The sequence below is a fragment of the Nicotiana tomentosiformis genome, chromosome 4, assembly GCF_000390325.3.
Source record: "Nicotiana tomentosiformis chromosome 4, ASM39032v3, whole genome shotgun sequence".
In the NCBI taxonomy this organism is placed as follows: domain Eukaryota; kingdom Viridiplantae; phylum Streptophyta; class Magnoliopsida; order Solanales; family Solanaceae; genus Nicotiana; species Nicotiana tomentosiformis.
The window spans coordinates 160,174-304,352 of NC_090815.1; the positions used below are offsets into that span (position 1 = coordinate 160,174).

General features: G+C 39.4%; 3 protein-coding genes and 1 long non-coding RNA gene across 12 annotated transcripts; 1 reads left to right on the forward strand and 3 right to left on the reverse strand.

Annotated features, from left to right (window-relative positions):
• Positions 1–21,911: 21,911 nt before the first annotated feature.
• LOC104103628 (probable splicing factor 3A subunit 1) lies at positions 21,912–27,617 on the reverse strand. Of its 6 annotated transcripts, none has more exons than XR_011415237.1 (6): positions 27,069–27,616; positions 23,382–25,546; positions 22,946–23,245; positions 22,419–22,490; positions 22,233–22,304; positions 21,912–22,139 (listed from the first exon to the last, which is right to left on the reverse strand). XR_011415237.1 is itself a non-coding variant. In XM_070199453.1 (4 exons), exons 3-4 carry the CDS (start codon positions 25,536–25,538, stop codon positions 22,976–22,978), a joined length of 2,427 nt encoding a protein of 808 aa, XP_070055554.1. In that variant the 5' UTR covers positions 25,539–25,546; positions 26,892–26,964; positions 27,069–27,617; the 3' UTR covers positions 22,516–22,975. The 6 variants fall into 6 exon arrangements, 4 of the variants coding, with proteins under 4 accessions (XP_070055554.1, XP_070055552.1, XP_070055555.1 ...); XR_011415236.1 differs by having other exon boundaries at positions 22,419–22,774; XM_070199453.1 differs by lacking the exons at positions 21,912–22,139; positions 22,233–22,304; positions 22,419–22,490 and adding an exon at positions 26,892–26,964 and having other exon boundaries at positions 22,516–23,245; positions 27,069–27,617.
• A 14,045-nt stretch (positions 27,618–41,662) lies between these two features.
• LOC104101510 (kinesin-like protein KIN-7O) lies at positions 41,663–86,682 on the reverse strand. Of its 4 annotated transcripts, none has more exons than XM_070199458.1 (32): positions 86,455–86,682; positions 86,276–86,365; positions 81,277–81,395; positions 80,188–80,301; positions 80,011–80,092; positions 73,819–73,886; positions 73,673–73,747; positions 73,430–73,575; positions 73,251–73,353; positions 72,278–72,358; positions 71,959–72,027; positions 71,814–71,873; positions 71,583–71,744; positions 69,229–69,285; positions 64,094–64,333; positions 63,945–64,010; positions 63,699–63,869; positions 63,483–63,587; positions 61,563–61,649; positions 61,277–61,435; positions 60,958–61,071; positions 60,762–60,809; positions 60,480–60,683; positions 60,208–60,396; positions 49,150–49,356; positions 48,891–48,980; positions 48,656–48,796; positions 47,968–48,065; positions 47,203–47,281; positions 43,041–43,184; positions 42,809–42,880; positions 41,663–42,174 (listed from the first exon to the last, which is right to left on the reverse strand). In XM_070199458.1, exons 1-32 carry the CDS (start codon positions 86,576–86,578, stop codon positions 41,947–41,949), a joined length of 3,792 nt encoding a protein of 1,263 aa, XP_070055559.1. In that variant the 5' UTR covers positions 86,579–86,682; the 3' UTR covers positions 41,663–41,946. The 4 variants fall into 4 exon arrangements, with proteins under 4 accessions (XP_070055559.1, XP_070055556.1, XP_070055560.1 ...); XM_070199455.1 differs by having other exon boundaries at positions 60,762–60,827; XM_070199459.1 differs by having other exon boundaries at positions 61,286–61,435; positions 86,455–86,681.
• Positions 86,683–127,281: 40,599 nt separating this feature from the next.
• On the reverse strand, positions 127,282–131,032 carry LOC104095456 (protein STRICTOSIDINE SYNTHASE-LIKE 2-like). Its single transcript, XM_009601604.4, has 3 exons — positions 130,625–131,032; positions 128,262–128,528; positions 127,282–128,111 (listed from the first exon to the last, which is right to left on the reverse strand). The coding sequence occupies exons 1-3, from the start codon at positions 130,936–130,938 to the stop codon at positions 127,532–127,534; spliced, it is 1,161 nt and encodes a 386-aa protein (XP_009599899.1). The 5' UTR covers positions 130,939–131,032; the 3' UTR covers positions 127,282–127,531.
• Positions 131,033–131,704: 672 nt separating this feature from the next.
• On the forward strand, positions 131,705–132,136 carry LOC104095455 (uncharacterized). The gene is made up of 2 exons (XR_686128.4): positions 131,705–131,840; positions 132,002–132,136. It is a non-coding gene; the product is annotated as an uncharacterized lncRNA (long non-coding RNA).
• Positions 132,137–144,179: the final 12,043 nt, after the last annotated feature.

A 144,179-nucleotide genomic window follows, 5' to 3' on the forward strand; every position in this document is an offset into this window, starting at 1 on the left:
TGCTACAGCCCACGCCTTCCGTCGTGGGCCTAGGCCCCTGGACCCGGATTGCCTAAAAATTTTCTGGGACATCAAATACGACCTAAAGAACCACAGTCACCGCCTCACCATGATTGTTCCTCATTGTTTGCATTTTATGATAATAAAATTAGAATTTCGCCTGATTCCTAGATTTCCGTGTTCTATATCACACACCTTCCGCCGTGGGCCCGGACCCCCATACCCGGGTCACCAAAAAATTTTCTCGGAACATCCAATAATACCTAAGGAATCACAGTCACTTCCCCACTAGAACCGTTACTCGTTATTTGGCATTTTACGGCCATAAAACTAGAATACTGCCTGATTCCCGTGTGCTACAACCCACGCCATCCGTCGTGGGCTTAGGCCCTTGAACCCACATCGCCTACACATTTTTCGGAACATCAAACAAGACCTACAGAACAACAGTCACCTCCTCTCCATGATTGTTCCTCATGTTTTTTTCTTTTTACTCCCATAAAATTGGAATTCCGCCCGAATCCTAAATATTCGTGTGATATAGCCCACGCCTTTCGCCTTGGGCCTGGTCCCTTGGACCCGGATCTCCTAAACATTTTCCGGGACATCCAATACGACCTAAGGAACCACATTAACCGCCCCTTCAAGACCGTTCCTCGATTTTTGGTGTTTCACGGCCATAAAACTTAAATTCCGACTGATCCTCAGATTTTAGTGTGCTATAGCCCACGCCTTCCGCCATAGGCCCATGCCCCCAAACTGCCTAAAAAATTTTAGGGGCATCCAATATGACCTAATGAAGCACAGTCACCGCCCCTCCAAGACCATTCCTCATTTTTTGGATTTTTAGGGCCATAAAACCAGAATTGTGCCTCATTCCCATATTGTTGTGTGTTATAGCCCACGCCTTCATCCTTGGCCCCCATACCCGGATCGCCTAAAAAATTTTCGGGACATCAAATATGACCTAGGGAACCTCAGTCATCACTCTTCCATGGACTTTCCTTAATTTTGGCATTTTACGACCATAAAACAGTAATTACACCCGATTCCCAGATATTTGTGTGCTACAACCCACGCCTTTCGCCGTGGGCACGAGCCCCAAGACCCGAATCGCCTAAAAGTTTTCCGGGACAACCAATACAACCTAAGGAACCAAAGTCACTATCCCTACGACCAAAGGAACCACATTCACCATCCCTCCATGATCATTCTTCGTTATTTCGCATTTTTCGTCCATAAAACTGGAATTCCGCCTCATTCCCGTGTGCTACAGCCCACGCCTTCCGCTGTGGGCTCAGGCCCCTGGACCCAGATCGCCTAAAATTTTTACGGAACATCCAATACGACCTACGAAACCACATTCACCTCCTGTCCATGATCGTTTCTCATTTGTTTGGATTTTTACGGCCATAAAATTGGAATTCCACCCGATTCCCAGATTTACGTGTGTTATAGCCCACGCCTTCCGCCGTTGGCCTGGGCCCCTGGACCCGGATCGCCTAAAATTTTATGGGAAATTCAATACGACTTAAAGAATGACATTCACCACCCCTCCATGACCGTTGCTCGTTCTTTTGGCATTTTACGGCCATAAAACTTGAATTCCGCTTGATTCCTAGGTTTTAATGTGCTATATCACACACCTTCCGCCGTGGGCCAGAACCCCCATACCCGGGTCACCTCAAAAAATTTCCGGGACATCCCGTACGGCCTAAGGAACCACAGTCACCATCCTGCAAAGATCGTTCCTCGTGTTTGGGCATTTTACGGCCATAAAACTTGAATTCCGCCCGATTCCTAGATTTCCGTGTGTTATAGCCCACGCCTTCTGCCGTGGGCCTAGGCCCCTAGACTCGGATCGCCTAAAAAATTTTCAGGACATCAAATACGGCCTAAGGAACCACAGTCACTGCCTCGCCATGACCGTTAAACATTTATTTCATTTTACGGCCATAAAACTAGAATTTCGCCCAATTCTCAGATTTTCGTGTGCTATAACCCACGCCTTCCGCCGTGGGCCCAGGCTCCTGCACCCGGATCACCTAAAAAATATTTTGGACATCCAATATGACCTAAGGAACCACTGTCACTACCTCACCATTATTGTTCCTCTTGTTTTGGCGTTTTACGGCCAGAAAACTAGAATTTCGCCCGATTTCCAGATTTTTGTGTGCTACAGCACACACCTTCCGTCGTGGCCCCGGACCTTCATACCCAGGTCACCTAAAAGATTTTCTGCTACATCCAATACGACCTAAGGAACCACAGTCACTGCCCCTTCAGGACCGTTACTCGTTATTTGGCATTTTACGGCCATAAAACTGGAATTTCGCCCGATTTCCTCTCCATGACCATTCCTCATTGTTTTACTTTTTATGGCCATAAAATTGAAATTCTGCCCGATTCCAAGATATTCGTGTGCTATAACCCACGCCTTCCACCGTGAGCCTGGGCCCCTAGACCTGGATCACCTAAAATATTTACGGAACATCAAATATGACCTAAGGAACCACATTCACCACCCCTCCATGACCGTTCCTCGTTTGTTAGTGTTTTACGGCCATAGAACTTGAATTCCAACCGATTTCCAAATTTGCGTGTGCTATAGCCCACGTCTTCTGCTGTAGGCCTAGGCCCCTGGACCCGGATCATCTAAAAATTTTCAAGATCATAAAATACGGCCTAAGGAACAACATTCACCGCCCCTCCATGACTGTTCCTCGTTATTTGTCATTTTACGGTCATAAAACTAGAATTCCGCCTGATTCCCATGTGCTACAGCCCACGCCTTCCACCATGGGCTCAGACCCCTGAACCCAGATCGCCTAAAATATTTTCGGAACATCCAGTACAACCTACGGAACCACAATCACCTCCTTTCCATGACCGTTCCTCTTTCTTTGGCTTTTTACGGCCATAAAACTTGAATTCCGCCTGATTCCCAGATTTTCGTGTGTTATAGCCCACGACTTCCGCCGTGGGCCTAGACCTCTAGACCCGGATCGCCTAAAATTTTTTTGGGACATCAAATGATGCCTAAAGAACCACATTCACTGCCCCTCCATAACAATTCCTCATGTTTTGCATTTTACAGCCATAAAATTGGAATTCAGCCCGATACCCAGATTTTCGTGTGTTATAGCCCACGGCTTCCGCCATGGGCTCAAGCACCTGGACCGAGATTGCCTAAAAATTTTCCGGAATATCCAATACAAACTAAGGAACCACAGTCACCTTCTCTCCATGACAGTTCCTCATGTTTTGGCTTTTTACGGCCATAAAACTTGAATTCCGTCCAATTCCTAGATTTTCGTCTGTTATAGCCCAAGGCTTCCGCCGTGGGCCTAGACAGGGGACCCAGATCGCCTACAAATTTTACAAAACATCAAATGAGGCCTAAAGAACAATAGTTACCGCCTCTCCATGACCGTTCCTCATGTTTTGCATTTTACAGCCATAAAATTGGAATTTCGCCTGATTCCCATATTTTCGTGTGTTATAGCACACGGCTTCCGCCATGGGCTCAGGCCCCTGTACCCAGATCACCTAACATTTTTCCGGAATATCCAATACGACCTACGGAACTACAATCACCTCCTCTCCATGACCGTTTCTCAATTTTTGGCTTTTTACGATCATAAAACTTGAATTATGCCATATTCCTAGATTTGCGTGCGCTATATCCCACAACTTCTGCCGTGGGCCTAGACCCTTGGACCCGGATAGCCAAAAAGAATTTCGGGACATCAAATAAGGCCTAAATAACCACAGTCGCCACCTTTCCATAACCGTTCCTCATGCTTTGCATTTGACAGCCATAATACTGGAATTCCGCCCGATTTCTATATTTTCATGTGCTATAGTCCACGCCTTCCGCCGTGGGACCAGGCCCTCAGACCCGAATTGTCTAAACATTTTCTACGACATCCAATACGACTTAAGAACCACAGTCACCACCCCACCAGGACCGTTACTCATTATTTGGCATTTTACGGCCATAAAACTGGAATTTCGCCTGATTCCCGTGTGCTATTGCCCACGCCTTCCGCCGTGAGCTCAGGCCCTTGGACCCAGATCGCCTAAATATTTTCCGGAACATCCAATATGACCTTTAACCTCCTCTCCATTACTGTTCCTCATGTTTTGGATTTTTACGGCCATAAAACTTGAATTCCACCTGATTCCCAAATCTTCGTGTGCTATAGCCCACGCCTACCGCCGTGGGCCTAGGCCCCTACACACGGATTGCCTAAATATTTTCCGGGATATCAAATAAGGCCTAAGGAACCACATACACTGCCTTGTCAATACTGTTCCTCTTTCTTTGGCATTTTACAGCCATAAAACTAGAATTTCGCCTAATTCCCAGATTTTCGTGTGCTATATCACACACCTTCCGATGTGGGCCAGGACCCCCATACCCGGGTCACCTAAATATTTTTCCGGGACATCCCGTATGACCTAAGGAACAACATTCACCACCTCTCAAAGACCGTTTCTCATTTTTGGGCATTTTACGGCCATAAAACTTGAATTCCGCCCAATTCCCAGATTTTCGTGCGTTATAGCCCACGCCTTTCACCGTGGGCCTAGGTCCCTGGACCCGGATCACCTAAAAAAAATTTGGGACATAAAATACGGCCTAAGCAACCACAGTCACCGCCTCTCCATGACCGTTAAATAATGTTTTCATTTTACGGTCATACAATTAGAATTCCGCCTAATTTCCATATTTGCGTGTGCTATAACCCACGCCATCCGCCGTGGGCCAAGGCCCTTGGACCCAGATTGCCTAAATTTTTTCCGAAACATCCAATACGACCTACGGAATCACATTCACCTCCTCTCCATGACTGTTCCTCGTGTTTTGGATTTTTACGGCCTTTAAACTTGAATTCCGCCTGATTCCCAGATCTTCATGTGCTATAGCCCACGCCTACCGCCGTGGGCCTTGGCCCCTGGATACGGATCGCCTAAATATTTTCCAAGTTATTAAATAAGGCTTATGGAACCACATACACTGCCTCGCCAATATTGTTCCTCTTTCTTTGGTGTTTTACAACCATAAAACTAGAATTCCGCCCGATCCCTAGATTTTAGTGTGCTATTGCCCACGACTTTCGTCGTGGGCCTATGCTACCGGACCCAGACCGCCTAAAATTTTTCAGAGACATTCAATACGACTTAATGAAGTACATTTATAGCCCTGCCATGACCTTTACTCATTTTTTGGCATTTTACGGCCATAAAAATAGAATTCTACCTGATTTCCATATTTTTGTGTGCAATAGCCCACGCCTTCATCTGTGGCTCCCATACCCATATCGCCTAAAAAATTTCCGAAACATTAATTATGACCTGGGAACAACATTAACCATTCTTCCATGACATTTCCTCGTTTCTTGGTGTTTTACGATCATAAAACAGTAACTACGCTCGATTCCCAGATTTTTGCGTGTTACAGCCCACGCCTTCCGTCGTAGTCCCGGGACCCCATTCCTGGATCTCCTAAAAAATTTTCGGGACCTCCAATATGACCTAAGGAACCACATTCACTGCCCCTCCATGACCGTTCCCCGTGTTTTGGTGTTTTACGGCCATAAAACTTGAATTCCGCCCGATTCCTACCCACGCCTTTCGCCGTGGGACCATGCCCCCGGACCCGGACTGCCTAAAATTTTTCAGGGAAATCCAATGCGACCTAATGAAGCACAGTCACTACCCCTCCAGGACCACTCCTCGTTTTCTGGCGTTTTACGGCCATAAAACTAGAATTCTACTCGATTCTCATATTTTTGTTTGCTATAGCCCACACCTTCATCCTTGGCCACCATACTCGGATCGCCTAAAAAATTTTCGAGACATGAAATATGACCTAGGGAACAACAGTCACCACTCTTCCATGACCTTTCCTCCTTTTTTGGCATTTTACGACCATAAAACAGTAATTACGCCTGATTCCCAGATATTTATGTGCTACAGCCCACGCCTTCTGCCGTGGGCCCGGGCCCCCAGATCCGGATCGCCTCAAATTTTTTTGGGACATCCAATAAGACCTAAGGAACTACAGTCACTGCCCCGCCATTACTGTTCCTCGTTATTAGGCATTTTTCGGCTATAAAACTGGAATTCTGCCCGATTCCCGTGTGCTACAGCCCACGCCTTCCGCCGCAGGCTCAGGCCCCTAGACCCAAATCGCCAAAATCTTTTCTTGAATATCCAATACGACCTACGGAACCACATTCACCTCTTCTCCATGATTGTTCCTCATTGTTTGTCTTTTTACGGCCATAAAACTTGAATTCCGCCTCATTCTCAGATCTTCATGTGCTATAGCTCACGCCTACTGCCGTGGGCCTAGGCCCCTAGACACAGATAGCCTAAATATTTTCTGGGATATCAAATAAGGCCTAAATAACCACATTCACTGCCTCGCCAATATTGTTCCTCTTATTCTGGCCTTTTACAACCGTAAAACTAGAATTTCGCTTGATTCCCTAATTTTCGTGTGCTATAGCACACACCTTCCGCCGTGGGCCCGCACTCCCATACTCGGGTCACCTAAACAATATTCCGAGACATCCAATACAGCCTAAGGAAACACAGTCACCGCCCCGCCATGACCGTTCCTCTTTTTTGGTATTTTACGGCCATAAAACTTTAATTCCGCCCGATACCAAGATTTTCGTGTGCTATAGCCCACGCCTTCCGACGTAGGCCCATGCCCCCAGACCCGGACTGCCTAAAATTATTTAGGGACATCCAATACGATCTAATGAAATATATTCACCACCCTACTATGACCGTTCCTCGTTGTTTGGCGTTTTACGGCCATAAAACTAGAATTCTGCATGATTTTCATATTTTTGTGTGTTATAGCCCACGCCTACTTCCGTGGCCCCCATACCCAGATCGCCTAAAAAAAATTGGGACATCAAATATGACCTAGGGAACTACAATCACCATTATTCCATGACCGTTCCTCATTTTTTGGAATTTTACGACCATAAAATAATAATTACGCCTGATTTCCAAATGTTTGTGTGTTACAGCCCACGCCTTCTGCCGTGGGCCCGGGCCCCCTGGACCAGATCACCTAATATTTTTTCGGGATATCCAATACGACCTTAGGAATCACAGTCACCACTCAGCCATGACCGTTCCTCGATATTTGGTATTTTACGGACATAAAATTGGAATTCCGTCTGATTCCCATGTGCTACAGCCCACGCCTTCCGCCGTGGGCTCAGGCCCTTGGACCCAGATAGCCTAAAAGTTTTACAGCCCATCAATTAAGACCTACGAAACCCTAGGAATTCTGCTCGATTCCTAGATTTTCGTGTGTTATAGCTCACGCTTTCCGCTATGGGCCTGGGCCCCTGAACCCGGATTGCCTACAATCTTTCCGGTACATCCAGTATGACCTAAGGACACCGCCCTTCCATGAACATTCCTCGTTTTTTGGTGTTTTACGGCAATAAAACTTGAATTCCGCCCGATACCCAGATTTTAGTATGCTATAGCCCACGCCTTCCGCCGTGGGCCCATGCCCCCGGACCCGGACCGCTAAATACTTTTTAGGGACATCCAATACGACCTAATGAATGTCACGCCCCATCCTGGGGAGGTGTGGCTGGGACCCGGTTATTGTACTAGCCCGAGTGAACCACTCTGTAACTCATTTGTTTTTCTTCTGTAACTGTCATAGGCCAACATGGCCACAACTCATAATGTATAACTATAAGTGGGCAAACATTGTATCAATGAACCATCGTTCTTAAAACATGTATACATATAGGGCGTCAAGGTCTCTGACATACTATACAAAATGAACCTTTGTCTACAAAGCATCTAAGATTATTTGACATCAAATGGGACAGGGTACCGGCCTACCCATAAGTCTGTAGCAAAACTCTGACGCGATGACTCATAGACTCGGCTGCACTCCGAATGAGGTGGAGTCTTACCGATCCTTCGCTGAATGCTAACCTCGTCTACTATGAGGGCTCATCAAACTGATTATCTATACCTGCAGGCATGAATGCAGCGTCCCCAACAAAAAGACGTCAATACGAATAATGTACCGAGTATGTAAGGCGAAACTAAAACATAACAATAGGTCAACATTTATTAAAGACATAAAAGAATTAAGCTGAATTTCTAAAGTGCCACCATATATGCATACTTATTATACTTTATATATATATATATATATATATATATATATATATATATATATATATATATATATATATATATAATGATTCTCTTTGAGACTCTTATCCATATCGTATGATACATGACTGTCCAACTGATCAGTGGTAACTGCCCGACCGGTCGTAGCGCGGTGGTAAATACATGACTGCCCGACCGGTCGTAGTTTGGTGGTAAATATGTAACTGCCCGACCGACCGTAGCTTGGTGGTAAATGTATAACTGCCCGACCGGCCATAGCTCGGTGGTAAATGCATAAAGATGTATGTCTCACCATATTATAACATTAACATCTTTATCATATACCTCAATAGAGACTTAGGAACGTACTTAGACATACTTGAATATAACTTTACCGGAATGAATAACATAGACATCCTTAACTGCTAAGAGTAGAACCACTTATGGGATAACATTACGTTTATGTATCGTTACTTGGATCATGCCAAAAGAAAAGGAGGGATAGGCTTAACATACCTGAGCCGATTCTCTTGGCAATCCCTCTAACACACGTTAATTGCGACAAAACACGTAATGGAGGATGAAAGTAGGGGAAAAATCCGTATGATATTCTTGAGAAAGATTGCACCGTACTTCCTTAGAATCGCAAATCTCACATTGCTATAGTATTAAGTAGTCTCGTATGAATTTTGTTTCAAGAAAATCACGTTATTACCATATAAATTCTTGTATGAATTTGTTGAAGCCATCATTCATAATATTGTAGAGATATCAATATCTCCTTAAGTGATTTAGAGAGGTTTTTCAATCTTGGTGGGTGTGGGCCCCACTTAGGTGATGACCTAGCCACAAAACTCTCTTAAATGTGCCACCTTGCAACTTAATTTAAGAGTCACTAGTTGGGATAGTGTGCTGCCACGTTGGGAGGGGGGAGGGGATTAAGCTTATCCAAAATTTATAATTAATTAGCTAATCTCCCACCAAAAAATTAATAATTACCCAAATTTTCACATAATTAAGAATTATCTCAAATTACTTAAAATACTACTAACTTTTAACATACTTTATGTACCCTACTATCATGGCCATGTGGTACCTTGTATGACACTAGTCCATAAATACGGGTTATTATAGCTTGGACCGTATTTAATCTCAAAATGTCAAACTTGGCCGGAACTCATTTTCTTCGATTCGCTTACCCTCTCACCTTCACGAATTGACTTATCACCTATTATAAATAGCATAAATGCTTATAACCTCAAAAATAGTCTTATCCTTGAACCTATGTCAATTATCTTACGACAAATCCAACGTACAAAATTATGGGATGTAACAATGAAGCACAGTCACCACCCCGCCATGCCCGTTCCTCATAATTTGGCGTTTTACTTCCATAAAACTAGAATTCTGCCCGATTTTCATATTTTTGTGTGCTAGCCCACGCCTTCATCTGTGGGCCCATACTCGGATCGCCTAAAAATTTTCTACGACATCAAATATGACCTAGAGAACCACAGTCACTTCTATTCCATGACCGTTCCTCATTTCTTGGCGTTTTACGACAATAAAATAGTAATTACGCATGATTCCCAGATTTTTGTGTGCTACAGCCCACGCCTTCCGCCGTGGGCCCGGGCCCCCCAGACTCAGATCGCTTATAATTTTTCCAGGACATCCAATACGACCTAAGGAACCACAGTCACCGCCCCACCATGACCATTCCTCGTTATTTGGAATTTTACGGCCATAAAACTGGAATTTCGCCAAACTTCCCGTGTGCTACAGCCCACGCCTTCCACCGTGGGCTCAGGCCCTTAGACCCAAATCGCCTAAAAATTTTCAGAAACATCCAATAAGACCTACGAAACCACAATCAACTCCTCTCTATGAGCGTTCCTCATTTTTTGGCTTTTTACGGACATAAAACTTGAATTCCTCATGATTTCCAGATTTTCGTGTGCTATAGCCCACGCCTTCCACTGTGGGCCTAGGCTCCCAAACTCGGATAGCCTAAATTATTTCCGAGACATCCAATACGCGCTAAGGAACCACAGTCACTGCTCTGCCATTACAGTTCCTCTTTTTTTGACGTTTTACGGCCATAAAACTAGAATTTTGCCCGATTTCCAAATTTTCGTGTGTTATAGCATACACCTTCCGTCGTGGGCCCAGGCCCCCATACCCGGATCGCCTAAATATTTTATAGGGAAATCCAATATGACCTAAGGAACCACAGTCACAGCCCCTCTATGACCGTTCCATATTTGTTTGGTGTTTTACGGCCAGAAAACTGGAATTCCGACTGATTCCCAGATTTTCATGTGCTATAGCCCACGCCTTCTGTCGTGGGCCCAGACCCCAGACCCGGATTGCCTAAAATATTTGCAGGACATCCGATATGACCTAAGGAACCATGTTCACCGCAGGGCCATGACCGTTCCTCCTTTTTTGGCTTTTTACTGCCATAAAATTGGAATTCTGCCCGATGCCGAGAGTTTCATGTGCTATAGCCCATGCCTTCCGCCGTGGAAGTGTTACAGGACATCCAATACAACCTAAGGAACCACAGTCACCTCCCCTCCATGAACGTTCCATGTTATTTGGCATTTTACGGCCATAAAACTGGAATTTCGCTCGATTCCCATGTGCTACAGCCCACGCCTTCCTTCGTGGGCTCTGGCCCCTAGACCCAGATCGCCTAAATTTTTTCCGGAACATCTAATACTACCTATGGAAAATCACCTCCTCTCCATGACCGTTCCTCATTTTTTTGGCTTTTTACTTTCATAAAATTGGAATTCAGCCTGATTCCCAAGTATTCGTGTGCTATAGCCCACGCCTTCCGCCATGGGCCTGGGCCACTGGACCCGGATCGCCTAAAAGTTTTATTGGACATCCAATACGACCTAAGGAACCATATTCACCACCCTTCCATAACCGTTCATCATGTTTTGGTGTTCTACGGCCATAAAACTTGAATTCCGCCTGATTCTCAGATGTTAGTATGCTATAGCCTACGCCTTCCGTCGTGGGCCCATGCCCCCGGAACCGGACCTCCTAATATTTTTTCGGGACATCTAATACGACCTAAGGAACCACATTCACTGCCCCACTATGACCGTTCCTCATATTTTGTCTTTTTCCGGCCATAAAACTGGAATTTCGCCCGATTTCCATATTTTTATGTGCTATAGACCACGCCTTCCACCGTGGGCCAGGGCCCCATAACACGGATCGCCTAAAGTTTTTAAAGGACATCCAATACTACCTAAGGAACGAGATTCACCGCCTATCAATGATTGTTCCTCGTGTTTTTGCATTTTACAGCCATAAAACTGGAATTCCGCATGATTCTTAGATTTTCATATGCTATAGCCCACGCCTTCCGCCGTGGGCCTAGGCCCCCGGACCCGGATCGCCTAAAATTATTCCAGGACATCCAATATGGCTTAAATAACCACAGTCACTGCCTCTCTATGACCGTTCCTTATTCTTTGCATTTTGCGGCCATAAAACTGGAATTTTGCCCAATTCCCAGATTTTCGTGTGTTATAGCCCGCGCCTTCCGCCGTGGGCCCAGGACCCCAGACCCGAATCGCCTAAAAAGTTTTTGGGACATCCAATATGACCTAAGAAACCACAGTCACTGCCCCTCCATGACAGTTCCTCATTGTTTGGTATTTTACGGCCATAAAACTAGAATTTCACCTGATTCTCATATGTTTGTGTGTTATAGCCCACGCCTTCCGTCATGGGCCCAGGACCTCGGACCCGGATTACCTTAAATTTTTCCGGGACATCCAATACGGATTAAGGAACCACATTCACCTCCTCTCCATGATCGTTCCTCATGTTTTGCATTTTACGGCCATAAAACTGGAATTCCGCCCAATTCCTAGATTTTCGTGTACTATAGCCCACGCGTTTCGCCGTGGGACCAAACCCCCGAACCCGGATTGCCTAAAAATTTTCCGAGACATCCAATACGACCTAAGGAACCACAGTTACCGCCCTTCCATGACCATGATTCGTTTTTGGCATTTTACGGCGGTACAACTATAATTTCGCCCGATTCATAGATTTTTGTGTGCTACGGCCCACGCCTTCCGTTGTGGGCCTGGACCCCCATACTCGGATCACCTAAAAAAAATTTGGGACATCTAATATGACCTAAGGAACCACATGCACTGCCCTGCCATGACCGTTCCTCATTGTTTGGCGTTTTACGACCATAAAACTAGAATTCCGCCTCATTCCCATATTTTTTTGTGTTATGGCCCACACCTTCATCCGTGGCCCCCAGACCCGGATCGCCTAAAATTTTTCTAGGATATCAAATATAACCTAGGGAACCATAGTCACCACTCTTCCATGGACATTCCTCATTTTTTGGCGTTTTACGTCCATAAAACTGGAATTCCGCCTGATTCCCATATTTTTGTGTGCTATAGCCCATGCCTTCCGTCGTGGCCCCTATACGCGGATCGCCTAAAATTTATCCTGGACATTAAATACGACCTAGGGGACCACAAAAACAGCTCTTCCAAGATCGTTCCTCATATTTTGGTATTTTACGACCATAAAACAGAAATTGTGCCCGATTTTCAGAATTTCATGTGCTATATCCCACGCCTTCCACCGTGGGCTTGGGCACCCGACCTGGATCGCTTAAAAGTTTTACAGGACATCCAATACAACCTAAGGAACCACAGTTACCGCCCCGCCATGACCGTTCCACGTTATTTGGCATTTTACGGCCATAAAACTGAAATTTCGCTCGATTCCCGTGTGCTACAGCCCACGCCTTCCGTCGTAGCTAGGGCCCTTGAACCCCGATCGCCTATTTTTTTTTTTTCGGGAAATCCAATACGACTTAAGGAACCACAATCACCTCCCCTCCATGATTGTTACTTGTTATTTGGCATTTTACGGCCATAAAGCTGGAATTTCGCTCGTTTCTCGTGAGCTACAGCCCACGCCTTCCGCCGTGGGCTTAGGCCCCTGGACCCAGATCACCTAAAATCTTTTCAGAACATCCAATACGACCTACAGAACCACAATCACCTCCCCTCCACGACCTTTCCTCATTTTTTGGCTTTTTACGACCATAAAATTGGAATTCCTCTTGATTCCTACGAAACCACAATCGCCTTCCGTCATGGGTTTGAGCCCCTGGACCCGGATCGCCTAAAAAATTTTTGGGACATCCAATACGACCTAAGAAACCATAGTCACCGCCCCTCCATGACCGTTCCTTATGTATTTGCGTTTTACGGTCCTAAAACTAGAATTCTACCGGATTTCCATATTTTCGTGTGCTACAGCCCACGCCTTCCACCGTGAGCTTGGGCCCACGAACTCGGATCGCCTAAAAGTTTTTCGGGACATCTAATATGACCTAAGGAACCACATCCACCTCCCCTCCATGACCATTCCTCATATTTTGGCATTTTACGGCCATAAAACTGGAATTCTGCCTTATTCCCATATTTTCATGTGCTATAGACCACACCTTCAGCCGTGGGCCAGGGACCCGGAACCTGGATCGCCTAAATATTTTTCAGGACATCCAATACGACCTAAGGAACCAGAGTCACCGCATCGACATGATTGTTCCTCGTGTTTTTGTATTTTACGGCCATAAAACTGGAATTCCGCATGATTCTCAGATTTTCGTGTGGTATAGACCACGCCTTCTGTCGTGGGCCCAAGCCACAGTCACCACTCCGTCATGACCGTTCCTTATTTTTTGGTATTTTACGGACATAAAACTTGAATTCTGCCCAATTCTTAGATTTTTGTGTGCTATAGCCCACACCTTCCACCGTGGGACTAGGCCCCTGAACCTGGATCGCCTAAAATTTTTCTGGGACATCCAATATGGCTTAAGAAATCACATTCACTGCCTATCCATGACCGTTCCTAATTTTATACATTTTACGGCCATAAAACTGTAATTCCGTCTGATTCCAAGATTTTCGTGTGCTATATAGCCCACGCCTTCCGTCGTGGGCCCGGGATCCGGATTGCCTAAAAACTTTTCAGGACATCCAATACGACCTAAGGAACCACAGTCACCACCCCGCCATGACCTTTCCTCATTTTTTGCCGTTTTACGGCCATAAAACTAGACTTTCGCTCGATTCCCAGATTTTTGTGTGCTACAGCCCACGCCTTCCGTCGTGGGCCCGGACCCCCATACCCAGATCACCTAAAAAAAATTGGGGCATCTAATACGACCTAAGAAACCACAGTAACTACCCTTCCATGACCGTTCCTCTTTGTTTGGCGTTTTACGGCCATAAAATTAGAATTTTGCGTGATTCCCATATTTTTGTGTGTTATATCCATGCCTTCTGCCTTGGCCCCCATACCGGGATCGCCTAAAACTTTTCCGGGACATCAAATACAACCTAGGGAACCACAGTCACCGCTCTTCCATGACCGTTCTTCGTTTTTTGGCGTTTTATGGCCATAAAACTTGAATTTTGCTTGATTATTGTGTGCTACAACCCACGCCTTCTGCCGTGGGGTCAGGCCCCTGGACCCAGATCGCCTAAAACTTTTTCAGGACATCCAATACGACCTAAGGAACCACAGTCACCGCCCCTCCATGACTGTAACTCGTTATTTGGCATTTTACGGGCATAAAACTGAAATTTCGCTCGATTCCCGTGTACTACAACCCACGCTTTCCGCCGTGGGCTCAGGCCCCTCGAACCAGATCGCTTAAAATTTTCCCGGAACATCAAATATGACTTACGGAACCACAATCACCTCCCATCCATGACCGTTCCTCGCTTTTTGGCTTTTTACGACTAAAAAATTGGAATTTTGCCCGCGATTCTCAGATTTTCATGTGTTATAGCCCATGCCTTCCGTCGTGGGCCTGGGCCACTGGACCCGAATCGCCTAAAAAAAATTTGGGAGATCCAATACGACCTAAGGAACCACAGTCACCGCCCTGCCATGACCGTTTATTTTTATTTTTTTGTATTTTACTGCCATAAAACTAGAATTCTACCTGATTCCCATATTTTCGTATGCTACAGCCCACACCTTCCGCCGTGAGCTCGGGGCCTCCCGGGTCGCCTAAAATATTTTTGGGATATCTAATACGACCTAAGGAACCACAGTCACCGACCCACCATGACCGTTCCTCGTGTTTTGGCATTTTACGGCCATAAAACTAGAATTCCTTCAGATTCTCATATTTTTGTGTGTTATAGCCTACGCCTTCATCTGTGGCCCCCATACCCGAATCGCCTAAAAATTTCCCTGGACATCAAATACGACCTAGGGAACCACAGTCACCGCTCTTCCATGACCGTTCCTCGTTTTTTGGTGTTTTACGGCCATAAAACGGTAATTTCGCACGATTCCTAGATTTTCGTGTGCTACAGCCCACGCCTTCCGCCGTGCGCCCGGGCCCCCAAACCCGAATCGCTTAAAAATTTTCCGGGACATCCAATATGACCTAAAGAACTACAGTCACCTCCCCTCCATGATCGTTCCTCGTTTCTTGGCGTTTTACAGTCATAAAACTAGAATTACGCTTGATTCCTATATTTTCATGTGCTATAGCCCATTCCTTCCATCGTGGGCCTGGCCCCCGGGCCTAGATCGCCTAACAATTTTTCGGGACATCCAATACGAACTGAGGAACCACAGTTACCATCTCGTGATGATCGTTCCTCATTTTTTGGCGTTTTACAGTTCTAAAACTGGACTTCCGCCCGATTCCCAAATTTTTGTGTGGTATAACCCACGCCTTCCGCCGTGTCCCGAGCCCCCGGATCCGGATCGCCTAAAAAAATTTTGAGATATCAAATATGACCTAAGGAACTATAGTCACCGCCCCTCCATGATCGTTCCTCATTGTTTGGCGTTTTACGGCCATAAAATTAGAATTTCGCTCGATTCCTAAATTTTCGTGTGTTATAGCCCACGCCTTTCGCTGTGGGCCCGGACCCCCAATCCGGATCGCCTAAAAAAATTTTGGTAGATCAAATACGACCTAAGTAACCACAGTCACCGCCCCGCCATGATCGTTTCTCAGTTTTTGGCATTTTACGGCCATAAAACTGGAATTCCGTCGATTCCCAGATTTTTATATGCTATTGCCCACGCCTTCCGCCGGGGGCTGGGATCCCGGACTCGGATGGCCTAAAATTTGTCCGGAACATAAAATACGACCGAAAGAACCATAGTCACCACTCCTCCATGACCGTTCCTCGTTTTTTGGCGTTTTACGGCCATAAAACTGGAATTCCACCTGATTCCCTTATTTTCGTGTGCTAACCCACGCCTTTCGCCGGGCCCCGGACCCGAATAGCCTAAAATATTTTCGGGACATCAAATACGACCTAAGGAACCACAGTCAGCACCCTGCCATGACCGTTCCTAGTTCTTTGCTATTTTACGGCCATAAAACTGGAATTTCGCCTGATTCTTAGATTTTCGTATGCTATAGCCCACGCCTTCTGTCGTGGGATCGGGCCTATTTTAGAGCTTAACCGAGGAGCCAAATTACAACTTAGTATAATTTATGCACTTTTTAATATAGATATTAATCACGAATGAGATTTGCTTCAGTTTTTGAAATTGAAACTCATACATTGAAATTGATATACACATCCGCAATGTCGCAAATAATTCAACCTGGAACTCATTTTTTTCATCTAATGTTTCTATAAGAATGAACTAAAATATTGCACCTATTTTGGGGGAAATGCAAATTGAATGGGTAAAAGGCTGTTTTTCTCAAAATTGGCTCGGTCAAATCGCCTTGCGGCTGTTTGTCCGGCTAGATCTTTGTCCGGCTAGATCTCGAAAAAATAGCTGAAATAAAAAAAAATCGCGTCAATCCGACAATCAAACGCAAAGTTATGATCCTTTAAAGTTTTAACTATTCATAACTAGTTTTATGCCCTTGTGCTCTCTAGTTTAGTATAAAAACGCCTGCTACTTACCTGGCAACGCAATGTTATTATATCAATTTCCACCAACATCAATAATATAAAAAATATTATGATACTTCAACCTCATGTTAGACCTCTAATTGTGTATCATATTTTTGTATTGTTAGATAATTATATATGATTTACTGTACACATTGTCGGAAATGCAAAATCTATATAATCCTTGGTACTGATGACAGTGCACAAAGATCCCTTACAAAAACTTTCTAACACTACTCCAAATAATCAATCTGCCAACTTAGTCACGAAGCGTTATTAACCTTTTATATTAACCTGAATAGAAGAGAAAATGGCAAAAGAAAAACTCAAGAATTATCTTCTACGTTCTTAATAAGGTTTTGCTTATTAGCCTTGAAATCTTCTAACATATACTTATATGTTCTCATTAAGGTTTGGGTGAGCGGCCCCGAATTGCCTAAAATTTTGTGGGCCATCAGAAACGACTTAATAAATCATAATCATTGCTTCTCTATGACCGTTCTTTGTTTTTTGACGTTTTAGGGCTATAAAACAGGAATTCTTTATGATTTTTGATTTTTCGTGTTCTAATATCTACGCCATCTTTATGAATTCGGGCGATCAGCCCCAAGTCGCCTAAAATTTTGCGGGCCCATTAGAAACGACCTAATGAACGATAGACATTGCTTTTCCATGTTTGTTCCTCATTTTGTAGTGTTTTAGGGCCATCAAATAGGAATTCAGCACAATTTTTGATTTTTTGGGTGCTAATGTCCACATCATCTTCATGAATTCGAGCGACTGGCACCGGAAATCGCCTAAAAGTTTTTGAGCCCATCAGAAACGACCTTCGCCATAACTTTTGGGTTCATTTTATGGCGTTTTGAAGTCATGCAATACGAATTTGTGATTATATTCACTTTTACATGTGTATTAATACATGTTGGTTTTGTAGAATATTTTTGACGGATTCCGATTGGCCTGAATATTTGTAAGGCCATAGGAAACGACCTAGTAACCAATAATCATTGTTTCGACATGAATTTCGGGTTCATTTTATGGCGTTTCGCGCAGGGGCAAATATGATGGAGCACGAGAACAATAGAGGTATGTGTGTAGATTTAGCAAAAATAAGTCCCAATGTAAACTAATTGTTAGCATTTTATGATAATTCTTTCCAGGGATATAATATTCTCCGTGGATCTATGTTATCTCCCTCTTTGAGTACTCAAATTCTTTTTTACTGTTTCTTTAAGGAAAATTGGAGAGGGCTGCTGTTTTGAAAGCCATACGTATTACGTGCTTGATTTAAGGAAAACCTTTGATATGTTTAAGTGGAGGTTTGATACCGTCCCAATTCTTCATGACCTTGACCATAGATCCAAGGGCGGCCGAAGCCTAAAGCAGCTAAAGCAAGTGATTTTGGGGCCCCAAATTTTCATATCAATATAATATAAATTTTTATAAAAATTGTCATAATTTAAATTGGTATTATGCGACATAATTAATTTTTGTACAAAAGCTATATAAATTTTTGGAATAGTACAACATATATATTCACTATTTTTCTTCTTCTAATAAGCATTGAAATATTTTACTAGATAGCGTATCCAGCCTAACTCTTAAATCATCGTCTCAAACATGTCGGAAAGTCGTATCAAAAGTATTAAAGCATAAAATTTCAAACTCTACAAATATATAATATTTTATTGAAATTAGTAGAAGCTTGTTAAGATCAAAAAATTAAAAATGACGCTATTTGTTCAACATATGAGCTTGAAATTTTGAGTTTTTATTGGGCATGACTATTTGGTATAATATACTGATTGCGGTTAGTTCAGTTAGCAAAAGTTTACCATCAATATATATATATATATATATATATATATATATATATATATATATATATTGATGTTGTCAATAAACCGTTAAGAGGTCTGGTTTCTTTTTTCCCCTTAAAAATATAGAGAAAAATAATTTGCAACTTTGAATGGCCTCTTGTTATAGTTTGGTTTTAGGCCCCAATCTTTTTGAACTGCCCTGCATAAAACATATAGCGTAAAATAAGCTGAGTGTGCTAAATTGCTGCTTATTCTCAATGGACAATAGTTTTCACTTTGGAAACAGAGATTTACTGGATGTGAACATATATACCAGAATATAGCTGTTTAACTTCTTTTTAATCTCTGGTAAACTTTGCAAGACTAGTTAAATAGAAGCATATAGATGCCCATTTTCTGTTTCTGATAAACTAAAGTGGGTTTCTCCGAATTTAATGGTCAATTTTACAGGTTATGTTGCTCGGATCCTTCAAAATATATTATGCATTTTTGGAGAATCTGAGCAACAGGCTGACATGTCTGTTCTTGGTTTAGGAAGTTACCCTCATCTCATCAGAATATTGCTTATTGATATTTTCAGTCCAGAATTACGTCCCCACTTGAATACTTTTAAGAGCTCAATCTTTCTATTTGAGTTGTACTAGCAATCCTCTTGCTAGGAGTTACTAGTGGCATAGGAAAGTTTAGAAGATAATCGGCTTATTGAGTTGCTAGTCCCTTTTGAACATTAGACAACTTAATTTTTTTTCCCACCTAACTGGCTTGCTATTAACTGACAGCCGTTGGACTTGGAAGGTGTTCGGTTAACAATGGAAAATGCTGGTCAGAAACCAGAAATGGAGAAACATTCTCAGCATGTTCAGTTCAGTAAAATCACTACTTTCTTGGATCTGAATTTTGTGAAGTTTTAACTATTTCATGTGCTTAAAGTTGATTCAGTACTACAACAACAACAACAACAACAACAACAACAACAGTATTATCCCACACCGTGGGGTCTGGGAAGGGTAGTGTGTACGCAGACCTTACCCCTATCTAGTGAGGACAGAAAAATTATTTTCAATAGAACATCGGCTTAGGAAAGCATAAGCACCACATTAATGAAGTTGATTCAGTACTATTAGCAAATATTAATTGTTCAACTTTCAAGATAGCGGAACTCTGAATTGAAATGTATAATGTCCTACTTCCCTTAAAAATTCCATTTCTTGAAATTATGAAGCTTCATATCCATGATAATCTTTAATGCCATCATTAACTATTTGGTAGGAACAAGCTTGTTTCTTCCATATGTAATCTTGTCCATTATTTATTTACAGAGAAAAGGATGGACTTATGCTCTTTTACCTTGTTCCTAAATTGTACAAAAAGGCACTCATCAAAGGTTGGACGGGTCCTTATATTTTCTATATATCCTAGCCAACTGTTGAAAACGTATGATTTTCAGCTCCTCTTGGGACCCTTTTTGACATTATGGATCTTGAAGAAGCAGGAGCACAAAGAGTCACATTTAGTAGAAAACTACAATGAGATTCCTAATGCTCCTTTGCCAACTGTTGAGTCCATAAAATTGGTTTCCTTTTCTTTTTTGGGTAACGTGATTTCCTTTTGTTGTTGTGATGATTTCCCTTTATGTATATAGAGTTCTGCGATGTAAATGGAGGATTCATCTGTGCTAAAGGAACACATGATTGTTTACGTTGTCCAGTACTATTTATATCTTGTACGTAGTAATTGGTATACCATTTAATTCCCTTAAACTTGCCTGATTTTTCCATTTAGGCACTTAAACTAAGCTTTGTTTTTATTAAATCCTAAACTTGAGTCATACTATGCATATTAGACACATACTGCTGACATGACACAAAGAGTGTACCACATTTTTTCTAAGCGCGTGAGAGGCCATCTTTCTCTTTTAAAAAAAAACTCTCTTCTTTTTCGCTCTCTCCATGCCACCACCTCCTCCACTGTCCCCCATTGTCCATGCCAAAAACCTCACCAGCAATGGAAAACCACCCGTAACCACTCCATTGGAAAGCTCACCACTGCGGAAAAATCCACCAAATGATTGCCAATATAAGATAAGAAAATTTTGTTCCACAACACGGCACATTAATTTTTGGCTAATGGTCAAAAAACTGAAGCATTGAATAGGAACAAGGTTTAATCAAGGTGTCTAAATGAAAAAGTAATATCTTATTATTTTGCCCATATGGTGTCGCTAGAAGGAACAAACTCATCCAGCAGCTGCTGCATTCATCTTGTCTTGGTTGTAAATTAGAGATATAGTTTGCTCCGGGGTCACAAATTCAGCATTGTGCTCAATCATCCATATCACTATCTTCGACTTCTTTCTTCTTCAACCTTTTTCTTTTAAACTAGTACTAGTATCCGCATCGTGTCAATCAAATCTCATACAGGTGGAGAACGAACCCTTCTTTCTACCCCTCGTTGGTCATTCCCCTACTACATACTTTAACGCTGACCCCTCTAATCCCTTGTCACTCCATCATATAATCAAAAAGTTGTTAGCAGGAAGCACTCCATTACGAGAATAAGCAACATATACCCCTCCATAACGCATGAAGACTAGAATTTTCCAAGGATGGTGAAACCTACATAGGAAATTAACTAAGAAATGGCCATGTGGCGCACTCACTTAGTGATTTAGTCTTAAAACTGAAAATTAAACGAGTCAACAATGCACTCTGCCCTCTCGGCGATTATCTAATTCAGGTAAAATCCAAGCAAACTCCTTGAAACTTCATTGTCTCACCAAAAAAGCCACCTCATCTAGAAGTCGCATCCAATGGTTTCTGTTCATAACTTCTGCTTGCTAGGGAAAGCTGGGCAGTTAAAAGATAACACATGGATAGAGAGCATGATTTCATAGGATGCAGCTTCTTAAAATATGTCCGTCACATTCCCAGCTGCCAAATCTCACTAGTACTAATATCATCAATTGGAGTGAAATTATGATTAATAGACCCCACAAATGCGTGGCGCAAGCTACAAACTGCACAAAAGTACAGACATATAACCCGATCAACCAATTCCGTTAAAAATTATAGCTAATGAACCTAAGATGGCACATTATCCGCTAGAAAATAAGTAACTTCCAAAGATTACAAAAGCATGTATCAATCATCAATCTGCGACATCCTCTAAAAGCCAGGGCAAACTGCAAAAAGAAAAATGTTGAATCTTGATTTCTTCCAACAGGTTCTCACCAAACAATAAATGAACACACCAATGAAAAGGGCAATAAGTCTACCTGCTTTTGCTATCGAGCTCATAAAACAACCGACAAATACAGCATATATCACAGCCCTTAACAGGGTGAAAGCTGTGTTGATAAAATAAACGCATCAGAGAAACCATAGTCACTTTCTCCATACAGCAGACTCCATCAAAACAAACCAAATCAATGAAGGGGGCTCAAGTGCCCCAAAAAACGCACCACAAAAGAGGCAGCTGTGCTTGCGACAAGTATCTCCCACCACGACAAGCACATCTTCTACAGAAATAAGTCCTAAAGTCCAGATAAGAATCAGAGATATTAAATTGCTATGCGAAGCCTCTAAATTTATAAGGAATATCTGCCAAAAATACATTAGAAAATTCTAATCCAAAATGGCCTTGGACCTAGAAGATACAACAAAATAACAACTGAGCTCTAGTTAGGGTGAAGCAACTGCACACGTCAAGACAAACACAAATTAGTAACATAAACACAACGCACAGTCATTGCACTTATAAACATAGAACTAATAAACTCCCTGTTGTCCTCATGGATGATCGCCAACATGCCAAAATCTGTAGTAGATACCCACAACCATCAGCTTGAAGGATAAAGTTGATTAAATTGCAAAAAGAAAAACTATAAGTACAAGACCAATATAATCTCCAAAATAACATGAAAGAAGTATGGAGAAATCTTTAAATTCATAACAAGGATTAGATATGCCAAACAGTTCCAAAATAAACCTTTGAAGGCCATGCAAAATAACTCCCCATTCATCTCTTTCTGCCACCACGTTCTCTCAGAGAGAGACTGAGAATTTCTCCAGATGCAACATTATAGTATGCAAGAGACAAGTTGTCCTTGAGAAAACCAGCCTTTCCACTCAGCTTTTGTTTGTTTGCAGGAAGCTGAACCTCCCCGGAAATCTTCTCTTTTAGACTGGCAATGCTTTCAGACAGAGATTGCACTGTGATTTCCAGAACTTGTCCTTTGAGATTCCCTTCGTCAGTATTCGGCACGGATACATTGATCCTTGCAGGACCCTGCAATACAACCCAGCAGGAAACAAAATTTGCAAGGATGTAAGTAAACATGAGGCATTAAACAAAGTTCTAAAAGAGACCCAGACAATTATGTAAAAATATTGGAGGAAAAAGTAACAAAGAAAGCTATCCCTACCGAGTGCTGAGCCAAAAACTGCTCTTCAGGAATGAGAACAGACTCATCAAGCTTTTGCCTCTTCGGCTCTGGCTCTTCAGGTAGAGGAGGAGCTTCTTCCAGTGGAGGAGGAGGCGGCATTCCTTGGGGAATAGGAGGAGGCAGAACCATAGACATTCCGGGCTGGGACATCGGGAGGGCAACAAAGGGTCGAGGTGCTCCCAAAGGTGTAAACTGTGATCCAGGAGGTGGTGCAATAGGATGGCCATGCGAATTCATGGCCATTGATGGAGGCATTGGTGGACGATTTACCATGAGATTTTGCTGACCTAGCATCTGTGGGATGGGAGGAGGTGGGGGCCGAACCTGAGGAATCATGTTAACCATAGGAGGTCGAGGTGGAGGCGGAGCAGCAACCCCAGCACTGGCGGAGGTGGAATACTGGACTGTATTAGGAGGCCTAGGAATATTCAGCGCAAGCCCAGGAGGTGGAGGTAGTGGCCTAACAGATGGAAAACCAGGCCTCGGAGGTGGAGGAGCCTGCGGACCAGGAAGGTTTCTTTCATCATTTGCAGCATCATTCTGATCATCTGCATTAGTGTTCTGAGACATTGCCTGGCTTGCAGTGCGACCAATGCTACCTGTGTGACCATCCCATATGACCTGCTTCGGCTCTTCCTTTTTTTTCTCAATCTCAGCCTTGACCGCATTTGAAACTTCTTCTTCCGTAGTACCAAATATATCCGGACGGGTTCTTGCAAGCCCAACAATGTTCCTAGATATCTCATCATCCTGCGCAAGAGTTGTCTCCTTAATCTTTGCAAACATCCTGTCTTTCTGTTCCTTGTACTTCGGATCAATGAGAGAGATCCTCATATGTTCAGACATTTCATTAATAGGTATTAACTCACCAGTTATAGGAGAGACAACATACTTAGTTGGGTCCCTTTCTGCGGGGATCCTCTCTTCAGGCCTCTTCCAGTACTTCACAATCCGCATAGGTGGGTCCTGTTCCTCTGCAATTGCCATGGTTGCAGCACTCTTGACATCACCATTCTCTTGAAGAGTCGCAGCTCTCATACCTTCTTCGACTAGCTGCGCCTCTTCTTCATCCATCTCCATTTCCACCTCTTTTCCGGGCTCAACATACTCTTCTTCCTCCAACGTAGGCATCTTGCTCCTCCTTATAACCTCCTCAAGGGTCATAGGTGGAGGTAAATCCTGTTCCTCATCATCAGCAAAATCTATAGTCTCAACGACAACAAAATCATGCCAATCAATCATAGCCATCTGCAATCTCTCCTGTTCTATCTCATCTTCAGCTTTCTGCCTAGCCTGCTCCTGTGACTTTTCCCACTCCAATCGATGCAGACATCGCTCCAGGACTGTTGTCATGTCAGCAGCACTCTTCCGCAGCTTATCCGTCAAGCCTTTAGGAGGCATCAGAACTTTCGAATACGCATCCGCAAGTGAAGTGAAAAACATGAACATGCTGTGAGTAGGCTTTAGAAAATGAAACTGCGGATTATTAATCTCCCTGCTCGTCAACCCTGTTAAGAAAGACTTCCCATTTCTGGCCACAAATTGTGCTGTAAGCTTAATGATATCCAATTCTTCACCTGTGATCCCTTCAGGGAGTCTAACAGTATATTGCTCTGCCTCAGGTGGCTCAAGAACCCTTCTGACAGGTCTAAACTGAGCTGACGGATCAGGCCTAGCAGTTGCCTCAGCACCATCAGCGGTAGGAGGAGCAGGGGCTGCTTCTTGGTCTGCTGGTTGAGTAGGCTGCTCTCCAGAAGCCTGATTCTGTGCACGAGCTTCAGCCAAACGGTGCTGATAATAGGCATGGTAAGGATCAAAAGCATTCAGGAAGTTAAATTTTGCATTGCCGGCGTTATTTAGAACAATCCTCTTCTCAAATTCTGGACCATTCTTCGCCACAAACTGTGCAGTCTTGTCGACAATACTCCTAATATCTGGAGGAGGATAAATGATACCAATGGTTCTCGTATGTGTTGCAACAGACGTTGGAACATTATTGGCTTTATTGTTGTCCTCTTCATTTTCCTCCATGTTATCATCCTTTGGTTCCTCTACCACCTGCGCCGGAGGTGTTGGTCCCAGATTCCCATCCAACGGGGGCGCTGGAAGGGGTAATATTGGCGTGGTGCTCAACATTTCTATTCCTGCAAGTTGCAGCAAATTCTATTTTTTTTTAAAACGATCAAGCAGTTATGGCATAGCATAAGCACCAATAATAGTATAAAAAAACCCAAAAATATGCTTCTATCTTCATTTTGCTTTCCTCAGGCAAACCCCATGAACATGCTCATCACTTCAGTTGTCATTCAAGCAATCGAAACCTAGAATAAAACCTATACCTCAACTTATTCAAGAAAGAAACCCCAAGAATATGCTGATAGCTTCATTCATTCAAGCAACAACAACAAAAACCAAAAGTAAGCTCAATGACTCAAACTTCATTCAAGCAAGCAAAACCTAAATACAAACTTACACCTTAACTTTCATTTAAAAGAGAAAAAAAAAAAAAAATGTGCTCATAGTATCATTTCACCCAAGTAAGCAAAAGCAAATACATATTCTAGTATTCTACAACATCGGAAAGCCTTATTAGTGCATTTGCAGTTTCTAAAAGAATCTACAGAAGATTAATGCTGAATTGACTTAGTTGTAAAGTTTATAGGCAATTTTCTGAGAGTCATATGCAGAAAATAGCGTTGAGCAAACAGAACTACATACAAAACCAGCAAAAAATAGTAAACAATCTACAGAAACTAAAGTACCCAAATGCAGAAAAAGAGTAATGCAAACAGAGAAGAAAAAATATATGAAGCAAGACAAGGCAAACTAAGCAATCTACATTCCCATTGATTAAGCATCAGAAAATTATCCAAACCCAAAATTAATCAATCAAATTAAAAGTGGGCTCTCTAAACAACAAGCGCTAAAAACTCAAAATTAATCACGAGATGTCATGAACCTTCAAGCTCAATTGTGTAAATGAAAGAATTAGTTATACCGGAATTACAAATACCCAAATTAAGGGTCCAGATTAGAAGTAGTTTAATGAGCAGAAACGGCCCAGATCAGTTCAATTGAAGATATAAGCCAGCTAGGATAGAGAGAAAGGGCATAACAAAATTCGGGTAAATTTCTCCTTCTTCCTTCTCTATAACCTTGTGTTCCCTTCTCTTCTTCTTCTTCTTCTAAATTCTGATCTAACCCTCTCTTTTCTGCAGGTATCCAGTCCCAGGAGAGTTACTAGTTTCTATTTCCTTTATTAGTAGAATTAGTTTGTAATTCAGTTGTCAATTTTCCATTTATATAAACAGAAAATCATCCCAAAACAATTGTTTTTCATTTAGTTTATTAAAATTCTCAATTCGATAATCAGAACTTGACACGAGAACTTTTACAACTGGCTAAAACCAAAAAAAAAACACAAAAAATGTTGCAAAAGATTGTATCTTTTTCCTGAAATCTTAAAAACGTTTTGGGCAGTGGGCATACCTTGCTTATTCTCTTCTCTTTCTTATTAAGTAATAGTAGCTCTAGCAAGTTATTACCTTTCCATAATTAGATGCTGCGGAGGATTCAATAACACAGAGTATAGTAAAAATAATTTTCTGTTTGCCTTAGAAATGATGAAGATTGAAGAATGAAAAAGTTGAGCGTGAAGTGGCGAACCTGTTGAAGACTTGAAGAGGAGAGGAGTCGCTCGCCGATAGGGATGGCAAAACGGTGCGGTGCGGTGGCGGGGCAAACCTGTGAAGACTTAAACCCGCCCCGCCCCGCAAAGCTTATTTGCTGCTTTTAACCGCCCCGCGCAAACCCGCTCCATATAATTTTTTTAATTTGGGAAAATTATCAAAAGATTCCACATTCCAATGCATTATATTCTTCTTTAAAAATAGAAATTTTATGCAATATTTCCTGATTAAAATTGAAAAGCTTAACATTCAGAGCTTCTGTACAGATTTCCCCCTTTTCTTGCTGACAATGGAACTCATTAGCCCTTAAATCTAAACTTGCAATATTTTGGTCGAAAAGGAACTCTTGATAAGTCAAACGAAGACCTGCTTTGTTCCCTCGTTGTTGACAAAGTATACCTCTGCGTCTTGATACATTTAAAACAAGAAATTAAAACATGTGCACTAATTTTTGCCGACAAGTAATTCATGATTGAATTATTAGACCAGTTCTTAAAGCACCACCCCAACATTTTGTCTTCATACTGTAAAAAACATAGAATACTTGGAGGATGATGAAATCCAGTCTGTGTTGAAAAAGTTCGAGATATAAAAAAATAGAACAATCAAAAAAGAAAAATATGAAAGAACAAATCTAAGAGATGAAAATTGAAAAGACAGATATTTTTAGTAGGTGTTTGGTCATGAGTTTTGGAATTTTTTTTTTTAAAAAAATCAAATATGTGTTCGCTTATAGAATTAATCTAGTTTTTAGGAAATTTTGAAAATTAATTTTTCAAATCTCAAATATAGCTCAAGACCTATTTTTGGGCCAAATCATAATCATTTGAAACTTTTTAACATGTCAAAATTTGCCCCAAATGTCACATCTAAACACATTTTCAATTTCACATCAAACTTCACCTAAAACAACTTTTTCAAATTATATTTGGAAATTTATGTCCAAATGTTAAAACAAAAGGAGCATTTGTAAGGAGCATTTGTAAAGGTGAGGAGAATTGATGCCTAACAGCTTGTTTGGATGGTTGTTACATATTGTATTATATCGTATTGTTACTTTAAATTCGATGTTTGTTTTTGTTGTAACTTAAATTTTATTGTATCGTATCGTTAAATCTGTCGTTACGTAACGACGAAATGTGTCACTTTATGTAACGACCGATTTGGTATGGTTGCACCGTTATCTTGTCTTTTTCTCTTATCCACCCATCATTATTATTAAAAAAAATTATTTAATCATTTACCCTACTTTTTTATATAATAAATTTATCACGTATCATAATTTTTCTTTATAATATTGCAAGTTTATTTTTCATATTGTTGGTGTGTGATATCATGAAATAACAACAAAAGATACAATCTATCCAAATATTATATTCATCAATTTATACAGTACAATGTAATACATTATGAAACAATGTGTAACAACCATCCAAACAAGCCGTAAATGCCAAAAATATCTTGCAACTCTCTTTTTGGTATTATTTTCTCTTTGCCCTTTATTTTTTGGGGTTTTAGAAATCTGGACCTATTTTGTTTCTTAGCATCTTTTTCTTTTCTGGATACGAGCGTTGTACATATATCTTATTTTAATTAGTACAAATAGTGTATATCTCATGTTAATCAGTATAAATATTTTAAAATTATATATATATATATATATATATATATATATATATATTAAAAGCACAAAAACCCTTAGCGAAATGTCGTTTGCCTTTTTTACCCTCCGTGAATGCACTTTACAATGGATAAAATTGTAAACATAAACAAATGAAATTAAAAAAAGAAGGAAAAATTAAGAAGAAGAGAAGAAGTAAGAAAGTCAAACTTTTAGGTAAACGTTTAGTAGGTTAAAAAAAGGAAAAAGAATAAGACAATAAGTAGGAGGTCCATTATTTAATATGCTATTAAAGAGGTCAAATTTTCCGTAGTTAAAAAGGGGAAAAGAATATTTGAGGTAAAATTTCTAACATTTATTTTGTTCTCAGACTTTTGTGATAATAAACGTCTTTTAAGATTTTCTTAGTGCCAAAAGTTCTTGTGATTTTTACGTAGTGATCAAGCTACCAATTAAAATCTATAATTATATTGAATGATGTTCTTGTAGTTTTTATAAGTACTATATTTATATCATAAATGTATTTTATATATTACATGAGAAATATTTGTATTTAACATGTCTATTTTCTATAAACATGTAATTTGTTGTTTTGAGAAAAAATTCTAACGAAGAAAGAATTGCATAAAATTAGAAATATGAGACTTAAATATATACGACTAATCAAATTTCATATAAAAAGATATAACACATTACAGTTAATAGTGTGCATGGCTAAACTATCGAGACGATAAAACTGGCCTAATTCTCCGAGATGCTAGGAATAGGACGTCATTAAAAATTTATAATTTTAGAATATAAATTCGGTTAATTTACATTTTGCTTGTGATAAAACAGAAGTTCTATTATCAGTTAGATGATCCTGTGTGTATTTGTTTTTAAATGAATTTAAGAATCTATACTTCTCAAGAAGATTTCGGGGGAAAAAAATATAAATTTTCAAAAGTTTATGTGTTCTCGATGAAAGTAAAAAATAAGCATGGCAACTTCTGAAATATTAGCAATGAATAAATTTTAAGTTAAAAATATTGACCAAGATGATTGAGAACTATATTGTAATGACCCAAACGGTCATTTTAACTTTTAGAACCCCATTTTCTAAAATAAAACTTCTCGTATGTGCTTTTAATGATTATTGACTTGTGGGGATAGTTGGTTCGGAATTTGGAAGTGTTTGGATTGAAATCGGGACACTTGGTTCCTTAAGTTAGCCTTAAAAAGGCAAGTTTGACTTCGGTCAACATTTTGAGAAAACGACCCCGGAATCGGGATTTGACGGTCCCAATAGGTTCGTATGATTATTTTGGACTTGGGCGTATGTCCGAATCGAGTTTTGGATAACGCGGGAGCTTTTTTGACGCTTAATAGTAAAAATCAACCATTTTAAGGTTTAAAGTTTTTTAAATTTGGTTTGGAGTAGATTTTTGATAAATTGAAGTCCGTTTGGAATTTCGAGTTTGGGAATAGTTCCGTTTAGTGATTTAAGACTTGCACGCAAAATTTCGTGTCATTCCGAGTAGTTTAAGTATATTTCGGCGCATGTGAAAGTAATTTGAAGAACTTGAAATTTTTAAGTTTGAATCAATTTGGTTTAGGGTATGATTCTTAGATTTGATGTTGTTTTACGCGTCCGAGAATTCGAGCGAGTTCGTTTTATGATTTCAAACCTGTTGGTATGTTCGGGCGGGGACCCAGGGACCCCGAGTGTCAATCGGACGAGGCTTGGTCCAAGTTGGAAGTTGGGAGCCAAAACTGAAGCTCCCACCTACTGTCAGAATCGCACCTGCGCTTAGCCAGTCGCAGGTGCGACATTCGCAGATGCGACAGAAGCTCGCAGACGCGGCACTCGCATATGCGACATTTTGAGCGCAGAAGCGGAAAAAGGGAAGGGACAACCCACCGCAGATGCGGACGATTTGCGTACCTGCGAACGCGCAGGTGCGAGGATTTTTGCGCAGATGCGACCGTGGCCCAGGGGAGTGAAACTCGCACTTGCGAGGAATTTTCACAGGTGCGAAATCGGCAGGTGCGGTACCCCTTCCGCAGGTGCGAAACCACTGCTTGGGAGAATGGTTAAAAATCGGGGGTCAAACATTTTGAGTCCATCTTTTCTCCATTTTCGGGCGATTTCAGAACTTTTAAGAAGGGAGTTCAACTAACAACTTGAAGGTAAGTTAATTCTACACTCCTTAGTTAAATACATAGATTATAAGTAGATTATAACTAGTAAATCTTAGAAATCAAATATTTAGGTGAAAAACCTAGATTTTTATAAAAATGAGATTTTAACCACGAAAATAGTTATGGAATTGGGTAGAAATTTTATATTTGAGTTCTTGAGATTATGGGTAATGTTTTCATCCAAAAATTTTCAGAATTCAGGCACGTGGGCCCGGGGTGAATTTTAGAAATTTTACCATTTTGGATAGGGTAATTTATTTAATAGATGAATTTCGAAATATTGAACATACATTAATTATTTTATATAACTTTTGAATAGTTTCGGATTTTTCGGCATCGAATCGAGAATTTTACGCGACGCGATAATCAGAAAGTGGACTTTGAGACGAGGTAAGTCTCTTGTCTAATCTTGTGAGGGAAAAATTACCCCATAAGGATTAAATTAAATAATTATTGATAATTGCGGGGGCTACGTACGCACGAGGTGACGAGAGTCCGTACGTAACTACTATTAATGCTAAAGTCCGGATAGTTTAGGACTCAAAGCATGAATTACTTGTGTAAATTGTATTCCTTGCTTAATCAATATTATTTGACAAATATATATATATATATATATATTTGTGAATTGTTAGATCAAAATATTAAAGGATGAAAAAATTTATTTGTTTGATTATCTATTTAAATTAATTAATTATTAAAAGAAATTATTCTTCCTCCCGAGTTTATCTCATAATAAATATACTCTCCTTCCGGAGGTACATAAGAAAATATCCTCCTTTCTTGTGGAGCGGGCCGAACTCCTCGGTTGGATAGATGCATCTATGGATCGCGCTGCACGTCCCTCGGCAGTGTACACGGCACTCTGGATCGGGCCGTACGTCCTCGGCAGAAATCGTGCTTAATAATATTAATAATTACACGATGCTTTAATAATTTATTTCAGCTTGCGAATCTAATTGATAAATTAAAAATTCCTTGAAATTTAATGAATTATTATTCTTGCTTGTTAAAGAATTAATTGTTATTCCTGTAAATGATATTTAATTGATAAATTAGAAATTATTTGAATTGAAAGAATTTAATTAATATATTGAGAATTGTTGCATTTGGAGAAATTTCATTATTTCCGCTGATTAAATAAATTATTTTTAAAACTCTGTAAATTACACTGATTTAAATATCCTAGTTATATTTCAATTATTATTGTTGACCCATAGTGAGTGTTAAAGTCGGCCATCTCGTCTTTACCACTTCGAGATTAGGCTTGATACTTACTGGGTACACGTTGTTTACGTACTCATACTACACTTGCTGCACTTTTGTGTAGGGACTGAGGCAAGTACTAGTGGGGGACCTATCGTCTTTCACCCACGTTATTCAGGGGCATAGTGGTGAGCTGTTTCTCTGATCCGTTCTGCAGCTACTAGTGTCTCTCATTGTATTTTTTTTATTTTGTCTATTTTTATTTCAGACAATAATTGAGGTTTTGTATAATCTACTAGATGCCCATACACTTGTGACACTAGGTCTTGGCACACACATTGGTAGAGTTTGGATTTTATTATATTTTTCTGGTTTAAATTTTATCAATGTATGCTTAATTTATTAGTTGGCTTGCCTAATTGTAGTGTTGGGCGCCATCACGACTTATAGGTGAAACTGGGTCGTGACAATATGGAATTAGAGCACTAGGTTCACTTAGGTCTTACAAGTTATAAGTAGGCCTAATAGAGTCTTGCGGATCGGTACGGAGACATCTGTACTTATCTTCAAGAGGCTATAGGGTGCTAGGAAATTACCTTTCTTCATATTTCATCGTGCAATTAATGTAGTACTAAATATCCTTCTCTTATTCTATCACAGATGGTGAGAACGCGCTCGAATGAAGTTCCAGACCGGGGAAGATCTACTCCCCAGTTGCTAGAGGCCGAGGACGAGGGAGAGCTCCAGCCCGTGGTAGAGGGCGAGGACGTCCCAGGACTATTCCAGCTATGCCGCCAGTGGGTCCAGCAGAGAATCCTATTATTGAGGAGCAGGGTGAGGTGCCTGTGGCAGAGCCAGCTCCGGTGGATTTCACATCTGTACCGAGATTTCTGGATGTCATGGGTCACATGCTGCATTTCATGGACAATATGACTCTGGCTGGTTTATTTCCGGCAGACCCAGCCACATCTCAGGCGGGCGGGGGAGCACAAACCCCTACCGCGCAGGATCATGGACAAGCAACTGCTGTATTTCAGACCCAGGGTGCACTACCCATGGGTGGAGCCCAGCCAGTGGTAGCAGCTACACCTGAGCCCAGGCCAGCTCTAGCCGCCGATCCTCAGAAACTATTAGACAGATGGACTAGACTACATCCTCATGTCTTTGGGGGTGAGCGACATGAGGATCCATAAGACTTCATTAATCGTTGCAGGGATACACTATACAACATGAGGATATTGGAGTCTCATGGGGTAGACTTTGCTACTTTTCAGCTAGAGGGCAGAGCCCGTAGATGGTGGCAGTCTTATGCTCTTGGCAGACCAGCAAATTCTCCTCCCATGACTTGGGACAGGTTCACCCGTATCTTCCTGGACAAGTATATCCCACCCTCCCAGAGGGAAGAGTTGCGGTTTCAGTTTGAGCAGCTCCAGCAGGGTCAGATGTCAGTGACTGATTATGAGGTGAGGTTTTCTAAATTATCTCACCATGCACTTATGATACTCCCTACTGAGGCGAAGAGAGTGCGGAGGTTTGTAGCCGGTTTACATACTGGTATTCAGGCCACTATAGCTCGAGAGGTTGAGATGGGTACTTCTTATGAGCGAGTTATGGAGATAGCTCGGAGGATTGAGGGTGTGCGTCAGCGGAGCCGAAATCAGATTATGAGAGATAAGCGGTTCAGGTACTCTGGAGAGTTCAGAGGTGCTCCGTCTGGGGACAGAGGTCAGTTTGTGAGGGGGCAGTCCAGCAGACCCCCATATTCAGTACCACCACCTCCTCGAGGTGCTCTAGTGCGACCTTATCTCAGTGTTATACCAGAGAATTCTTACCGCCCACCAGTTATTCAGGGTCCTCCCAGTGGGTATTCAGTTCCCCAAGGCCAGACACTTAGTCAGTAGCCCATCGCACCGAAGAGTTGTTATGAGTGCGGGGATCCCAGTCACATACGGAGGTTTTGCCCCAGGCTTCGGGGAAGACCAGTACAGCAGAGTCAGCATCCTATGCTTACCGGACCAGTTGCTCAACCAGTAGTCCGACCACCAAGAGGTGGAGGACAAGTGGGTAGGGGCCGTCCTAGAGGTGGAGGTCAGCCAGGCGGAGGCCAGCCAGTTGGCGCTCCAGCTCGGTTCTATGCTTTTCCGGCTAGACTATATACAGAGGCCTCAGATGCTGTGATTACAAGTATTATTTCTGTTTGCGGCAAAGATGCCTCAGTATTATTTGATCCAGGATCCACGTATTCATATGTGTCATCTCTATTTGCTCCATTCCTGGGTATTTCTCGTGAGTTCTTGAGTACTCCTGTTTATGTGTCCACTCCTGTAGGCGATTCTGTTATTGTGAACCGGATCTACCGATCTTGTATTATTACATTCTGTGGTTATGAAACTAGAGCAGATCTCTTATCGCTCGAGATGATCGATTTTGAAATTATTCTGGATATGGACTGGTTATCTCCATATCATGTTATTCTAGATTGTCATGCCAAAACTGCTACCTTGGCTATTCCATCTTTGCCTAAGCTGGAGTGGAAGGGTTCGTCGGTTAGTTCATTTAATCAGGTTATTTCTTTTATAAAGGCTCAACACATGGTTGAGAAGGGTTGTTTGGCTTATCTAGCCTATGTTCGGGATACTACTGCAGGGACTCCGGCTATTGATTCAGTGCCAGTAGTTCGGGAGTTCTCCGATGTATTTCCTTCAGATCTTCCAGGTATGCCACCTGATCGTGATATTGATTTTTGTATTGACTTGGCTCCAGATACCCAGCCTATATCTATCCCACAGTATCGCATGGCTCCGAAAGAATTGAAAAAACAACTTGAAGAGTTACTAGCCAAAGGGTTCGTCAGACCGAGTGTATCGCCTTGGGGTGCACCAATATTATTTGTGAAAAAGAAGGATGGAACAATGCGGATATGTATTGATTATCGCCAATTGAACAAAGTCACTATTAAGAACAAGTACTCGTTGCCGCGTATTGATGACCTATTTGACCAGTTGCAGGGTGCTAGGGTGTTCTCTAAGATCAACTTGAGGTCGGGTATCATCAGTTGAAGATTCGAGATATGGATGTACCGAAAACTGCTTTCCGTACTAGATATGGTCATTATGAATTCCTGGTAATATCTTTCAGTTTAACTAATGCCCTGGCAGCGTTTATGGATCTGATGAACAGGGTATTCAGGCCATATATTGATTCGTTTGTCATTGTCTTCATTGATGACATTTTGATCTACTCGCTCAGCAAGGAGGAACATGAGCAGCATATGAGAGTAGTGCTTCAGACATTGTGGGAACAAAAGCTATATGCTAAGTTCTCTAAATGTGAGTTTTGGCTAGAGTTTGTAGCATTTTTAGGACATATTGTATCAGGCGAAGGTATTAAGGTTGATCCCAAAACGATTGAGGCAGTTCAGAATTGGCATCGTCCCACTTCGGCGACTGAGATCAGGAGTTTTCTGGGTTTAGCAGGTTATTATCGTCGGTTCGTGGAAGTTTTTTCATCTATTGCAGCACCTTTAACCAAATTAACCCATAAGGGTGTTCAGTTCTGATTGTCCGATGATTGTGAGTCAAGCTTTCAGAAGCTCAAGACAGCATTAACTACAGCACCAGTGTTAGTGTTACCTTCCGATTTGGGAATATATACAGTGTACTATGATGCTTCACACGTTGGTTTAGGTTGTGAATTGATGCAGGAAGGGCGAGTTATTGCATATGCTTCACGTCAATTGAAACCTCACGAGCAGAATTATCCGGTACATGATTTAGAGTTAGTTGCGATTGTTCACGCCCTTAAGATTTGGAGGCATTATTTTTATGGGTGTCTTGTGAAGTTTATACTGATCATCACAGTTTGCAGCATTTGTTCAAGCTGAGGGACCTAAATTTGAGGCAGTGCAGATGGCTGGAATTACTAAAAGATTATGATATTACTATCCTATATCATCCAGGTAAAGCAAATGTAGTTGCAGATGCCTTGAGTAGAAAGGCGGATAGTATGGGTAGTTTGGCTTTCATTTTAGCAGAAGAGAGGCCATTAGCTTTGGATATCCAGTCCTTGGCCAACAGACTTATGCGACTAGATATTTCAGAGCCCAACTGAGTTCTTGCATGTGTCGTAGCTCAGTCTTCACTATTTGAGCAGATCAAGGCTCGCCAGTATGATGATCCACACTTAGTGGTTCTTCGAGAAATGGTACTACGAGGTGGTGCCAAGGAAGTTACTATTGATGCGGATGGTGTTCTGCGACTCTAGGATCGTCTATGTGTTCCTAATATGGATGAACTGAGAAAAAAGATCCTGGAGGAGGCACATAGTTCTCGGTATTCTATTTATCCAGGTACTACGAAGATGTATCGTGACTTGAGGCAGCATTATTGGTGGCGACGAATGAAAAAGGACATAGTTGAGTATGTAGCTAGGTGTCTAAATTGCCAGCAAGTCAAATATGAGCACCAGAGGCCAGGTGGCCTACTTCAGCAGATGACTATACCAGAGTGGAAATGGGAACGAATTACTATGGACTTTGTAGTTGGGTTGCCACGGACCTTGAGGAAGTTTGATGCAGTTTGGGTGATTGTTGACAGGTTAACCAAGTCGGCAGATTTTATTCCTGTTGTGACTACGTATACTTCAGAGAGATTGGCCCAGATTTATATTCAGGAGATAGTTCGGTTGCACGGGGTGCAAATTTCCATCATATCAGATAGAGGCCCTCAGTTTACTTCACATTTCTGGAGAGCAGTACAGAGTGAATTAGGGACCCGTGTAGAGCTCAGCACAACCTTTCATCCGCAGACCGACGGGTAGTCAGAGCGGACAATTCAGATTTTGGAGGATATGCTCAGGGGATGTGTGATTGACTTTGGAGATCAGTGGGATTATTTCCTGCCTTTGGCCGAGTTTGCTTATAATAACAGTTACCAATCCAGCATTGAGATGGCTCCATTTGAGGCTTTATATGACTGTCGATGTCGTTCACCTATCGAATGGTTTGAGCCCAGTGAGGCTAAGTTATATGGTACTAATTTGGTAAAGGATGCCTTGGAAAAGGTTAAGTTGATTCAGGAGCGACTCCGTACAGCACCATCAAGACAGAAGAGTTACGCGGATCAGAAAGCACGTGATTTATCATTTATGGTAGGTGAAAAAATTCTCTCGAAGGTTTCGCCGATGAAGGGAATTATGAGATTCGGGAAGAAGGGAAAGTTGAGCCCAAGGTTTATAGGCCCATTTGAGGTATTGAGAAGAGTTGGGGAGGTTGCTTATGAGCTTGCATTGCCTTCCAATCTATCGGGAGTTCATCCAATTTTTCATGTAGCTATGTTCCGTAAGTATCATGCTGACCTATCACATGTGTTGGACTTCAGCACAGTTCAGCTAGATCAGAGTTTGGGTTATGAAGAAGAGCCATTTGCCATTATTGATAAACAAGTTCGCCACTTGAGGTCCAAGAGGATTTCTGCAGTAAAAGTCCAATGGAGGGGCCAACCAGTTGAGGAAGCGATTTTGGAGGCCGAGGAAGACATGTGGAGCAGATATCCACACTTATTCAGCACTCCGGGTACAACTCTAAATCCGTTCGAGGACGAACGTTTGTTTAAGAGGTAGAAAATGCAATGACCCAAACGGTCATTTTAACTTTTAGAACCCCATTCCCTAAAATAAAACTTTCCGTATGTACTTTTAATGATTATTGACTTGCGGGGATGGTTGGTCCGGGATTTGAAAGTGTTTGGGTTGAAATCGGGATACTTGGTTCCTTAAGTTAACCTTAAAGGGGCAAGTTTGACTTCGGTCAACATTTTAATACCCCGAAATCGGGATTTGACGGTCCCAATAGGTTCGTATGATAATTTTGGACTTGGGCATATGTCCGAATCTGGTTTTGGATAACCCAGGAGCATTTTGACGCTTAATAGTAAAAATCAACTATTTGAAGGTTTAAAGTTCTTTAAATTTGGTTTGGAGTAGGTTTTTGAGAAATTAAAGTCCGTTTGGAATTCCAAGTTTGGGAATGGCTCCGTATAGTGATTTAAGACTTGCACGCATAATTTCGTGTCATTCCGAGTAGTTTAAGTATATTTCGGCGCATTTGAAAGTAATTTGAAGAAATTGAAATTTTTAAGTTTGAATCAATTTAGTTTAGGGTATGATTCTTAGTTTTGATATTATTTTACGCGTCCCGAGAGTTCGAGCGAGTCCGTTTTATGATTTCAAACCTGTTGGTATGTTCGAGCGGGGTCCCGGGGACCCCAAGTGTCAATCGCACAAGGCTCGGACCAAGTTGGAAGTTGGGAGCCAAAACTGAAGCTCCTAGCTACGGTCAGAATCGCACCTGTGCTTAGCCAGTCGCAGGTGCGACATTCGCAGATGCGACAGAAGCTCGCAGGCGCGGCACTCGCATATGTGAGATTTTGAGCGCATAAGCGGAAAAAGAGAAGGGGCAATCCACCGTAGGTGCGGACAATTTGCACACCTACGAACGCGCAGGTGCGGGGATTTTTGCGCAGATGCGATCGTGGCCCAGGCGAGTGAAACTCGCACCAGCGAGGAATTTCCGCAGGTGCAAAATCCGCAGGTGCGGTACCCCTTCCGCAGGTGCGAAACCACTGCTTTGCTGAATGGTTAAAAATCGGGGCTCACACATTTTGAGCCCATCTTTTCTCTATTTTCGGGCGATTTCAAAGCTTTTGAGAAGGGAGTTCAACTAACAATTTGAAGGTAAGTTAATTCTATACTCCTTGAGTTAAATACATAGATTATAAGTAGATTATAACTAGTAAATCTTAGAAATCAAAAGTTTAGGTGAAAAACCTAGATTTTTATAAAAATGAGATTTTAACCACGAAAATAGTTATGAAATTAGGTAGAAATTATATATTTGAGTTCTTGAGATTATGTGTAACGTTTTCATCTGAAAATTTTCAGAACCCGGGCACGTGGGCCCGGGGTGAATTTTAGAAATTTTATCATTTTGGATGGGGTAATTTATTTAATATATGAATTTCGAAATATTGAACATATATTAATTATTTTATATAACTTTTGAATAGTTTCGGATTTTTCGGCATCGAATCGCGAATTTTACGCGATGCGATAATCGGAAAGTGGACTTTGAGACGAGGTAAGTCTCTTGTCTAATCTTGTGGGGGGGGAGGGGGGAGGAAATTACCCCATAAGGATTAAATTTAATAATTATTAATAATTGTGGGGGCTACATACGCACGAGGTGACGAGAGTCCGTGCGTAGCTACTATTAATGCTAAAGTCCGGGTAGTGTAGGACTCAAAGCATGAATTACTTGTGTAGATTGTATTCCTTGTTTAATCAATATTATTTGACATACACACACACATATATATATATATATATATATATATATATATATATATATATATATATATATATATATATATTGTGAATTGTTAGATCAAAATATTAAAGGATGGAAAAATTTATTTGTTTGATTATCTATTTAAATTAATTAATTATTAAAAAAAATTATTCTTTCTCCCGAATTTATCTCATAATAAATATACTCTCCTTCCGAAGGTACATAAGAAAATGTCCTCCTTTCTTGTGGAGCTGGCCGAACGCCTCGGCAGGATAGATGCATCTATGGATCGCGCCGCACGTCCCTTGGCAGTGTACACGACACTCTGGATCGGGCCATACGTACTCGGCAGAAATCGTGCTTAATAATATTAATAATTACACGATACTTTAATAATTTATTTCAGCTTGCGAAGCTAATTGATAAATTGAAAAATTCTTGAAATTTAATGAATTATTATTCTTGCTTGTTAAAGAATTAATTGTTATTCCTGTAAATGATATTTAATTGATAAATTGAAAATTATTTGAATTGAAGGAATTTAATTAATATATTGAGAATTGTTGCATTTGAAGAAATTTGATTATTTCCGCTGACTAAATAAATTATTTTTAAAACTCTGTAAATTACACTGATTTAAATATCCTAGTTATATTTTAATTATTATTGTTGACCCATAGTGAGTGTCAAAGTAGGTCATCTCGTCTCTACCACTTCGAGATTAGGCTTGATACTTACTGGGTACACGTTGTTTACGTACTCATACTACACTTGCTGCACTTTTGTGCAGGGACTGAGGCAAGTACTAGTGGAGGACCTATCGTCTTGCACCCACGTTATCCAGGTGCATAGTGGTGAGCTGTTTCTCTGATCCGTTCTGCAGCTACTAGTGTCTCTCTTTGTATTTTTTTATTTTTTCTATTTTTATTTCAGACAGTATTTGAGGTTTTGTATAATCTACTAAATGCTCATACACTTGTGACACCAGGTCTTGGCACACACATTGGTAGAGTTTGGATTTTATTATATTTTCCTGGTTTAAATTTTATCAATGTATGCTTAATTTATTAGTTGGCTTGCCTAGCTGTAGTGTTGGGCGCCATTACGACTTATAGGTGAAATTGGGTCGTGACATATATTATTACTGTTTCTCATTTATTGAATTGTTCAATAAAATCAACAATTATCATTTTTCAGGAACTCATATTTTTTCCTTACACTTATTTTATAACTCAAATGTAATTAGTTATATAGTAGTATGTATTTATTGAGACGGGATACATGCGCATGTCATAAGACTAGTAATATTAAAACATATGTGCAATGAATTACACAAAATTTGAAGAAAAAAATGAAAGACCGAAATTACTTTCATGAAAGAATATCTTCATTTTCGGGTGGCAATCAAAGTTGCCTTGGTGGTGATCAAAGTTGTCTGGGGAGAAATAAACATTTCTTTAGTATGTGTTATTTTATTTATACTGTAATATTGTTTTGATGATAAAATTTAATGTAACAGGTAATTTGCAGTTCTTGCATATTCTTTAATTAATTTCATGAGACAATCCATTTAAGCAACAAAAAAAAATGTAAAATGAAAGTATACAGCTCATCAAACAAAACTTTGCCATAAAAGTTGTTCAATCCCATTAAGCTGGAACATACACCATTTACCCAACCATATTGGGTGATATAGCTTATACATCATTCAATGATTTTTTTCAAATTTCGACAAAATTAACAAAAACACATACTAAAATTTTGCTCCTCTCGGCATGTATCACTTGATAGTTGATACCCTACATATGTATGTGTCTTCATATATTACATATGAACATCACTTCGTCTATGAAAAACAGTTAGTTGACATTCCAATACAAAGTCATTTAGTGAAAGCATATATAAATTAAGAAGCAAATTATATCAATAGACACATTTAAAAAAATAATAATGTATAAGGGTATATAAACATTGTCGCAAAACAATGGCTATGGGGGTATAAACTAAAAAATATGGCTAGGTGGGTGCAAACTGTTGTAAAAAAAGGACAACCTGGTGTACTAAGCTCCCACCATGCACGTGTCCAAGGAAGGGCCGGACCACAAGGATCTATTGCATCGAGAAGGGCCCGGTGCAAACTGTTGTGTTTTCAAAAATTGCCCAAATACATTTTGTTGATGGTAAACAGTTGAAAACGGTTTAAAAGAAAAAAAATCCATTTATGAAATGAATACTAAACAAGTCACATTAATGGATACCAAACAAGTCTTTACACCATTTCGTTTCCTGGAGCAAACAAGTCTCACTTTAATTTGTCCGTTAGAAACAAATAAAGAAACTCTAATTTTTTCCTCATTATAAAATAATATTAATGCAGTTCAACGTAGTACCTACTGGCAGTCACCGGGAACAATTTTATATACAAATGATTAGTTAAGATCTATATATTGGTACCGTCCAACAGATATGTACTTGATACAGATGCAGAGATATATCAACCATTCAAGGACCCCTTGCAGAAGCAAGCTGCTTCTTGAGGCTGAGGATTTCAAGACCACTTGAAACTAACTGATCTTTCAGCTTTAATGAAGCCTCCTCAAATTTCTTGTTCATTACGTCCATCTCATCCAGCGCCTCATTGTACCTCACACGAAATGCACCCAATTTTGATTGTGCCCCTCGAAGTCTCATTCTCAACTTAGCTTTCTCATTGATATGGTTGACTTCATCCTGTTCAGACATATCAGATGATCACATCCACTCTCTTTTGCAAATAGCAGGACAGTCCAAGGAAAATAAGCTTAAAATAAACCGCCTGACTTGCTCAATTTGCTCTTAGAAGTTTAACATAAACCGCCTAACTTGGCTCAGATTGCTCTTAGAAGCTATGTTGCTCGGACTCTCCAAAGCTGTTGCTGGATGTGTGTCGGATCCTTCAAAAGTAGTGTATTTTTGGAGGATCCGATACGGGTGCGGCAGCATTTTGGAGAGTCCGCGCAACATAGCTTAGAAGTTACATGTGCAACTTGTCACAACCATGTGCTGAGTTCATAGTTATTCATACCCAAGGATACATCGCTTAATAACACATGCAAACATTTTCAGCAGATTGTCTTCATTATGCAGAAATTAAGCAAATGCAAAAGCTACATGTAGAAGCAGATGAGTAGAAAGCAAAAGCTACAAAATTATTTCCTTTCTTTAATCTCAATCATCACATAGAGCAATAGAGTATAATACTAAAAACCAAGAAAAAAAGAGAAAAGACAAATTATAAAATATAGCCACAAAAGGGTAACCTGTCATCTGTGCATCTCATCATAATCAAATATAGCTGCAATTGACCATGTATATGATTACTTACATCATGCATTTTGATCTCCAGAGATGAAAGCTTCTCGTTGAGCTGATCGACTTCATGATCTGAATTTGACAGCTGGACAACCAAAATATAGTGTTATCCTCAAGCACAGTAGAGAAAGTGTAAACATAATGAATTGGTAATAATCTGTCTCAGATAAACAAGAATCACTTCTCCTTTACTTGTTCTGAAAGAAGATTCGTCAATTAGCATTTCATGGCATTCAAGTGTATACCTGAAAGTCGTCTCTCTGAATTGGCACCGTCTCCGCTTCTCTAATACGGGCCAACAGATCTACTCTTTCTTTGCTAAGCATGCTTAACTCCATCTGAAGCCGTTCTACTTCCTTGCGCAGATCCTGATGCTCCAGTGTCAGCATCTGCAGTTGAAAATGTAACATTTCATTAGAAAAAGACCAGGTGTGCAGCATGGCAGTAACATATAATGATGCTGGAAACTTGGACAACAAAAGGATATCTACTGAATTGGTGTGCTACAGAAAAGGTCCTAAATTCAAATAGTATTGAATTAGACTGAAATCAGGAGATAAATTTGTCCTGCAAAGCTGCTGGTGGTGAAGAAACTGACAGCATCAAAATGGCATTTAGGATTTTTAATAAGCTTCATCAATTCATGATTACAGTTTCAGTGGCAACACCCGTTTTAAGTGCCTCCACATTGTAACTGGATATTTGAGAATCATGATTGAAGTTTCTTTAGGTTCAGATCACATAGTTTAGGATAAACATTCATGGGAACTTACTTTAGTGAGTTCTCATTGGCAGATGTGGAAGTCATTGCCCCTTTTTTTCATTTCAGTGTTTTGTGAGAGTAAGGAATGCACTTGAGATTTTCTTTGTACTTCACTTTTACTTATAGAAATTTGGGCTTATTTTATAGGTGATAACAGTAGCGTGAAATTCAACTAAAAGTTAGAAATATGGAGAAGCACTCTATATGGTAAACGTTTTAGAATAAGTAGAAGAAGGTAGACTATATGCAATGCAAGCTTAGCCTCCTTAAGTAGAAGGAAGGTAAGGAGATTGGATGGGATTGTGGTGACTAAATGTAAGACAATTTTGATCTAGTCTATTTCTGTTCATGTGCTTCGTTTTGATGGACTTGCATAATATCGAACAATTAGTTTATTGTTACAAATCTCCCAAACCTTTCTTTCTCTCTCTCTCTCTCTCTATCCCTCTTTCTCTCTCTTGTATCTCTATTCGTCTCTCATTCTTGTCTTTCTCATTTCTACCCCTTACCTTCCTCCCTTATGGCGCTACATCAAATTGGTACCAAAGCACAAGTTTAGAGTTGCTATGGAATTGCACTCTTTATTACGAATCAGTATTACGCTGGCTACTCATTGCCAAAGAAGTTCGTCCAATCGATTGGTGGTTTCCCAAGTACTTAGATAGAACGATGAACTACCACTATATCCGGCTCACTTGTCAGAGTCAACTGTCGAGTTTTCTCCACTGCGAACAGAAAGAATTCAATCATGAGGATATCATTATCATTTCATATTATTTATCTTGATCTATTACGTAGAACTAAAATAACAGTAACCATGTTTTATTTTAGAGATAAGATTTTATCTAATTTTATCCTTTTAGTTAGAGAATAAAATGTCGTAGTTTCAAGAGTTCTAATTCAACCAAAACTTCCTATCTTATAAATAAGATCTTCATGTACTTTCTTTGACAAACTCAAATAACTTTGTTGCATTGATTTGGCATTAATACCCCCCTCCCTAATCTCTCTATTTCTATCTCGCTCTCTGTCTCTCTGTAATTCATTCCCTCTATGTTTCTCTCTCTTTCCTCCTCTCTTCCACCCTATTCTCTCCTCTCTCGATTATTCTCTCCATAGTCACCCCCCACCCCAACAACTCCCACCTTCCTTCCTTCTAGTGTTACATCACTACGTAGACCTAAAATCAATAGAGAGATATCACCAGATGGAACAAAGAAGAATTTGGGAAGGTAGAAACCAGGAAAACCAGGGCTCTTGATGAGCTAATGGCACTCGAACAAATGACAGAAGGTAGACAACTGACTTTAATCGAGTCCAATCAAATGATGAGCCTGAGAGTGGAGATTCAACAGCTAGCCAAAGCAGAAGAGATATCGTGGAGGCAGAAATCAAGGTGTCAATGGCTTAAGGAAGGTGACAGAAACACTAAATATTTCCAAAAGATTGCAAACTCACAAAGAAGGAAAAACTGCATAGACAGACTCTTAGTTGGCAATGAAATTATAGAAGATAAGGAGCTTATAAAAGCAGAGATACTGGAATTTTATGGAAACCCTCTATAAACTTTATAGAGGGTTGGAGAACAGGAGAATTGGAGACCCTCTATAAACTTTGAAGGCATAGCAACCATTACAACAGAAGAGAAGAATGGTCTGGAAGCACCTTTTGATGAAGAGGTACTAATAGCTATACAATCAAGTGCACCAGGCAAGGCATCAGGACCAGATGGGTTTACTATGGCCTTTTACCAGCACTCTTGGGAATTCATCAAACATGACATCCTCGCAGCCATGAGTCACTACCATCAGCATTGTTGGATGGTCAGGTCATATAATGCTTCTTTCATTGCATTAATCCCAAAGAAAAAAGGGGCTATGGAATTAAGGGACTACAGGCCAATTAGTCTCATCGGTAGTGCTTATAAGATCATAGCCAAGGTTCTTGCAGAAAGATTGAAAAGATCATAGCCAACTGCTGTCCGGTCTCTCAAAGCTTTTTGCCTATATTTAGTTGGGCTTATCTAGCCCCTGTAGATTCTCCTGATAGTTATCTGAACTTTGTTAGCTCCCTAGTGCTAAGCTGATTTTTTGCCTTTTTGTATTGGAGCTAGCAATTTTCATTACTTTTGTAACTATTCTGCATCTTCTTGATGCCATCAGTGAAACCAATTACTTCATCAAAAAAAAGACCTACAATCCCTCGAAATTAATTCAGACTTAGCTAAAAACATAACAAAATAAAAACAAAGGATCATATTAGGCAATACCAAATAGTTGAGATAAAGGCTTAGATATCGCTACACATACATTATGTCCGACTATTACAACAGAACACATGTTCCATTTATCTAAACAGAGTAAACAGATTAATCTGGGTGAATAGCAGGAATAAACTTTTTCCAGTAAACAACTGTTATAAAATGCTAGAACAACAGAACAGCCAGAAGATTCCTAATTGGCCATGGAAGATGATATGGAAGACCAAAGCACCTGTGAAAGCAGCTTGCTTTTGATGGTTAGCAGCTAGGGATGCCTGTCCAACTCAGCTTAAATTGCAAAGAAGAGGTTTCTCTTAGTGCAGCAGATGCTATGTTTGCAACATTGAGCAGGAAACTGTTGAACATTTACTATTATGGGAGTGTCTCTGGCGATTCCAGAGAAAATCAATCTTGGAAATCTGGCAAGCTCAAAAAGTGAAGAAAAACTTGAAGAAGATATGGAGGAACACTCCCATCTGTGTTTTATGGATGGCTGGAAAAGGAACAAGGCATGCTCTGAAGGGAAGACGTTGCAGATTGCTAGAGTCAAGAACAAATGTATCAAGAATCTATTAGTCTGATGTGCTTGTATACTCTATATAGGATGGATCAGCTTTGGATTTCTTGTATTATTTTAGGACGGAACATGTAATATGTTTGGTGGGTGTGTTGGAATTTTGACTTGTACTTGTTTTAGTACCATCTTGGTACCAGTTCAAACAAAATCTTGACTTATATTAAAAAAAAAAACATTATGCCCGATTATTTCCGGAAGTCATTCTAGTCTAGTTAAAGACTTGTATGCCAGCGTACGCAAGAAGTGTGAGATAATGAAATCCTTTAACTTTAGAGAAACCTTAATTTAACCTAAAAGACAAACTGTTACTAGTATTCGAATGAAATTGACCCAAAAGAGGGGAATGGATATAGGGATTTGTATAGTCAGCCCAATCATTTGAGATTGAGGCAAAGTTGATTGCTTGATTGTCTTATGCACCACAATATGTCATGAATTATTAATTTATAATACCAGGAATTCACCAAGGTTCAGAAATTAGCAAGCTCGAGGCAAAAATTCTGCTCCAGTATAACTTGGCTCGAGCTGTTGTATACCACTATGTATCATTTCTTTATTCATTAATTTCTTGGAGGGGAGTGCTTCTGACAGAGTGGTAAAGCCGATGCTGAAGAACAAAAGCACTTCCTCACTTTCTAAGTCAAATAAGCAACAAGGCGAAACTCATGTACAAGAAGAGTTAGACGGCATAATTATTCAACTCAAGTATATCCAGCTTAGCGAACCCCAGAATACTTTTCTAGGCTGAATCATTATTCTCGAACTCAATATAAATTCTGAAAGCTTGAAAAAATACAAACATATTACCTCTTGAGATCTTTTACATTGTTCCTCAGCAACTCTCAGGCCAAGTCTAAGTTGATCGATCTCTAGTAATTTCTCTTCACTGTAAAACAATGTATGTTTATCATCAGGCAGATCGATCTAAAGGTTTAAATGAATACAAAACTCATGGCACCTAGATTACACCCAGCTTTATTGATGAGGGTAGTAGCAGCTGTAGAATCAAAGTTTATATTTGATCAACTAGGCATCTCAAGAAATTTTAGGAAATAGATGAACAAGCTATTATATACTCCATTGTCCTAGCACCCAATGTGAGGAGTAGCATTCAATGAAGTTGGTGAAACCCCGGATAGACCAGGTTCAAATGTCAGCAGAAGCAAAATGTTAGGTGATTTCTTTCCATCAGTGCCGGTGGGAGGAGCATGTCCACGGTGGAGTAGTGTAGGTGCATACAAGCTAGCCCGAACACCACTGTTATAAAAGTAAACTAACACACAAAGAGACACACACCATTGTCCCATTTTACTATTCATTTTTGCTTATTGAGTACCAATTTTACTAGAGCTAAATAGGACAAGATTAAACTCATCTTGAAATTAATTTAGATTTCAGAAAGCATAAGTGTAGTACATGTTATGATCTTGCATCAAAATACATTTTAAAAAAGACAACAGAATACACTTGAAAATATTAGTCAATAGCTACTTCACTTGACTATTGAAAACCTTTTGGACAAAGGGAGTAGCAACATACCAGAGTGATAGGGGAGCAAAGGGACAGACAAACCTGAAACTTCTCTCCAACCGCACATTATTTTCTGAGACGACCAATCTCTCCTCAAGGAGCTTGCACTGCATTCTACAACTCTCAAGTTCATTCTTCACCTGTAGTTTAAAGTCAGGATCATAAATCAAGATTCAATAAGTAAATCATACGCAACTGATGTGTACAGAAATGTGCAACATGTTTTGCTAAGTTCATCACCGCAATGGATGTCTTTGATTTCTTTAATTTAGCTATGTGCTTTTCTAAAGCTCTCACAAGATAAGATGTTCAAAGCAAATAGAAAGGATACATTTTAAAATATGGTACTCAGATCTCACAAACAATTCTCTTAATTGTTTTTTAAGAAAAAAGTTCAAATGTGAACTAGCTTTGATTTAACTATGCTTTAAACTCGGCAATAAAATTTCCAAAAATATCACTTTCTGTCGGAAACAACCTCTCTACCTTCACAAGGTAGGGGCAAAGTCTGCGTACACACTACTCTCCCCAGACCCCACTTGTGGGATTACACTGGATTTGTTGTTGTTGTTGTTGTTATCATGTTCCCTCTAGACAGTTTACCAAAGAGAATAGCATGCAAGCACTGAGTCCTTGAAGAGATCTTCAATATCATCCGTAAGAGCCACTGCAGTGTTTCTAGAATATGCTTAAATTGTTCAACTACATCATGTGTAAATCTGAAGGTTACCTCTGTCATTTTCTGTGATAGAGTGGCGATTTCAGCACTATAAGATTTTGCTTTTTCATTGATTGCTTCAACTGTAGCTTTCTCCCTTGCAAACCATATGGCCTTTTCCTCCTCCATTGCCAAAAGGGCATCAGTTAGTTGCTGCAAAGGAAAGAAGGCACACATGAATGACGTAATGGAAACAGTTAAATGGAGCCTCAGAATACATGTTCCCAAAAGCAACTTCAATTGGTACCATAGCTAAATCTTCTTTTTCTTCTACCAGAAAGTTGACAGAAGTTTCCAATCTCTGACATCGTGATTCAGATTCTTCCGAACATAATCTCTGCAATGTCATAGAAACAAATAAAGTAGAAATAAGTTAATGTTTTATTTTCCCGAAGAAAGAACAGTAGAAACTAAGCTAATAAATCATGCTCAAAAGGCAAATCTGATAGCAAAAAGATATGAAAAAGATGGAATCTCAGAGGAAAAGTTAACAAACATAAACTTACAAGGCATGACACCTCTTCCTTCAGCATATTTAGTTCTGTATTTGACATATTCAACTCGTCAGATAAAGCTTGCAATTCACATGCCAAATTTTCTGCTCTAGAAAAGGCTTCTTCTTTTTCCGCATAAGAAATTGTTAGTTCCTCTTCCAAAGAAGCAATAGTTGTCTCCATCTCAAATGCCAGCACTTCCAGCTTCCTGTACTCCTCCTTCACAACAGAAAGGGAAAAGTAGCTTAAGACTAAGCAATAAAGACAACTAACTTCCTCTCGAGTAGAATGCAGGCAATCAATTACTTATTTACTTTTCATATCATAAGGATATGAGATACTCCCTCCGTTTCAATTTTTGCGAAACAGTTTGACTCGGCACGGAGTTTAAGAAGAAAAAAGGCATTTGAAACTTGTGGTCTTAAAAGCTTAAGGGGTAAAAGCTTGTGGGGCTATGACATTTGTGTGGCTATGAAAACTTCTTATTAAGGGTAAAATGAATAAAATGGAAAGTTTAAAGATAAATTGTTTTCAAATATAAAAATGTGTCATTCTTTTTGGACATACTTGTTAGTTTACAGCATGTATATAGTGTAGTATTGTCCCACATTGGTAGAAGAGTAATATGTCCCTGTATAGTATAGCTATAAATAAGGACCACTTGTATTGTTCATCTAATATCAATAATATATTCTCTCGTGCTTTCTCACATGGTATCAAAGCAATTGTGAGAGACTTATCGTTGTGCATAAATTCCAGCGATTCCGAGAAAGAGAAATCAGTACTTTTTTAAGGTTGTTTTCTATTTGCTTCATTTCTGCCAGTGTTGTGCAAAATCCAACACTACCACAAGAGTCGTCACTGTTCGGCGACCAAACCCCAGTGAAAAACTCCGGCAGCAGCCTCCTCACGCGCCACCAGAAGCTCACGCGCGTGAGCTCACGCGCCGGCGCGTACGACCAGTTCCGGCCATTTTTTTAAAATCTTCCTTCAGAACAGTTGGGTCGCCGGGTAATTCCGATCCTACCCCTACTGTTTTCATTTCATTCCGATAACTTTGAGTTTTTTTTCCGGTAGCTACAGTACTATTCCGACAGCTACGGTAGATTCCGGAAGCTACAGTATTTCAGTATTCTGTTTCTGTGTTTCCGTACACTATTTCAGTGGATTACAATTGATTCTTTCTCTTATTTGGTAATAATCTGCAACAATGTCTTTGGGATTTGATGCTTTTGGGTCTAGAAACATAAGTTCTGGAAGCTCTAGTGCTATTATTACCTCGGAACCTTTAATGGGAGGTTCAAACTACTTAGCTTGGGCTTCATCTATCGAGTTATAGTGTAGAGGTCAAGGTGTTCAAGATCATCTAATCAAACAGTCTAGCGATGGAGATGAAAAGGCAATAGCACTTTGGGCAAAAATCAATGCTCAGTTATGTAGCATCTTGTGGCGATCTATTGATTCCAAGTTGATGCCCTTGTTTCGTCCATTCCAGACATGTTATTTGGTTTGGGCAAAGGCACGCACCTTATACACTAATGACATATCTCGCTTCTATGATGTGATATCACGGATGACAAACTTAAAGCAGGAATTGGATATGTCTACTTACTTAGGTCAAGTACATGCAGTCATGGAGGAATTTGAGAAGTTGATGCCAGTTTCTGCTAATGTGGAAAAACAACAAGAGCAGCGACAGAAGATGTTTCTCGTTCTTACCCTCGCTGGACTTCCTAATGATCTTGATTCAGTACGCAACCAGATTTTGGCTAGTCTGACTGTCCCGACAGTTGATGAATTATTCTCTCGATTACTCCGCCTTGCTGCAGCACTAAGTCCACCAGTGATCTCATCCCAGATACTTGATTCCTCGGTTCTTGCATCCCAGACAATGGATGTTCGGGCATCTCAAACTATGGAGCATAGACGAGGAGGAGGTCGTTTTGGAAGATCTAGACCCAAGTGTTCTTATTGTCACAAACTTGGACACACTCGTGAAATGTGCTATTCCTTACTTGGTCGTCCACCCAAAAATACTTACATTGCTCAGACCGAGACTCCAGGTAACCAAGAATTTTCTTTATCTAAAGAAGAATATAATGAGCTCCTTCAGTATCGAGCAAGTAAGCAGACATCTCCATAAGTAGCCTCAGTTGCTCAGACTGATACTTCTGTTACTGGTAATTTTTTTGCTTGTGTTTCCCAGTCTAGCACTCTTGGCCCATGGGTCATGGACTCCGGCGCTTCTGATTACATCTCTGGTAATATATCACTTTTGTCAAATATTGTATATTCACAGTCTCTTCTCACTGTTACTTTAGCCAATGGATGTCAAACTAAGGCCAAAGGAGTTGGACAAGCTAATCCCTTGTCTTCTATCACCCTAGATTCCGTTCTTTATGTCCCTGGCTGTCATTTTAGTCTTGCATCTGTTAGTCGTTTGACTCGTGCCCTCCATTGTGGTATATATTTTATTGACGATTCTTTTATTATGCAGGACCGCAGTACGGGACAGACAAATGGTACAGGACGTGAATCAGAAGGCCTTTACTACCTTAACTCACTCAGTCCTTCCACAACATGTCTAGTTACAGATCCTCCAGATCTAATCCACAGACGTTTAGGACATCCGAGTTTATCCAAACTTCAGAAGATAGTGCCTAGTTTATCTAGTTTGTCTACATTAGATTGTGAGTCGTGTCAACTTGGGAAACATACCCAAGCCTCCTTTTCGCGTAGTGTTGAGAGCCATGCAGAGTCTGTCTTCTCCTTAGTTCATTCTGATATATGGGGTCCTAGTAGAGTCAGTTCATCCTTGGGATTTCGTTATTTTGTCAGTTTCATTGATGATTATTCAAGATGTACTTGGCTTTTCTTAATGAAAGATCGTTCTGAGTTATTTTCTATATTCCAGAGTTTCTGTGCTGAAATCAAAAACCAATTTGGTGTTTCTATTCGCATTTTTCGCAGTGATAATGCCTTAGAATATTTATCTTCTCAATTTCAGCAGTTTATGACATCTCAAGGAATTATTCATCATACATCTTGTCCTTATACCCTTCAGCAAAATGGGGTTGCTGAGAGAAAGAATAGGCACCTTATTGAGACTGCTCGCACACTTCTAATTAAATTTCGTGTTCCGTTGCGTTTTTGGGGCGATGCAGTTCTCACAGCTTGTTATTTGATTAATCAGATGCCTTCATCTCCCATCAAGAATCAGATTCCGCATTCAGTATTGTTTCCCCAGTCACCTTTATACTCTCTTCCACCTCGTGTTTTTGGGAGCACGTGTTTTGTTCATAACTTAGCCCACTGGGAAAGATAAGTTAGCTCCTCGTGCTCTCAAGTGTGTCTTCCTTGGTTATTCTCGTGTTCAGAAGGGATATCGTTGTTATTCTCCAGATCTTCGTAGGTACCTTATGTCAGCTGACGTCACATTTTTTGAGTCTAAACCTTTCTTTACCTCTGCTGACCACCATGATATATCTAAGGTCTTACCTATACCGACCTTTGAGGAGTTTACTATAGCTCCTCCTCCACCTTCGACCACAGAGGTTTCATCCATACCAACCGTTGAGGAGTCTAGTGTTGTTCCCCCTTAGTTCCCCAGCCACAGGAACACCACTCTTGACTTATCATCGTCGTTTGCGTCCTCCATCAGGCCCAACTGGTTCTCGTCCTGCACCTGACCCTGCTCCTGCTGTGGACCCTGCTCCTAGTACACCGATTGCACTTCGGAAAGGTATACGGACCACACTTAACTCTAATCCTCATTATGTCGGTTTGAGCTATCATCGTCTGTCATCTCCCCATTATGCTTTTATATCTTCTTTGTCCTCGGTTTCCATCCCTAAGTCTACAGGTGAAGCGTTGTCTCATCCAGGATGGCGACATGCTATGAGTGACGAGATGTCTGCTTTACATACAAGTGGTACTTGGGAGCTTGTTCCTCTTCCCTCAGGTAAATCTACCGTTGGTTGTCGTTGGGTTTATGCAGTCAAAGTTGATCCCGATGGACAGATTGATTGACTTAAGGCCCGTCTTGTTGCCAAAGGATATACTCAGATATTTGGGCTTGATTACAGTGATACCTTCTCTCCCGTGGCTAAAGTGTCTTCAGTCCGCCTTTTTCTATCCATGGCTGCGGTTCGTCATTGGCCCCTCTATCAGCTGGACATTAAAAATGCCTTTCTTCACGGTGATCTTAAGGATGAGGTTTATATAGAGCAACCACCTGGTTTTGTTGCTCAGGGGGAGTCTCGTGGCCTTGTATGTCGTTTGCGTCGGTCACTTTATGGTCTAAAGCAATCTCCTCGAGCCTGGTTTGGCAAGTTCAGCACGGTTATCCAGGAGTTTGGCATGACTTGTAGTGAAGCCGATCACTCTGTGTTTTATCGGCACTCTACTTCAAGTCTCTGTATTTATCTGGTAGTCTATGTTGATGATATTGTTATTACTGGCAATGATCATGATGGTATTACCAATCTGAAGCAGCATCTATTCCCGCACTTCCAAACTAAGGATCTAGGCAGATTGAAGTACTTTCTAGGTATTGAGGTTGCCCAGTCTAGCTCAGGTATTGTTATTTCTCAAAGAAAATATGCTTTAGACATTCTTGAGAAGACGGGGATGGTAGGTTGCAGACCTGTTGACACTCCGATGGATCCGAATTCTAAACTTATGCCAGGACAGGGGGAGTCGCTTAGCGATCCTGCAAGCTATAGGCGACTGGTTGGAAAATTAAATTATCTCACAGTGATTAGACCCGACATTTCTTATCCTGTGAGTGTTGTAAGTCAGTTTATGAATTCTCCATGTGATAGTCATTGGGATGCAGTTGTCCGCATTATTCGATATATAAAATCGGCTCCAGGCAAAGGGTTACTCTTTGAGGATCGAGGTCATGAGCAGATCATTGGATACTCAGATACTGATTGGGCAGGATTACCTTCTGATAGACGTTCTACGTCTGGATATTGTGTTTTAGTAAGAGGGAAATTTGGTGTCCTGGAAGAGCAAAAAACAGAATGTAGTTGCTCGGTCTAGTGCAGAAGCAGAATATCGAGCAATGGCTATGGCAACATGTGAGCTAGTCTGGACCAAACAATTGCTCAAGGAGTTAAAATTTAGTGAAATCAGTCGGATGAAACTTGTGTGCGATAATCAAGTTTCCCTTCATATTGCATCAAATCCGGTGTTCCATGAGAGAACTAAACACATTGAGATTGATTGTCACTTCGTCAGAGAAAAGATACTTTCAGGAGAGATTGCTACAAAGTTTGTGAGGTCGAATGATCAACTTGCAGATATTTTCACTAAGTCTCTCACTGGTCCTCATATTGGTTATATATGTAACAAGCTCGGTACATATGATTTGTATGCACCTGCTTGAGGGGGAGTGTTAGTTTACAGCATGTATATAGTGTAGTATTGTCCCACATTGGTAGAAGAGTAGTATGTCCTTGTATAGTATAGCTATAAATAAGGACCTCTTGTATTGTATTGTTCATCTAATATCAATAATATATTTTCTCCCGTGCTTTCTCACAATACTAAGAAGGAAAGTGTCATATCAATCGAAACGACGGGAGTATTATTTATAAGATTGATGGAAAGAGTAAATATAATGACAGAGCGTCTTATGGGCATAAATGCCCAACATGCTGTTTAATACAGGTTGTTAGTTATGTGTAGTCTCACATTGGAATGGGAGTAATATGTACTTTGTAGACTATAGCTATAAATAGGACCTCTTGTATTATATTGAATATCTAATATCAATAATATATTTTTTCCCGTGCTTTCTCACATGGTATCAGAGCATTAGTGAGAAAAGATAGATGTGCGTCATTCCAGCGTTAACCGGGAAGAAAGAACTTAGTCATCGTGCAATTTTTCCGGTGACCAAGGCATGTCTACGTTAAAGTCATTTTTTGTCGGTGTTGTGCTAAAACCAACACCACCACGAGGTAGATCACCCTCCGATGACCAACCCCTGAAAATTTATCCGGCAGAAAAGCTGTCACGCGCCTCCACGCGCCGGCAACAACTTCTCCAGCGAGAGTTCCGGCCATTTTCGAAGCTTCTTCAGGACAGTCTGCTCTTCTCACAATTCCGAGCCTACCCATCTAATTCAAATCAAATTACGACCACTTTTATATTTTGTCGGCGTGAACAGTGACCTTTCATTTTTTGAAAACATTTCTTCAGGACAGCTTGCTCGCAAGGGAATTCCGAATCTATCCATCCTGGTTACAACAAACTTTACAATTTTTCGGCGAGCTGCAGTGTTTTTTTGGTGTGAACAGTGTTTCCGGCGTAAAATAGTTTTTCTGTTTTCTGTTGTAAACAGTGTTTTCCAAGCTATTTCTTCAGTTTTCCCACAGGAGTTACTTATTTCCACTATTTCAAGTTAACCTTACTACTACTACACATTGTAGTGACATGGGAACCGATACTTTGAATAGTCGGATGGTTTCTTTAGCAGATTATATTGAGTTCCTTCAGTACAAAGCATGTAAGCAGACATCTTCTGAGATAGATTCTGTTGTTCAAACAGGTAATAGCGTGACTTGTTTCTCCCAATCTTCATCCTCTGAGTTTTGGGTCATTAATTCAAGTGCATCAGATCATATTTCTGGTAACAAATCTCTTTTCACTACTATTTCGTATTCTCAATCTCTTCCGAGAGTCACAATGGCCAATGGGTCTCAAACCATGGCAACTGCAATAGGTCAAGCAAGCCCACTTCTTTACCTTTAGATTCAGTCATTTATGTTCCCAATAGTCCTTTTAATCTTATAGTTGTTAATCGCTTAGCCAAATCACTTAAATGCGCTGTTTTATTTCTTGATGACCATGTTTTTATACAGGAACGCAGTACGGGGCGGATCATTGGTACCGGGCGTGAATCAAACGGACTTTATTACCTTATCCTTGTTAAATCACATGGACTCACATCTTGAAACTGCTCGTACCCTACTCATACAATCTCATGTTCCGTTGTGTTTTTGGGGTGATGCAATTCTTACATCTTGCTATCTTATTAATCGTATGACATCTTCAGCTATCCAGAACCAAGTTCCATTCTCTGTCATGTTTCCCCACTTACCTTTGTTCTCTCTTCCACCCCGTATCTTTGGAAGCACTTGTTTGTCCATAACCTTACTCCATGGACAGATAAGTTAGCTCCTCGTGCTCTTAAGTGCGTATTTCTGGGTTACTCGAGAACACAAAAGGGGTATTGATGCTACTCTCCTGACCTCCAGCGGTACCTTATATCTGTTGATGTTACCTTCTTTGAAACCCAATCATACTTCACAGGTTCAGGTCGTCACTTAGATATTTCTGAGGTACTACCAGTTTCATCTTTTGGAGATTCAATCACTATCTCACATTCATTTTCCTCTATATCTCCAGCTCCACCACCTACAGCTCCAGTTGTAGCTCCACCACTTATAACTCCAATTCCACCACCTACAGCTCCAGGTATAGCTCACCACTTATAGCGTCAGTTCCTCCACATAATCCAGTTCAACCTTCTGCAGCTCCACCACTCTTGACTTATCATCGTCGTCCACATCCAGCATCAGGCCCAGGTGATTCACGCCCTGCATCAGATTCTGCACCTACTGCGGACTTGTCTCCTCTTAGTCAATCAATTGCACTCCGCAAAGGTGTGCGATCCACACTTAATCCTAATCTCCACTATGTCGGTTTAAGTTATCATCGTTTGTCGTCACCTCATTATGCTTTTATATCTTCTTTGTCCATTGTTTCTATCCCTAAGTCTACAGGTGAGGCACTATCTCATCCAGGATAACGACAGGCTATGATTGACGATATGTCTACTTTACATGCGAATGGCACTTGGGAGCTTGTTCCTCTTCCTGCAGGAAAGTCAATTGTTGGTTGTCGTTGGGTTTATGCAGTCAATGTCGGCCCGGATGGCCAGGTTGATCGTCTTAAGACTCGTCTTGTTGCAAAAGGATATACTCAGATTTTTGGGCTTGATTATAGTGATACTTTCTCTCCCGTGGCTAAAGTAGCATGTGTTCGTCTTTTTTTGTCCATGGTTGTTGTACGTCATTGGCCTCTTTATCAATTAGACATTAAGAATGTTTTTCTCCACAGTGATCTTGAGGAAAAAGTTTATATGGAGCAGCCACCTGGTTTTGTTGCTCAGGGAAAGTTTAATGGTTATGTGTGTAGATTGCGCAGGTCAATATATGGTTTGAAACAGTCCCCTCGAGCTTGGTTTTGTAAGTTCAGCACAATTATTCAGGAGTTCGGCATAACTCGTAGTGAGGCTGATCACTCTGTGTTTTATCGGCATTTTACTCCTAATCTGTGTATTTATCTAGTGGTTTATGTTGATGATATTGTTATTACTTGCAATGATCAGGATGGTATTACTAATCTGAAGCAGCATCTCTTTCAGCACTTCCGGACTAAGGATCTGGGCAGATTGAAGTATTTTCTAGGTATTGAGGTCGCTCAGTCTAGCTCAGGTATTATTATTTCACAGCGGAAGTATGCCTTAGACATTCTTGAGGAGACTGGAATGATGGGTTGCAGACCTATTGACTCTCATATGGATCCAAATGCTAAGCTTCTGCCCGAACAGGGGGAGCCTCTTAGAGACCCTACGAGATATAGGAGGTTGGTTGGCAAATTGAATTACTTCACAGTAACTAGACCTGACATTTCTTTTCCGGTGAGTGTTGTAAGTCAGTTTATGGATTCTCCCTGTGATAGTCACCGGGATGCAGTTCTTCGCATTCTTCGCTATATAAAGTCAGTTTCGGGCAAATGATTACTATTCGAGGATCGAGGCCACGAGCAGATTGTTGGGTACACAGATGTTGATTGGGCAGGATCACCTTTTGATAGACGTTCTACGTCTAGATATTGTGTTCTAGTAGGAGGTAATTTGGTCTCGTGGAAGAGCAAGAAACAGAATGTAGTTGCTCGATCAAGCGCCGAAGCCGAATATCGGGCCATGCCTATGGCAACGTGTGAGTTAGTTTGGGTCAAGCAGTTGCTCAAGGAGTTAAAGTTCGGAGAAATCAACAAGATAGAACTGGTGTGAGATAACCAAGCTGCTCTTCATATTGCGTCAAATCTGGTGTTCCATGAGAGGACTAAACACATTGAGATCGACTGTCACTTTGTCAGAGAAAAAATGCTTTCAAGAGATATTGTTACAAAGTTTGTAAAGTCGAATGATCAACTATCAGATATTTTCACCAAGTCTCTTACTAGTTCTCGTATTAGTTACATGTGTAACAAGCTCGGTACATATGATGTGTATGCACCGGCTTTATGGGGAGTGTTAGTTATGTGTAGTCCCATATTGGAATGGGAGTAATATGTACTTTGTAGACTATAGCTATAAATAGGACCTCTTGTATTATATTGAGTATTTAATATCAATAATATATTTTCTCCCGTGCTTTCTCACACAGGTCAAGGATTCGAGCCGTGGAAGCAGTCATTAATGCTTACATTAGGGTAAGTTGTCTACATCATTATTCCTTAAGGTGCGGCCCTTCCCGGGACCCTGCGTGAACGCGAGATACCTTGTGCACCGAGCTGCCCATGCTTTTTAATATAGGGCAAGCAAATAAAGCTCAAAGAGATTCCTAGACCTAACTTGGGTGAGAAATATCTCAAGAATGAAACAAACATGCTATGGAATTGATAAATGGACCTTGGGCCTAACTAAAACCCCAAAAGCTAGCTTATGAGGTGAGGATTGCCCAAGAACATATAAGGAGACCAAGTACCTCAAATCCCACCGATGTGGGACAACTCAACACCCCCTCACGCCCAGGCATGTAAACTGGAGCGTGGACAACATAAATGGGGGCCCAACATCAGTAATAACAAATGGAATGGGCCTGGCTCTGATACCATGATAAATGGACATTGGGCCTAACTCAACCCCAAAAGTTAGCTTGTGAGGTGAGGATTGCCCAAAACCATATAAGGAGACCAAGGACCTCAAATCCCACCGATGTGGGACAACTCAACAGGAATTTTGCTAAATCAGTATATTCTAAGATAAAGAGAAGTTGACTAGACTTCATGATGCATACCAATAAGGTTTTCTTTTCTTTGAGGGCACAGAAAATATAGCATGTTTAAACCAAGTTTAGTGATGCTTAATTTAGTAATAAAGTTTAAAAACTTAGAAATCTTAGAGGTTATCCTGAGATCGTCATCATAAGATGATTGGGAGAAGAAACATGGAAGTACTTTTACCATATGATGATCTGATCCTTTAATTTGAAAATGTTATTACATCGCATGTAAGTTAGACAACGATGCCTTGGGGGCTGTAAGAGGATTTAGATTGATATTGACATAACCCAAAAGGCCTAAACATGAAAATGAAGTGAAAGCACAAATGTCACTCTCCAAGCCCTGGCTTGGACGGCCTTCTGTTAATTTTCAGGCTTGCCTTATTTTACTTGTCAATGGTTCTTTTCAAGGAGGGTGAATATTCTAAAATCAATGGCTTCTTGAACAAAAGTTACAGTAAAAAGACACCAAATTTTGGTCCGCCCTCCTGTTTTGTCATTATTGGTTACTGATTCTCCCGCATGGATTAAGGGTTTCAAAAGTTGTATATAAAGGTCTAGGGCCACTCCACCATTGACTTAAGCTTTTGGACTAAATGCACTGATTCTTTCACAAGGTATCAGAATCAACCTTGGGTAAGCCTATTCTCACACCCAAAAATTTCATGCGCGAACCACCAGAATTGGATTACATGCGAGGGAAAGTGTTAAGTTATTAAATGTCCCACATAGGTTGTGTAAGGGCTTCCAAAGGATTTTATAAAGGTCTAGGACCACTCTAGTCATTGCCTTAAGTTATTGCAGTGGTTACTCAGATACCTTCAGCACCATAAAGTTAGGCTCAATCTACATGGGTGACACTAATTCCAAAATTGGACGAACAGACAATGTGGAAAGTGGTTTTTTGCTGTTCCAGTATGCATTTAAGGAACATAGGACACTTCTTGAACGTATTTACACTATAGTTTGTGCACACCATACCTACCTGCACAACATGTTCAACACAAACAGAGGAATTCTTGGCTCTTTTGGAGTCGAACACATTAGAGCTCCTATCAACAACTGAATCACGCCTTCTTCCAATGATCGAGTCTCGTTTATTGATGTCACGCTCAAGAATAGCCCTCTGTCCATTCAAGCGTTTAATTTCCCTCTCAGCACAAGCTCTTTCACCCTAAGAATGTGATACTGTCAGAAAAGGTAGAAATGCCTCAGACGGCACAAGAAAATCAACTTTCAGAACAATTTGAATGAGACCTCAAGTTTTGTCTTCTCTTGGATGGCATTCCTAAGTTTGGATTCTGTGTCTCTCAACTTTGCTTTTGTTTTCTCCAAATCTTTTCTAATGCTTTCCTTCTCTCTGACTAAGGAACTAGAAGATAAGCATGAAAGTTCCTTTTGAAGACTTTGAATTTGAGAAAGGTGTTCAGATTTTTCTGCTTCACATTTTTCAGAGATTTCCTGGAAAAGAACATGATTCTGTCAGCACAAGCGGAGATATAAAAAAGGGAAGGTATAGGAGAAAGTGAAGCAACTTACTGTTAATGCATTTCCAGAATCTTCAATAGCTCTTTTCAGTTCTTCTATCTGATTATCCAGTAGAATCTAGATTTTGATTAGCAAGAGTTAAAAGGTACTTTCAACAGAAACTCAAATAATCGAAATGTGAGATAAACTTGGTAGTCAAAGTTCTAATTACAAAGACAAACTAAAAGGAAATGCAGTCAATTCGCACCTTTTCATCCTCAACTACATTAATCTTTTGCCTCAAGAAAGACTGTAGTTTCTCATGGTTTCTAATTATGGATCTTATTTGGTTGGAACTGTCAAGTGCTGAAGACTTCAAATCCTGAAAGTGGGAAACCAGATCAGGTCATAGAATGCACATAGATAATAAACTATAATACTAGAATTAATTTTTTGATAAGAATACTAGAATTAATATATAGAATATATAAGTGATAAAAACGCATGTTGTTTAAGAAATATTGAATACATGCCAGGAATATATGAAAAGATTGACCAAATTTAAAATGTATTATGCAATGACATACAGTACTCACAAGAACCAGTTTGGATATGGCAGAGAAAGACGGGACAAGCTCCTCTACCACAGGAATGAGTGAATCAATTAAGGTTCGTGAATTTTCAAATTCTGACATCATATCTTGAACCTCTCTCAGCAGCTCAATTTCAGAGTTCATGTTATCCTCCTGAAAAAAGTGTATCCATTAATGCCCCAGGAGACATGAAAATGGTTATATAGCATGCATAAAGCGGAGCCCTATAGAATGTGTCATAATATATCATCAAGCAATATTAGGGTGGAAATGAACTTACAACAAGAAATACTGCAGATTGCATTGAAGCAAGTTGTTCATGAGCCCCTTGTGCCTCAAGTTTTGCACTCAAAAGCTCTTGGTAAAGCTAAAGCATTAAAACAGAAGTCATTGCACTGTACCACTTAAATGAAATGTATTATGGATATCAAATGTAAATATCAATGTAAAAATGAGATCCTAGCAGTCAAAGAATTGGCCTGAAAACATGCTCATACAGATGCAGAATAACACCGGTTTCCTTGGCTTCTTTGTGTGGCAGGATCATTTGAGTCTGTATCTAATAGAGACGTGCTATACCTACTCAACTCGAAAGCTATTACCATCCTAATGTGTTTTATGAGTCACTTATGCAGTTATGCCTTGTACCAGATGGAATATGGTAAAAGGAACAGGATATCCCAGACATACTCAACAAGCAAAACAAAAAGGCCAAACACTGATTCCCACTCTGCGATGTGGCACGTGCAGAGGAAACAGATATTATGCATGTGAGGTAAGAAAGAGGGGACAAAGAGACATATTTCTGCCGGAAATGCAAAAGGAAAGAAAAATAATATTTAAAGCTTCATTTAATAAATCAAACTAATAACTATTGAATAGATAAAAATCACCATCAGGATACATCGTTCTAATTTTTAATTTATTTTTTTTTCATGTGTATGTTAAAAACAGTAGATAGAATGTATTGTAAGCATATGTACAAGAAAGCAAAAATAGAAGACAAAGTTCAGTAATCCTAGCAGGAGCCTAGAATTTCTATGATTGAGACAGTATCTTCTGTGTAAAACTGTCTACGCCAAAAACAAAAAAGCCTAATACATCTTCTAAGTTTAATCACTACATAGTTTTCGAGAATGCATCTTGGGGCTAAGATTAAGAATGAGATCTTCGACCACCACGGCATATAGCCTAGTGGACCGCTGCAGATCTCCTACACCAAAGTAGGCAAAGGCGAAAAGCACAATAAGTGCCAAAATCTGTTGGAGCTTTAAATGCGAAGTACAAATAAAGCGTGGGCTTTAGCGAAGAAAAGCACCATGACAGAAAAAAAATAGAAATGTAATGCATGAAAATGTAACTATAAACACAAGCAATAATTATTTGGACAAAACAATGGAAAAACTATATTTAAGCTATATATGTATGTATGTTGTTGTTCCCTAAAGACAAAACTCATCGATGAAGGTGCGCGCGGCTTATTACCTTGATGCCTACACTAAAGGACCAATTAAGCGAGGCGAACCGTACAACCTGGGCTTCACTGAGCTTCAGGGCTTAAGCGTGCTTTAAGCAAGCCCTTAACGTCATTGTCCAACATAATAGATGCGGGTTCGAATCTCTCCATCCCCTTCCCCTTCCCCTTCCCTAGTCCCTCTATGTAGTATGTAATAAAAAAATTAAAAGAATGCAAAAATATGACTATGGTGAAAAGGAAGAAATAAGACGTAACGAATCAATAAAACATGAGGATCTTCAAATTCAGATTCAGCATCATCATGGTTTGGGCTCTTTATGTGGCTTCTCGTATTCGTTACTAGTTAGATTTTGAAAGCAATACTTAGTAATGACATGCCAACACAAACTAGAATATCACTAATCAAACAACACTTATTACAGATATATAGAAGACTACCACATGTTCAATATTTCCTTGTGCATTTATCATGCAAGTGGGAGAAAGAGAACTTTGTTAGTATTCTATCAGGAAGAAACAGTTTCTTTGTAACAGTCAAACAGCTGTGACTGTGAGAATACGATGGTGGATAGATACAGCCACAACATTTATGCCACTAGTAAAGAAATTCTCATGCGAACAAGAATATATCACCACTTTGTCTGCTCTCTCTGCCTCTCAATATAAGGAGATAAATCATCATAATTGCAATTTCCAGTGCATAAAAAGTGAAGTCCTGATTACCTCTTCATGCTTCTCTCTTGCAGATATGGTTTGCTCTGTTGCTATCTCAACAACAGAGTCCAAATTCTGTTGGCTTGAGGATCTCTCCATCTCTAGCACAGTGATCTGAACAAAAGCTCCGCATTCTGAGAAATACTTAAAAGGAGGAAAAAGGACAAGGTAATCTTATTTATATAGATGACAGGAAGATGAGAAAGAAAGAAAATGAGAGGACACCTTCTCTTGCAGCTGCTTAATCACCAAAATAGCTTCCGACTCTCTCAAAGTTTTGCTTCCATTCAAGTGCATCAAAGAATTGTCGTCTTGCTCAGAACCATCGACCAGATGAATATCAGCCTCAAAAAGCTTCCTTGTTAGATAGTCAACTTTTACCTCACTCGCGGTTTTCTAGCAAAAGCAAAATTAAACTAAGAAACCAGGCTGCAGAATCAGAAATAAAACATGTAAAGCAAAAGAACTTACATGTGATTCAAATTTTAATAGCAACTCCTCATACTCCCTTTGAAGTTCCGATAATTCATTGTCTTCCTGCCAGGATTTTAAAAAATAAGATAATCAGCGGTATAATACTATTTTGAAAGAAAGTTCAAATAGCGGAGTGATGTGAGAACCATTGAGGAGCTTTTTTTTCTAGAGGCTCCTTTTCTCCTGCTAGTCACATGCAACAAAGCCCGCGGGCCAGGGAGAGTACAGTCTTCCAATTGGTTACTCCTTGAATTGTCTTCTTGCTTGATAGAGTCTCCAATGCTGTCAGCATCTAATAGTTCTTCAAAAGGAAGTAGTGGTCCAATGTCACGTTCTATCCTTTTGGCTTCGACTACAGAAGCTTTCTCTGTGACTGCGGAGTTCAACTGAAGCAGCAGAGAATAAAACATTTAATTTCTGTGTGCATAGGTAAAGCCTGCTTCACGAGATCATTGAACTTTGATAAACTCAATGAACACTGAAACTAATAACAATGAGAAGAAAAACCTCAACGTCAATTATATAAGAAATAAACAACTGATTATTTTCTTTTGTTTTTTTGGGTGGAGATGGAGGGATGATGATTACAAGGTGATCTCAACGGATAACTAAGAGAAGGTAAACTATAATTACAGAAAACTAATATACTCCTTTAGGACTATCTCAACCCTACTTTCGCTGTTTTTGACACATCCCCAGCTTTAGACGGTCATGCTTCAATCACAGAATGTAATGCCCAAACTTGTTCTGAAGATTCAGAAATTAAAATATAAAAAGCAGAACAGCAGTCCCTAAAGAGATAAATATAAAGAAATATTATAGGAGTCGATTACAGTGAGATAGATATAGTTGGCTTTGTTGCTATCAAAGCATAGCATTCTATGGACTCTTTCCCATGTCCAGAAATGGTATGTCAAGAGATACCTTTTCTCAGTGATACAGAAAGCTTGAAGTGTAAAACAAAATCATATTTAAAAAGTTTTCTTCTTTAGGGAAAAGAAATTTTCGGTCTTCCCAGATGATGCTAACATCTTTTTAAAACTAAAACACTTAGTACACAATTGAAGTTTGAAGGGCATACTATCATAGTGGGTGCAATTTAACGATATCATTGATTTGTAACTCATACAATTAACTTTTCCACTTTTCTCTTCCGCCATTTGATAGCCTTTTTCTCATGCTTCACTACGAGTCCCGGATAACTGTGTTGAACTTACCAAACCAGGCTCGAGGAAACTGTTTTAGACCATAAAGTGACCGGCGCAAGCGATACACAAGGCCACTAGGCTCCCCTGAGCAACAAAACCAGGTGGTTGCTTCATATAAACTTCATCCTCAAGATCACCGTGAAGAAAAACATTCTTAAAGTTCAACTGATAGAGAGGCCAATGGCGAACAACAACTATGGATGGAAAAAGGCGAATTGATGCTATTTTAGCCACGGGAGAGGAAGTATCATTGTAATCGAGCCTAAATATCTGAGTATCCTTTGGCAACAAGACAGGCCTTAAGTCGATCAACCTGGCCATCCGGACCAACTTTGACTGCATAAACCCAATGAAAACTAACAGTAGATTTACCTATAGATTTACCTGAAGGAAGAGAACAAGCTCCAAAGTACCAAAGTAAAGCAGACATCTCGTCAATCATAGCATGTCGCCATCCTAGATGAGACAGTGCTTCACATGTAGACTTAGGGATGGAAACAGAAGACAAAGAAGATACAAAAGCATAATGTGGTGATGACCGATCATTAGTATATAAAGTGCGAGCCTTTTCCCAAACTAATTGACATGTCTGAAATAGACGAAACAAAGGCATCAACTTGGAATCAATGGATCGCCACAGGATATTACATAACTGAGCATTGATCTTCTCCCAAAGTGCTTTAGCTTTTTCATCTCCCTCACTGGCCTTTTTGGTTAAGTGATTTTGAACACCTTGACCTTTACACCACAACTCGACAGACAAAGCCCAAGATAAATAATTTGAACCCCCAAGTAGGGGCTCAGAAGTAATCATAAAGGTTGAATTTGCAGAACTCGTGTTTTAGAACCAAAAACATCAAACCCTAAGGATATGTTGGATTGAAGGGAGGTTTAGTACCACTGTAACTCATAGAAATTTTAGCTTGGAAAAAGAAAACGGTCGCCGGAAACTGCAAATAGAACGCCAGAAAATAAAAAGGTCGCTGAAATTAGGTTTAAACTTGATGGGTCGAGTCGGAAGAGCCTTGCGACCAAGCTGACCTGAAGAAGGTCAGCCAAAAAATGGCCGAAAGAGGTCCCACGCACCGGCGTATGGAACAGATCTCTTAGTGGAAAAGAAATACTCCGATCAGCGAGTGAGAGCTGGAGATTCTTTTTGGGGTTTGGTCGCCGAGGGTTGGGACCTTGTGGTGGTGTTGGTTTTTGCACAACACCAGAAATTGATTTGACGGAAAATAGCCCTAGAAAAGGTCGCCTGAATTGAAGCACAACAACTGTTTTGGTTGGGGGGGTTTTCCAAATGTTTTCTCCGTGCCGCTTTGATACCATGTAAGAAATAATACATGGAAAAAATATTATTGATGTACTAACAATGATACAATGAGCCATATATATAATACATGTACTCTTACTATATATGGGACTAGGACTAATTCCACATATACATATTCCAACATATATGTTGGGGTCTAAAGTGTGTAAAGACAATATTTTGCAAGTTCAAAGGGAAAAATATGTATCAACCCATTAAATTATGGCATAATTGCCATTGAAAACTACAATCTCCTTGAAGTTCCCTTATTGCTATTGTATTCAACTAGGCTTTTATTTTCAGTAGTCTTAGGATAGTTCCTCCAACTCCATGTGTACACCATACATCATTTTATCAACTAGGGACAATTTCAAAGAATTCTCTCTAGGTTTCGCTTCGCAACATTAATGTCCTTGTAGTTTACGATATTACACTTAGCTTCCTTGTTTTGGTTTTTCTATACGTTGTAACAGTTTTTAACGTCTTTATTATTAATGAAAAAGAATTACATTTTGACTGATTTGCCCTTTTGTAATATTAAGCTTTTCTAATTAATTAAGTTTATCAAAATGTCTTCTTTAGCACATTCTTTAATGATAAAACACGTGATTCCTTGGCTCGAAAATCATTTTCTTGGTTTCAGATTCCTCTTCCTCTTCCTCTTCCTCTTCCTCTTCCTCTTCCTCTTCTCTGCAAATTAAAATTCCACCTTAGTCTCCATTAAGTTGAAGGTCTTATTTAATTTTTATTTTCAATGGTTTCTGACGTGTTAGAAAGTTCATTATATGAAGATGCATTTGTAGTGATAAAAAAGAATTTAGAGAAGATCAAAAGAGTGCAAGGTAGTTAATGGTACCTGGCAAAAAGTAAAAAATGGAAGTAGCTTTCCGAGGATTCTAGATTGGAGTTTTAGTGCCCTCATTTGGTGCTCATAGTGGTAAATTTTAAATGCCATATCTTTAATGTGTGCGAAGAATCAGGAACCAATGCTCGCAGGGACAATGTTGTGAAAAGCGGGCGCTTTCTCGCCTAAAGGGAGAAGCGAAGCGAGGCAACCCATCGAGCGCTTCTGCTATCTGAAGCGTAGCAGGTATTCAAAGGCGCTCACTTCCCACTAAAAAGCGAGAAGCGACGATGCGAAGCGATGCGTAAGAAGCGTGCGCTTCTCTGTTTTAAAGGGCTGCCAACCTAATTAAAAAAAAGATGTTCTTTTTTTAAAACATATCGACCAGCAGCAACAGAGAAAGAAAGAAGCGACTAGGGTTCAAGTTTTCTACACTTTTCAACTTCAAGATCATCAAGTTTGGTCCAGGTATGTGATTTCTTCTTCCTCCTCCTCCTCCTCCTCCTCCTCCTCCTCCTCCTCCTTCTTCTTCTTCTTCTTCTTCTTCTTCTTTTTCTTTCACTGTTTCAGCGTCTAAATAGCAGCGAAATGATGGCGCATTTTTTTTCCCTTCAGTACTTCTTTCTCATTCTTCTCCTTTTCTTCTTCTTCATTTTCTTGCACTGTTTTTTCGTTTGAAATGCTGCCTATTTTTTACTGGAATGGTATATTGCCCTTCCTCTTATTTTTATATCATTTATTCTTAGTTCTTATTGCCTTTCTTATGTCTTATGCAGTTGTTCTTTTGGTTATCCGCTTTCACTTCAAAAAAGCGAGCGCTTCGCTTCTCGCTTCTCGCTTTAAGCGAAAAGGGGGTTGCCGTTTTTCCTCGCTTCACGCTCTTCACAACACTGCACAGGGAAGATTGAGTTGGAAGTGGAAGAGGAATTTGGAGTCAATGTTTCCATAGAAAAGACTTTAGACAAATTGTAATTCTTTTACATTAATGACAAATATGTCAAAAATGATGGTTATAAGAAAATCAAAACAAGAGAAGTAAGCATAATATCGTAAACAATACAAAGCAAAACTTTGAGGGAGGCCTTACAAACTATCCCTATCAATCGTTACTCCATCATACTTGGCTATTTTTATCAATGAATCACGTTTTTTATCATTAAAGAATTTGATAAATAAGATATTTTATAAAATTAATTAATTAGAACAGTTTAATATTAGAAAAGAGAAAACTAGTCAAATTGTAATTATTTTACATTAATGATAAATATGTCAAAATAATTTTTACAAAAAAATAAAAACAAGAGAGGTAAGCATAATATCGTAAACCACAAGGTTAGTGTTACGAAGCGAAACTTAGAGGGAGGGCTATGAAATTATCCCTATCAGTTTTTATTTCATCATACTTGGCTAACTTTATATCAATGCATTGCATTTTTATCATTAAAGAATGTGATAAAGAAGATATTCTATAAAATTAACTAATTAGAACAGTTTAATAATGATAAATATGTCAAAAATTGTTATAAAAAGTTAGAGAAAAGGGATGTAAGCTTAATATTGTAAACACACAAGGCAGGTTAGTGCTACGAAGCGAAACCTGGAGGGAAGTCTCTGAAATTATCCCAATCAATTGTTATAGATGTACATAATAGTTGGCTTACTTTTTGGTTTTCTCGAATCTCATTGACTTGTATGCTCAAGTACTTTCACTGAAACACAAATTAGCAACAAATTTCTCAAGTACTCTGAGGCAGTCGATTCATACACCAAGAACACTACTGATGCAGATTCATAGTACTAATAAAATGCATCTTGTGATGCAGCATTGCACAAATATGGTCAATAATAATCTACTGCTCCTATTTACACAACAAAAGATAATGTATGGTAATGCTACCAACGGAAATCAAATCTCACCTCCTTCAAAGCCTCCCTTGAAAGGTTACCTGGACAGCATGTATATCGCCGTTTATCCTAGAATGCAGACGATATAACATCAAATTAATCACAAGAGAACGGAAATAAAAGGAAGCTAAGGGTAGAAGACCAAATCAAATGCTAATGAGTGATGCATGTCGTATTGCCCTCATTGACTAAGATTACATAAGCAATTTTTCCAGAAATGCAAAGTAAAAGGCCTATTTTAGGAATTGGTAGCAGATTTTGAATTTTCTACTCGAACAGAAAATTTGTTATGCCCCTGGGCATTCTTCCAAGAAAGGACTATGAATCCTTAAGAATTCATTGGATATCACCCAAAAAATCTAGCATAGAGCAAAGCCACTACTTTAAACTATAATCCCAAATGAGCTCAATTTTTTGTATTGCAGAAACTAGCTGGAAGGTCTCAGACTCGGTAAGGGGAGGTGAAGAGGGAGTTAACTGAGTTAGCAATAGCACAAGAGACTATGTGGAGTCAAAAGTTGAGGGCGTTGTGGTTAAAAGAAAGGGATTCTAACACTAAGTTCTTCCATAGGGTAGCAGTTGCAAACCGTAGGAGGAACTTTATATTCTCTCGAGGTAAATGGGGAGCGAAGGAGGTAAAAAGGGTGATTATTTGGGGGGGGGGGGGGGAATAATTTTAACCAAATAGTGAGTGGTTTGAGAGGTCTATTGGGGAAGAGGTGTAGGAGGCAGTAGAGAGTTGTGCTGGTGACAGGGCTCCTGGACCTGATGGCTTCACATTGGCCTTTTTTCAGTAGTGCCGGAGCATAGTGAGAGGGAGTTGATGGAGGTTATTGGGGCATTTCATGAATGCAGAAACTGCAGGTTCCTAAAATAAGCAAAAAATACTAACTTGAAACTTTAAATTTATTTTTTTGCTTGGGCACGAAAAAGTTGAACTCCGTGTGACAAAAGATGTATCACTTGCATACTTTTCCCCTGGACCTGGATGCCTTACAGTAACCAGGCCTCACCTAGCCTTGAGACGCACCCTGGAAGGGGCAATTTTTGAAACATTGCAAAATTTCCCAACTAATATATGTTTGCACAAATATTTAAGCAGAAGCAGTAGACAAATTAGTTTCAGGGAAGATCTATTGGTTTTTAGAGCTTCAACAATGAAAATTGCAAGTTACCTATCCCCAAAAAGGATTAAAAAAAAGAGCATCTACTACTTTATAACACATTATTAATAAAGTGGCTATCTCATCTAAACCAAGATCCTTAAAATTTAAAATCTCTAGACTTGTCCGTAGGGCTTTTATTCAAGGGTAAAAGCATAGTGCATGAGGTGTGGGTTAGGCGGCCCAAGCCAAGAGGTGCAGGCTCATTATCCACCGAGCTTCGAATTGTGCTGCTAACTGGCCTCGAGGATTTATCGATTATCCAAAAGAGCTCTTAGGACTTGCTACCATAATAGACCAGATGCTGCAATTAAGTCTGGTCAAAATCTAAAGCAGCGTTGGGTAATTAAAGAATATGGCAAAACTTGTGAGGCTAGAGAAAGAGGGCAAAAGAGTATATATGGCCGATACCTCTTGTTGATATGGAGTTGCATGTAGGCAATGCCAGTTCATGTGACTAGGATTGAAAGAGAATGTAAGGCACTTGAGCAACGAGAAAGCTTAATATCAGAATTCTCACATCTTGGGCAATCCTCACCTCATGAGCTAGCTTTTAGGATTGAGTTAGGTCCAAGGTTCATTTCTTATCTTGGTATAAGAACCACACCCATCCCAATTCTTGGTACCCGATGTTGGACCCATATTATGTTGTCCATGCTCCAGTTGACAGGCCTGGAGGGGTGTCAGAATTCTTGTATTGGTTGTGGAGAGGTGATTTGGCCTCTTTATATGTTTTTGGGCAATTCTCACTTCATGAGTTAGCTTTTGAAGTTGAGTTAGGCTCAATGTCCATTTCCTATCACTTACTAAATTGAGGATCAGTTCCAATTTGCTAATACTGGACTGGAGGCAGAATCAAGGGAGTAACGAGAAACAATAAAGAAAGCGTCCAAGGAAATCACATCTAGGATTCAAGGGATCATAGAAGGTAAAAGAAAAAGAACTAGGAACCCAATTACCTGATAAAAGAGATGGAAAAAAGACTTCTGTACTGAAAAAAATGATTTAATTGCTTTTACGAGTCTTTGCTCTGCAGTAGATTAGGTGAAGTTCCAGCAATATGTTAAAAATTGAATCTTATTTGTCAATTTCACACAGTGAAGCACTGCCAACTTGTTGAAATTACACTCTTAAACAGTAGTGCTTCTAGGAGGGATTCAAAAGCAAGTAAAGCAATGAAGAGATTGAAATCCACTAACTTACCTTTTTATAGGTATCACGAGCCTCATCCCTATTTGAGCATAGCACCATAGAACTCAAGTTCTCAATTTTCTTGGCTTGCTCTTGTAACCTCTTCTCCCTTTCAACCTGAGCTTTCTTTTCCTCCTCCAACTCTAACGCAATTCGTTCCCGCTCCAATTCACTCTGTTAAAAATATTACACCTTTGAGACTCATATAATTGGCAAAGCAACTATGAAGTAATCATCACACACCTTCAGTAAAGTGTTCCGAAGATTCAATATTTCTTCATCAGGATGTTCTGAATGTGATGCCTTCAATGGTTTAAAAAACATAGGTTGGTCAACATATCAATGCAACCATTTCTAAATAACAAACAGGCCTGACTGCTTGCACAACCTGCAATTTTGCTCGCAGCTCCTCAATCTCCTTCTTTTGACGCTTGAGCAATGCAGCATCAGTCAATATCTGGTATCAAATGTAGAATTGCAGATAAGTTAAGATGCAATAAAACAGGCATCATATAAAGGTAAAAAGAAAGTGCAAGCCAGAAGCAACTCAGACTAACAGCAGACATGAGTAAGAGGCATAAAGAAAGCTAAGTGATGGCTTGCTTTCTGGTGCATGAATTAGACATGCACTTCGTGAATTCCATATGGAAATTGTTTGAAGTAATGAAAAAATATTATGAAGTGCAGAATGCAATAAAATATCTAACCTCATTCACGTGAACACAATTTGTAACCCGCAATGCCCTGCTTGCAAATTGAAGACTACTTTTAGTCTCATCAGCATGAATCTGGCATCAAGGAGAAAATGCATTATTAAAATAGAAAACCAGAAACTGTCAGCATGAACCTAGCATCAAGCAGAAAGCCCCACGAGAAAACCAAAGGCAGAAAAAAGGAAGAAAGAAAGAAGAATCATAGACACATGGTAATCCAAGCATTATATGATCCACTAGCACAATATGTGATGAAAAGAAAATTCTGCCTGTGACACACTATATTTTTGAAAGGTGGTCCCATTGCATATTTATCATGGTTAACGCAAATTGAAAGGTACTCGAGCCCTCCACACTGAAAAATGAGAGAAGACAAAGAATGATCCGAAGACAATTTTGAGCTACTGTACTCAAAAAGTCAGCAGCATTAAGTGGAAAACAGAAGGCCAGTTCATCGATAGTCAACTTGTGTGTTCATTACATAATCATTTTGTTAAATAAATTGCTGAAAACCGAAAAATGATATCACAATAGCACTATAATAACTTGTAAATCTTAAAAGGAAAACACTTGTAGTGAACTGCAATGGTGATATACAAATTGTAAGTCTACAGGGAAAACACTTGGACACAATCATATTATTGTGATACAAGTAGACATGATCTGAGGCAGACATGCCTACCATTGTACAGTAAGATCAGCATACCAAGATCAGTGTAGCAGTAGTTTCCATCAGCCGCAGATTGCTTTATCATGGAACTTTTTTAATAAAAGATATTCTAAGAAAGTTTTGACATGATAGACATTGAAATTTCATTTATTCTGTTTTTAAGTTCTCTAAAGAAATCAAAAAAAAAATTATGAAATTGAAGATTCCATAGAGAATGTTGTGCACCAACACAAGGACTTATGTATTTTATAGGTGCTTTTCAGCCTACCATAAATATATTAAGCACAAAACATTTACCTGGGCAAGAGTGATATTACATATGATGGCAGTGTTTGCATTTCCACCCAGTGCAGGTTGCAAGATACGTGTTAGTTTACTGTCTCGATACGGAACGTGACCCCTGCAAGATTGCATAACACATTAGTACAAGTAGGAGAACGCTTTACGGAACCAAAGTCAACACATAACAAACTTACCCTTGACTCTCAGCACCTTCACTTAGTTTTTTTATTACAGTTCCTAAAGTCATCAAGCTTTTGTTGATGTGGGAACCTTCTTTTAGGCGAACACCTTCTGCTCCGGTTTTGGCAGCACGTTCTGAACCAGCAAGGTCCACCAGGTTCTGGGAAAATGTGAGGACAGAAAGAGCATCCTTATAGATTTTTCTACATAAATAATAGCATCTTAAAAAGAGAATGTAAGAACTTCATACTGCATACCAGAACAGATACACGGACTGCATCACAAGAATTGTCTGTTTTTGTATCTTCAGCCTTCTCCCTACTCTCAATTATCTGTTAAGTATAAATTTTAAGACGTGAATGTATTTCTCATATCTTAGTATAGTCACTCAAGCGTATCTTACCATCCGGAAAATTGTGTGTGACCTACTGCTGTATACATTCATATTAGTTTCTCCAATATGTCGATGACCTGCAAAACAAACTGTGAGGACTTCTACTCTTGCTGAAGCTGACATTCATTCGAGATAGAGTAGCCAATAATAAGGCAGAAGAACAAGAGGGGATTTTGGAAGCAGCACTTCTTTAAAGATGAAAACCAAATCTTTAGGGCACGGAAATGTTTGGCAGTATGCTCTCAAGACCAATATTCACAGTGGAGCCTTTGTTATTAGATAAATTGGAGCATATAAGATACTTTCAAAGAAAAACAATTATGAGAGGATAATCAACAGCCCTTCTTGCATATGCGGTAGGGACAGACACCCCAACCCATCCCTTCACCACCACCATGAATCATGAATCCTAGGACCTCACCACCACCATCCGAGAGCCAACCTTGTCGCGACACCACCCCAGCAAGAATCGCCGGGATCTGACACCCCACGCGCCGTCACTCGCGGCAGATCTCTGACCACCCCTAGCCCACGCGCCGGCGCGTGACGCCTTTCCAGGCCAAATCCCAATTTTTTTCCTTCAGACAGCCTCTTCGCGAAGCTGTTCCGATCTCACCCATCCATCAACCTCCAACTTCCGATCACTTTTGCTATTTTCCGGCGACAGAGGTGTCTTTTTCCGGCCAGATTTCACTCCCTCTCACTTTCTCTTCTTCAGTCAGTCTCCTCGCGAGGCTCTTGGTTTAGCCATGACGGACTCTTCAGAGAGAAGCTCCTACTTCTCCCTAGAATCTAGAAAATTGGAAAGCATGTCTTTTAGCAAAGCTGCATCTTGGCCAGCCCTCGAACTTAGGGGAAGATGCCAGCGAAAGCTTGACGTAGGGCAGGAGCCACACTTCTCGTTGTCCGAGGAGCACACTCTCAGGCGTAAAGGTTTCTTGGACTCTTGTTTGATTGGGTGGGTTGGTTCTCCAGAAGCTGTTAGGAACTGGGCAGCAGAGGCATGGAACGTCAAGGACGGGCCGAAAATATCGCAACTGGGGGACACACAATATCTCTTTCGATTTGTCGACGAGTCTCAAGCGTCAGAAATTCTTGTCAGAGGAAACAGGTGGTTCGACGGGAATTTCTTAAAGTTAGACAAATGGGTGGAGCACGATGGGTGTCTCAAAACATTGATGGTCAACATGGTCGGTCTCCCGGTGCACCTCTGGTGTCTTGACCTATTCAAGAAGGTTGGGAAAATCTGTGGGGGTTTCATTGATGTCACTTGCAGCTTGCACGATCTCTCGCGAGTAAGGATTGTGATGAGGAAAGGGGGCAGAATCCTTGTCTCCACTGTGGTGGAAGATGGCTACTTGAGCTACAGGGTTTGGTTGATCCCTGAATTTCGCCCTATCTTTATGCCTGTGATTTTGGCGGAAGAAGAGGAAAGGTCAAATAGAAAGGAGGGAAGGGGAAATCACTTTCTGAGGGGAGGGAAGGGCTCACCGGATAAGTGGACTAAGCTGGAATCAGACGGTAGATCAAGAAGTGACGGGAGGTTTGATTTTGGGAGAAGAAGACAAAATTTTAACAGGAAGAAAAGACGTGAATGGGTTAGTGATGCGGACTGGAAAGGCAGAATGGGTCGGTCCTCTATTAACTATCATAGGGTCGGGCAAGATTTCAGCAAGCATAGGCCTGGGCCTCCACACATGGGCCCAGCAATTTTTCCCAATTCTATTATAATCGATCCAAAGGAGCGGCCCAGATTATATCAAGCTGCGTCCGATTAGGCTCCTAAACATATGGGAGCAGTCACTCCTCCTTCTTCTACCAATGATGCCTCACACAGTGTTATTTCTTCACCAAGCACTAGGGACTGGTGCCCCTCTTCGGCCACTGTTCCAGGGGCAGCACCGGCTAAAGCTGGCGGTGTTATTCTACGGCCCCCCGCCTCCGATGGACCCAGCTCCATCGTCCCCTCATCTCCCACTGTGCTTAGATGTGTTGGGGTTACAATACAATCTCCTCCAAGAGAGGCATTAATTCCTGAGGTTGGTGCCTCTCAAAGAAACGATGTGATCCACCCGGCACCCAGAGTTCCTATTACTAGCAATGACATGGTCTTGCATTCTTCCGGTAGGGGGAAGGGAAAGGTAATTACAGAAGATTCGTCACGGATTGGAGAAGGGGATATGTCCTTATGGATGGAGGATAAACTATTAAACTTTGGGAAGTTCTTAGGTGTTTCTTTTGAAGGGAAGGAAGATAGGGTGCTAGAACTGTTGAGGGAGATTGAGAAACAGCCTTGTTACGAAGGCGCGGGGAAGGAGTTGGGTAAAGGTGTTAATCAAAAATAAATTGGGGATGTAGTGGTGTATCAGAGAAGGGGTCGAGTGTGTGACATGGAGAAAGGGACCTCGGCTAGGGGGGTGGGGAAATGGGGGCTATTGTTGCTTATGGAAGTTAAGATCATTTCATGGAATGTCAGGGGATGAATGACCCAAACAAAAAGGCCATCATCAAAGTGGGAGTTAGGGAATGGGGTGCCAACCTAGTTTATTTTCAGGAGACCAAAATGGAAGTTTTGTCGGATGCGATCGTGAGAAGTGTCTGGGAGGTAGTTGGGTGAAATATGACTAGATCCCAGCAGCGGGAAGTGCCAGGGGCATTCTACTTAAGTGAGATGATAGAAGCTTGGAGGTAAAGAAGATTAGGAAGGGAGTTTTCTCTTTGGCAGCTCTCGTCAAAGATAGAGTGAGTGGGGTGGAGTGGGGATTTGGGAGAGTGTACGGGCCGGTAGGGGAAGGGTCCAAGATGTTTTTCTGGGAGGAACTTGCCAATGTTATGGGGGAATGGGATATTTCATGGGTTCTAGGGGGAGACTTTAATACTATTAGATTCCTGGAGGAGAGATTAGGGTGCAATTTGATCTCGAGGGCCATGGAGGAGTTTTCTGACTTCATCAATGATCACTTTCTCATTGATCTTCCTTTGTCAGGGGAAAGGTTTACTTGGGCCAGGGCGGAGGATTCAAACTCAAGGTCCAGACTCGATAGATTTCTGATATCGTCCTCCTGGGATGAGCCGGTGCCGAATGTGTTGCAGACCCCTTTACCTAGGCTAACTTCGGATCACTTGCCCATCTTGCTAGATGGATGCAGAGGGAGGGAGTCCGTGCTCCATTCCGGTTCGAGAACATGTGGTTGAAAGTGCCAGGATTTTGTGACAAAGTGCAAGAATGGTGGACCAGCTACGGGGTATTAGGGTCACCCTCATTCCGTCTGTCGAAGAAACTCAAATTGCTCAAGGGAGATATTATTAGGTGGAATAAGGAGGTCTTCGAGAGGGTGGAGGTCAAAATAAGGGAGCTTATGCATGAATTGGAGGAATTAGAGAGAGGGGAAGGGGCGAGGGAGCTAGATGAACCTGAGAAAGTGAGATTGGGGAAGGTTAAAAGTGAAATAGTCGAGTTAGCAATAGCTCAAGAGACTAGTTGGCGACAAAAATCAAGGGCGCTCTGGTTAAAGGAGGGGGATTCGAATACCAAGTTCTTCCACAGGGTTGCGTTACAAATCAAAGGAGAAACTTCATAGAGTCCCTTGTTGTAGATGGGGTGAGGATCGAGGGAGATGAGGAGGTAAAAGGGGCGATAGTGGGGTTTTATGAGAACTTATACAAAGAAGAAGTTAGTTGGAGGCCTACTTTGGGGGGAATAGAGTTTCAACCACATAGGGGAGGGAGACAATGAGTGGCTAGAAAGAGCTTTCGAGGAGGAGGAGGTGCACGATGCTGTGTCGAGTTGTGCTGGTGATAAGGCCCCTGGGCCTGATGGTTTCTCCTTGGTCTTCTTCCAGCTCTGTTGGGACACCGTTAAGGGGGAGTTGATGGAAGCCATCGAATACTTCCACGTGAATGATGCTTTCGAGAGAAGCATCAATGCTTCTTTTATTACCATTGTGCCTAAGAAAGAAGGCGCATATTGCATCAGAGACTATAGGCCTATCAATCTAGTGGGGAGCATTTACAAGATTATTTCTAAAGTGCTCTCCAACAGACTCAGGAAGGTTCTTGACGTGTCTGTTTCGTCCTCCCAGAATGCGTTTGTGGAAGGTAGGCAGATCCTGGATGCTGCTCTGGTGGCAAATGAACTTGTAGACTCCAGAAGGAAAAATAGAGAACCCGGATTACTGTGCAAGTTGGACCTTGAGAAGGCTTTCGATCATGTCAATTGGGAGTTCCTGGACTTCATTATGAAGCGGATGGGGTTTGGGGAAATATGGAGGGGGTGGATCAAGTTCTGCATTTCATCAGTAAGATTCTCTGTCCTGGTTAATGGTAGCCCGTGTGGTTTCTTTGGCAGCTCCAGGGGGCCTCCCCCTATCCCCCATGCTATTCATTTTAGTGATGGATGCTCTGAGTAAAATGATAGATCGTGCAGCGAGTGGAGGCTTCTTGAGAGGATTCTCAGCTCCGATCGGGGTGCTCAGTGCCCGAAGGGTCTCTCATTTGCTTTTTGCGGATGACACCCTGGTTTTTTGTGATGCCGATATGGACCAATTGACCTGCCTGAAGCAGGTACTGCAGTGGTTTCAGATAGTATCAGGACTCAAAATTAACCTCGGCAAGTGTGAGATTTTCCCGGTAGGTGAGGTTGCTAACATTGATGCTTTGTCTCATGTTCTCGGATGCAAGATGGGCTCTCTTCCCACTACTTACCTGGGTCTACCATTGGGCGCTTTGCAAAATGATACTACTGTTTGGAATCCAGTCATTTAAAGGGTTGAAAAACGATTAGCAGGTTGGCAAAAACGGTATTTGTCAAAAGGCGGTAAGGAAGTGCTTATTAAAAGCACTTTGTCGAGTATCCCTACCTATTACTTATCCCTGTTGCAAGCACCTGTGAGCATCACAGAAAAACTGGAGCGGCTTCAAAGGAATTTTCTTTGGGATGCGGCAGATGGAACTAGAAAGTTTCATCTAGTGAATTGGCAGACAGTCACTTCCCCAAAGAAGTGGGGTGGACTTGGAGTAAAAGATCTCAGGGTATTCAACAGAGCTTTGTTGGGGAAGTGGTTGTGGAGATTCGAGGTAGAAGAGCATGCTCTATGGAGGGAGGTCATAGCAGAAAAGTACGATTCCACAGGACGGGGTTGGAGGACCAAGGCAATCACAGCACCGTTCGGGTGTGGCATGTGGAGGAACATCATGAAGAACTGGGAAGTTTTCTATGGCAACATCACTTACAAGGTGGGAGATGGAAGGAGAATCAGCTTTTGGAATCACAGGTGGTGTGGAGAGGCTACTCTGAGGGTCTCTTTCCCTCACGTCTTCAGAGTTTCAAACCAGAAGGAATTGATGGTCCAACAAATTCGCAAGGAGCATGAAGGGGATAGTATGGGACCTCTCTTTTAGAAGGAACATGCAAGATTGGGAGATTGCGGAGCTCCAAAATTTGTTGGCTCTGCTATACGGGCAAGATATGCCCCATCCATCTTATGATTCTTGGAGATGGAGGTTGCGTGGCGATGGCTTGTTCACCGTAAAGTCCTTCTACCAGAGTATGTTGGTGAGACAGGAGACTACTTTCGCATACTCATCGATTTGGATTCCTAAGGCGCCCACGAAGGTGTGCTTCTTTGCATGGCTAGCAGCGAGGGGAGTGATCTTGACATCTGAAAATCTGCGAAAGAGAGGAATTACACATGTTAGTTAGTGCTACATGTGTAAAAGCTCAGGGGAAGAAGTTGATCATCTTATGTTGCATTGCCCTATGTCCTGGGGTTTATGGAGGGCAATCCTGAATCTTTTTGGTGTTCAATGGGTGATGCCAAACACTGTAAAGGAAATACTATATAGCTGGGCCGGTTTCCGTAGAAGAAGCAAGCAAAAGGCGTAGAAGTTCGCCCTGTTAGCTCTCATGTGGTTAGTCTGGGGAGAGAGAAATAGGAGAGTTTTTTAGGGGATTGAGTCTCCGTTTTCACACCTTTAGAATAGTCTTTTATCTTTGATAGCCTTTTGGTGCACACATGTAGCCCCTACTTGTGTAGAAGATTGGGCGTCATTTGTAGAGAATCATGTTCTGATATAAATTCTCTACTTTTTGTATACTTCTCGTATGCGGGAGTTTTTTCTCCCTTTTGATTAATACAATTTACCTTATCAAAAAAACAATTATGAGAGGACATACACAAATTGATGATACTTTTAACTCACATTCTCCAAAATCCATGAGTTCAAGCACTTGATCAGGAGAGGCGACAATTTCCTCCCTTAAGCCAGCGACAAATATTCCCCGCTACATGCCAGATCAGCAACAGGATGAAAGCCAAACTATGCTGACAGTTCATGTGCAACTACAAAACAATGATGCGAAACTAAAACAATCATTACCTCTACACTTTCATGGATTTGCAACTTTCGGTGCTCTGGAGCCAACAAATCATTTATCTCCTCATTATAGATTTCCATATACGACATCCGTAGAAGAAACTCTCTATCCCTTTCCTAAAATTCCAGGAAACAATATCATACATTGGTACTTAATAAATTTTTGAAAAGGCAGAACCGACTTCATGTACTAAAGAAGTTTCTAAGGAATGAGCATGTTGCACAGGACAACAGTGCAACATATTTTTTTTAAAAACGTTTGATAAGTCATAAAAGATGATATTTCATTAGTTTCTTATGCAATCGAAAAACCGAACTTAAATCAGCACAAACAGAAGAGGCTTGTCACTTCCCTTATTCATCACTCATCAGGGCAGTATCTTTTCTATCAAAAAGTCACTCTTGGGCTCTTTCTAACAAGGAAATGAATCCGATGATCAATCTTTCCCTATGTTCATTTCATTTCAGGTTAAGAAGGGAATCAAGACGCTAAGACTTTCAATCCTTGAGCTGCAAATAGATGAATCAATATGCTCATTTCCTATCTTTCTTTCGCCAAATAGGTTTAGTGCCTTTTTTCTTTGATTCGATTGTTGGAACTGTCTGTATAGAGGTTGCAACTATCATAAAACTGTTGGAGACATAAGAAATAAAGAGAAAAAATCTGGTTGACTGTCAAGTCTCAGCTAGCTAGTGTTTGACTCATTTTGAGGATTCCCCAGTGTACTAAGCTGAAGCATAAGAATCTAATGTTTTGTGCCACACGTGTGATGTAGCTGGAAGAAATTGCTTTCCTTGGTGTCCCCTAAAACTCCTCTTCACCAAGTCCTAAACTATGGAGCAGTTTTATAGGAAAACATAAGCAAATTTCAGAAAATAGTAACTGCAAGAACCGCAAAATGACTTTAAAACTTGAAAAAAGACCTAGAATCGCCTTTATGACAAGTTGTTGTCCAGTAAATAAACTTATTTCTTTTCAATCTATTGAAGTTGCAGACAAAGTTATCATTAAAGAATGACAAAAATATGAAGGCGACATGAATGCAATTAATGGTTGAAGGAGTGCAAATTGATCTAATGACAATGCCGAACCTCTCCAATGAAATTAAACAGATCTTGCACAGCCATAGGGATGACTCCAGGTTCGTTTGCTGATCCTCTCATAGTATGTGTCTTTCCACTACTTGTCTGACCATATGCAAAGACAGTCCCTGCAAAAGAAGATAAGTAGGCGGATCAGTAGATTAAAAAACATATATTTTCTTTTTATGAAGTTAGGTAAAGCTAGTACCAAGCAGGAGGTACTGCAAGAGGTACAGAAAAGGACATTACAGTGGCACCGTTACATCTTTAACATCATAGAGCCCCCCCCAAAAAAAGTCAACAAGCTATGCCATATCCTCTAACCTGTGATGTGTGATCCGACACCAGAAGAATAGAGTCATAGACTATGTATGCATTTAAAAGGGCAACGCGGTGCACTAAGCATTCCGCATTCACGCAGGGTCCAGGGAAGAGCCACACCCCAAGGGAGTGACTGTAGGCAGCCTACCCGGGAATAGACTATGTATGCATTTATACTTTACAAAAGATGAGTGCTTTCTTATCCTCAAACATCTTTTATTCCTTTAAGCCAACTAGACCACATGATGCAGACCGGACAGTCCTCTAGATATGTCTCAGCTCTTTTCAAACTCTCTGTCTAACCCAACATAGCAGCAAACTCTCCACATCCTTAGGCATCATCCATTGCACTCCAAAAGATGTTTGAAAACAGAGTCCCAATCTTTCACCTCAATGTATAATATGTATAATAAATGCATATGCATTATAAACTACAACAACAATAAAAACCCAGTAAAATCCCACAAGTGGGGTCTGGGGAAGGTAGTGTATACGCAGACCTTACCCCTACTCCGGAGGAGTAGAGAGGTTGTTTCTGAAAGACCCTCGGCTCAAGAAGATGAAAAGAGACAATAGATCCGTAACAGCAACAGAAGCTAGAAAAATAATATCAACATCGTAAGAGACAGAAAATAGATGGAAAAGCAATAATAATAACCAGTAATAATGACCCGGTACTATGAAAAAACGAAAAAATAGTATGAATACAACATAAACCACTAGCAGTCCAAGACAAAACACTATCAGAGTAGCCTCACCTTGGTACGAAGTTGAAAAACGCCCGACTACCTCATAACATTCAACTGTAATGCTCAACCTCCACACCTTCCTATCAAGAGCCATGTCCGCGGAAATATGAAATCGCGTCATGTCCTGCCTGATCATCTCACCCCAATACTTTTTAGGCCGCCCTCTACCTCTTCTCGTACCCGCCAAAGCCAACCACTCACACCTCCTAACCGGAGCATCTAGGCCTCTCTTCCGCACGTGCCCGAACCATTTAAGCCTTGCTTCCCGCATCTTGTCGTCCATGGGAGTCACGCACACCTTCTCCTGAATATCTTCATTCTTAATCTAATCCAGCCTAGTGTGCCCGCACATCCATCTCAACCTCCTCATTTCTGCTACTTTCATCTTTTAGATATGTGAATTCTTGACTAACCAACACTCAGCCCCATACATCGCCGGTCTAACCATCGCTCTATAGAACTTAACTTTAAGTTTTGGAGGCACATTATTGTCACACAGGACTCCAGATGCTAACCTCAATTTCATCCACCTCACCTCTATATAGTGCGTGACATCCTCGTCGATCTCCCCATCGCAAAATTGTAATTAAACATTCACTTTCCTGATATCCTAGTTTATTATTTGGGATTGGCTTCATTTGTTCCAGATGTGGCGCTGTGAAATTGCTTCTTTCTTTGTGTGTGTCTCTCTCTCTCTTTGTTGTTTAAGTATGAGTACCAAATTGTTGTTGTTTGTTTATGGTAGAGAAAGATGGAGATGGTTGTGAAGAGGACAGTGAAGTGGTAGAAGGGTGGGGTTTCAATGATTTATGTTAATTTTTTGGCTACAAAATAATGTGGCTATCCGGCTGCAAATAGTAATTGTTGTCCAGCTATTTGTGTTTTATGATTATCAATAGCCAACCCGCTATTTCTATTTTTTTCTATTAAAATTGGCTCATAAGCTGGCATGAGCCCAATCGCAGCCAAGCCTCAATGGTCATCTGGCTGACTTGGGGTCAGACCTAATAGCCTCGGTTCTTCTGAATGGGTCAACAAATCTAAGCCCAACCCTATCCAAATAATCGGTTGGGTTGCGCTAGCCTCACGGGCCAAGCCCACTTTAACAGCAAAACATCCAGACCTCTTTTTTATAAGTTTTTGCGTAGAAAAACGTCACTGATTTCCTCTCAACAAAAACATGTCCTAATAATGGGCTTTGATTTTTCAAATTGTTAAAATTCCCACGTTGGTTAAGGATATGGTATAGCGCCTCTTATATGGTCTTAGGTAATCTTCACCTCAGTAGCTTACCTTTTGGGATTAAGTTAGGTCGTAGGTCCATTTTTTTAACATGGTATCTGAGTCAAACTCATCCATGATATTTGATTACCCAATATTGGCCTCATATCTACACCCTACATGTCTTATACTGAGCATACTAGGGGGTTAGAATCCCATATTGGTTGAGGATATAGGTTGTAATCACTTTAAAGTCTTGGGCAATTTTCATTTCATGGCTAGTTATTAGAATTGAGTTAGATGTAAGGTTATTTTCTTAACATAAATCTTATTTTGATGTCGTTGTGGACTATAAAAGGAATTGAAAATCAAAGCTTTAGAGAAATCTTTCACAATGAACTACATATCTATATTTCTAGACCAGATCTCTAGGCTCATTGTTCTAGCATATGTAATGATAGAAGAAAATGTTACACAAAGAATCAGAATCGAATGGCTGAAATGGACAATTGCCTACCAAAGTGAATGGTATGTTCTATAAAATAGTTGTAAGGCCAGTAATATTATATGAGAGTGAATGTTCGGTTGCTAAAGTCTAACACGTCCATAAAATGAGTGTCGAGATGCAGATGCTAAGAGGGATGTGCAGTCATGCAAGATTAGACAAACTTAAAAATGGATCATATTCGCCAGAAGTTGCAAGTAGCACACAGTAAAATGAGAGAATGTTCTTGAGATATTTTTATCATATCCTGCATCGACCTCCAAATGCATCGGTCCGTGGAAGTAAAAACAAGAAACTTAGTAAGTGGGATCAAAAGAAAATTCTTTCTTCTCCAAGAATTTAGTTTAGGAAACTAGTAGAATCTCTTCATTTCATGATTCGAAGAAATATCTTGAGTTTTATGTTGACTTGGTTGATGTATGTACATGTACCGATCAAGTGATTTTGGTTTTTATGGAATCAATGCAATATAAACCATGCTGAATAAAGGTGTTAGTGGAGGACAAGGTAGACCTAAAATCACATTGAAGGAGTTGTCTCGAAAGACCTAAAATCTCTTGGAATCCATGCATACTTGCAAAAGATAGAGCAAAAATGGAAGAAAAATATGTATAATTGTATATGTATGACACCAATAAATATAGAAATATGCTTTAATCATGTTAGTATATTTATTTTAAGTCCTGCATTTTGTAGGAGTCTTCTTGCCCTATTAGATTTTTTTTAGATAGAATGTCTAACACTTTTATTTTTATTTTGTATAAGATTGGTTTAGATGAATTAATTATAAACATGGTCAATGAGGTTTCGTACAGCCAACCCCAACTTGTTTAGAACTACGGCATAGTTGTTGTTGTACCAGATAATGGAGCTTGGTCCCTTGCTTAACTCCTAAGCTTCGTCAACAATTGTCCCACTCTTTCAACTTTCCGATCATCACCATCCTTCTAAATCAAAGACAAAAATTGTCTATTCCAGTTTGATGCTTTCCTCTCTGCTTTGCCAATAACTCCATGTCAGATGTCAACTGATTTGTGACCTGCTCCTAATGGCAAGCGCAGATATGTCTTATGTATTTTGCTAATCTTGCAAAACCAGAACTCCTCTCACTTACTCTATCCTCACAACTTTTTGCTAGAATCATTTGCAACCTAGAAATCATTTCAAACACAAGGATAATGATCTTAAAGAATTTCAATCGTAATATATCTTCTTCACATAGTATGTGAGTGTTATTAGTTATATACTTCCTCTTTTCCAATTTATACGACACTATTTTCATTTTGGGACGTCCCAAAATATTTGACGCTATTCCTCTTATATACAAATTTCAAGCTTTCAATAATTCAAAATTACTACACTATTCAAATTTAGAACTCAATGGGATATTCTCTCTGTTAAATCAACTTTTCAGCCACTACTTTAATATTTGTTTTCCATGTAGCTTATAATATAAAGTCAATTTAACATTTTTCAACATCGTACCCAATCAATTGGAATCTTGTTTTCATGGACTTCGATTCATATCAAGTTGCAAGACAACTGGCTTCTAGTTGTAACCAAGCTGCAAGCCAACTCACTCTAGGTCAAAATCAAGTGGCAAGCTAACTTACTCCAGGTTAGTAATCCAGTTGCAAGTCAACTTACTCTAATTTGTAATCAAGTTGACAACCAACCTACAGAAGGGGAGCCTTGGAGCAATAATAAAGTTGTCTCCATGTGACCGGTTCGAGCCGTGGAAACAGCCACTAATGCTTGCATTAGGGTAGGATGTCGACATTACACCCCTAGGAGTGTGGTCCTTTCCCAGATACTGCGTGAATGCGGGATGTTTTGTGCACCGGACTGACATTTTGACAACCAACGTACTGTAACTTAAAAACAAATTGCCACCAAACAACTTACCAAATTGAATAGGAAAAATACAAGACATTTTCCTAACAGAGCTCTTTAATGTTTAACTTTTTGTTGCTAACCTTCTGGTCTTCCCAACTGCACTGAGTTCATTCTTAAATTTTAAACGCGCAACATCTCTCTATTAAAGTGTCTTAGGAGCTCAAATAGTAACAGGTACAGTGTTTTTAGTTCAAAAATAAAAGGAAAGGAAAACTGCATTCCAAACTTGTGCCCGGCGACCGGCAGAAGTGAAAAATAAATAAGACGACAATTACAACAAATGCCAAAAATTAAGTAAAAGGGAGGCGTAAAATACCATTAAATCCTTGAATTGCAGCAGAAACAATATTTTTAGTTCGAGCTTTGTAGATTTCAAGCGTTGTGCATTCCTCCCCGAAGATTCTATCTGCATATCCAAAGAAAAAAGTGAAGAAACAAAATGAGTAGATGATGAGAAAAGGGGGAAAACCTAGAGAGAGAAGTGAGAGAGCGAACCAAAATCAAACTTGGCGGGCTGGTTGGGAATGAAGATAGAGTCGCCGGAGATTCGCCAGGGGCTGCACTTTGCATCTTCCGGCGACAGAGGCCTCGCTCTCACAGACACGTGGATTCTCTCCATCCTGATTCCTTAGGGTGAAGTGTGAACTCTTCCCGAGAAGAAGTCTCAGATTTGCTGATTTTCCCGCCCGGGGACTCTTCCGCCAATATTCAATTGGAGTTCTTTTTTATGGAAGGCTTAAAAAAAGTTGTTCATTAATCACAAATTAGAAAAATCAGACTATCTATATCTTTAATTATCAATATATCTATACCTATATCTATCTATATCTATATTTATCTATCTATCTATATTATTATAAAAGCACAAATAATTTATGTCAAATATTGAACGACTAAAATATACTCGAAACATTGATCGATTTTTATAACCTTAAATATTTATATAATTTGAGAATATAATTATAAATCACCTAAGACTAAAATTCTTTTCTCATTTAAAGTTTAAACTACACATGAGGCAAGCGTAAAAGTTGCAATTCTTTTTGGTTTTTAGGAGTTCCTTTATAAGTTTAACTTATTACAACTCCTTTTACGGTTAAGATAATCTCTTATTTCGAGCACTTGCTATTCCTTTAGTTTAGATTTCTTTTTTATTCTTTTTGAGTTAGGAGTCCTTAAATTTTTTTGGTTGTCTATTTCAATTATACAATTTTACCTTACATAATTTTTTTCCCGAATTATATAGGCAAGCACATTTATAAAAGAAGTTATTATTCTACGGTCTTTGGATAGAGCTACTACAAAAATAAAATTTACACTAAACAAAATAGTTATTTAACTATTTTACTAATATTAGTGAATAGTCATTTAATTTTCTTAATGTTCACGATTTCAAAATCAGCAAAAATTTTCATATTAAATGCTTTCTTATTTAAACTATATATTTGTTTTAAAAAAAACTAATAAAGAAGGTTTGTGTAGGATATTGGGTTATAAGTTATGGGTCGCCCATGTGGACTGACCCGATCCGTTTTGAAAGAGGATAAGATTGGAAGGTTACAGGGATGTTACCCTGGCAGTTTAAACCAATACAACCACTATTAGTAGTGGGGTGGGAAAAATCTAAAAAATATTGTTCTCTCAATCTGCCCAAGAAATAACGTACTTCTTCTCCTTCTTGAAGGAACTTCTCGTGTTCTTTCTTCTCCAAATAAAAATACACACACAGATAAAGAGGCATTTAGTTTGTGGGAATACACTTTGTTTCCTAGTGATTCAAAGGTTGATTTGGGGCAATTCTTTAGGTGGTGAGTTCAACAATTATTCTGTTGCGTTGACAGGTACGTTAATGTTGTTCTCGCCCCGCGATTATTAAACTATCATTGGCATTAGAGCCAGCGTTGTTTCTTGATTCTTTAAACATGGAATAATAGAAAACTTTGTTGAAAAATTTCGCCTCCAATCATTGTTTGTTCCAAAGCAATTTTTTTCAGAAAATGAATTGCAGTATGTTGCAGTAATTTTATTCTAAAGAGAATATTTGTTTCTGATAAAACTTAATTGAAAATTGGTTGCTCTACTAATTTGCTTCATTGCCTTAATTTCCACTTCTTACTAGTTTTGTTTTCCTGATATTTGCTTATGAAGTGATTATGGCTATTAGAGTCTTAATTTCCAACTTTTGCTATGAACTCCCTTAGAAATTAGCATAATATCTCAGGATTGGAGGTTATTTTAGCAGACGAGGTGTATGTATGCCGAATCTCTTTGTTAAAAGTTATAATAATTTTAAAAGTATTTTGCATTGAAACTGCTTTTAATATTGTAATTTGCTAATGTTGGAATGCAAATTTTACTGTGCTAAATGAGAGATTCAAGATTGAGATATTTTGTCAAACCGAGTCAATTAGTAGTTGTTTTAATTACTCATCGGCTACTAATGCTCTACAATTTGATATTTGGATTAGACAATCTTAATAGCACCTAAGTCACACGTAACATGTATTTCTGGTTCATAAGCATTTTGTTCTCATAATATGCTTTCACCTGTTGAAACTAAAAAAGTGAATTTTTATCTACTTAATATAGAAAATTAGTTTAGCATTAATCCCTTACATTGATATACTTTTACGAGTTATTGTGGCATATGTTGTCATATTTGATGGTTGTAGCCATTCTTATTATTTCCTTGGTCCTATTTCAGATGTGGCTGAACAGGGACAAGTTCGAATTACTCCAAGTGGGAGTTCTCGAAGTCAAGGAAGGGGACAACGTAGAAGGGTACGTCGTCGCATGACTTATTTCTATAATAATTATAACTCGGAGCCTAAAGTCATCAGGAATGTCCCAAGGGCGAGACAAAATGAGTTAAGGGATCGAAGGGTTGAATGAAGGGAAGGAGAAAAGAAATTTAGGGAGTTTAAGGAATTTAAAATGGGCCATGATACTTCCATTCCTGAACATGTATATTTTTAAGTTAAAAAGAGTTGAACTGGCTAATTACATAGAAATTACCGATGGGGAAGCATTAGCTATTTTAGCAGACTCTCTTCGAGAGCCTTAGGGCGAAATTTTAACTGAGATTTATCATGATATTTTGCCTAGTGCACCTTTTAGCGTGTATGTACAAGAGTTAGGATTCGATTGGTACATGTATGTCTTAGCAAACATGTAAATTGTTATTATGTATTTTATCTTAATGAAATTTAAATTAAGTTATTTGTCTCACCAGTTACATACATTGTTTATTATATTTTTTTTAATGGGTTGAGGCTTGAAATAAAGTACACACTAAGAAGTGAATTTAATATTAATTAAAATATTTAGATATAGATGATGAATGAAAACGTAGTGACCTTTCGATTCTATACTAATATAGAATTAATATTAAAACTAATTTACTTGAGTGTATAATCACATGCATAAATTGAATGTAGTATATATATTGATGAGTTAAACGTGTAATATTGTCTTTAATAACAGACATGGCATCGAAAAGTATCATTGCTGACTTGAACAAGGGTGACAAACTGAATGGTAAAAATTACGACATATGGAGTCGTAAAATGTGGTATGTACTCGAAGAGCAAGATGCTCTTGAAAGTATTAACCATGCTATGAGTCACCCAGATGAGGGTAACATTGTCCAACACAGGAGGGATTTGGAAACTTACAATATTTGGAAAAAGAAAGAATCCACTGCACGTGGAATTATTGTAAGTTCAGTTGATGATGATCTCATCCGCGAATGTGAGCAATATCCTACTGCTCAAGCCATGCGGGCATACTTAAGAGAGGCATATGGGGGTACAACTATGACTCGCCTTCGACAGCTGACAATCAAGTTTGACACGTAAAAAAAACGTCATGATCACAGTGTCAAGCAACATCTAAGAGTGATGTCAAATACGATTACTCAACTCAAAAGTGATATCCATGCTCTCTCTGATGAGCAGCAGGTTCATGTAGTGATTCGGTCTCTTCCCAATAATTGGGAACATCTGAAGGTTAATTTGACCCACAATGATGCAATCAAAACTTTTGCTGATGTTTCTCGTCATGTGGAGCTTGAAGACGAGCGACATGGTGCTGCTAAAGCTGTATATGATGCCTTTGTGGCAGAATCAAGTGGTACAAAAATATCAAGCTTCAAGCGCAAGAGAAACTAAAAAAATAACGGAAAGGGTAAGGAGACCGGAGAAGGATCCTCTAAGAAAAGAAACAAGCCAAATTCCAAGAAAGAAAAAATGTTCTATAAGAAGAAAGTCAAGAGCAAGATGAAGTGCTACAATTGCCAAGTCCCAGGCATTTTGCTCGTGAGTGCACTGAGCCGAAAAAGGTAGTATTTCAAAATGTATTGTTTAGTGATATATATGTTTCTAGCACTGTTTTACTAATGGAATCTTATCCTGTGTGGATTGTAGACTCAGGGGCCACCGACCATATGAGCCGCGATAGAGAAGAGTTTCGTCGAGTTCCACCTGGATCAAAGCATGTATATGTGAGAAATAATGCAAAGCTTGAAGTTAAAGGGATAGGCACTTGCAGAATGGACATGCGTGGTGGCCGATCTTTGATGTTGCATGACGTCATATATGTTTAAGAGATTCGACGAAACTTAGTCTTTTTGTCTGTTCTTCTAGATTTAGATTTCAATTTGAACTTTAGTCGCAATGGTCTTAAAATTACTCAAGACAATGTTTTTTTATGGTTTTGGACATCATTATGATGGTTTTATTGTGTTAGATTGTAATCCTTCTACGTATAACTATTACGTTGACCGTTGTGTTATGGCATGTTATTCTAGTAACAATGATGTTAATGTTATTACATGACATGCAAGATTATGTCACATAGGGCAGGATCAAATAAATAGATTGGCTAAATGAGAACATTTGAGTTCTTTCTCTAAAATTGAAATGCCAACTTGTGAAAATTGTCTTGCCAGAAATATTACAAGTAAACCATTTGGAAAGGCTAAGAGAGCTAATTTTCCATTGCAATTAATTCATTTTTATATTTGTGGTCCAATGAATGTGAGGGCTAGGTCTGGTGCTTTATATTTCATTACGTTCATTGATGATTTCACACGCTTTGGTTATGTCTATTTGATTTCTCATAAATCTGAAGCACTTGAATGCTTTAAAAAGGATTTGAATGAAGTTGAGAATCAATTAGACAAAAGGATTAAGACCTTAAGAACTGATAGAGGGCGTGAATATCTATCAAAAGAATTTGAAGAATTGTGCATTGAAAAGGGAATCACCAGACAATTAACTATTCAGTATACACCTCAACAAAATGGTGTAGTAGAAATGAGGAATATGACACTACTGGACATGATAAGGTCCATGATGGCGCATGCAAATTTACCTATCTCCTTTTGGGGAGATGCGTTATTGACTGCATCCTACATATTGAACAAAGTGCCTTCTAAATCAGTTTCTTCCACTCCTTATGAGCTATGGACTGTCATAAACCAAACTTAAAGGATTTATGACATTGGGGTTGTGCTGCATATGTAAAAGATCCTTTTAGAAAGTTTGGTAAATTAGGTCCAAAAGGTAAGAAATGTATCTTTATAAGATATTTAGAACACTCCAAAGGGTATGTGTTCATTGGTGAATTAGAGGATAGAAGTGTCACTAAGATTGAATCATGAGATGTCACATTTTTGAAAAATGTTGAACTCAGATAGTCAGCAAGTGTCTTCTGACACAGTTAGTAATCAAATTGATCAAAATATTATTCTTGATCCGAGTGAGAGTGGGAACTCTCAATCCCAAAATCCTTCTGACGAACCTGAATTTCAACTATGAAAGAGTGCCGGGAAAAATATACCCAAACGTACTTATGAAATTGGAAATTATGTTTTCTTGGTATCTCTCACAAAAATGGATGAGCCAAAGTCTATGATTGAGGCTTTATTGGCCCTCGAAAAGATGAGTGGATGAAAGCAATGAAAGAAGAATTATAGTCCATGATCCGCCTGGGCGTAGAGCCATTGGGAACAAATGGGTTCTCAAAGTTAAACGCAAAACGGATGGGTCAATAGAAAGATACAAGGCACGATTGGTGGCAAAAAGCTTTAATCAAGAAGCCGGAATACATTATGAGGAAACATTTCCACCAGTTGTGAAGTTTACCTCAATTCGCTTACTTTTGGTTATTGTTGCACGTTTGAATTTGGAATTACATCAAATGGACGTGAAGATAGCTTTTCTCAATGGAGAACTAAACGAAGAAATCTACATGGAACAACTTGTAGGCTTCATCATTAAAGGCTAAGAAAAGAAGGTCTGTAAATTGAAAAGATCTATTTATGGCCTCAAGTAATCTTCAAGGCAATGGTATTTGAGATTTCACAAGGAGGTGATCTCATATGATTTCACCATGATTAATGAAGACCAATGCATTTATGTGAAGAAGTCCAATGGGATGTTTGTAATTCTTTTTTTTTATGTGGACGATATTTTATTGCCCGGAAATAATTTGGAGTATTTGAAAACTATCAAGTCATGGCTTTCAAAGTCATTTGACATGAAAGATATGGGCGAGGCATACTATATCCTTGGAGTTAATATCCAAAGAGACTGTTTCAAAAAGTTATTGAGTCTATCTTAAGAAACTTATATAAATAAAATTTTGGAGCATTTTCGCATGAATAGTTGCAAATCCATGGATACTCCTATAGCGAGAGGTGAAACTTTAAGTCTTGAAATGTGTCCCAAGACTGAAAATTAAAAGGAAGACATGTCTCGAGTTCCATATTCAAGTGTTGTCGGGAGCTTGATTTACGCTATGATGTGTACTCGCCCAGACATTTGTTATGTCATAGGTCTGGTTAGCAGGTATCAATCCAATTCTCGAAAAGATCATTGAAAAGCTGTGAAGAGAATTTTCAGATACCTAAAGGGAACTGCAGATTATTCATTATGTTATAGTAGAAATGATTTATACTTAAGAGGATATACAGATGATGATTGGACTGGTGACCGGAATGATAGAAAATCAACATCCGGCTATGCCTTCTTGTTTAATGGTGGTGCTATATCATGGAAAGGTAATAAACAAACCTGTACAAACCTTTCAACGATGAAAACTGAGTTTGTGGCTTGTGCGTCTGCAGGACAAGAAGTTGTTTGGTTGAAGAGATTCTTTGAGCATTTGGATATTACAAAGAACTCTCGGGATCCTATGACTCTATATTGTGATAGTCAAGCGGCTATTGCATATACAAAAGATCCTAAGTATCACAGCAAGACCAAACACATTGACATCAAGTATAAATTTGTGAGAGACATGGTAGCAAATGGAGAGATAAATTTACAATACATTCCTATGCGAAGCATGATAGCTGATCCTTTTACAAAGGCAATATCTAGAGACCTGTTTGAGAAACATGTTATGGCTCTAGGTTTGCGAAGGATATGAACATATTTATGTATTGTAAAATGACTTTAGTATTATAATATGCTCATCAAAATTTGTCTCTTGAATTTATACTTATATTCCGTATGCATGTGATGAATGTTTTGTTGATAAAGTGTGTCGAACAAGTCGCGAGATTGGCTCTCTCACACGAGCAATCGCCTATTGCGTTAAGAATCGTGAAGAGATGAGACCTTATAGAACCTTGTATAATGCGAGGTTATATTTACTTGTAGAGGTCGGTCTTGACAACTAATCAGACTTACGAATTTCACTATTCGATTATGACTTGTTTTGTAAGCTAGATGCAAGTTTCTTTAAGAAGATGGTTTGAGGATTATTGAAGTGAGAAACTCGGGTTAGACATTTGGAGGTGTCTAGGCCAAGATCTGTACGGTGTTGAATGATTAAAAGAATAAGACACACACGCCAATATAAGGTAAGAACATTGTAACATGTGTTTCATACCACGTGTGCTATCGACCATGGGATAATGGAAGAATGAATCCCTACTTATTCATTGTGTGAGATCCCAAAGAAGTTAGAGTAACTTTTATTGACATACCCTTTGACCCTTTGCTGTCTCTTGAAGTGCCAATCAGTGTTGTTACTTTAGCATGCCACTAATAGCCATGAGTGATTCGGCAATCCAGTGCATGTCTAGGAAAGCAATTGATTTGGAATGGAGAGATTCGAGTAGAAAGGGAAGACAGCTAAAAATTTAGTAATTTAACTTGTATTCATAGGTCGACCATGACACTTACCTGAGGGTATCAAATGTAATTATGAATACAAAGTTAAATATGAACTCGAGTTCACCTCTTTCGAGGATGAAGGATCGGATAAGTAGCTACTTGAGTAGCGGGTAATGTCTGGGGTATAGCGAGTAATAAGATCCTCATGTTAGTAGTAAATCCTTTCCGCGTGTGATTGGGTTTTTTACATTGAGATGTTAAGAAACCTTAAAGGGTCTAAGAATATTATAGCTCTTAATGCTCGCAGGTCGCACAAACTATTTGCTAGTATGAATTACGTGTGTTATTGCCATAGTACTAGCTTAGATCTAGTCCACCATGTGTGAAGTGAGAGATGTAGGGTATTGGGTTATAAGTTACGGGTCGCCCATGTGGGCTGACCCGATCCGTTTAGAAATAGGATAAGATTGGAAGGTTACATGGAAGTTACCCTGGCAGTTTAAACCAATACAACCATTATTAGTAGTGGGGTAATTAACATACAGAGGTGTGGGAAAAATCTGAAAAATATTGTTCTCTCAATGTGCCCAAGAAGTAACGTACTTCTTCTCTTTCTTCAAGGAACTTCTCTTCTTCTTTCTTCTCCAAATAAAAATACACACACAGATAAAGAGGCATTTAGTTTGTAGGAATACACTTTGTTTCCTAGTGATTCAAAGGTTGATTTGGAGCAATTCTTTCGGTGGTGAGTTCAACAATTCTTCCGCTGCGTTAACAGGTACGCAAATGTTATTCTCGCCCCGTGATTATTAAACTATTAGTTTGTATATTTTAATTTTTAAATCCTTAGAGAACTTTCAGCCCCTTTTAATTTTAGAAGTATTCCTTTCGGTTGCAAAAATGTTAGGTTTATAGGACTAATAAGAGTAAACGACAAAGCTATTCACTCTTTTGTTGATGAAATAAACTCTAAATACTATTTAGAAGGTTTGTTTTTTCTTTTTTCCTTTGTTTTTGGGTTTCGAATTGCAATTGATAATATTTCATGAACTACTTAGGGAAAGTTGTTTGTCTTCTTTTTCTATATATTTGTAACGACCCGACCTGTTATTTTGCGCATTTACGCTCCTTTCAACTATTTGAAGTCTTAAATAACATCTACGAGATATTATGACTTGTGTGAATTGTCAGTTTTGGTTTTAAGGTATTTCGAAGATAGTTTGGAAGAATGAATTTCATGTTGGAAGCTTAAGTTGAAATAGTTGATCGGATATTGACTTATGTATAAACGACCCCTGAATATAGTTTTGATGATTCCAATAGCTCCATATGGTGATTTTGGACTTAGGAGCGTGTCTGAAAAATTATTTGGAGGTCGGTAGAGGAATTAGGCTTGAAATGGAGAAAGTTAAATTTTTTGGAAAGTTTGACCGGGGAGTTGACTTTTTGCTATCGGAGTCGGAATTCAGTTATGAAAATATTCTTAGACCTTTTATGTCATTTATGACTTGTGTAAAAAATTTCAGGTCAATCAGAATTGATTTGATACGTTTCGGCGCAAAATATAGAAGTTGGAAGATTTGAAAACTCATAATTTGATTCGATGCACAATTCGTAATTTCGGCATATATTGGCATGGTTTAAAGGCTCAACTAAGTTCGTATTGTGTTTTGGGACATGTTGGTATGTTTGGTTAAGGTCCCTAGGGCCTCAGGTGGATTTCGAAAGGTTAACGGAATGGATTTCGGACAAAAGGAGCTGCTGGAATTTTTGAACTGCAGAAGATGTTTTTGGACAGCAACTGATGCAATCGTAGAGCTGACTTTGGAATCTTATATCTCGAAATCTATAAGAATCTGAAACTTTTCAAAACATGAAATTGTAGACCTTTGATTCCATTTTCCAGAAAGCTACACCATTCATCATTTGGAAATTTGTACAGAATGTTATGGTCGATTGAATGAAGGCTGACAAAGCAATTTCGCCATAAATTCTGATGTGTGAAGCCGACTTTGGAAGCTTATATCTCGAAATCTACGAGGAATCCGAAAATTATCAAAACATGAAAGTTGTAGTTCTTTGATTCTAATTTTTCAGAAAGTTAAATCATTCATCATTTGGATATTTGTACAGAAATTTATGATCGACTGAATGAAGGCTGGTGGCAGTTTATATTTGCCCGAAAATCAAGCAAAGTCGCATTTCACACATGCGACTTGCCTGGGCAGAATACTTAAAACGGGAGTTAGCCATTTTTTAGTTTTGAGTTTCGCATTTGGGCGATTCCAAAGGAATTTTTTACGACTTCAACTTGGGTAAGTGACTTATATCCAAAAGTGATTATATTTCATAAATTCATGGTTATATTCATCATTTATTTCAGATTTAAATGGAATATATCAAGATTTCTGCAAAACAATTCAATAACAAAAATTTTAGATTTGGAGGTCGAGTTCTTATCGGAAATTGATAAAATTGGTATGGGTGGACTCGTAATTGAATGTGTTGTCGGATTTTGTGAGTTTCATCAGATTCTGAGATGTGGGCCCCATGGACAAATTTTGAGTTAAATTTCAGACTTTTATGGTAAATTTGCATTTTCTTATGGAATTAATTCCAATAAATATTATTGACAGAATCGAATTATTTGTGGCTAGATTCGAGGCGTTTTGAGGCCAATTTACTAGGCAAAGGATTAGCTGAATAAGAATTTCAAAATTTGAGGTAAGTAACAATTTTAAATTTGGTCCTGAGGGTATGAAACCCGAGATTATGGTATTATGTGAGTATTTTGGAGGTGACGCACATGCTAGGTGACAGGCGTGTGAGCGTGCACCGTGGGAATTGGGACTTGGTCCATTTTGTGGAACTGGAAAGTTGAATAAGCTTGTCGTTGGCTATGTGCCCTTTCTGTGCTATAACAAATTGACAATGAAGCATGTTTAGGCTATGTGTTGGTGTTGTAAAGACCAAAGAGGTCTTGTACATGTTGAATTATCTGCTAAATTGTTGTTTTGTACTCATCAAGCTTGACACTCGCCTAGTGCATCCGCAACTAGCTCGTGCCTAGCCCGAGTAAGGCAACCTTTAGCCCTTGGCCATTGTCATATGCGTCTTTCGTGCCATGCCCATACATTGACCTCGCGACACGTTTCCATCTCGAATAGTGCAGTGTCACCCCACAACTGCACCTTTAGGCCAATAGACCCTTGCTTGCATGGTTGAACCTAAGGCATGCTCACAAGTCGACACATGATGCCCCTAAGATAGGTGCATCAAGTATCCAATCGGCAGAGAGGTCTCCTTTTAACACTTCGGCAGCCCGCACAGTTTACTTGTTTATTTTATCTCAGTGTCTATTGTTTATTATTTATGCATCATATTATTGTTATTTGGGCTGAGTATCATGATTGAGAGTCTGAGAGACTGGAGAGATTTATGACTGAGTGAGGCCGAGGTGTAACAGGCCCATTTCCTTACATTGGATAGCGGCACCTGCTCGCCCGTGCGACGCCTGCAATTTCCTTCGCTGCAGGCCAGCCTTTGTCCTTTCCCAAGTTTCCCAAGCATGATCCTGTGGCTGTTGGTGGGACTCACCCGTAGGCTCGCCCCAACTTGTGCCGCCCGTAAGATGTCTAGGACCTTGGCCCTAGACATGACGTGGCGCTTCCCGTCTTAGGATCACAATCCATGCGCACCCTGGGGGATTGGCTTAGGACATGCCTTGTACTTAGCTCAAGACTGAGCATAGATCCCGCGTGTTTCCACACATCGAGCCTCTAACACCACTTTGATGCCCAATGCTAGCCCGAAGGCATTGTGCTGTCCATAGAGTTCCCAATCTCGTATGGATACCTTTGACACTCCTTTGAGTCATCTAGGTAGACCCTTGAGGTCACCCTCAAGGTAGCTCGTTCGATACGGCTTGGTGGCAACACGTATGGGGGAGGCAGGTCGGAGCTTTCATCACCTATACCCCCCTTATATATGCGTAAAATTAAAAAGCCCAAGTTGCCCGAGTAGATAGATTTACGTCAGACAATTAGAAGAGCCTTTTCTCACTAGTTCATTGCCTAAATCACAACCCTAAAGTGCGAGTTGTGACATCCTCCCACACTCATAATGCCATCGTCCCCGATGACACATCATGGCCTAAGACATCCCGGAGTCTGCCCCCTCAGGTATGCCCATTTTAGCTACATTTGTCATGTGGGTTGGACTTCCTCGAAGTCCTTTCTCAAAAGGAGTCGTGCCCCATGCACTTCTCCCCCAAGTATCTTCCAAGCGTGCCTCTGCACTTCACCTCCATTCGGTGTTCACTTGGAAAGTGCCTCTGCACTTGCACCATCCGGTGTCTCACTTTGTAGTTGACCCACACTAGTCAACTACACCATGACCCTCGCGACCTTCATGTCCATCTGAAGCTTTCCCTTCACATGTTAGCACATCAACGTGCTCTTTGGCGCAGCTCTAGTAGCTTAATCGCTCACATAGACTTCAAACGCCTCTGGCATAACTCCCGTAGCCTTCCGCTCCCGTAGCTTTTCCTTGCCCTCATTACCTTGAAGATGTGTTGGCTTCCGGACTCACAACTTCGCCCTTATGCCTCTTGCATAGGCGGGATCCTCCCACACCCAATGTGGAGGATACATCTTAGCTCTGTCATCCCACTCGGCATTCGGCCAGCTCTTGGGATGACTCTTGGTGAGTAATACATTCTCAAAGTCATAGCATCGCCGCATTCTCGAACAAAGCTCTTTGTTTTCCAACTTTCACTTCCTCAGCAAGTAGTCAATGCTCCCGGTAGTACTTCAATACTCGCCCTATAGACAGGTACCCTCTTGGTCCTGCTAGCACTGCTTCCCGGTTCGGTTGTGCCTCGCACTTGGACTCTCAACGGTCCTCTGATCATTCGACGTACCCCCTTCCAGAATGACACCTTCTAACTTGGAAATTTGCCCAATTCCAAAGCTTTGCTATAACTTCGAATCTGTCTCCTCACCTTGGCAATGCCCTTAAGCAGATCACAAGTCTATCCTGAAGGAAAGACACTCAACTGATGCGTCGCACGCATCCTTGGCAGGATCTCCGCTATGATCATGCCTAAAGTTTATAGTCCATGGCTCCCACTCTTCGCAATATGGTTGCTCGACCTGGCTAACATGGCCTTCATTTGACCATCCTACTCATCGGCATATCACCTCATTCAATAGCGACCTAGACATCTGAAAGACAATGGAATTACCCATTTCTTTCTTCGACCATCAGTATTGGGTTCTCGATCTCTGGTGGCATATGAACATCAATCTCTGCTTTGACGTGATCTCCGCACTGACATCCAAAATGCACTCGACATATCCACCCTTGCCTTGACATTGTGCCATGGCATAGTATGGCCTTAATTAGTTCTGATACCAAGTGTCATAGGCCCATCTCCCTACATTGGGTAGCGACACCTACTTGCCCGTGCGACGCCTGTAGTTCCCCTCGCTGCAGGTCAGCCTTTGTCCTTTCCCAGGTTTCCCAAGCACGATCCTGTGCATGTTGGTGGGACTCGCCCGCAGGCTCGCCCCAACATGTGCTGCCCGTAAGATGTCTAGGCCCTTGTCCCTAGACATGTCGTTGCGCTTCCCGTCTTAGTATCACAATCCATGCGCGCCCTGGAGGGTTGGCTTAGGACATGCCTTGTCCTTAGCCCAAGACTGAGCATCGCTCCCGCGTGCACATCCCAAACTTAAAGCTTGACACTCGCCTAGTTCATCCGCAATTAGATCGTGCCTCACCCGAGTAAGGCAACCTTTTAGCCCTTGGCCATTGTCATGCGCATCTTTCGTGCCATGCCCATACATTGACCTCGTGACACGCTTCCATCCCTGAATAGTGCAGTGTCGCCCCACAACTGTACCTTTAGGCCAACGGACCCTTGCTTGCATGGTTGAACCCAAGTCATGTTCACAAGTCGACACATGATGCCTCTAAGATAGGTGCGTCAAGTATCCAATCGGCATAGAGGTATCCTTCCAACACTTCGGTAGCCCGCGAGGCTGGCCGTTCCACACATCGAGCCTCCATCACCACTTTGATGCCCAACGCTAGCCCGAAGGCGTTGCGCCGTCCATAGCGTTCACAAACTCGTATGGATACCTTTGACACTCCTTTGAGTCATCTAGGCAGGCTCTTGAGGTCGCCTCCAAGGTAGCTCGTTCGATACGGCTTGGTGGCAGCACGTATGGGGGAGGTAGGTCGGAGCTTTCATCACCTATACCCCCCTTATATATGCGTAAAATTAAAAAGCCCAAGTTGCCTGAATAGACATATTTATGTGAGACAATCAGAAGAGCCTTTTCTCACCAGTTCATTGCCGAAATCACAACCTCAAAGTGCGAGTTGTGACACGAGGGCCCGATTATGAAATATTATACTGTAGCACGTGAGTTGTCCGTGTGGATCCTTATATTATACTATAGCACGTGAGTTGTCCGTGCGGATCCTTATATTATACTATAGCACGTGAGTTGTCAGTGCAACACGTGAGTTGTCCGTGCAGATTCAGATATTTATACTATGGCACGTGAGTTGTCCGTTCTGCACTTGGGTTGTAGGAGCCCATCTGGAGTTTGTACAACCCAAGTGAGCACGGGTACCCATTGAGTGTGAGTGTTGAGGGCTGAGACCTGAGTGACTGAGTTGTTGTGACGAGTTGAGTAACTGTAGCCCTGAGAGGTTGTACTTACTTTTCATTTGTTGTTGCACTTAGTTGCTATCTGTCATTCTTGTGAAATTTTCTGAAATATTTTATATCTGGATTACATGAACTTGAATTGTATAAAACTGATTTGACTTAAACTGCTGGAATTGAAAGCATGTCTACTCTCTGCTTGAATTACTGAAAATGAACTGTAACTGTGTAGCTCGTCACTATCTTTAGTTCCTTATTTATTATTGTTACTTGTTGAGTTGGTTGTACTCATACTACACACAGCACTTCGTGTGCAGATCTAGGTATTTTCAGACATAGCGGGTGTTGATTCTTTCGCACAGTTGATTTTCCGGAGATTATGAGGTAGCAACCGTGTTTAGCAGACCTTGCCTCTCCTTCCCTATCTCCTTATTTACTGTATTTGGTTTCAGACTGTTATGGACCATATTTTCCAAACTTGTATTCATATTAGATGCTCATGTACTCAGTGCCATCGAGTTTTGGGAGTGTTTGTATCGGTATTTGCGAAATTTGTGGATTGTGTTTAAATATTATATTTTCAAACTTAAAAGAAATTGTGGTTTATTGAGATTGTCGGCTTGCCTAGTATCGAGATATATGCGTCATCACGACATGTTAGAATATTGGGTCGTGACAATATCAATACTTTTTCATGTCTCAACAAGAATATAAATAAAAAGAATCATTATCAAGCTCGATTATAGTATTCAATTTTGTGAATAATATCTTTTCTCGGGCATATTTTGGAACTGGAGATAATTGTGTAGTCTGTGATAATTGAAATCACTATCACGCTTTGAGTGCTTCTGAATGTTCCAAAATTATAAGGTCTCTTGTATGCCCTTTTGACTTTTCATCAATATTTCGATGGCGTGACTTGCTGGATGCATTGCTCAGATAATATCACTTCTTATTTTCACTTTGTTGTTTTGCTTTTTGTTTGTTTTCGAATTATCCTTACTATTGGGATTTAATTACAAGGAGATTTGCATCAATTATTGTTTGTTCATAGATAATTGATTGAAGATATACGTGCAAAGCACGTACATAGAAACTAGTATTATATTAAAAGCACGAAACTCATATCGAAATATCGTTCGCCTTTTTTTTTGACCCTAAGTAATTATATTTTAGTTGGATATAATTGTAGTTGGCATCACTAATATTTTTTATTGGGGGAAAAAACCAAAATTGCCGTATATTACCATTATTTAAGGTTTTCTTGGTTTAGAATTAGGATTGTTTATTGCCGCATTCTTTGCGTTTTTCTTTGTTTTGATTCTTTATGCATGGCTTTCCTTTAGGATTTAGAATTCTTTATTATCAATGTTACCTATGTTACAGTGTGTCTCTTACGTTGTGTTTTTCCTTGGTTTAGGTTTAGGATTTACTTTAAGTTTGTAGAATATGTATACAAGGGTTTGCTTTGGTGTATTTAATCATAGTAGTATTTTTCACCTTTCTAATTTATTCTACAATATTTATTTGTTGTATTACTTTTACACAGTGGTATAGTAAATATTCGTCTAATAATTCTTTTGTTATGTTCCTTATTTCATGTTTAAACAACCATTGCAGAAGGGAATAACAGTACCTATTTCTTGAGGTAATTTATTTTTCTCATGACATGAATTCTTTCTTAAAAATAAATTTCATGCGTCAATCTTAAAGAAGGTTAAAGTTTTAACATATTGTTAAATTCTATATGTAAAAGGTATTATCAATAATGGTATCCGTAGTCAAATTTTGATTTGTTTTATAAAATCTGACGGCTTAACAGAAGTTTGAATCAGCTTCCGGAGACGTGTTAAGTTCATAGGGCTTCACTAATTGAATGTCCTACATTGAAAGCTCTTGCCTTGTTTTGGTTTAGCATATAAGAAGTTGGAGATTGCCACTTTAGCTCTTATCAAATTGTTTTTTTGTTTAATGTGCGACTAGAGATGATTAATGTCTTTATTTTCTTAAAGATAGGTGACTTCGACTATTTCAATTTCAATTGCAATCATTAATTTTTTATTTTTTATTTTTTTTTGTATATTTTGCATATGAATGCAAACACAAGAGTTTTATTTAGTCACGATACATGTATAAATTTTGTAGGTGTTTGAGTGTAGTTTGTTATTCAATTTACTTGATCTATTTTAATATTTGAGACAAGACTACTTAAAATTTATTTGGTATGAATTACGTCTTACAAATTTAGTGTGATAAGTATCTGTAAGATTTATTCTGATGAGTGAAGGTATTAAATTTAATGTGATTGCAATGAACGATATTATGTTTGAATTTAATCGGGGCTCTTGCTAACATATTTTACGGTTAAGGTGCTCATCTCATGAATGCATTTTTTCTATTCAAATTGGCATCTTTAGAACGCAAGACTGTTGGTGACACTGACCCATGTATTAGTAATTTAGTGCCCTTACCTATTTTTCCTTTCTTTTATTGGATATTGTTAAAGAGCAATTGCATTCTTTATCCCTTTAGTATACTTTTTTCAGAATACGCATCATATTATTTTTTTAAAATAGTAGTCAAATATATATAAAAAATTAAAGTACAATATGTATTCTTTCAATATGTTTATAATATCCTTGAGATGCTCAAAAGAATTATGAAGTGTTTGATTGTGTGATTGGCATGTTTCTTTAAGATTGTTCTTCCCAGTACTTTAGAATTAAAATAATATTAATATTTCTTGAAAATGTATTTTTTTTTTAATTTATGTCAAATTTTAAAAATTGAAATCAATCTGATTACTTCTGTTGAAAATATATTTTCCTCTTATATTTATTTTAGGAATTTTATTTTTTACTTTGCCTCCTATCGTTTTTGCAGTCCTCTTAGATACATTGAGATAAAATTAAAAAAACAAAAAAGTCAAGACTTTGTCTAATATTTTATGATTTGAAATCATTCTCTAGGAATAAATAAAATGTTTCTTCAAATAGTAACAAATGGTAAATAATCTTAGTTAATACTATGAGGACTTGTGTGGAGCAAAGTTTATTGCGTTATTGACTCAGATAAATGAAATTAACATTCTCATTTTAAGAATTTATACGATTTCATTTGACGTCGATGTATAACTCAAGATATAATTTTTAATAATATTTATGTGATTTTAAAATTTTCTTACTCAATGCACGACACAAGACAACACACATAGACCGGATTCTATATTTTATAGTATATTAAAAGTACGAAAACAGTTAGCAAGATACCGTTCGCTATTTTTACCCTCTAAAGATAGATCTCAAACTAGATAAAAATAATTATTTTATTATTTTTCTAATATTTAAGAATAATAATAGTTATTTAATATATTTTTTAATATTTAAAAATTTAAAATCAGCTAGATTTTATCTATTAAATCCTTTGTTATTTGGACTATGTAAACAATAAATCTATAAAAGAAAAATAATAACAAAGAAATAACATAAACCAAAAATATTGTCAACAAAGATATCATACAATAGAATATCAATAATCAAATACTATATAAGTAATTCACCTCAAACCAGAAGATACCAAATTCTTTTAATTCAACTATTGTGTCAATGTATGTTTATGTTTTCGTTAAAATGAATATTGCATAACGTTAATTATTATTACACATAATCTTTTTATTCTATATTTTGTATAATTTTTATCAATAAACCCCCAAAAAACACGTGCAACGCACGTACACTAAAACTAGTAACAATAAAAGATGAAAATAACCCTATGAAATTGAAAGACTAAAATACCCTTAAATAATTGAAGACACAAATTAGTACATTAATCAAGTGACTTTTTGGTTAGTCTAAAAAAATGAAGAATTCGAGAGGCTGTTCAAAAAATTAACCAGGTTCATTTAAAATTTAGAAAGGTATTTTCCCCTCCTATTTAGGAACCTAATATTGGCAATTTATTTTCAAAACAAGCCATCATCTCCTGCATATCTATTTAAATATTGTTTATATGGTTGTTACTTATTGTATTGTATTACTTTAACTATAATATTTATTTTGGTTATTACTTAAATTTTAATTTATCGTATTATTGTTAAATCTATACTATCGTTATATAACGATAAAAAGTTTCACTTTATGTAATGACCAATTTAGTGTGATCGCGTTGTGACCTTATTTCTTTCCATCATATTGCCCTTCCTTAGTATTAAATAATTTTATATAATAAGTGTGTTGTGTTGTCACGCCCCATCCTTGGGAGGCGCGATCAACGCTCAACCGAGTGAACCCAGTTGAGCAAGCATGTTAGATACTTTCTACCCAACTCACCCATGATTTCATAAATTATACAGTAGGAAGTTCATACATACAATACTAAATCGTTTCATTAGCTATTTCGCCTTTAAGCCTCAAAATACACATATTCTTATAGTTTGAGTGTAACAAGTGATTAAAATACAATATAGCCTGTTTATCATTCCCAATACCCATATACAACCCATATAGTGTCTACGGAGCCTCTAAAAAAATACAAAAGAGTCTATTATAGTGTCGGTGACAACGCCCTGGGTATACCTTGAGACATGATAATAATATGAACAAAGATACAACAAGTGACCCCAGGATGGAGTGGGACTCATCAAGTCTGTTGGGAAGAGGATGTGCCACTAACGCTGATCAACACTGCCTGCTATGTAACCACCTGCATCCATTTAAAGATGCAGCGCCTCCGGCAAAAGGGACATTAGTACCGTCGAATAGCACTAGTATGTATAGCTAAACACCATCTCAATAGAATGAATAATGACACAAGAGGAACAATCAATAATTCAATAAGAGCTTCAAATAATCTTAAAACGTCAAGTTAAGATCACATAAGTTTTCAAATTAATTTCCACATTATTGGGTTGGATGATCTTTAGTGCCGATATGCCACAATTCACAATGCCACTATATTCTTACACGGAGTCCGATCACGACCCGATCGGCTAGGTCGTATCACTTGAGACATCAACCATAACCATAATTTCAATTATCATTTTCAGCACAGTCACCACCATATGTGCGGTATGGCGTCTGATCACGGCCCGATCAGCTAGGCCGTCTCACCCAAGACGTTACCTTTTTCAGTCAATCATCACACACCATACTTCTTTCATATCTTTTCGATTCATTGGCACTAGTGATCACGATTACAAAGTCATTCTTGGCACTTGGTCGTATTACATAGTTATTGTTCCCTTTTTCCATATTCAAATATCAATATCATTATCAACAATAATAAGGCTTCCCATTGAAGACATTAAATTCACATATGAGCAATTTGGGCATCTTAGGCACATAGAGGCTTTTCATACAATTTGGCATAACAACCTTTATTTCGATTTTGACATGAAGTCTTAACATTTCTAGCACATGTTCCACGTTTTGAACACATCCTCAAATGGCAAGATAACATGACAGAGCATTTAGAATAAATATTGAATATACATCTTTCAACACTAACACATTAGGAATACCCAATTCTATAATGATCAATTTGGGACTTACACCAATTTCATGAACACCATGTGATTTGATTCTAAGAAGAAAGAGGATTTAGCCAACGTACCTCAATTGAGTTTCTTAAAACTCTAAGATGTTCCGGAATATTAGCAACTTCAATCTATTTTAGCAATATAACAAAATTGAACCAAAAATTAGGAAAACGGTCATGATTCTAGCTCACTTGAGTATTTTATCAAACACTATGTGTGTATTAAGGTTTCAAGGCCCACAACCCACTCTTTACCATTTTGTTTTAGCCCACAATCCTCTTACACTCTTTCATCACACATGCATGCAAGATAAGCAACTCTCATCCCCATGAACTATCTTACTAATTGTCAATTCTAGTTACATTTTGAAATTAAGAGTTTGGGTGATAGGATCTTACCTCTTAGGATGAAGACCTAAGGTGCTTCTCTTGATAATCTTCAACGTTTTAAGCAAGAATTGAAGAGTAATTTGATGAAGATCACTGTCTCCCTCTAGGTGTCTCTCTCGCACTCTAAAGTATTAGGTTTTGCTAAAAATGGCACCTTACATCTATTTTAATGAAGTAGGATCGGGTTTTAAAAACCCAAAAATGAAACTCCGGAACAGGTTCTGCGGTCGTATGTGTGACTGTATAATGATTATGCGATCCGCGAAATGACCGCGAAATTTGGGTGCCAAAACTGGAAAGAAACTGACCAGGTCTGCGGTCACTATGCGGCTGCAGACCTGTTTTGCGGTCGCATAGTGCACTGCAGAACCTTCCTCCGAAAAATCCCAAATCGGGATATGCGACAAGAGTGCGGTTCGCGAAATGGTTATGCTGTAGCATAATGGGCCGCAAAAATGACATTAAAAATGGCCCAAAAGACTGCTACACTCTGCGGCCATTATGCGATCCGCAGAGTAGTTCTGCGGTCGCAAAAATGTCTACTTCTGCCCAATATTTTCTTTGAACTCCCAGCACATTGTTCAATCCAAAAAGTTCGAGCTTGCCGCGAATAATTTCTACTGTTATTAACCTCTACACCTACTTCAGCATCACAGAATATGAGTTTTCAGGAAAATATTTATGGGGCCTTACATCCTCCCCCACTTAAGATCATTCGTCCTCGAATGAGGATCAAGGTCCACTATTAGCACCTTATGCAATTTAGTTTTTTTATACCCCACACCTGCAGCCCAAAATTTAATTAACTCCCCAAATTTCCAAAAAATCGCGAGAGTTTCCTTTGTAAGTAGGCAGATCCACCTATTAGAGAGCCCTAGAATCACATCCTAAAAACATGTACACAATCCAATGATGTAACATAGCTCATAACAATACCAACCATGGCTCATGTTAACAACATATAATTAAAAGGAACACCTTTACATTAACTGAATAAGTGATACAAAATTCATAGGTGAAAAGTTCATAAAAAGGATTACACAGTTATTCAAACAAATAAGGATACTTCTTCTTCATCTCTTCCTCGGCCTCCCAAGTGGCCTCTTCAACCTGCTAGTTTCACCATAACACTTTCACAGAGGCAATTTCTTTATTTTTCAACTTTCGTACTTGCCTATCAAGAATGGCAACTGGAATTTCTTCATATGACAGTTCTTCATTAACCTCAATGGCCTTAACCAGCACAATAACTGACGAATCTCCAACTACCTTCTTCAACATAGACACATGGAATATCGGGTGTACTAATGACATCTAAGGTGGTAGCTCAAGCTTGTATTCCACCTCACCGATCCTCTAAATGATTATGTACGACCAGACATACCTCAAACTCAATTTCCCTTTCTTTTCGAACAACATTATACCCTTCATGGGAGAAACTTTTAGAAATCCAATCATCTTCTTTGAACTCTAAGTCTCTGCGACGAACATCCGAATAGGATTTGTGACGACTCTGAGCAGTTTTCAACCGCTCATTTATGATCTTAACCTTCTCCATAGCATGATGCACGAGGCCTGGCCCTATATACCCAGCTTCCCCAATGTCGAACCACCCAATGGGAGATCTACATCTCCTACCATATAATGCCTCAAATGGTGCCATCTGAATACTTGCATGAAAGCTGTTGTTATAAGCAAACTCTATGAGTGTCAAATGATCAACAAAACTACCCTTGAAGTTAAGAACACAAGCACGCAACATGTTCTCAAGCGTCTGAATAGTCCGATGTGCTTGCCCGTCGGTCTGTGGATGGAAGGCTCTACTAAGATTTACCTGAGTACCCAAACCTTGCTGAAATTTCTTTCAAAAATTGGCCGTGAACTGAGCCCCTTGATCAGAAATGATAGAAACTGGAGTGCCATGTATCCTGACTATTTCCTTGATATACAACTGAGCATATTGTTCCGCTGTATCGGTAGATTTAACTAGCAAGAAATGAGCAGATTTTGTGAGCCGATCCATAATCACCCAAATTGAGTCAAATTTGCGCGGAATGTGTGGCAATCCTACCACAAAATCCATATTAATCATTTACCACTTCCACATTGGAATTTCTATATTTTGTGCCAACCCACCAGGCCGTTGGTGTTCGGCCTTCACTTGCTGACAATTCAGACATCTTGCCACAAAGTCCGCCACATTCCTTTTCATGTCATTCCACCAATTGACTTCCTTGAGATCATGATACATCTTTGTAGAACCTGGATGCAGAGAGTACCTAGAAGTGTAAGCCTTGGTCATGATTCTTTCCTGGAGACCATATACATTCGGAACACATAGTTATAACCATCATTCATGCCAAGAGTAAAAGCCATAGTTATAGCTGACAAGCCAACAAAATATATGTACATGGCCTACAAGCCCAACATACTGCACTAACTGATAGGATATATCTAAAAGCCTCTACTGATGGATGTACTGTGATCAAGGCCCCGACCTACCCATAACCTATCCACATACATACACGAGATATACACAAAACTTCTAGACCCGGCAACTCCGAAGGATGGGGAGATTACCGATAAAGCTGAACTCGAACAACACCTACTGAGGAGGTCTACCCGTCTATCTGTCTGTCTGAACCTGCACGCATAAAATGCAGCTCCCCCAAGAAGGGACATCAGTACGAAATGGTGTACCGAGTATGTAAGGCAATATACTGAAAGCTGAAACTGAACTGATAATCTGAACATATGCTCACCTGCTGATACTGATTCAACTCTCTCAGTATATTAAGTATAATAGTTGTTCGGCCCTATAAGGCTCGGTATATATATATATATATATATATATATATATATATATATATATATATATATATATATATATATATATATATATATACTGCTCTGCCGTAGTATGCTCGCTCATAAGCGCTCGGTCATACTAGGCTCTGTATCTCGACCAATTGGGCTCACTCATAGGCGCTCGGCCATAATAGGCTTGACATATAACTTACTATCTGATCAGAGGTTACCCAATAGGGTCCTACCCATCAATTATATCTCGATGGTAATGAAAATACTGTAATACTGTATATATAGATTTTGTGCTCTCTTGACTAGAAGAAGACAATACTCAATTGGATATTAAGTCCCGATAAGGAGAATACTGTAACTTACAAGACTAAGAAAATATACGTAAATTTCGGGATATGAATTTTTTCTTACGCCTCGTTATCAAACTCGTGTAATTACGAGATCATGCCAAACTAAAGAAAGGGCTTAGCCTTAACATACATGACGTAGGTAAATATCCGTGTGATATTCTTGAGAACGTTTACACCGTACTCCCTTAAAATTTGCAAAATTTCTATTCGATTTATTAAGGATCCGTACCCTTCTATGTTAGTTTCAGATTGCTTTCAATGTTGGCTTCAGGTTGCAGTGAAAAGTCTTCTAGTGTCAGCACCAACATAAGCAAAAATGGGATTTACATGCACGCTTGGTTTATAAATTTCAGAAACTTCAATTGCATCCAACGTCACAATGGACTTATTTGATGGCTTGACAAGAATTTCGTTGAAAACTTTGTAGGAAAATTCGAACGCCTAGTAGTGTCCTTGTACTCAAAATATGAGAATGAGATGTTTTTGTACTTTAACCCATTACTTTTACAAGTAAAATATTAGGAATGATGTGTATTCTTATTAACACATTACTTTCCACCTAGCCAAAATGACTTAGAGTCATTTGGTTAAGAATTGGCTTGCTCCCACGTGGGGTGGGGTGGGAAATGTTAATCTTTAACCACTTATTAGGTAATTAGGTAATGTTCCGTTATCCGGTAATTAACCAATTACCCGTATAATTAAGAATTATCTTAAATTACTTAAAATTCTACTCATTTTTAATATACCTTATACATCATACTAATCACGGTCATATGGTACCTTGTATGGTACTAGTCCATAAATATCGGGTATTATAGCTCGGATCGTATTTTATCCCCAAATCGGCAACCTTTAACGAAACTCATTTTCTTCTATTTGTTTACCTTCTCTCCTTCACGAATTTACTCATCATGTGTTTGAAATAACCTAATACTTATAATCTCAAGAAAATCTCATCCCTGAGTCTACGTCAAATAATTGGAGACGAAATGTTAACGTACGAAAAATGCGAGATGTAATACAAATACACCTATACATGCCACACTTGGCCTCACACATATATCTATTATTAATTCAGAAAGTCAAAGATAAGAGCTTACTTGAGGACCTACTGGCATGAATAGGGTTGTGCTGAGGTATCCCACCTCGAGCCATCTCTCCAGTTTGAAATAGGTGGGGGTATTTAGACTTCGTTTCTTCCTCCGCTTCCCATGTCATCTTTTCCACATTCTTGCTTTTCCATAAAACCTTCATGAAGGCTACCTCCTTATTCCGTAGCTTGCGGATTTGTCGGTCTAGGATGGCAACCAAAATTTCCTCGTATGACAAGTCCTCTGTATCTGTACATCATCTGTGGGCACCACTCGGGTAGGATCGCCAATGCACTTCCGTAGCATGGATACGTGAAAAACCAGATGGACAGACTCCAATTCTGTGGGAAATTCTAACTCATAATCTACTTGGACCACTCTCTGAATGATACTATATGGCCCAATATACCGTGGGCTAAGTTTTGCCTTTCTTGCCAAACCTCATCACACCCTTCATAGGTGACACCTTTAAGAATACCCAGTCATTAACCCCGAACTCTAAATCTCGTCGCCGCACGTCAGAATATGACTTCTGACGACTCTGAGCTGTCAACAGTCGCTCCCGGATGAGCTTTACTTTTTCTATGGCCTGCTGAACTAGGTCTGGCCCATGTAATCCAGATTCTCCAACATCAAACCACCCAATAAGAGATCTGCACTTAAGCCTATACAAAGCCTCGTACGGAACCATCTGGATACTGGAGTGGTAACTGTTATTATATGCAAACTCGATAAGAGGTAGATGTTCATCCCAACTTCTTTTAATATCAAACACACATGCTCGTAACATATCCTCGAGCGTCTGAATTGTGCGCTCAGCTTGTCCATCAGTTTGTGGATGAAAAGTTGTGCTGAGATTCACCTGAGTTCCTAGACCTCTCTGAAATGACCTCCAAAAATATGCTATAAACTGGGGCCCACGGTCAGATATAATAGATACTGGTACTCCGTATAGTCGCACTATCTCCTTAATATATAATTTTGCATAATCTTCTGCTGTATATGTAGATCTGACCTATAGGAAATGAACTGATTTCGTGAGCCTATCGACTATCATCCATATGGAATCGAACTTACGATGAGTACGAGGTAAACCCGTGATAAAGTCCATATTTATCGCCTCCCATTTCTATGTCGGGATCTCTATAGTCTGCATTAGCCGTCCGGGCTTCTGGTGCTCTATCTTCACATGCTGGTAACTAGGGCACTGAGTGACATACTTAGCAATGTTCTTATTCATATCGTTCCACCAATACACATCTTTAATGCCATGATACATCTTCGTCGACCCAGGATGAATGGAGTACCACGAATGATGTGCCTCTAACATAATCCTATCTCGTAGCCCTACTATATCTGGAACACACAAACGACCCCTGTATCTGAGAACCCCATCTCCCTTGAGCTCTAACAACGACTCCTTCTTTAGCGAAACTCGCTCTCTCAACTTGACCAACTCTGGATCCTCGTACTGCCTCTCCTTTACTTCAGTTATGATGGATGATTTTGCAGTATTTTGGAGTACAACTCCACCATTGGCAGAGTCTACTAACTGAACCCCAGACAAGCCAATTGATGAATCTCTCTAGTTAATTGTCTTTTCTCGGACTCTACATGTACTAAACAATCCATAGATCGGTGACTTAAGGCATCTGCTACCACATTAGCTTTGCCTGGATGGTAGAGAATGTTAACATCGTAATATTTCAATAACTCAAGCCATCACCTATGTTGCAGATTCAATTCTTCTTCTTGTAGATATATTGCATGCTTTTATGATCTATAAATACATCAACTTGAACGCCATATAAATGATGCCGTCATATCTCAAGTGCATGGACAATTGCAGCTAATTCGAGGTCGTGGGTCGGATAATTCCGCTCGTGCTTCCTTAATTTCCTTTAAGCATACGCAATTACTTTTCCATGTTGTATCAGGACATATCCTAAACCGACATCTAAGGCATCACAATACATGGCATAACCATCTGGACCCTCTGGAAGTACTAGAACTGGCGCTGAAGTCAATTTGTTCTTAAGCTCCTGGAAACTCTGCTTGCAAGCATCAGTCCACTGAAACTTAGCTCCAATCTGAGTTAACTTAAATGTGTATTCTATTTTTTTTTCAATTCACGAAATTCCCTCTTTCGAAGGCCCAAACTTCATCTATCGCGATTATACCCTTATTCCACTACCAGGGCAACATTCCATCTCTTCTAAAGCTGCTAGTCTTAGACTTCTTTGAGTTCATTCAGGCTATACTGAGCCTTCTATAACTTATAGAAACCATCATCTCTCTTATGAGCTTAACCCCAAGGACTTATCCATTCTCGTCACCTTTCCACTTATCTTTTCTTATCCTTCCTCCTGTCTTCCTAAAACCTTGTCTCTCTACCATACTTTAGCTTGCGACCTATACATATCTATTTATACTTATTCGTAACCTTCCTTCAACTTGCTTGCACCATAGATTTCCTTATGTTATTTTGGAATATCAAGCGAGACATCACATACAAAGAAAGCTATGAACCTCTGTCGGTGTCGTTGGTCTAGGTCAAGTCTTTACTGCCTCAATATTTTGTGTATTAACTTGAATACCTTCACATGAAATTATATGCCCGAGGAAAGCTACAAAATTCAACCAGAATTCACATTTAGAGAATTTTGCATACAACTTCCTTTTTTTGTAAAACTTTTAGCACGGTATGCAAATGATCTGCGTGCTCAGTCTCTGAACGAGATTACACCAGTCTATCATTAAACAATACAATCATGAATAGATCTAGAAAGGGTCTGAATGCTCGGTTCATCAAGTCCATGAATACTGCTGGGGCACTAGTCAAACCGAATGACATAACACGAAACTCAAACTGCCCGTATCTTGTCCTGAATGCTGTCTTTGGAATATCATTCTCCCCAACCCTTACCTGATGGTACCCGGACCACAAATTTATTTTTTAGAAACACTTGGCACCTTCCAACTGATCCAATAAATCATCAATCCTCATGATCGGGTACTTATTCTTGATCGTCACCTTATCTGACTATCTATAATCAACGTTAGCATAACAAGAAGCCAATCAATCTATATCCATTATAACATCAAATTCTACCCAACCAAGCGCCACATACCTCGTCCTTATTTGTTATCAAACTTATCACGGGTCATAATGGGCCACATCTATATATACGTAACAATATTAGGACTTAATTCATAGAACTCATTCAAAGTATTTTTTTTTATATAGATGCATAAGGGCTGACAAGGCCGTAGACATGTCGTACCCAAAACTATATACATGATATTGTCTGCAAAACCCTTAAGAAAACATAACCATAATATATACAAGTCGGGACGGGGCTCCCTACGTCCTCATAAAACAACCTAACATATTCAGAACCCTGACTTGGTAATACTCCAAGAAGATGTAGAACTCACCAACCAAAAACTGACATCTAGAGGAAGTCTACAATAGAGGGTCCTCGCCTCGTCGTATATGAGAACCTCGATCAGACACACTTCAAAGCGGAACCTTCATATCCTTATCACTTACCTTCTTCCTCTTGGCCCGACTACTATTTTCTTCCTCTGCGTATCCCATAACATACACGGACAAACCTTGATTGTCAAACTCCTAAGACTGTGGACTATCTGGAACCTTAGAAGAGTTGTTGTCCGCAAATACCTTGACATAGTTTTGAGCCTGAGGGGAACCCGGTTGTGCCAATCCGTGCACCACTCCCCTCATACCCTGATCAACGGGCTGTGATAATGAAACTAAGGGCCTTGGTGAGGTCGGAACTCCTCTCACCCCATCTGCTACCGGAGTGGTCGAAACAACTCGAAAGAATGACTTATATGGATCCTCGGATGGATCCCCCTCAATAGAACCCATGATATTCGATGGGTCTGACTCCATAGTGTAACTTATATCTCTTTCTAACACTTTCGTAGCCTTCTAGCCTGCTCTAGCGGCCTGCGCCTGTCGTCTAGTAGTAATAAGCATCACTAAAAAACATAAATAAGGTAAAGATTAGGAGTGGATACTTATGACTCAGTTCTATCGCACAATCTGGATTAGAAAGAAAAGTAACCATCCTAAATATCCTGTAGCCTACTGTTTATAAGTGTGGTGCACAACACACCCATAAACAAGACTCTACGAGACACGATTTGTAGACTCGCTAGGACATAACTGCTCTGATACCACTTTTGTCATGTCCCGAGCCTGGGGGCGAGACTGGCACCCGGTGCCTCATCTATCCTTGCGTACCAACTTGCGACTCAGGAATTCTGGACATATAATGTCATACTTTGGCAAGGGGCCACATTGCAAGACAATTTGCGAAACAAAATATAAAATTGAATAGAGACTAACGCTGACTAAATGTCGACATAAAGCTGGGGCGGCAAGGCCGTCGTAACTACTATAACTGACAAGCCAACAAAATATATGTGCATGGCCTACAAGCCCAACATACTGCACTAACTGACAAGATATGTCTACAAGCCTCTACTAATGGATGTACTATAATCGGAACAGGACCCCCGACCTACCCATAACCTATCTACATACATACACGAGATGTACACAAAACTTCTAAACCTGGCAACTCCGAAGGACGGGGAGCTTACCGATAAAGCTGAACTCGGGCAACAACTACTGAGGAGGTCTACCCGTCTGTCTATCTGAATTTGCACGCACGAAATGCAGCGCCCCCATGAAGGGACGTTAGTACGAAATAGTGTACCGAGTATGTAAGGCAATATATTGAAAGCTGAAACTGAACTGATAATCTGAATAGATGCTCACCTGCTGATATTGATTCAACTCTCTCAGTATAGTAAGTAAAATAGTTGTCCGGCCCTATAAGGCTCGGTATATATATATAACTGCTCTGCCATAGTAGGCTCGCTCATAGGCGCTCAACCATACTAGGCTCTATATCTCGACCAACTGGGATCGCTCATAGGCACTCGGCGACAGTAGGCTTGATATATAACTTGCTATATGATAAGAGGTTTCCCAATAGGGGCCTGCCCATCGATTATAGCTCGATAGTAATGAAAATACTGTAATACTGTATATATATATATATATATATATATATATATATATATATATATATATATATATATATATATATATATTAATGTGCTCTCTTGACTAGAAGAAGACAATACTCAATTGGATATTAAGTCCTGATAAGGAGAATACTGTAACTTACAAGACTAAGAAAATATACGTAAATTTCGGGATATGAATTTTTCCTTACGCCTCGTTATCAAACTCGTGTAATTACGAGATCATGCCAAAATAAAGAAAGGGCTTAGCCTTAACATACCTGAAGTAGGGGAAAATCCATGTGATATTCTTGAGAAGGTTTACACCGTACTCCCTTAAAATTTGCAAAATTTCTATTCGATTTATTAAGGATCCGTACCATTCTATGTTAGTTTCAGATTGCTTTCAACGTTGGCTTCAGGTTGCAGTGAAAATTCTTCTAGTGTCAGCACCAACAAAAGAAAAAATGGGATTTACACCGTACTCCCTTAAAATTTACAAAATTTCTGTTCGATTTATTAAAGATCTGTTTCCTTCTATGTTAGCTTCAGATTGCTTTCAACGTTGGCTTCAGGTTGTAGTGAAAATTATTCTAGTGTCAGCACCAACAAAAGCAAAAATGGGATTCACATGCAAGCTTGGTTTATAAATTTCAGAAACTTCAATTGCATCTAACGTCACAATGGACTTATTTGATGGCTTGACAAGAATTTCGTTGAAAACTTTGTAGGAAAATTCTAACGCATGGTAGTGTCCTTGTACTCAAAATATGAGAATGAGATGTTTTTGTACTTTAACCCATTACATTTACAAGTAAAATATTATGAATGATGTGTTTTCTTATTAACACATTACTTGCCACCTATCCAAAATGACTAAAAGTCATTTGGTTAAGAATTGACTTGCTGCCATATGGGGGTGGGGTGGGAAATGTTAATCTTTAACCACTTATTAGGTAATTAGGTAATGCCCCGTTATCCGGTAATTAACCAATTACCCGCATAATTAAAAATTATCTCAAATTACTTAAAATTCTACTCATTTTAAATATACTTTATACATCATACTAATCAAGGTCATATGGTACCTTGTATGATTCTAGTCCATAAATATCGGGTATTATAGCTCAGATCGTATTTTATCTCCAAATCGGCAACCTTTAACAAAACTCATTTTCTTCTATTTATTTACCTTCTCTCCTTCACTAATTTACTCATCATGTGTTTGAAATAACCTAATGCTTATAATCTCAAGAAAATATCATCCCCGAGTCTACGTCAGTTAACTGGAAACAAAACTTTAATGTACGAAAAATGCGAGATGTAACATTAACACACACCCAAGTCTAATTCTTGAAGCATCACAATATACCACAAATTCATCTGTACCCTTTGGCAGCGTCAACACCGGCGCCGTAGTCAATCTTGATTCCAACTCCCGGAAGCTCCTTTCACAAGCATCGCACCATTAGAACTTAACTTCTTTCCGAGTCAATTAAGTCAACGGAGAGGCAAGAGTAGAGAACCCCTCCACAAACTTCCTGTAATACCTTGCTAATCCCAAGAAACTACGAATCTCGGTTGGCGTTATAGGTCTAAGCCAATTCTTCACCACTGCAATCTTTTGAGGATCAACCTTAATTCTTTTCCTGGATACAACATGACCCAAGAATGTGACAGACTCGAGCCAAAATTCACATTTTGAAAACTTTGCATACAATTGGTGCTGATGAAGAGCATGCAAAACTGCCATGAGATTATCGGCATGGTCCTCTCGACCTCGTGAATACACAAGAATATCATCAATGAACACTATCACAAAGGAGTCGAGAAAAGGCTTGAAAACCCGATTCATAAGATCCATGAAAGCCGACGGGGCATTCGTTAGCCTAAAAGACATTACGAGAAATTCAAAGTTCCCATACCGGGTCCAAAAAGCAGTTTTCAGAATATCCTACTCCTTAATCTTCAATTGGTGGTACCCGGACTGTAAATCAATTTTGGAGAAGTACCTAACACCCTGTAACTGATCAAACAAATCATCTATTCTTGGTTGTGGGGTATTTGTTTTGATTGTGACTTTGTTGAGCTGCCGGTAGTCAATACACATACATAGTGACCCATCTTTCTTTATCACAAAGAGAACCGGTGCGCCCCATGGCGATACCCTCAGTCGGATGAAATCCTTCTCTAACAAATCCTTCAATTGTTCCTTTAGCTCCTTCAATTCTGCCGGTGCCATCTTATAGGGTGGAATAGATATAGGTTGCATGCCTGGCATCACATCAATCTCCCTGTTTGGTGGAATCCCAGGGAGCTCATTAGGAAAGACCTATGGGAATTCATTTACAACTGGCACAAATTCGAGTGTAGGTGCCTCAGCAGTTGTGTCTGTAACTTGGACCAAATGATAAATACACCCCTTATTGATCATCTGTGTGGCCTTAAGGTAAGAAATAAACCTACCTTTTGGAATCACATTATCCCCCTTCCACTCAACAATTGACTCATTAGGAAATTCAAACCTCACATTTCTAGTTCGGAAATTGAGCTTGGAAAAACATGAATAAAGCCAATCCATTCACATAATTACATCTAAATCAACCATCCCCAATTCAATGATATCGGCCACGGTGTCCCGACCATGCACCGTGACAATACAACCCCTATAAACTCGTGCGACCATAATAGACTCGCCAACCGGAGTAGATACAAAGAACGTCTCGGGAAGTTGTTCTCGTTCTATCCCAAATTCCATAGTAACATAAGGGGTAACATAGGATAAGGTGGAACCGGGATCAATAAGAGCATATATATCATGAGATTACAGTCATTATACCTGTGACAACATCTGGAGAAACCTATGCACTTTGGAGACCACTCATAGCATTAAAACGACTGGGTCCTCCTGAACTTTTCGCACCACCCCTAGATGCACCACTCCCTGCTGGTGATGGAGTGCCTCGAGCAGGAGGGGGTGTTGAAGATGTAGAAGCAGCAGAACTCGATGGCTGTGTTGTGCCCCTGCCCGCACACTGGCGGGATGAACGACACTCCCTCTGAATATGACCCCCCAACCCGCACCCGTAACATATAGGTAGGTCCATCTAGCAGATCCCCAAGTGAATATTCGCACACCTAGGGCATGTGAGTCTCTACCGCTACTGGAATCTCCCTCCTGAACGGCCATGATGGTGGGGTCCCCTACTGCCCTGATTGGGCCTAAAACGACTCTCATGCTACTGACTGGACCCTGTTGGTGGTGCATTGGCTGAAGACTGAGCTACAAACTATGATGGCCCTAATGACCCTCCCCTAAAAGCTTACCTCCCCCACCTAATGACTCCCCAAAGTTGCCCGCGGACCGGGCCTTACTGGTACCCTCTCGATCCATTCTGTTCTTCAACTTACGGTTCTCTGTAGCTTGAGCAAATACTACCATCTTCCCATAGTTCATATCTGTATTGAAGGCAGTTGTAGCGACCTCATTGATAACCAATAGGCTAAGACCCTGCACAAACAGGCGCACTCTAGACTCCATAGTAGGCAACATGAGAATGGCATATTTAGACAGACGCGCGAACTCCATGTGATTCTCCCACACACTCTTACTTCCTTGATTAAGGTTCTCAAACTCTGCGGCATGAGCTGCCCTAGTCTCGGCCGACAAGAAATGGTCCATGAAAGCGTCAGCAAACTCGCTCCACCTCGCTAGAGGGCTCCCCTCCCCCCGAGAGTCCTCTCACAGCTCAAACCAAGAATATGCCACTCCTTTCAGGTGGTAGGCGGCCAACTCCACTCCCTCTATCTCAGCAACGCACATAACCCCGAGAGTCTTATGCATCTCATCAATGAAGTCTTGTGGGTCCTCCTCGGGATTAGCACTCGTGAATACGGGAGGATCCAATTGAAGAAACCTGTTCACCCTGGAACTACTAGAATCCTCTTATTGACTAGAAGAAGCGGGTACAACATTTGATCTCTGGGCTTGAAAAGCCACTGTCTGTATCAACATCTGGATAGCTCCCCTAAGATTAACATCAGAAACACCAGAATCGGAAGCTGGAGCTGGTGGTGAAATAGGAATATCAGTTGGAGGAACCGCTGCACCCTCAGTAGGTGCAGGAACTGGTGTGGCCTAGTCAGGTGTAATGGAATCATGCAATGTAGCAATCGGGGGATTATCCTCACCCCTCGGGTATTTAGTCACCTCACCAAATAAAGGGTAAACTTCCACTCCTAAGGCGGCATTGGCTCCTTGGCCAGTTCTTGCTCTCTTCTTAGATGCCATGTACTGAAATTTAAAGGAATGCACGAGTTAAAGGAGGAACAATTTCATAATCAGTTTCATCGCACGATCCAGAATATCAAATAAGGGTATTTTTCCTAAATGTCCAAGTAGCCTCCGACTTATAGATGTGGTCGATAATACGCCGATGAGAAGGACTCTACTAGACACGGTTTCGAGACATCTTAGGACACTTTAAAACCTTAGGATATGATACCAAGTTTGTCATGCCCCATCCTCGGGAGGCGCGACCGACTCTCAACCTAGTGAACCCGGTCGAGCAAGCTTGTTAGATACTTTCTACCTAACTCACCCATGATCAATAAAAGACATGATTTCATAAATTATATAGTAGGAAGTTCATACATACAATACTAAATCGTTTCATTAGCTATTTCTCCTTTAAGCCTAAAATACACATATTCTTATAGTTTGAGTGGAACAAGTGATCAAAACACAACATAACTTGTTTATCACCCAAAACCCATATACAACCTACATAGTGTCTACGGAGCCTCTAAAAGATACAAAAGAATCTATGATAGTGCCGGTGACAAGTCCCCGTGTATACCTTGAGACGTGATAATAATATGAAAAAGATACAATAAGTGACAACATGATGAAGTGAGGTTCACCAAGTCTGCTGGGAAGAGGATGTGCCACTAACGTTGATTAACACTGCCTGCTATTGAACCATTTGCATCCATTTAAAAATGCAGTGCCTCCGGCAAAAAGGACGTTAGCACCGTCGAATAACACTAGTATGTATAGCTAAACAACATCTCAATAGAATGAATAATAATACAAGAGGAACATTCAAGAATTCAATAAGAGCTTTAAATAATCTTAAAACAACAAGTTAAAGATCACATAAGTTTTCAAATCAATTTCCACGTTATTAGGTTGGGTGATCTTTAGTGCCGATATCCCACAATTCACAATACCACCGTATTCTTACAGGGAGTCCGATCATGACCCGATCGGCTAGGTCGTCTCACTTGAGACATCAACCATAACCACAATTTCAATTATTATTTTCAGCACAGTCACCACCATGTGTGCGGCATGGCGTCCGATCACGGCCCGATCGGCTAGGCCGTCTCACCCAGGACGTTATCTTTTTCAGTCAATAATCTCACATCATACTTCTTTCATATCTTTTCGATTCATTGGCACTAGTGATCACGATTACAAAGTCTTCTTGGCACTTGGCCGTATTACATAGTTCCAGTTCCCTTTTTTCACATTCAAATATCAATATCTTTATCAACAATAATAAGGCTTCCCATTCAATACATTAAATTCACATATGAGCAATTTGGGCATCTTAGGCAGATAAAGGCTTTTCATACAATTTGGCATAACAACTTTTATTTCCATCTTGACATGAAGTCTTAACATTTCTAGCACATATTCCACGTTTTGAACACATCCTCAAATGGAAAGATAACATGATGGAGCATTTAGATAAAATATTGAATATACATCTTTCCACACAAACACATTAGGAATAACCAATTCTATAATGATCAATTTGGGACTTACACCAATTTCATGAACACCGTGTGCTTCGTCTCTAAGAAGAAAGGGTGTTTAGCCAACGTACCTCAATTAAGATTCTTAAAACTTTAAGATTTTCCGGAATATTAGCAACTTCAATCTATTTTAGCAATATAACAAAAATTGAACCAAATATTAGGAAAACGATTATGATTCTAGCTTACTTGAGCATTTTATCAAACAATATGTGTGTATTAAGGTTTAAAGGCCTACAACCCACTCTTTACCATTTTGTTTTAGCCCACAATCTTATTACACTCTTTCATCACACATGCATGCAAGATAAGCAACTCCCATCCCCATGAACTATCTTACTAATTGTAACGACCCGACTTGTCGTTTTAAGAATTAACGTCCCGTTCAATGACTTAAGGTCCCGAGCAACTTCGTAATATGTATTATGACCCGCGGGGGGTGGTCGAGTTTGATTTTTGATAAGATTTAGAATTTAATTGAAAGAGAAATTCTCATTTTTGAAACTTAAATGGAAAGAGTTGACCAGAGAGTTGACTTTTGAGAAAACGACCTCGGAATAGAATTTTGATGATGTCAATAGCTTTGTATGGTGATTTCATACCTAGGCGCATGTTCGGATTTGGATTTGGAAGTTCGTAGGACAATTCGACGCATTTTGGCAAAAGTTGGAAAATAGACGATTTTCGGAAAGTTCGATCGAAGGTTGATTTTTTTATAACGAGGTCGGAATCTGATTCTGGAAATTGGAATAAGTCCGTTATGTCACTTATGACTTGTGTGCAAAATTTGAGGTCAACCAGACTTGATTCGATAGGTTTCGACATTGAATGTAGAAGTTGGAAATTTCATAATAGATTAAAGTTTCAAGTGAGTTTGCACAAGACCTAACTTCAAACGCGTATAACTCTCTTGATATGAAGATTTATATGGTGTGTTACATATCAAAAGAAAGCTCTATGTATCTAGTTTCCAATTATTTAGACCGTTCATCATTTGGACACTCCTACAATATGTTATGACCAAATTACCAAAGGCTAGAAAAATATAATTCTGCGATCGCAAAACCATTATGCGATCGGAGAAGTAGTTATGCGACCGGCAAATGGTCGCAGACCTGGACAACACAACCCAGTTCTGGGCACCGATTTTGCGGTCCATTTTGCGACCCGCACACCAATTGTGCGGTCCATTGTGCGACCACATAAATGAGTTCGAAGAGTTAATTTTTCTATTTTCATAACCCGATCCCATTTTGATAAATAGGCTTTGGGGTTTATTTTAGGGCAATTATCTGAGGTTTTTTTTTAGAGAGAAGTGAGAGTGTTCTAGAGAGAGGAAGTAGATGAAGTGTTTTGTTCATCAAGATCTTGTCCAAACTTTGAAATCCAATAAGGAAATCTCACGAGTTCTTCATCTAAGAGGTAAGGTTCCACACCCTAGTTTTTCAATTTCGAATTTGGGTAGAAGATGGTTGATTAGGAGTATGATTCTTGGGTATGATAGTATTATTTATACATGTATGTACCAATAATATTTGTGAAAAGATTATTGGGCTAAAATAAGTAAAGATTGGGTTGAGGAGTGAAGGAAAGTTTGTAGAAGAACCTTGTAGCCAAATTTGCACACCTAGTGCTTGATAAAATGCTCAAATGAGCTGAAACCATAAAAATTTTCCTAATTATGGTTCACTTTTGTTATGTTTCTAAATAGATTGAAGTTGCTTGGATTTCCGGAACCTCGTAGTAATGTAAGGAAGGCTCAAGAAAGATTGGAGCCGCCCGGAGGTCAATTCACGTGAGAAAGCTATTTTGGAATATCGGCCTAACTTCAAAATGGTAAGTATCTTGCCTAACCTTGAGTGGGGGAATTACCCCTTAGGCATTGAGTCTTGTGTGAAAAAATTATGTAATTGAAAACTATGTACGCGAGGTGACGAGTACGTACTTGGTTTATATGTGCATATTATATCGATTGAAATTCGTAGACGCCCTTAAGTATTAAATTGGAAAATTGTTGTAACTTATTAAATCCCTTATTTGTCATGCCTCATTCCTTGTTTGCCGAGGTTGTTTTTATATGATAATTTAGTGTGATTGCCACTTGACTTTTATGTGAACTCTGTGTTTAATTAAGTTTCCATTTTTATGGAAAACACTTTCATTTTTTATTTTACCTACAGATAATTTAAATGGAAAATTTAGTTAATAAGATGAATAAATCTATTTATTTCTTGAAGTTGTGATTTAAAGGAGGTGTTGTTCCTTGATTAATTACTTCTCAGTTCATGTTGTTGAAAATTTGGTACTAAATTATAAAGGCCGTGAATCATATTGAGGCAAAGTGCCAAAATTGTGAAATATTATTCGGTTGAGTTGTTCACTCCCGAACATTTTGTTAAGATGTTGTACACATTATGATCGAGTCGTGGGCTCCTTATGGTGGAAAAATAATGTATTGTTGATTTATGTGGAAAGTTGTAATATTTGAGCACTTGATGTGCAATTTGTGATATGTTGTAATATTTGAGCACTTGATGTTCAATTTGCGATATGTTGTAATATTTGAGCACTTGATGTGCAATTTGTGATATGTTGTAATATTTGGACACTTGAGGTGCAAGTTGTATTATTTTGTGATATTTGGGCACTTGTGCGATTTGTGAAATATTGTGATATTGATACGCATGCGGTGAGATAAGGGTGGATTGAAATGCGTGGCTAGTAGGGGAACTACTAGAAGTCATGCGGTGTGATAAGGGTGGCTAAAACACGGGATGCTATTTTAAAAAAAAAAATTCTTTAAAAATTAAATGTGAAGGCTCCTGCAGTGATATAAGAAAATGAGATATTGTGAATTTATTTATGATTTGGGACTACGAGGTGGTACCTCGGGAGTGCCTATTGATATTTATTTATTTATGTTCTTGTCTTGGGTGATATTGTTTCATTTAATATGTAAATCTTTGTCTTCTTCCGTGATGTACTAGTTGACTTTATTATTATGTGTTTTGTGCTCCTAGTTGTATTGTGTTGGCTTTGGCTTTTTAGCACGAGACTCTGAAGAAGTATATTTATGGGTTTTCTTACTGATTTTTGATGATTGAGTTGATTTAAATAAAAAAAATTATTATTATATTTTAAAATTAAATAGTTTTACATCCAAATCAGTAGTTTATCCGATACTTTAATTTAAGTGCAATGTTATTTTCTTTACCCACATAATTTCTAAAATAAATTCATTTCTTTGTTGATTTTATTACTTGATTTAAAAATTTTAAACTCACTTTAGTGAAATACATTGATCATGTGGATCTTATATACATTGTTATTATTGGCACATGAGTTGTTCGTGCAGTTGTGATAGAAATATGGGCACGAGGTGCCGTAAAAATATGGAAGTGAGTTGAGGCCCGTATTTTTTATGATTATGAAATGAGGTGTCACAAGGTGACTTTTATTTGAAGGAATTATATTCCAAAAATATTATTTGAAAGAATTATAGTTGAAAGAAATTTATTTGAAGGGAGTATATTCGAAATATATATTTATTTGACAAGGTTATATTCTAAGGATTTTTATTGAATAACTTATATTTGAAAGATTTATACTTGAAGTACTTACATTGGAAAGACGTATATTTGAGGGACTTGATTGATTGGTTGTATTTGTGTTCCTTATTCGTTTGAGCAATATTTATTTATTCTTGTTGCCATCATTGCCATTTGTTTCTATTATTATTATTATTATTATTATTATTATTATTATTATTATTATTATAATAATAATTGTCATTATCATTATCATTATTATTATTATTATTATTATTATTATTATTATTATTATTATTATTATTATTATTATTTACTGCTACACTGCACAGATTAATTTATTAGTGAGTGTCTTGACTGTACCTCGTCACTACTCCACCGAGGTTAGTCTTGATACTTACTGGGTACCGACCGTGGTGTACTCATACAACACTTCTGCATATTTTTGTGCAGAGCCAGGTATTGGAGATATCAAACTCGGACAGAGTTAGAGTTGGATCGCAAGGATTCAAGGTAGAGCTGTTTGGTCGTCGCAGTTCCTTGGAGTCTTTCCATCTTATTGTACTGTTATTTATTATTCAAATAATATTGGGTATTCGATCCTTGGGATCAATTCATGTATTTAGTTAGAGTTCGTGACTCAGTACTACCCGTCTTGGGAGGTTGTTATATTTATATTTGTTCCGCTGTTGGTTTTGATTACCTATTTAATTCATATATTTTTTAAAAATGGCGTCGAAATGTAATAGAAATCAACTCACCTAGTCTTAGAGACTAGGTGCCATCACGACGCCTGTGGTGGAATTTTGGGTCGTGACACTAATTGCCCATTCTAGTTACATTTCGAAATTAAGAGTTTGGGTGATAAAATCTTACCTCTTAGGATGAAAAGCTAGGGTGCTTCTCTTGATAATCTTCAAAGATTTACGCAAGAATTGAAGAGTAATTTGATGAAGATCACTTTCTCCCTCTAGGTGTCTCTCTCTCACTCTAAAGTATCAGTGTTTGCTAAAAAATAGCACCTTACATCTATTTTAACGAAGTAGGATCGGATTTTAAAAACCCAAAAATGAAGCTTCGAAACAGGTTCTGCTGTCGTATATGCAACCGTATGCGGTCCGCGAAATGACCGCGAAATTTGGGTGCCAAAACTGAAAAGAAACTGACCAAATCTGCGGTCACTATGCGTTCGCATACCTGTTGTGCGGTCGCATAATGCACCGCAGAACGATTCTGCGGACGCATAGTGCACAACAGAACCTTCTTCCGAAAAATCCCAAAGCGGGATATGTGACAAGAGTGCGGTCCGCGAAATGGTTATGCTATCGCATAATGGGCCGAAAAAATGACATTAAAATGGCTCAAAAGACTGCTCCACTCTGCGGCCATTCTGCGGTCCGCGGAGTGATTCTGCGGTCGAAGAACGGGCCGCAAAAATGCCTACTTCTACCCAACATTTTTCTTGAACTCCCCAGCGCACTGTTCAATCCAAAATGTCTGAGCTCGCCGCGAAGAATTTTTACTGTTATTAACCTCTACGCCTATTTCGACATCACAGAATACGGGTTTTCAGGAAAAATTTTACGGGACCTTACATGTGTATCCTATTTTCTCTTTGTAATATTATAAGTTTATTCTTTATATTGTTTGTGCATGATATTATAAAAGGACAACAAGCAATACACGCTATCCAAACGTTAGTATTCATCAAAACACTTCAATACATTACAATACAATATAATATATTATGAAACTATACGTAATAACCATCCAAACAAGATCTTAATGTAGGAAATAGTGCAAGAGTTCTATGACGAACATAAACAAAATGCATATTGGCTGAAATAAAACACACATTATATACGTATATTTCATTTGTTAGAACTTTAAAAATTTCAAGAAAAATTCTTCGAAATATACATCTTGTAAATGTCATGAACTACATTTGTATCTCTCTTCCAAAAGGAAAAGACAGTTAAAAGATGTAAAGACATAGAATTACTAAGAATTTGATGTTAGATTTCCAACCTATCAATCTAGAGGAATAATATCGCGACTCTCCTTTTTTCCTTCCTCTTGCTATGGTCACCAAAAATAAAAAAAATTCAAGAAAAATGAATGGAATGTGTAAAACTTTTCCTAATTAACTAGCCACTTTCTCTTTAATTGCGAATGGCATTTTTACTGATCCAACCCACAAATTCCCATTTATTTCATTTACTTCACTTACAAATTTCCATCTTTTGCCCTTTGAGTCCTCTAAAATCTCCACTATATGGCCATCTTCACCAAGTCTAACTGCTAAACCACCCCCACCAAGACCAAGACGTGCCAAGTAGGAATGTGCTTTAGTAATATCAAAAGGGATTTTAGCCAAATAATTTTTAATCCAAGTTTTGGAGAGAAGCCAGTCTAAGAATTTGCTTCTTCTTGAGTTAACTCCCACCCAAAACTCTCCATTTTTATTTCGTTTAATATTGTCTGGAAAACCTGGGAGCTCTGAGACAACCTCAATACTGCCGGCTTGTGATGTTTTGAGCCAAAACTTGAAGATTTTGCAAGTGGTTGTCTCTGCAAAAAGGAGAAAATCACCATGTTTGCTCATGGCTACTCCATTTGGGAACTTGAGATTCTTGAGTAGAACTGAGACTAGCTTGCTTTGCATGTCATATTTCATTAGCCTTCCTGTGTTGTCCCCACTAACTATGACTGATACATAACTCCTGAAAATGTTAGCAATTTATGTCAAAGATTATAGTCTAGGGATCAGAGGCGGATCCAAAATTTACAATTGAATTCGTTACACTAGTGAAAATTATGAATTCAAAATTTAATATTTAATAAAATTTTAGTGATTTTTTACACAGGGTTACCTTCTTGAGAATGTAGTACTGCTATCTGTAAAATAGAGGACTCCATGAGTTTGATCAATGCAGAGTGAATTGGTGAATCCAAAAGGAACACCTTCTGCCATTTTAGCAACTTTGGTAGCAAGGCCTCCATTTGGGCCTACAACGAAGAGGCCCAAATAAGCATCTGCAATATATAGATCACCACTATTTTCATCAAAGCCCAGACCCAATGGACGCCCACATCTATGCTCAGTTTCAGTATGGTCATGAAAACCTTCACATCCATCCCTGTTATTGCAGTCCCACTCAAAAAACATTAAACAATGTTTGAGCCTAATTTGATTAAACATAGTTAAACATCCTATCATATGAAGAGGCGGACCTACCCTTTGGATAGGGGAGTCACCGGCCCCGGTAATTTCGAAAAATATATATGTATATGTGTATGTATTTTAAATAGTAACATGTATATATTTTAATTGACACCCAAAGATTCAAAGCTTAGGGAGTTGCAGTGGTCGATTTGGGAGGAGGGGAGGTACAACTTAACTTTTAGTGTGACGTCTGAGTTCGATTCTCACTCCACTATTTGCTCAAAATTTTATTCGATAGTGGTTCCCCGCCACTTTCAAATCCCGGGTTATTTAAGAGAATTATCAACGAACTCTTTTCACAACTTCAATTTGATTTGATATTTTAGGCCTATACTTGCCTTAGAGATATTTGACAAGAAAAGGAAAGAAAAAAAAGCCTCACAAAAATAATCTATTGGGGGACCAGACCTGGTAAAACGCTCCAAAAAATAAATAATACCGTTTAGGCACGCCTACCATGATAGAAGTCGGCAATATTAGTAAAAGAATATATAGGATGGTTCTGCTAGTAGTAGCTCCAAAACGTACAATCACAAAACAGATCGATTTGCTTAAAGAATGAATGAAGTTCATTTAATTATAAATGACACTTGATAATAATAGATATAAAACTATCAAAATTATAAAACGAAAAAGTATCTTTTTATTTTGCTTTCTCGGTTTATTTATTGGTGTGTTTATATACACAGAAAGAAAGAGAGGGAGGGAATTCATAAATTCATTTATGTTTACCATTTTGTTTTCTCATTCACGTTTAGCAACATCCATAATTAAGTAATTAGGACTCGCGTTAGCTAGTAGCTAGGAAGCGGGAGGAAAGATTAATTTAATTTTATGAGGAGTAACTCGTTTCTCAAAACTCAACTTATATTTTTCGCATAAATATAAATTATTTACACCATAATGTTCATGTTTTTCATTTTTAATTCCTTGAGCCGAGAGTCTACCAAAGTTTCTCTACCTTCTCAAGGCAGGGGTATTATACTGTGTTTGTTGTTATTGCATAATGTTCATCTTTTTATTTCATATATGAAAAACGAGCCAAATCAATTAAAAATGAACGAACTATATATGATGTTTAATTTAAAAAAGAAGAAATATTATTTTAATTGATGAATTGATGAATTTTGATGTTTTGGCGACAGCTATATATGATGTTTAAAAAAGAAGAAATATTATTTTATGAACGAACCATTAAAAATGAACGAACTATATATGATGTTTTGGCCACAGCTGAAATATTTAGGATGTCTATGACTAGAAGTATCTATTATCTTGACAAGAAAGGAACAACAAAGTATTTCAGCTTAGCACAATTACAACAGTGGTCACGATGATAATCAAGAGGTGTTCTTTAATTTAGAGGATGACTCATGCCAAGATTAGCCAGGAAGCTGCAAGACTTAAATTTTTATCCTAGCTAGAATAGATCAGGAGCAAAGGGGAATGTGAAGGATTGTAGGCTGTTTGTCAGTTTTACTCACTACTAAATAAATATGAATTAGTGACGGACAAATTCAGTAGCTAATTAAACAACAAAATTTATTGCTAATCTTACTTAGCAACAAATTAGTGACAAATTATCAAAAAATTATGTTAGCCGCTAGCGATTTAGCGACAAATTAGCGACGAAGTTTATAGCTAATTTAATTTTTTTTTTAGTAGTGACTCTTTCACCGGGGATTTCATGTCCGGTGATTGAGTTTCCTTTGTTTTTGTTTGTTTGTATAGCTTTAATTCTTCGAAGTGGTAATAAAAAATTTAATTACAATTTTTATTTTTTGTTTTAGTGGTGATGGGGAAAGGAAAGGGGAAGAGAAGCGGAGAATTAGGTGAGTAATTCTGATCTACCAAAATGTTTTATGTTAGAAAGTAGTCATGAAAAGAGCATGCTATATACGTAATATGTAAGTTCCTTGTTGACTAATTCTAGCTCTTTACGTCAGAACAGATCATACATGTTCTAACAACCATAAGATTAAAAAAAAAAAAAGAATGATAAAACCACACCTCTCCGGCGATGTGACGGCGAAATCCAGCCAGCGGCTCTCATTTCGGAGCCATTTGATAATTCGGCCGTCAGAAACGCCGGCGTAAGGACCATCACCGTGACGGTCAAAAGCAAAGCTCTCTGGTCCAACAGCGCCCACTATTCCAATTACTTGTGATTCTTCAAACCTTTTCTCTATTAATGGATTAATTGATGAATTTTGATCAAGTGATGATGAGAAGAAGGACCCAGCTATCACAACAACAATAGCTGCCGCAAACGAAAGCTTAAAGGTTGAGCTGGAGTTGGAAAGAGATAATAGAGAATAAGCCATTAACTAGGTTAAGTTTTAGGACTGAAATTCTAGTAATCCTAGTTATTTATTTGTGGTTTTTGGCATGCATAAATATAGTTACCTTTTACGAGCATAAAAAATATTAGTAGAGAGGTTTGGTGGGGGGTTTTTATGGGGAATATAATTGGCGCTTTCTTCGTCCAAAAAAAGTAATTTAATTAGTAAGGCAATAATAACAATAACAACAAATGAAACTCGTGTAATCTCAACTATGTATGCATACATTATTCTAACCCTGTAAAGATAAAAAAGTTATTTTCGCCACAATTTTTTTAAAAAGAAATAAAGTAATACATAAAGATCAATAAATTTAACGTGATAAGTTCCTTAACTTTATGAAATAAAGTCTAGATATTTGAAAATTAATTACGTATAATATCAAAAGACAATTTTGATATATTTCTGGTTTGGCATATATAGTTGTGAACAATTAATATCGTTTATCAATACAAAATTAATTAACTTTACTTATATGAAACATATATTTCCTCATAGAATGAGTCAATGAGATACACTTGAAAACGGATCAATTCCCACTCTTATATATACTTATATGAATTTAACCAAGAATAATATTACAAGTTATCCACCCAATGATTTGCTTTCCCGAATGGTTAAGTTGTTATAGATGACGAGATCCACAAAAGTCGCCTTCTCTTAGTAGTTAACTTGCAATATTTATATGGTTAAAATTAAAAGGTGCATATTGTGATAGGAAAGCAGAAAGGTCCATTGCTATATATACCAACAAACAACAAGCCATATGGTCATATGGAGATGCTCTCTCTGATCTAAGAGATTAGAGTCTTAGCCACAAATGATGGATGAGTAGACCATGGGTGTGGTATGTTATGTCAGACAAAGTACGCTCCCAAACTAAGGTACAAAATTGTATTATTGAATATGAATAAGGCAATTTTGGGTTGCGGCCTATATGATAAGATAGAGCACCATATGCTTGATTTTGGTGTTTTCTATTTCCCCTCAACACTAAAATAACGGTAATGTTATTTATATGTTCTTTCAAATTATGCTGGTACAGGTGTCTTGCAGTCTAGACAGCCAAGAAGTTACCAACGTACGTAGCCTGCTGAAGGATTGTGACATTATGTCATTCTTTTTAAAATAAATGTTGACACCATGGTTAAGTTAAAGAAATCTTAGTTCTTTATTATTATATGATGTTCCATTCGCTCATATTACATTGTTATTGCTATACTGTTCCTTGAACCAGGGTCTATCGAATAAGAGATAAGAGATCTACGTACACATCACTCTCCCCAGGCCACACATGTAAGCAGAGACGGATCCAAGATTTATAATTTATGGGTTTCTATATCGACCTTAAGTAAATATACAATAAATAACTAGGTTCACAATCAAATATTTATGGATATTTAGTTAATTTTTTAATACATATACAGGGTATATGCAAAAATTACTGGATTCACGGGAACCCACGTATAACAGGGTAGATCCGCCCCTGCCTGTAAGATTACACTGGGTTATTGTTGTGGTGGTTAGGTTAAAGAAAACTCATCTAGATATTGGGAAAAAAGGTTTTAAAAGAATTCAAGATTTAAAAAAAAAATAATCTTAAACCAACTATATGTATTCAACGATATAATAGATTTATTGTGATATTGCTGAGTATTACTTTGACAATTATCTAACTTGTAACTTTAGTGAGCATATATTAAAGCTCATTAATTCCACTGCATTTTGTTATTACTTATTACTCTCTGAATCATATAGGAAGAATGTGATTGTCATGATCCGAAATTTTCACTTTTAGGATCGTGATGACGCCTAATATTTCACTTGCTAGGCAAGTAAATGTTATATTTTAATTAGCCATTTTAACAAAAATTTAAATTAATAACAAGAAAACAAATGCGGAAATAAAGTGAATAATCCATAATAATAATCGCGATATCTAAATACCATCCCAGAACTGGAGTCACAAGTGCACGAGCTTCTAGAATAATACAAATAAAGGTCTGAATAAAATTCAAGTTGTTTGAAATATAATACACAACTGAGATAAGATAGAAGGGGACTTCAGAACTGCGAACGCTGTGCAATTTTACCTCAAGTCTCCACTGATAGCTGTATCCGGGCAAATCTACAGTACGCCGCTGGGACCAACTCCGAAATCTGCACAAGAAGTGCAGAGTGTAGTATTAGTACAACCGTCCCATGTACTGGTAAGTGCCGAGCCTAACCCGGACAAAGTAGTGACGAGGCTAAGGCAAGTCGCTTACATTAACCTGTTGTCATGACCCAAAATCTCACCCGTCGTGATGGTGCCAATCTAAATACTAGGCAAGCCGACAATCTCAATAAACCACATGTCTTTTAAATTTGAAAACATAATGATTTAATTTAGCGAAAAAAATCTCACAAGTACAAATATAATTACTCCCAAAACCCGGTGTCACTGAGTACATGAGCATCTAATATGAATACAAGTCTAGAAAATACGGTCCATAATAGTCTGAGACCAAATGCAGTAAATAAGGAGATGGGGAAGGAGAGGCAAGGTCTGCAAAATATGACGTCTGTCTCTGAATCTACGAAAAATCAACTATGCGAAAGAAATCAACACCCGCTATGACCGGGAATACCTGAATCTGCACACGAAGTGTATGGTGTAGTACGAGTACAACCAACTTAGTAAGTAACAATAATAAATAAAGAACTGAAGATAGTGATGAGCTACACAATTATAGTTCACTTTCAGTAATTCCAGCAAAGAATAGACATGCTTTCAAATCCAGTAGTTTAAGTCAAATCAATTTTATACAGTTCAAGTTCATGTAATCCGGATATAAAAATTTTCAGAAAATTTCACAACGATGGATAGCAACTAAGTGCAACAACAAATGAAAAGCAAGTACATCCTTTCAGGGCAACAATCACTCAACTCGTCACATAATAAATAAAGAACTGAAGATAGTGACGAGCTACACAATTATAGTTCACTTTCAGTAATTTCAGCAAAAAATAGACATGCTTTCAAATCCAGTAGTTTAAGTCAAATCAATTTTATACAGTTCAAGTTCATGTAATCCGGATATAAAAATTTTCAGAGAATTTCACAACGATGGATAGCAACTAAGTGCAACAACAAATAAAAAGAAAATACATCCTCTCAGAGCAAGAGTTACTCAACTCGTCACAATAGCTCAACCACTCGGCTCTCAGCCCTCAATAGGTATCCACACTCACTGGGGGTGTACAAACTCCGGAGGGGCTCCTACAGTACAAGAGCTATAATCTGCACGGACAACTCACATATTGCATGGACAACTCACGTGCCATAATATAAATATCTGGATCCGCACGGACAACTCACGTGTTGCAAGGATAACTCACGTGCTATAGTATAATATAAGAATCCGCACGGACAACTCACGTGCTATAATATAATATCTCACAATCAGGCCCTCGACCTCGCCCAATCATAAATCTCTTCAATCTCTCGGTCTCTCAACAATCATGAAATCAGCCCAAACAACAATGATATGATGCATCAATAATGAATAATAGAGACTGGGATAAAATAATCAAGTAAACTGTGACTTAGTACAAAACAACAATTAAGCAGATAGTTCAATATGTATACTACCTCTGTGGGTCCCAACAATACCAACATATAGCCTAAATATGGTTTCTAACATAACTTATAGTCAAATTTTCACAACACATAGAGAGCACATAGCTATCAACAAGTTATTCAACTTTACAGTTTTCACGGGACGGACCAAGTCACAATTCCCTCGGTGCACACCCACACGCCGGTCACCTACCATGTGCGTCACCTCAAAAATAGTCACATGACATAAAATCTGGGGTTTCATACCCTCAAGACCAGATTAATAACTGTTACTTACCTCAAGCCATGAAATTCTTATTCCGTTAAGCTTTTGCCTCAGGAATTGGCCTCCAAACGCCTCGAATCTAGCCACAAATAATTCGATTCAGTCAAAAATATTTATTGGAATTAATTCCATAAGAAAATGCTAATGTTCCATAAAAATCCGAATTTCAGCTCAAAAATTGCCTGTGGGGCCCGCGTCTCAGAACCTGACAAAAGTTACAAAATTCGACAACCCGTCCAATTACAAGTTCAACTATACTAATTTCACTCAAATTCAACTCCGATTCGGTGTTCAAATCTCAAAAATTCATTTTATGAAAATGTAGAAAATTACTCCGATTTCTCTCAAAAAATCAGTATTCTAACGCCGAAAACGAGGAGTAATTCATGGAATATAATTACAAGGAGTCAAGAACACTTACCCAAAGTTGTGTGGAAATATTCCTTCCCAAAATCGCCCAAACAGAGCTCCAAAATCCGAAAATGGTGAAAAATAGCGAAACTCCGAACTTAAAGGGTTCTGCTCAGCACCTTCACAGATGCGGTCAAGAGGTCGCACTTGCGACCCCTGCTTCTGCGGCAAAGTGGGCGCATTTGCAAGCCAGACCGCTTATGCGGAAAGCCAAGCGCAGATGCGACTCCGCATCTGCAGAAATAATTGCGCACCTGCGAGCACTGCCCAACCAGCACTCCCTCGCTTCTGCGACCTCATCGTCACTTATGCGACCATCACACCTGCGAGTCCATTTCCGCAGGTGCGAAAATACCAGAAGCAAAATTTTCAGCAGTGGTCTTAAGTCCGAATTTGATCAGTTAACCATCCGAAACTCATCCGAGGCCCCCGGGACCTCAACCAAATATACTAACAAGTCCTAAAATATTATATAAACTTAGTCGAGTTTTCAAATCACATCCAACAACACTAAAAACATGAATCCCGCATAGATTCAAGCCTAAGAACTTTGAAACTTCTAATTTCTACAAACGGCGCCGGAACCTATCAAATCACGTCCGATTAACCTCAAATTTTGCACACAAGGCATAAATGACATAACTGACCTATTAAATTTTCAGAATCGGATTTCGACCCCAATATCAAAAAGTCAACCCCCCCGTCAAACTTCCCAAAAATTCAACTTTCGCCATTTCAAGCTTAATTTCACTACGGACCTCCAAAACATTTTTCGAACACGTTCCTAAGTCCAAAATCACCATACATAGCTATTGGAATTTTCAGAATTCGAATTCGAGGTCGTTTACACATAAGCCCATATCCGGTCAACTTTTCTAACTTAATTTTTTAATTTTGAGACTAAGTGTCTCGTTTCACTCTGAGTTCTTTCCGAACCCGAACCAACTAATCGGTAAGTCATAAAATAATTGTAAAGCATAAATTAATTAGTAAATGGGGCAACGGGGTTATAATAGTCAAAACGATCGGCCGAGTCGTTACATTTTTCCTCTCTTAAACAAACGTTCGTCCTCGAACAAGTTTAGAATAATAACTGGAGTCTTAAATAAGTGTGGATACCTGCTCCGCATCTCCTGCTCAATATCCCAAGTAGCTTCTTCGACTGACTGGCCTCTCCACTGTACCTTCATTAATGCTATGTTCTTAGATCTCAGCTTTCGAACCTGCCGGTCTAAAATAGTCACCGGCTCCACATCAAAAGTCAAATTACCGTCTAGCTGCACTGTACTGAAATCCAGAATATGAGATGAATCTCCAACTTACTTTCGGAGCATGGATACATGGAACACTGGATGAACACGTGATAGACTAGGTGGCAAAGCAAGTTCATAAGCCACCTCTACAATTTTCTTAAGTATCTCAAAAGGCCCAATATACTGAGGGCTCAACTTTCTCTTCTTCCCGAACCTTAACACACCCTTCATGGGTGAAATCTTGAGTAGAACCTTTTCCCCAACCATGGGAACAACATCACGAACCTTCCTGTCAGCATAAATCTTCTGTCTAGACTGTACTGTGCGTAGCCATTTCTGAATAACTTTGACCTTCTCTAAAGCATCTTGAACCAAGTCAGTACCCAATAGCCTAGCCTCACCCGGCTCAAACCAAATCACCGGGGACCAACACCATATCCCATACAAAGCCTCATATGGAGCCATCTGAATGCTCGACTGGTAGCTGTTATTGTAAGCAAACTCCGCAAGTGTCAAAAATCGATCCCAAGAACCCCCAAAATCATTGACACAAGCACGTAGCATATCTTCTAATATCTGAATAGTATGCTCGGACTGTCTGTCTGTCTGAGGTTGAAATGTGTACTCAACTGAACCTGTATGCCCAATTCTCGCTGCACTGCTCTCCAAAAATGTGATGTAAACTTGGTGCCTCGATCTGATATGATAGATACTGGTACACCGTGTAGGCGAACAATCTCGTGAATATAAATCCCAGCTAACTGCTCTGAAGAATAATTAGTACCAACTAGGATAAAATGCGCAGATTTGGTCAACCGATCAACTATTACCCAAACAACATCAAACTTTCTCAAAGTCCGTGGGAGCCCAAATACGAAGTCCATGGTAATACGCTCCCACTTTCACTCCAGAATTTTAAGTCTCTGTAGTAATCCGCCCCGTCTTTGATGCTCGTAGTTTACCTGTTGATAATTTAGACACCGAGCTACAAACTCAACTATATTTTTCTTCATTCGTCTCCACCAATAGTGCTGCCTCAAATCCTGATACATCTTCGCGGCACCTGGATGAATGGAATACCGCGAACTGTGAGCTTCCTGGAGAATCAACTCACGCAAACCGTCTACATTAGGTACACATAGCCTGCCCTGCATCCATAATACACTGTCATCTCCAATAGTGGCTTCCTTGGCATCACCTGCTGAACTGTGTCCTTAAGGACAAACAAATATGGATCATCATATTGGCGCTCTATGATGCGATCATTTAAAGAAGACCGAGAAGCCGCACAAGCCAAAACTCGATTCGGCTCAGAAACATCCAATGTAACAATCTGGTTGGCCAAGGCCTGAACATCCAAGGCTAAAGGCCTATCTGCTACCGATAAGTATGCTAAGCTGCCCAAACTCTCCGCCTTACGACTTAAGGCATCAGCCACCACATTGGCCTTTCCGGGATGATAGAGAATGGTAATGTCATAATCCTTAAGCAACTCTAACCACCTCTGCTGCCGCAAATTAAGATCCTTCTGTTTAAACAAATGTTGTAGACTCCGATGATCGGTATATACCTCACACTGGATACCGTACAAGTAATGCCGCCAAATTTTCAAGGCATGAACAATAGCTGCTAACTCAAGGTCGTGGATTGGATAATTATTCTCATGTACTTTTAACTGTCTGGACGCATAGGTAATCACCCTACCATCTTGCATCAGTACTGCGCCGAGACCAATATGCGATGCATCACAATACACAGTATAAGACTCTGAACCTATAGGCAACACCAATACTGGAGCTGTAGTCAAAGCTGTCTTGAGCTTCTAGAAGATCTCTTCACACTCATCCGACCACCTGAACGAAGCACCTTTCTGGGTCAATTTAGTCATAGACGATGCAATAGACGAGAATCCCTCCATGAAGCAGCGATAATAACCGGCCTAGCCAAGAAAAATCCGAATCTGAGTAATTGAAGATGGCCTGGTCCAGCTTTGAACTGCCTCTATTTTCTTCGGATCCACCGTAATTCCTTTACTGGACACTATATGTCCCAAGAATGCCACTGAACTAAGATAGAACTCACACTTAGAGAATTTGGCATAAAGTCTCTCATCTCTCAGCCTCTGTAATACAATACCCAAGTGTTGTGCATGCTCCTCCTGGCTACGCGAGTACACCAGAATATCATCAATAAATACTATGACAAATAAATCAAGATATTGCTGGAATACACTATTCATCAAATGCATAAATGTGGCTGGGGCGTTAGTTAGACCAAAAGACATCACAAGAAATTCATAGTGGCCATAACGAGTTCTGAATGCCGTCTTTAGAATATCCGAATCCCGAATTTTCAACTGGTGATACCCAGATCTTAAATCAATTTTGGAGAACACCCCCGCTCCCTGAAACTAGTCAAATAGGTCATCAATATACGACAAAGGATATTTATTCTTGATTGTAACTTTGTCCAACTGCCTATGATCGATGCACATCCACATAGTACCATCTTTCCTTTTCACAAATAGAACAGGTGCACCTCAAGGTGACACACTAGGCCTAATAAATCCTTTTTCAAGGAGTTCTTGAAGTTGCTCTTTCAATTCTTTTAACTCAGATGGTGACATACGATACGGAGGAAGAGAAATGGGCTGAGTGACCTGTACCAAGTCAATACTGAAATCAATATCCCTGTCGGGGTGGCATACCCGGCAGGTCTGCGGGAAATACATCCGGAAAGTCTCGCACGATTGGTACTGAAACAATAATAGGAGTATCTGCATCAACATCTGTTACAACCCAAATTCGCATACCATAGATCACACCGTAAGTTAGTCGACGTAAATCCAAGAAGAGATTATCTTTGAGATGATAAGAAGTTAATCCTATTGGTCTTAAACGATACAAGGGTGTATAAGAGTGGTTAACAAATATTAGAAGTTAAACGAATCAAGGATGTTGTAACCCGTATTTTCGGGTAACACTAGAGGTGATTAACTGTCCCAAGAGGTCTTGTTTTAATGTATTTGAATCATATAATATCCGCATCATAAGTCTTGAAGTCAAGCGAGTTATGAAACAAAAGTCGATAAAAGTTGTCGCAACTTAGGTTTATAATTTTACTTAAACTTTAGGTCAAATGTTACTGCATTTTTCTCCCAATGTGCTTGGAATTATGGGGTGATCTACCTATCAAATTGAAGATCTATGAGTCTAGTTTCCAACGCATTAAACCGTTCATCGATACGATCTCCGAATAGAGAGATATTCGCGTTTTCGTGAGAGTGCGCCAAGCTGCTCTCCATGGGGCCCACAAAGGCGGTTTAAGACATATGGACATATATAAGATACCTCAACCCCGTTTTAAGTCATTATTTTTCAGTATATTCAGAACTTATAACCCTAAAATCAGTCTCTCAAGGTTCTCTCATGATCCAAGAACCAAACAAAGGGCAAACAACACAAATCAAATGTCAGGAATCCCGTGGCGCTAGTAAGTTTCTTGTTCTTCTTGTTGTTGCTGATTTTTGTGTTGTTCCAGATCATGTGGGAGGTTGTTTTAAGTGTTTTATGTCCTGTAAATACACCTTCAAATTTTTAATATCAACCCTAGGTGATTTTAAGTCTTCTAAAGTAATTCTAGTGCCAAAAAACCCGAATTAATTGCTAGTTTTGCTTCCTTGTTCTTGTGGCAGAATTGAAGGGATATTTAGTGGAAAATTAAGGTCAAATTGGAGTTTTTCTTTCTGTTTAAAGGTAAGGAACCTCTTACTCTATATATATTTAAGATTATCCAAGTTGCAGCTAAGTCGTTGAAGCTAGAACTTGTGAAATATATATCGAAAGGCTTGGTAGTAATGTTGTTGGTTGGTGGACTGTTTTGGAGGCTCAATATGATTATTAATGATATTGTTTGGGCTGTTTGGTGATTGTATTGTCTTGTGGGAAGTCATATAAATAGGGGAGGTGCTGTCCGTTTCATCGTAAAATAGGTTGTGGTCGATATATAATAGTTATGACGCTTAAACGATAATGATAGTGTCATTTGTCTTATTGTAGACTAAGGAGTCGTGACATTTGCATAGCTTGAGGTTGGGCAGTATATACAAGGTATGTGAGGCTATCCCCTTCATTCTTTTGCACGACTCCGATTGTACATAATGTAATGAACGAGCTCCCAAAGATACTCTACTCTTAGAAGCTAGCAGTACTTACATTGCTGCCCTTCTTATGAAATGATTGATATTGATGTTACTTCTCTTATTCTTATATTATCAATGTTGTTGGTAGTTCCTTATTCTTATAAGATTCTTGATGAAGAGTTAATCCTAATAACATGTACGAAGGATACCGACCTTACGTCACTCCGAAAGGTTCAAAATGTGATTCCAATGAGTCCAGCATGCATCATATATATGTATCTATTTTACTCTACCGAGCCGCGCTATAGTCGGCCGGGTATGGCACCTATTGTGCAACCACTGATCAGTTGGGTTTTACCGAGCTCCACGTGGCCGGGTACGATTCTACCGAGCCCTATGATGGCCGGGTACGTTTTACCGAGCCTATTATGGCCGGGTACGATATGATGATGGTGATGCCCACAAAGGCGTATGTTTTAAAAGTTTATGTATATATATGTATGTATCATGTATTTCATGTCAGTAGCCCTCAGAGGTACCCAGATGTCACAGGTTGTATATTCTCTATCCCTGTTTACATTACTGTTCTCACTTATGCTTTCTTGCCTTACATACTCAGTACTTTATTCGTATTGACGTCCTTTTTATTTGTGGACGCTGCATGTCGTGCTGCAGGTCCTGATAGATGGGTAGACGCAGCTCCCCCATCACAGTAGGCTATCCGGTTCAGCGGTTATTGGCGAGATCCCTTCTCCGGACTTGCCGTGGTCTTGGTATGCATTTTTGTTATAGACATTATGGGTATGTCGGGGCCCTGTTCCGGCAATGTTGTAGCATTTATGTTCTTTTAGAGGCTCATAGACAGGTGTCGACTTATGTATGGTTTAGAATGCCTTTTCGGCTGATTTTTGTTGTATAGTCTTTCATGGCATCATGATAGCTCGTACCTTATATATAGTTTCTTGACAGTCTTGTCGTCCCATGTTATGTATGTTCATGACATTATCTTTCATTGTTGGATGTTCATGATCCATGTCTACTATTTATATTGATCTTGTTGGCCCTTAAAGATAATAAGGAAGGTTAGATAAAATGTACGTTGGTGCTCGGCAAGTATGGCCCGGGTGCTAGTCATGACCCTCCAGTTGGGTCGTGACAAACTTGGTATCAGAGCAAGTCTGTCCTAGGGGTTGTCTATGAGCCGTGTCTAGTAGAGTTTTGATTATGGATGTGTAGCGCGCCACATTTATAATCAGGAGGCTACGTGACATCTATGGTTGTTACCTTCTTCCTGAATCTAGATCGTGCGTAGAGTTGAGTAGTAAGTGTTCATATCTAATATTCACCTTGTTTTCTTTCAGCGATGCCTTCGACTAGGAAGCAAGCGATTAGTAAACGGCTTGATACAGCTGTGGGAGAGGGTAACATTCAGGTGCCTCCAGCCAGAGCAGGCCAAAGTGAGGCTCAGAGTGAGATGCCGTCTCATACCTCTCCGTCTCCTCCAGAGGATATTAGGAGGCACCCAGTACATCCAGTTCCTCCGTCTAGCACTACAGACCACGATATGCGCAGTGCGGTGCAATTGTTGACTAGCTTGGTAGCTGCTCAGGCTTAGAGGCAGAATACCGGTGCTGCTGATAAACCGGTTAGTGCGAGAGTTCGTGATTTTATTAATCTAGACCCTCAAGTGTTTATCGGATCAGACCCCAAGGAGGACCCACAAATATTTATTGATCAGATTCATCGTACATTGCGGGTTATGCATGCTAGTGATACGGAGGCAGTAGAGTTGGCTTCTTATCGGTTACAGGATTTAGCGATTTTATGGTATGATAGTTGGGAGAGATCTAGGGGTCCGAACGCTCCTCCAGCCGTGTGGAAGGAATTTTCTGAGGCCTTTCTTTCGTCACTACTTGCCAGCTGAGATACGACGAGCTAGAGCTGATAAGTTCTTGAACCTTCGACAGGGTAATATGAGTGTACGAGAGTATAGTATACAGTTTGATTCTTTAGCAAGGTATACTCCCCATATGGTGGCCGAGATGAGTGATAGGTTGCACCTGTTCGTGAACGGGTTGGGACCACATTTGATAAATGAGTGCACAACAACCTCCTTGGTAGAGGGCATGGATATTTCCCGTATTCAGGCTTATGCCCAGACCCTAGAGGATCGTAAGCGCCAACAAAGGGTAGATAGGGAGCAGGATAGGGGCCAGCATAAGAGGCAGAGATTTGCAGGGTATTCTGATGAGTTCAGAGGCAGTATCAGGCCCCAATCTTCGAGGAGTTCGGCGCCACCTGTAGCTAGTGCTCCTACACAGTTTCAGAGGCCTCGGTATGATCGATTTACCTATTCTGGTTCAGGTCAGAGTTCGAGGGCATCAAGCTCACAATTTCATAGAGATACTAGTCAGACGAGACCCCCAACACCTCATTGTGATCAGTGCGGCAAGGCCCACTTTGGACTGTGCCGTCGAGGTTCCGATGCGTGCTATTCTTGCGGACAGCGTGGCCATATGATGCGGGATTGTCCTAACGGAGGAGGTGGTGGTATGGCTCAACCGACTAGATCTGTGTCTGGTTCTTCCTCATCAGTTCGACCTCCAGCACATGGTTTTCAACAGTCGACAGGTCGTGGTAGAGGTAGAGGTTCAGTGCCGAGTTCGAGTGGTGCTCAAAATCGAACCTATGCTCTAGTAGGTCGACAAGATCTCGAGTCATCTCCGGATGTTGTTACAGGTATATTGTCTGTGTTTTCTTATGATGTATATGCGCTAATTTATCCAGGATCTACCTTATCATATGTTACACCCTTTGTGGCTAATAAGTTTGGCATTGAACCTGAATTGATAAGTAAACCACTTGCGGTATCCACTCCTATAGGAGATTCTGTGATTGCTAGAAGGGTTTATAAAGGTTGCACTGTGATGATATGTAGTCGTCAAACCTCGGCAAATTTATTTGAGTTAGAAATGGTTGATTTCGATGTGATAATGGGAATGGACTGGTTGGCCTCATGCTATGCAAATGTTGACTGTCGTACGAAGATGGTTAGGTTTCAGTTTCCAGGTGAACCCGCCATTGAATGGAAGGGGAACATTGCTACGCCGAAAGGTAGGTTTATTTCCTATCTTAAGGCAAGGAAGATGATCTCAAAAGGTTACATTTATCATCTTGTTCGCGTTAGGGATGCGGAGGCAAAGACGCCTACTCTACAATTAATCCCCGTGGTCAATGAATTTCCAGATATTTTCCCAGATGAACTCCCAGGACTTCCTCCTGAAAGAGAGATTGAGTTTAGCATTGATGCATTGCCTGACACTTAACCAATCTCTATCCCTCCATATAGGATGGCCCCGACAGAGTTGCGAGAGTTGAAAGCATAGTTGAAGGACTTGCTGGATAAGGGTTTCATTAGGCCTAGCACTTCACCTTGGGGTGCGCCAGTCTTGTTCGTGCGGAAGAAAGATGGGCCGTTAAGGATGTGTATCGATTATCGATAGTTGAATAAGTTTACAATAAAGAACAAGT

What these genes read in the sequence shown, in the direction of transcription:
- LOC104103628 (XM_070199453.1), bottom strand. Translation starts at nt 25,538, where the DNA reads ATGTTGAGCACCACGCCAATATTACCCCTTCCAGCGCCCCCGTTGGAT. An exon ending in AGTTTTTGGCTCAGCACTCG is followed by an intron (nt 23,246 to 23,381) that starts GTAGGGATAGCT and finishes GTTGTATTGCAG; the next exon opens with GGTCCTGCAAGGATCAATGT.
- LOC104101510 (XM_070199455.1), bottom strand. Translation starts at nt 86,578, where the DNA reads ATGGAGAGAATCCACGTGTCTGTGAGAGCGAGGCCTCTGTCGCCGGAA. An exon ending in TGCAATTCAAGGATTTAATG is followed by an intron (nt 81,396 to 86,275) that starts GTATTTTACGCC and finishes CTTCTTTTGCAG; the next exon opens with GGACTGTCTTTGCATATGGT. An exon ending in AATGTAAAAGATCTCAAGAG is followed by an intron (nt 43,185 to 47,202) that starts GTAATATGTTTG and finishes TTTCAACTGCAG; the next exon opens with ATGCTGACACTGGAGCATCA.
- LOC104095456 (XM_009601604.4), bottom strand. Translation starts at nt 130,938, where the DNA reads ATGGCTTATTCTCTATTATCTCTTTCCAACTCCAGCTCAACCTTTAAG. An exon ending in GCCGTCACATCGCCGGAGAG is followed by an intron (nt 128,529 to 130,624) that starts GTGTGGTTTTAT and finishes CTGCAATAACAG; the next exon opens with GGATGGATGTGAAGGTTTTC. An exon ending in AGTACTACATTCTCAAGAAG is followed by an intron (nt 128,112 to 128,261) that starts GTAACCCTGTGT and finishes TAACATTTTCAG; the next exon opens with GAGTTATGTATCAGTCATAG.